Source organism: Phoca vitulina, unplaced genomic scaffold, assembly GCF_004348235.1.
Source record: "Phoca vitulina isolate PV1807 unplaced genomic scaffold, GSC_HSeal_1.0 scaffold20, whole genome shotgun sequence".
Taxonomy (NCBI): domain Eukaryota; kingdom Metazoa; phylum Chordata; class Mammalia; order Carnivora; family Phocidae; genus Phoca; species Phoca vitulina.
The window spans coordinates 12650199-12791644 of record NW_022589723.1 but is presented as its reverse complement, the minus strand read 5'-3'; the positions used below and the strand labels follow the sequence as shown (position 1 = coordinate 12791644).

The 141446-nt window shown below is 40.6% G+C and overlaps 4 protein-coding genes and 2 pseudogenes across 6 annotated transcripts; 4 read left to right on the top strand and 2 right to left on the bottom strand.

The window, feature by feature from the left end:
• Positions 1-4951: 4951 nt before the first annotated feature.
• B2M (beta-2-microglobulin) lies at positions 4952-10440 on the bottom strand. Its single transcript, XM_032417900.1, has 4 exons — positions 10321-10440; positions 6845-7120; positions 6299-6326; positions 4952-5490 (listed from the first exon to the last, which is right to left on the bottom strand). The coding sequence occupies exons 1-3, from the start codon at positions 10385-10387 to the stop codon at positions 6313-6315; spliced, it is 357 nt and encodes a 118-aa protein (XP_032273791.1). The 5' UTR covers positions 10388-10440; the 3' UTR covers positions 4952-5490; positions 6299-6312.
• A 9778-nt stretch (positions 10441-20218) lies between these two features.
• LOC116640507 lies at positions 20219-20809 on the top strand (annotated as a pseudogene).
• Positions 20810-26121: 5312 nt separating this feature from the next.
• On the top strand, positions 26122-36485 carry PATL2 (PAT1 homolog 2). Its single transcript, XM_032417557.1, has 15 exons — positions 26122-26164; positions 26753-26979; positions 27841-27921; positions 28622-28764; positions 29288-29356; positions 29574-29715; positions 31002-31122; positions 31223-31320; positions 31735-31788; positions 31887-32020; positions 32163-32322; positions 32807-32947; positions 33761-33858; positions 34419-34568; positions 36311-36485. The coding sequence occupies exons 1-15, from the start codon at positions 26122-26124 to the stop codon at positions 36483-36485; spliced, it is 1836 nt and encodes a 611-aa protein (XP_032273448.1).
• A 576-nt stretch (positions 36486-37061) lies between these two features.
• SPG11 (SPG11 vesicle trafficking associated, spatacsin) lies at positions 37062-117349 on the top strand. 3 transcript variants are annotated; one of them, XM_032416957.1, is made up of 40 exons: positions 37062-37357; positions 40057-40241; positions 41248-41472; positions 42889-43090; positions 47361-47498; positions 47675-48123; positions 49213-49358; positions 57121-57253; positions 62163-62318; positions 62752-62927; positions 64929-65105; positions 65964-66035; positions 66323-66450; positions 66775-66950; positions 67660-67873; positions 70768-70971; positions 72458-72564; positions 74622-74767; positions 75755-75916; positions 78114-78180; positions 81067-81232; positions 82402-82607; positions 82866-82974; positions 84154-84313; positions 84680-84952; positions 85776-85976; positions 86718-86825; positions 99807-99969; positions 101768-101982; positions 102433-103180; positions 109365-109504; positions 110410-110608; positions 111026-111163; positions 112098-112231; positions 112881-112988; positions 114466-114634; positions 115077-115165; positions 115354-115509; positions 116209-116360; positions 116822-117349. In XM_032416957.1, the coding sequence occupies exons 1-40, from the start codon at positions 37104-37106 to the stop codon at positions 117000-117002; spliced, it is 7332 nt and encodes a 2443-aa protein (XP_032272848.1). In that variant the 5' UTR covers positions 37062-37103; the 3' UTR covers positions 117003-117349. The 3 variants fall into 3 exon arrangements, with proteins under 3 accessions (XP_032272848.1, XP_032272849.1, XP_032272850.1); XM_032416958.1 differs by lacking the exons at positions 37062-37357; positions 40057-40241; positions 41248-41472; positions 42889-43090; positions 47361-47498 and having other exon boundaries at positions 47867-47952; XM_032416959.1 differs by lacking the exons at positions 37062-37357; positions 40057-40241; positions 41248-41472; ... (2 more) ...; positions 47675-48123; positions 49213-49358 and adding an exon at positions 54778-55314.
• On the top strand, positions 58382-60351 carry LOC116640180 (annotated as a pseudogene).
• A 1332-nt stretch (positions 117350-118681) lies between the features above and the next one.
• EIF3J (eukaryotic translation initiation factor 3 subunit J) lies at positions 118682-138278 on the bottom strand. Its single transcript, XM_032416960.1, has 8 exons — positions 138134-138278; positions 137944-138047; positions 128730-128784; positions 128156-128247; positions 122902-123016; positions 120842-121003; positions 119484-119557; positions 118682-119155 (listed from the first exon to the last, which is right to left on the bottom strand). The coding sequence occupies exons 1-8, from the start codon at positions 138174-138176 to the stop codon at positions 119024-119026; spliced, it is 777 nt and encodes a 258-aa protein (XP_032272851.1). The 5' UTR covers positions 138177-138278; the 3' UTR covers positions 118682-119023.
• Between the last annotated feature and the right edge of the window lie 3168 nt (positions 138279-141446).

The window sequence follows — 141446 nt, the reverse complement described above, 5'->3', positions numbered from 1 at the left end:
TTTCTCTCTTTCTTTCTTTCTTTCTTTCTTTCTCTCTCTCTCTTTCTTTCTTTCTTTCTTTCTTTCTTTCTTTCTTTCTTTCTTTCTTTTTCTTTTCTTTCTTTCTACATTCCGGTATAATTAACATACAGTGTTATTTTAGTTTCAGTTGTACAATATAGTGATTCAACAATTCTATACATTATTCAGTGCTCATCACGATATGTGTACTCTTAATCCCCTTCACCTATTTTACTCATCTTCCCACCTACCTCCTCTCTGGTAACCATCAGTTTTTTCTCTATGGTTAAGAGTCTGTTATTGTTGTTATTGTTTGGTTTGTCTTTTTTCTTTGTTCAATTGTTTTGTTTCTTAAATTCTACATATGAGTGAAATCATGTATTTTTTTTCTCTGACTTCTTTCACTTAGTTAGCATTATACCGTCTAGATCCATCCATGTTGTTCAAATGGCAAGATTTCATTCTGTTTTATGGCTAAGTAATATTCTATTATATATATGTATATATAAATATATATATCACATCTTCTTTATCTATTGTATATATGTATATATATATGTGTATATATATATGTGTGTATATATATATATATCTCACATCTTCTTTATCCATCCATTATGAATACTTGGGATGCATGTATTCCTCCGAATTAGTGTTTTTGTATTCTTTGTAAATACCCAGTAGTGGAATTACTGCATATGATAATTCAATTTTTAACTCCATACTGTTTTCCACAGGGGCTGCATCAGTTTGCATTCCCACCAAAAATGAACAAGTATTCCTTTTTCTCCACATCCTCTCCAAAACCACTGTTTCTTATGTTTTTGATTTTAGGCATTCTGTCAGGTGTAAGGTAGTATCTCATTGTGGTTTTGATTTGCATTTCCCTGATGATGAGTGATATTGAACATCTTTTCATGTGTCTGTTGGCCATCTGTATGTCTTCTTTGGAGAAATGTCTGTTCATGTCTTCTGCCCATTTTTAATTGGATTATTTGTTTTTTTGTGTGTGTTGAGTTTTATAGTTCTTTACATATTTTGGATCTAAACCTTTATTGTATATGTGATTCGCAAATATCTTCTCCCATTCAGTAGGTTTTCTTTTAGTTTTGTTGGTTGTTTCCTTTGCTGTGCAGAGGTTTTTATTTTGATGTAGTCCCAATGTTTATTTTTGCTTTTGTTTCCCTTGCCTCAGGAGAGGTAGCTAGAAAGATGTTATAGCTGATGTCAGGGAAATTACTGCCTGTCCTCTCTTCTAGGATTTTTATGGTTTCAGATCTCACATTTAGGTCCTTATTCATTTTGAGTTTATTTTTGTGTATGGTGTCAGAAAGTGGTCCGGTTGCATTCTTTTCATGTAGCTGTCCCGTTTTCCCAACACTGTTTGTTAAAGAAACTGTCTTTTTCCCATTGCATATTCTTGCCTTCTTTGTTGTAAATTAATTGACCATATAATCATGGGTTTATTTCTGGGCTCTCTTCAATTCCATTGAAATATGTTCCTATCTTTGTGCCAGTACCACACTATTTTGATTACTATAGCTTTGTAGTATATCTTGAAATCTGGGACTGTGATTTTATTCTTCTTTCTCAAGGTTGCTTTGGCTATTCAGAGTCTTTTGTGGCTCCATACAAATTTTAGGACTATTTGTTCTAGTTCTATGAAAAATGCTGTTGGTATTTAATGGAGAATTGCATTAAATTTGTAAATTGCTTTAGATAGTGTGGACATTGTAACAACATTTGTTTTCCCAATCCATGAGCATAGACTGTCTTTCCATGTATTTGTGTCATCTTCAGTTTCAACAATGACCCTTTAAAAAAAAAATAAAACAGGGGCACCTGGGTGGCTCAGTGGGTTAAGCAGCTGCCTTCAGCTCAGGTCATGATCCCGGGGTCCTGGGAGGGAGCCCTGTGTCCCAGGGAGCCTGCTTCTCCCTCTCCCTCTGCCTGCAGCTCCCCCTGCTTGTGCACTCTTTCATGCTCTCTGTCAAATAAATAAATTAAATCTTTAAAATAACAAACAAACAAACAAAACAAAACAGGAGTGCCTGGCTGGCTCAGTCGTGGAGCATGAGATTCTTGATCTCAGGGTTGTGGGTTGGGGCCCCATGTTGGGTATAGAGATTATTTAAAAGTAAAATCTTTTAAAAATTTAAAATAAAATACAAATAAAACAAAAAATGAAAATCTCTTGAAAAGCTAACCATGCCAAATTGAACACTGATAAGTGATCATCTCTGGCTGGTGAGACTAACGAGATTTTTTTTCCTTTCTGCCTATATAAACCCCTTATTTTTTAAAATAATGAACTATACTCAAATAATAAAAGATGTAAAAATTCAAATCATATATAAGTATGTAGAATAATATATTTTTTTAAAAGTCTACTTTCAAGGGGCGCCTGTGTGGCATAATCAGTTGAGTGACCGATTCTTGGTTTTGGCTCAGGTCGTGATCTCAGGGTTATGAGATGGAGCCCTGGATTGGGCTCTGTGCTCAGCACAGACTCTCCTTAAGACTTTCTCTCCCTCTCCCTCTGCCCCTCTACTCCATGCTCATGTGCTTGCTCTCTCTCTCTCATAAATAAATAAATCTTAAAAAAAAAAAAAGTCTACTTTTGATTGTTCTGGACTTCCAGGGAAGATGGCCAAGTAGGAGGACCCTAAGCTCACCTCATCCCACAGACACAACTATAGATAACAAGCACATCAGTGTAAATAACTGAGAAAAACGACCGGGAGACTGGCAAAACAAACACAGTTTGTTTGTTTTGGTAGGAAGGGCAGAGATGAGATAGGGAGCTATCTCAACCATGGGTCTGGTTGTGGTAGGAAGGGAGCTGTGGGTGTGGTGAGGAAAAAGAAACAGACTATCAAACCAGGGAGCCTGCACTGGGAAGAGGAATCCCCAAAACATTTTGCTTTGAAAACCAGAGGGGCAGGCCTGAATTTCCTAAGTTCTTAAAACCACAGGACTTAAAGCCTGGAACTTTACAAATCAGCAGTCTCAGATCTAGGAGAGCTGGGAGAGTGATAGGAAACTGAGTCCCTGCCCTTAAAGAGACCCCACAACAAACAACCTACGGAGATTTGGCTGAGAAGCAGCAATTGGAAAAACGCCTGGGGCATATGGGAGGGAGAATTATTCACTAATCTGAGTTCAATGAAGGACTTCTCCAGGAACAAAGGAGCTGGCAGACGTCATTTCCCTCCCCCTCCCCCCAGCATAAACACAGAGCCACCTGCAGAAACCAGCACAGCATGGGCATTCACTACCTAACTGCTTACACCACAGCTGCCCCCTCCAGCTGGACCAGCGTTGCAGGTCCCTTCCCCTAGAGGACTAGCGCAAACCTTGCCAACGTTGCATATCTGGACTGCACACTTTGCAGAGCCTCAGTCCTGGCAGTGCCATGGCAGTCACATCCCATGAAGGATGTGCGCACCTTGTTAAAACTGCCTGCCCCAGCTGGCTCCATCTTGGTGACAGCTGTGCATCCCCTGTGGGAAAGGACGAGCACACACAACTTCTGGGCTCCGCAGCCCCTGCCTGCATGTGCTTTGTGGAGCACCCGCCTCTGACCCTGGTCTCTGAGGCAGCTGCTCATCCCCTGTGGAAAAGGATTGGCACCACCTTGTTAAAAGTGCACACCCTGCCCACTACTTTCAAGAGCAAGAGACTTCCCTACCAAACAGAAACAGACACAGAGAGTTAGACAAAATGAGACATGAATATGTCACAAATGAAAGAACAGGACAAAATTACAGCAAGGGAACTGGAGAAGCCTGATGTGGGGCTGGATCTCAGGACCCTGGGATAGTGACCTGAGCCAAAGGCAAATGCTTAACCTACTGATCCACCCAAGTGCCCCTGTTTTTGTTTTTAATAGACTTTATTTCTTAGAGCTAGTAGTTTTTAACAAGTTCCACAGGTCATTCTAATGTGCATTTAGGATGGAGAGTGACCAGTCTAAGTAAGTCACTGCTCAGTCTGCTCAGCTGAGTTCCTGCAAGCATTCCCTCAAATACCCTTGCTCTGATGTTTGGAATTACCCACACCTGTCATACCTTCATACTTCCCATAAGTTGCACCCCCTGCCTAGAAACCCCAGATTCCACTCACCATTCAGGAGAACCACTATCTCAACTCAAGCAAACGGCTTCCCTAACAACCTAAAGTTTCTTGTTGTTCCCTGAACACATTTTCCTATCACCTAGTTCTTTGGGCATACCTACATTATACTCTTTATCAGGATGTTTTTTAATTGTTTGATCACATGTCTGCCCCTCCACTAAACTGAAGCAATTTGAGAACAGTTTTGTGTTTTATTCATCTTGTCAGTACTTAGCACTAACAAATTCTTGGTCAAACAAATGCACAATGCTGCATGTATGAACTATATTTTGAAATTGAAAAATCTAGTATTTTTCATTCAAAGTTTATCTATTGCTTGCTAAAATATGAAACCCTCAGGTACTTTTGATTCCTCTTAGAGTCTGCACATTCCTTGTGTCTTGGCCCAAGGAACAGAATACTGGCTAAAAACAGACATGGTCTCCCAGCAGATCACTGTGTCACCCTAAGTCATTTAATTTCCCTGGCATCTTGTTCCTCATCTGTAAAATGCGGATTGCTGAGGCCCCTTCCACCGTGAATCAAGCCCTATATAACAGGGGTTTACACTCTTTTCCAGGAGGACAGGAAAACTGTTTTCCTGTTCGAAAACAAAGGAGGGGGGGCACCTGGGTGGCTCAGTAAGTTAAGTACCTGCCTTCAGCTCAGGTTATGATCCCATGGTCCTGGGATGGAGCCCTGAAGTGGGCTCCCTGCTCAGCTCTGCCCCTCCCTCTGCTTGTGTTCTCTCTCTCTAATAAATAAAACCTTCAAAAAAAAGAAAAAGGAAAAGAAAAGGGAAGAGAGGGACTGATATATAAGAAAACTGAACACATCAAGTTTTACCATTGTTTTAATTATTGAAACAAAATTAACATAAGTCAAATTACGTGGAACAATGTCTCTGATGTAAGAGATGAATATGAATTTTACATGACAGTGTCTTACCCACTATAACAAATTTCCAATAATTTGACAATTATCTTTCAGTTTTCAAATTTCAAAATTTCAAATTTCAAAAATTTCCCCAAATTCTAAACAAAGTATGCAAATTGCAAATTAACTCTAAACATGCATAACTATCTTCTTATCCAGTTTTGTGTGAATAGACTGAACAGTTCAGATCTGACCAAGATATTGATGGTGAACATGAGAATTCTCCCCTCCCCACCTCTAAGCTTCCAGCCCCACAACTACAGCTACCTGCCCAGAAGGTCAAATATAGTGACACAATGACCAATGTAGAATTAGCATGTAGATTATATTTGTATCATCATCAATATAACTTTATGATCGGTATTCAAAAAGCATAAAAGCATATCAGCATTAAAAAGAACACAGTATTTCTTCAATCTAAATGCACCATCTTCAAACCTGGAAAAAAGAAAATAGATTTGTTAGCAAATACATTTATTTTATTTAGATTATAGGTCGCACCACCAAATTTGTCCAACTTTTGCTGTGTTGTAAAAGAAATAGCTGCAGACAGTTTTCCAAACCCATTACAAAGAGCATAGCCCATTAATTTATCCCACTGGTTCTCCCACAACCTTACAGGAAAGAAGGCTGGTATTAGAGTTCAGATCCCAGCTCTCCCATTTAGTAACTGTGTGACTCCGGGCAGGTCACCCAAACTCTCTGAGGCTCTCTTAAACGAATTTCCCTGTGCTAGGATGTAACAGGAAATTTGAATAGGTTTTCAGTAGCATGGTACCCTGTGGAGATGAATTTCACGGAAAAGCTGGATTTTCTACCTCTGGACTCCAACAATGCAAAGAAGTCCAATTCCTCCCTCTTTCACACTGCTGAGTAATAAAGCAACTGCTATGCAAAGGAAGAGAACAGTTCATGTCTGAAGGCCCAGGGATGCCCACCACAGAAATGGAAGAAGAAAGATGAAATCCTCGCAGGTAGTGTGGGTAACTAGCTGCCTCTATCCTGGTAGAGTACTCCAACAGCTCCTCTGACTTTTTTAGAGGGCTAGGGACACTGGCAGCTTTAGACTGGGGCACACACCTTTCTCATGCCACTCCACATTCCCCGTAGGATTCCTTCTTACCTGCTGAAATGCTACCCTGATTAATGTCTTTCCTATAATGAGGGTTATCCTACAGAGTTGTCTGTAAATAGTTCCCAGGACAGCAAAACAAGAAAAGTTATTTTCTTAAGGTTAGAAACCTACCTCCATGATGTTGGTTAGTTGTCTCGCTCTGCGAAAAAGAAAACAGAGAAAGAAAGAGAGTAAGCTTTACTTTTAAAATACTACTAACAAATGCCTAAAACATTTGTTGTCCCTAACCCTGAATACCCAGTAGGGCCCAATCTTGCCTACTAGCCTCAGATCCCAACCCAGCCAGGGAGTACTGGATAGGGCACTAGGAGAGCAGGGCCTACAGACAAAGGCCTGTGCCTCCCTGAGACCTTTGATGGTTCTAATCCATGAGGCTGTCAGGAAAGCCCAAGGAGGCCAGTAGGTAGGAAACCCGGGGAGCTCATGTGCATTTGTGCAGGTGCGGGCTGCTGCCGCTCCCTGTTTCTGCTATAGGGAAACTACTGTTTCGGGGCTCAGGCTGTCCAGAGGTGTCTCAGAAGGTGCCACCTACCAGAGCTTTAATAATGTTCCCTGTCAATCCCAGTATGCAGATTTTTTTTATATCAAAGCAGCTTTAAGCTATGCCTATACTCAGATACAACTGTCAGTAGCTAAGGAAAGAACTTAAAAACTTACCCCACTTAACGATCTGGGGCTCATTGAGAGTAACATGCTTTACACGGCAGCTAAATTCATCCTGTCCATTGGGAGTGAATTCAGTGTGGACCAGAAGATAGAAAGTCCAGTCCTTGCTGAAAGACAGGTCTGACTGTTCTGCCTTCATCTTCTCTCCATTCTTCAGCAATTCAATTTCAATTTCTGGTGGGTGGAACCCTGACACGTAGCAGTTCAGGAAATTTGGCTTTCCATTCTCTGCTGGGTGACGTGAGTAAACCTGAATTTTTGGAGTATCTGAGGGACATAAGGGAAAGACAAATGAAAATTGCAGAGTATTTCACTTGGGACTACCTTGGTCTAAAGCTATATCAGGCAACAAATGTTTAAATTTGATGACTGATTTCTCCCAATTCCATTTCTACTCTGGCCAAATGAACTTCCACTTTTCCAAAAGGCTACATCCATTTTGAGGGCTAAAACCACGACTTAGTATTTTTTCCACATAATTCCTCTACTCCTGGCTTTTTGTTTTTTTTCTAGCAGATTTCTAGTAGTATCATCTTCTGTCACTGGAATTTGTGCCAAATCCTTAAGAACCTTTTGCGGTGGAGACTCTCAAGAACTTTTGATGGCTTATTAGCACCCATATAATTCTTCACACATCTCTCAAGAGTCCTCATGATTTGGCCCCAACCTACTTTTCAAACTTCATTTCTCACTTCACACACTCTTCATAATAGCCACATCAAAAAACTTATGTTATTGTACCTTGTTTCAGCCCATCTTTTTTTTTTTTTTAATGTTTATTCCTTTCCTTTTTGGTTCCTGCTCCTGCCTAGATCCACACCCATCTGACTTCTCAATATGTATTAAGCGTCTAGTATAATGCCTGGCACACAGCAATTGCTCTGGAAATGGCAGATATTGTTATTATTATTGCCTCAAACCAAACTTAAATGCGTACAGAAGCCAGGAATACCATAAATGAGTGAATTGGGCTGGGTAAGAACAATAGGGCAGGGTGAGGACTGTGGCAAATGAGAAAGAACATACTCTCCACTGTGACCAAGTAGGGTAATGTGTGCAAGACTGGTATTTGCATTTTTAATTAGCACCCTCAAGTGATTGCTCTAACTGCCACGTTGGGAATATGTTGCTGCTATAGAACAGTAGTTTCCAAAATAGGATGCATAACTAGACCATCCCTGGAGGTATGGAAAGAAACTATTATAAACTCCATTCCATATTTTTCATCCAATGAAGAGAACTGTTACTGCCACTAAATGTACAGATTGACACTAATATATGTGTATAATTCACTTTTAAATACACGTACATGCGGTGTATCTGTTTACTAAAGGGCGGCTCCTCCGTGTCCAGGAGGTGGTGGGGAGGAGGAGTACTAGGCTACTCTGACCAGGTTTATCTGTCTAGAAACACCCTGTCATCAAAGGAAAGGTCACCAGCCCCACCAGGAGCTAGCCTAGGGATCCCAATGAAGCCCTGATTTTTTTCATAAAGTTAAAAATGAAGACAAATCAGAAAGCTCTTTGTATTGGAACTTCTAATAATTAGAACATAATAAATGCCATAAGAGTCAGAGCACAGGTTCATCAGGCCTAGAATTCTCTCTTTGAGGAAGCCAGGCAGGGTTCTGCAAGAACATCACAATAACCTTTTCTAAGAGGTGGACAAGTATCAGACAAGGCCTGGGTTTGAATCTGGGCTCAGCCACTCACTGGTTCGGTGACTTTGGGACAGTTAGTTGAGCTTCTGAAGCTTAAGGGAAACAGCAATTTATGTCCACAGTGAAACAAAACCCACACAGGGGACAGAGCAAAAAATAGACCCCCAGAGGCAAATCATCATTACCCATTTCTTATCTTTTTTTTTTTTTTTAAGATTTCTATTTATTTATTTGAGAAAGAGAGAGAGAGAGCATAGAGGGAGAAGCTCACTCCCCGCTGAGCAGAGAGCCCTAGGTGGAGCTCAATTCCAGGACCCCGGAATCATGACCCGAGTCGAAGGCAGATGCTTAACCGAAGGAACCACCCAGGCGCCCCTCCAGAGTATCTTCTAGAAATTATCTATTCATGGCATGTACTACTTTGGAAATTTTCAAATTAAGATTTTTCTTTTAATGTCAGCTTGTTATTTTTAAAATGTTTTCTATGGTTGCCAGCAAATATCAGTAACAGTATTTGTGCTTTATTTTGTAAATAGATTATAAATTAAATACTTTTTTCCATGATCAAAACCCCCACTTCACAGAAGCTTTTGTGAGGGGAAAATAGGAGGGTTCTGGTATATTGCGGGATATTTAGAACGTGCTCAGGATGTAGAGTGTCCCTGACAGACGACCTGGGTAACCGTGTTGATTACCCTTATCACTGGTTTTACAATCTCCCTGACTGGTAAACCTTCGCTTTTTCAAAACAGAAAGTAGAAGCTTAGTTCATCTTGGAAAGAACCAGGCAAAGAGCCAAAGAGGAAGCCCTCTGTGAAGAAAAGGCAACAGGGCCCCAGGCTCTCCAGCTTGCTGGCAAGAATCTCACCAGAAGCTGACGAGGAGGTACTGAAAAACCGCAGAGTTTGCAGCCAAAGGGCGCAGACCCGCACAAAAAGCTCTGCTCCCGCTAGATTGTCTGCCATTTCTCCCCCGTGTTGGTGATGAAGTTACTTAAACTCTTGGTGTCTCAGTTTCCTTATGTATGAAATGCTGATGATATTAACCATTGCATTTACATCGTAGGCTCATCTCGGAACCAAATGGCATAAAGCACACAACGTCCCCAGCACGCTCCTTATCAATAACAACTAGCTCTTAACGATTCTTAAAAGCGACAAGGAACGGTAACAAGTGAATTAATGATGTCAAAGCGCTCTGTAACACCTCCAAACATTCTACAAACTCCACGTGTGAATTCCTCCCCCGCGGTTTCGCCGCATATTCGTGGGGCGGGCAACCAGCCGGGCGTTGCGAAGTAAGCCCGGAGCCCCCGGGATCCGAGAAGAGCAGTTGCAGCGGACTGATGGATGCGCGCGGTGCCTCCCGCAAAGCCCAGACCTATGTCCCCACCCTTTCACAGCCCTCGCCTCCCCGCTTTTGGGACCCGCCTTCCCGCCCTCCCAGGCAGACAGCGGCACCCGGGTAGCTAGAGGTTCCGCGGAAGAGAAACCTCTGCCGTTCCGAAGTCTGTCATCACCCCGAAACTTTGTCCTGACCCACCCGGCACGCACATGCCGGAGGCCTCCCGCGTCCCCCTCTCCCGAAGAAGAAAAAAGAGGCTTGCGTCCTGGGCTCGCACCCCCTCCCAGCTCCCCACTCCCCGGCCACCCACCGCTTCCCCACCCGCAGACCAAGCCCGCTGCTAGCCCCAGGCCGGGGAGAAGAACTAGGGAGGAGGAGGGGTGGGTGAGCTACAGAGTTAATGCGGAGAATGTCAAAAAGATTGGGGCACAGGAGAAGGGCTAGGGCAAGAGCGGACACTCACACTGGACGGCATGCAGGCCGGAGAGAGAGAGCAGCCCGACGAAGACGAAGGTCAGGAGAGGCGCCATCACCACCCAAACACGAGCAGCGCGACACTAGGACTGGCCGTCCGCCCCGCGCCTCCACTTATATTCCATGCGCACACCGCCAATCAGAACCCTTCTGGCAGGGGCCGTCACTCGTCTCCTAGCGCTCGAGGACTGGCCAGGTTAGAAAGAGGGACTTTCCCGGTTTCAGTTTCATTTTCCTGTAAGGCCCCGTGATGCTTAGAAAGGCATGGGTTGGACCGAGTGGTTTCGCTGTCCCTAGACCCGCGCGCTCCGACTTGGGTGCGCGCCAGAGCCTGGGGAGAGGGCCTCCTACCGTAGAACTTGGGCTGGACCTACCTTGGTCCAGCGCTCTCTCTTTGAGAATCATCCAGCCTCAGAGTAACTTGCTTACCATGTCCCAGCCAGGTGGGACCTTAGGACCTGTGGTTTTCGTTCGAGAAAACTCAAGCCCACAAAGATTAAGAGAGTGGACAAAGGATGAATGGTGCGGGGCAGAATAAGAACTTTGATTAATAACTACGACCCAGGAATATAATGTAGGGTTTCTGGATTCTTTGGGCAAGAAAAATAGTCCAGGAACCTCGAGGCCACCTGAGGACGGCTCAGAGAACCGTACAGAATGGACAAGGACCTTCCTGCCTCCTGAATTCCTTCAGGCAAAAGTTTCTTTTTGTAAATAAAGCCCTGTGCCAAGAAATTCTCTGTATCTTCCTGCTTTTGTTTAACTAATTTTCTTCGTTTTGTTGATTTGTGGGAAAAACAAAACCACTGATAGCAAAACAGTAACTGCCTAGAGCCTTAGAGTTTACAGACCTCTTTAGGTATACATCATTCCCTGTGAATTACCACATTAGAATGGTTTGGCACATAGTAGGCATTCGGTAAATGGAATGAATGAATGATTGATTGAATGAACAAACCAGTAAATATAGGAATAAACAGTAGGAAATAGGAATTACTCCACTAATTTTTATGGATAAGGGAAAACAAAAGCTGAGACTAGGATTCAAACTCTCCTGATGCCATTGCATTCATGCTTTAGACACTTGGAAGATAAGGGCACTGAAATTTTAGTGAGAATTTGGATTGCTTCGGCCATGGGCCCAGCCAAAGAAGTCAAACCTACTGACTGTAAGAGCATAACCATGTTAAACCACTTAAGAAAACCTATACTCCAGAGATACCTTAAAAAAGATGCTGACATCACATGGCAGCTGAGTCCACCAGTCTCTCAGTGGAACAGTGAGGAGAGGAAGTGAACCATGGGGCAGGACAGAGATCTTGGAAATCACCACGGTTTTCAGTTAAAAGGAGTTGGGTTGTGATTCCCCAAGGAAACAACAAATATGTTATATATTTCTCTTACATGTTTTTAGACCTTGTAATAACCCCTATTATGGAAGCCATGTCTGAACTAGAAAAAGTAGAATACTCTCCACGGACCTAATGAAATGAGAGACTGCACAGAGAGCCTCACACAGTTCCTAACAGAGTGTTTTATGTTTAACAAGCATACTATAATTATTGATGTTTTTTACCTAGTTTTCCTACCAGCTCTATCCATAATTCTCTCGAAATATAAGAATAATAGTTATGCATAAAGTTATGAGTAAAGACATTCTTGCTTCTCTCATTTGTTTGTGTTTTTAAAAAAACTCATTTAAGGCTCTTAACGCCTGAAATGTTCGTGTTGAATTGTTTTCTAGTTCCCTGGGAGTATAGGAAGACACAGGGCTATTTTTCACCTCTAAAGTCTCTGTTTACTACATCACAGAGAAATACTATCCTTAAAATTCACTATAGATAGATTCTGACCTATTCACTTAGAAAATCAATTTAAAAAGTCATTTTAAAATGCAATAAAGACAGAGAAAATATATTTTTCAGTTTTTTGTGTTTGGAGAACTGTATTTTTCTTAAATTTCCATTTATGACATGCTTTGAATAGTGAGAATGAAAATGAGATAAAAAAACTTTTTTTTAAAGACTTATTTATTTGAGAGAGAGAGAGAGAGAGAGCAAAAGGGGGGGTGTGGGAGAGGGAGAGAGAATCCCAAGCCAACTCTGTGCTGAGGGTGGAGACTGATACCAGGCTCCATCTCACAGCCCTGAGATCACAACCTGAGCCAAAACCAAGAGTCAGACGCTCAACCGACTGTACGGCCCAGGTGCCCCAAAACATTTTTTAACTGAGAGCACTGTTTGTTTAGTAGGGTAAACTTGTGGAAATCTACAAACACGGCAATTTAATAGTGTTATCTCCCAGTCATGGGAATAACGGCTGGAATTTTTTTTTTTTTGCCTGTATGACCTTCCTAAAAATTTTTTTTACAGTGAATGTTTATTCAAAATAGTAAATATTTCAGGGTGCCTGGGTGGTTCAGTCAGTTAAGCGCCCGACTCTTGGTTTCAGCTCAGGTCATGATCTCAGGGTCATGAGATCAAGCTCGGTGTTGGGCTCCCTGCTCAGTGAGAAGTCTGCTTGAAGATTCTCTCCCTCTGACCCTCCCCCTCCACTCACTCTTTCTTTCTCTCTCAAATAAATAAAATAAATCTTTTTAAAAAACAGTAAATATTTTCAAGAATGTGGAAGAACTGGAACTCTCATATCATGTAAAATGATACAATCACTTTGGAAAATAATTTGACAGTTTTTTAAAAAGTTAAATATATACTGCCCATATGATCCAGCCTTGGGTATTCTAAGTATCTACCCAAGAGAAAATAAAAGCATATGTTTATACAAAGACCTGTACACAAATATTCATAGCAACTTTATTTGTAATAGCCAAAAGCTGGAAACAATCCAAACGTCCATCAACGGGTGACTGGATAAACAAATTGTGGTATACCCATATAGTGTAATACTATCAGCAATAAGCAAGGAATGAAGTACTGTACACAACAACATGGATGGAATAATTGTGCTGAATGAAAGAGACCAGACAAAAAAAGAGTATATACTGTACGATTCTGCTTATATAAAACTCTAGAAAAGGCAAACTAATCTATGGAACAGAAAGCAGATGAGTGGTTTCAGGAAGGTGCAGAGTAGGGGAGAGTCAGGAAGATAAAGAAACTTTAGGTTGATGGAGATGAGTTTATCTTGAGTTTGATGATGATTTCATGGATGTATACATATTTTAGAAATTATTAAACTGTACAGTTTAAGTACAATTTATTGTATGTCAATTACACCTGAATAAAGCTATTAAAAAAACCCCAAAAAGCACAGATACCTGTGTTGTTGTCAGGCAGAGGAAGAACGAAGTACTTGAACAGAAAGAAAAAGAACAATACTAAAGTGGGGAGAAAATAGGAATAGGTTAATGCTCAAATGAGTTGGGTTGCACCAAGTGGATTTCGGTCAGCAGTTTTCTGAGATGGGCCCATCCAAACAGCCAGGAAAACCAGGCCCATTCAAGAGGAGAAGACCGAGCATAGGTAGGACATTTGTGCCAGGGCTTTTTCAAATGTTATGTCATTAATCCCTTGCGATTCAAAGTGTGGTCTATACATCATTGGCATCAGCAAAACCTAGGCGTTCTTAGAAATGCACGCTCTTGGGTCCATCCCAGACACATTAAACCAGAGTCTGCATTTTAGTAACATCCCAGGTGTTCCATATACAAATTAAAGTTTGTGAAGCTGCTGACCCAAACTACACAACAATCTAGAAGGTAGGTGTTACTTTCATTTACAGATGAGGAGATAGAGAGGTAAGATACTTGCCCACATTCATACTGGGCTGGGATTCAAACACTGGCCTGTCTGATTCCAAAGGGCCCATAATTTCCACTAGAAAATCACTTTCAGAGAAGGAGTTCAATGGAAGGATTCATTGGCTGGCTTGGAGTTCTGGGCAAGGATTAAAAGCATATGAGAAGGTAAGGGGAAGTAGATAAACAGGAACCAGCACCGAGATGTGTAGGATTATTTCTTAACAGACATTTTTTTTTCTGCCCACAAAAGTAATATATGCACAAGCTAGAAAATTGGAACATACTGAAAACCATGAAGAATAAAATTAGGGGCACCTGGGTGGCTCAGTCAGTTAAGCATCTGCCTTCAGCTCAGGTCCAGAGTCAGCTCTCCGCTCAGCAGGGAGTCTGCTTCTCCCTCTGCCCCTCTCCCTGCTCATGCTGTCTCTCTCTCTCTCAAATAAATAAAATCTTTTCTAAAAAAGAAAAAATTAAAACTGGTAATCCTACAACCCAGAGATGACTATTGTTAAGTGGTTTAATTTAAGGAGTTTGTAGGTTATTGCCTGTCTAAAAGTACATCCTGGTTAGGTCTATCTGGAGACTGGAAGTCCTCAATCTTTTGAGTTCAATTTCATTAAACTGAGCAAATGTCAGTTAAGTGCAGGCTTTGTGGAAAGTACTGTAACAAAAAAGCAGAAGGGGACAACAGACTCTGCCCACCAGGAGATTCCAATCTTGAGCTAAAATCAGCACAATAATTAATTTATTAGCACCCACCTGAGGTGTCTGTGCTGATGGTCAGATTTGAGAGCTATTACATAATGGGCAACAGGCCCAAAGGAAATGGAACACAGTACGAGTCTTTTTTTTTTTTTTTTTTTTTTTTGATAGCTGCTAAGTCAGACACTGTACATAGGAGGGGGAAAATACTTCACTGGGGCTCCTGGGTGGCTCAGTCGTTAAGCGTCTGCCTTCGGCTCAGGTCATGATCCCAGGGTCCTGGGATCGAGCCCCACTTCAGGTTCCCTGCTCTGTGGGAAGCCTGCTTCTCCCTCTCCCACTCCCCCTGCTTGTGTTCCCTCTCTCACTGTGTCTTTCTCTGTCAAATAAATAAATAAAATCTTAAAAAAAAAAAAAGAAAAGAAGATACTTCACAAGAGCAATATGAAGTAAGTACAATTATCGCTATTTGAGGAAGAGTACATGGGAAGATTCAAGACAGTTAAGATATCCAGATGGTGGGGAATCTCTGCCCCAGGTTTGTGTGTAACCACCAAGCTCTCTCAATTGCCAACTTGTTTTTATTGGGAAAACCATACACATTTGGTATCAAAAACATCAAGCACTACAGACCTATGAAATTCCGATTTCTCTCAAATCCTCTTGACAGTAACTACAGTATTTAAGGTATTTTTTATTTTTAATTACAAGCACAACACATGACTGTAATGCCCATTGGAAAAATGCAAACAAAGTAAAAGTGAAAGTTCCTTCGTCTGTCTCTTATTTCACTCTCCCCACCCCACCCCCCGAAACCATTAAGGTGTGGTGCTTATCCTGCCATGGATATATATTGTATTTAGTTTGGAAAGTGAGGAACTTTAAAATTATAACTACAAAGACTAGTATAGTTTGGAACACAGCACCCACTCTAAGAGGGATTAGAGGTCTCATCAGTTGTCAGCTTGGATGAAGGAAAGTGTTAAGTAAATGCAGAAGCCAAAACCCCCTACCAGTGTGGGGGCAACAGGACAACCCAGGAGCCAGGGCTTGGGCACCATCCCTGGGGATATTACACCCAGTGACTGAGTTACTGGCACAGCCTCTTTTCAATCCATGTTTTCCAACCTCATAAATTCTCAGGTCTGCATCTCAGTTTCTATTTAAAAACTACAGAATTCTGGGGCGCCTGGGTGGCTCAGTTGGCTAAGCGTGTGCCTTCAGCTCAGGTCATGATCCCAGGATCCTGGGTTTTCCCCCCTTCACCAGCCGCACCCCCCACTTCCACCCCAGTGGAGCCCCCAGCCTGGGGTCAAACCCTGCCTGCTCAGCGGGTAGTCTGTTTCTCCCTCTCCCTCTGCCCCTCCCCCCCATGAGAGCTCTCTCTCTCTCTCTCAAATAAATAAATAAAATCTTAAAAAAAATTGAAGAATTCCAACTTGGATTTTCTATCCTGCTTTAGATTCCATGCAGCACTATTAAAAATCAAAACTCAGGTACCTGGGTGGCTCAGTCGGTTAAGCGTCTGCCTTCAGCCCAGATCACAATCCCAGGGTCCTGGGATCAAGTCCCTCATCGGGCTCCCTGATCAGCAGGGAGTCTGCTTCTCCCTCTCCCTCTGCCCTTCCTCCTGCTCATGCTCTCTCTCTCAAATAAATAAAATCTTTAAAAAAAAACAAAACAACTCTCCTTTAAATGCCCCTTTTCCCTTTTGGCAAATTTCTCTAAACCCCAGCTTCCCACTTTTCAGCTTGCTTAGCTGATACTGGCCAGTTAGTATATGTGGTCCTTTCTGGTTTTCCCCTGCTCTGTTGGACCTGAATTTGATTGTATGCTCTCTACTCTCTGATGTCTTGGACCTTTCTAAACTCTTCTCCTTTTTCTTTTTTCATTGTTAGGTGTCCAGTAGCCAGACACCACTTTGTTCTTTGCTCAGAAGGCAGGGACTTGCTGAAAACTCTTCTCCTAAAAGAAGACTGTAAAGAAACCAGGAAGAATTGTTTAGTAAAAAATCAGTAATCTAAAACAAAACAAAACAAAAACACCAAAAGGCGAGAGATGTATATACAAGAGCCACCATACACACAATTGGAGCAGTCAAAAACAAAGGAGGAAGTCAGAAAATAGAAGTTTGGTGAGTTTGTGATTTTTTCCCCTTATTTTATTATTTATCATCATTGTTGCAACTGTAGATCAACTTGCCACAAATGAGTTTGCTAAAAGATAATTTATCATTTCTAAAATTAGCCAAAAGTCTTTTTATCCAATGACCAATGACAGCAGAACCTGAGATGGGACTGACCCCTCTGGCCACTCGATGTCCTGAGGATGTGAGAAGGTGAGATGGACTCCACCATCTACCCCAAGAAGCCAGGCTGTGACAGGTGGAAGGTGGTTCAGTGAGCTCACCCTCAGAGTTTAGTGAGGGGAAGGGAGGGTTCCACAAAATTTGGATCATTTTATACATATGAACTGAACTTGATTATTTTAGTTTAATAATATAGCTATTTTCTTTCTTTTTTTAAAGATTTTTATTTATTTATTTGACAGAGAGAGACAAAGCGAGAGAGGGAACACAAGCAGGGAGAGTGGGAGAGGGAGAAGCAGGCTTCCCGCAGAGCAGGGAACCCAATGTGGGGCTCGAACCCAGGACCCTGGGATCATGACCTGAGTGGAAGGCAGACACTTAACGACTGAGCCACCCAGGCGCCCCAATAATGTAGCTATCTTCTATGTCATTATGTACAGAACTGGTTTCTTATTATTAACTATTTAGACTTTTCTCCATATCATACCTGTGCTAAGCAGAATAATGCCCCACCCACCCAGCTGTTCATGTCCTAACGAATGTGAATGGTGTAAGGGACTTCGCATCTCCCCTTGAGATTATCAGGAAGCACAGATTCTCCTCTGGAGCCTCTAGAAAGGAAAGCAGCCCTGCCTTAATGTTAACCCCCTGAAACTTATGTTAGACTTGTGACTTATAGAACTGTAAGATGATAATTTGTGTTGTTTTAAGCCACGAAGTTTGTGGTACTTTGTGCAATGTGTGGTGTTACAGCAGCGAGAAAAAAACAATTCATGCCCCTTTTTCAGAATCACGAATATTTGGGCCTTGGTTGCCAGGAGCCTAGTTCAGTAGAAATATTTGCCTTTCAAAGTCAAGTTTACCTGATGGTTAACCAGATTCTAGCCATATAGTGCATTTTTGGTACACTCGTGTTTGAGGAAGGGCTATTGTCAGCTGGATAGCTGAAGGGGTGGGAGTTGGGCAGAAACCTGGGCTGGTCAGGAGCTTTGGTCTTGCCCCTCCCATCACTACCCTCGCCAACCTGGCTTAGTTCCAACTACCTTTTCTGGACCATTTCACAGACGCCACACGCCAAGTGGGCTAAACCACTTCTGCCCTGCCTGCTCTTGCCAGTGTTAAACAGAGAAGGAGGGGAACAGGAAGAGCCTTCTAGTCCTTCTAGACAAAGGTCTCCCAAAGTGTTGGCTTCTTTCTTCTTAGCCTGGCCCTGATCCATCCATCAGATCTCAGTGTGCACCACAATCATTCAATCATTCAACAAACCTTTACTGAGCACCTTGCTAAGTGCTGGGCACTGGACTGGCACTGGGGGAACATCTTTCTTCAAAGAGCTCAGAGACTCTGGTTTAGAGACGTGTGACTAAATTATGATTCCAGGAAAGCAATTAATTCCACCTGGAGGGGTTAAAGAGCATGCAGAGGACTTTGGTGCCAAGGAAAGAATGTGGACTTTATCCCTTAGATCATGATGCAGGTGCAGTGAAACTGGGTTTTTTTCTTTTTTTAACTCATTTGTCTTTGAGGCATTTTTTGTTTGATATTTTAAAAAGCTTTTCCACATAGCTTCATGTTTTTTCTAATTATAAAATTCATATTCATTATGAAAAATTCAGACTATATAGGTAAGAATAAAAATAATTTAAATTGTCTGTTAAGCCACCACCCAAAGATAACTACTGCTAATGAATTGATGTTTGTTTCTAGACTTCGTCTATTCATATACAGATATAAATATGGATCTACATGGTTACAAAGATGTGATTATTCTGCATAGATTTCTTTGCAAATAGGTTTTTTTATTTAACTATATATCATGGACAATATATCCATATTTCAATAATAATAGAGATCTATGTAGTTTTTTCAGGCTTTCATAATACAGTTGCCCCTTGCACAGCATGGGGATTATAGGCAACCCCCCCTCCCCCCGCCGGCCCGTGCAGTTGAAAATCTGCATATAACTTTGATTCCTCAAAAGGTTAACCACTAATGACCTACTGTTGACTGGAAGCCTTACCAATAATATAAACATTCAATTAACACATATTTTGTATATGCATTATATACTATATTCTTACAATAAAGCTAAGAGAAAAGAAAATATTAAGAACATCATAAGGAAAACACATTTACAGCACTGTACTGTATTTATGGGAGAAAAAAAATCCACCTATAGGTGGATCCACATGCTTCAAACCCACGTTGTTCAAGAGTCAACTGTATTTCATGACATGAATATACCATACTTTTTTACCCAATCCTGTATTGGGGACATTTCCAGTTTTTTCCTATTATACCACATCCTCTACACTGAAATTGCCCTCCGTAGACTTTGTACGAGGTTACACTCCACTGCCCAATAGAAAGAGTGCTCATCTTCTCACATTCTTCCCTAAGCTGGTCATTATCATTGAAAAATTGCATCTCCTTGTTTGACTTCATATATTTTTTAAAGATTTATTTATTTTAGAGAGCATTCGAGAGAGAGAGAGAGAGAGAGTGTGTGTGTGTGTGTGCTTGAGTGGGGGGAAGGGCAGAGGGACAGAATCATCAAGCCAACTCCCCACTGAGGGCAGAGACCAAGGCAGGGCTCCATTTTATGACCCATGAGATAATGACCTGAGGTGAAATCAGGAGTCGGTTCCAATTCCGTGACCAATAGAGCCACCCAGGCCCCCTTGACTTCATATTTTTAAAAGGCAGTTAGGTTGAACAGTTCTTCACATATTTGCTTGTTACATGTGTTTCCTGTTCAGTGAGTCTCCTATTCATGATTCCCTCAGCCAAAATCCCTAGGCACTGGGAACAACACTGGCTAATGCAGCAGAGGAGTGTGCCTAAAGGGTATTTGTTAGGCAAATGTTACCTATGGCTAGGTGAAAGATAGAAGTTAATTTTTTCATCCTCTCAACTTGTTTTTGTTTTTCAAAATAAAATGTTAGAAGGAAGAGAGCCCGGAGTGGGAAAAGGCGGGGGAGGGTTGGGAAAGTGACTGCAGTCCATCCTAGATCCCTCCTTTTCCCAGATTCTGCTCCCAGCTCTGAGGACAACTGCCACTCTTGCCTGGAGGTTCTCAGCCATCTTGAATGAGTCTACCTCTTCCAGCCCCACAGCATGGGTGACAAGAGCCAGGCTGCTCCTGGGGCAGCCTCAGCCCTCCAGGACAGTGACTTCCATCAGGCCATGTCCCTGATGGCCTTGCTGGAGATCAACTATCAAGTTTCAGACCAAGTAGGATAGTATATTGATTTTCATCTTGCCTCTGAGGGAAATAAAACCTCAGTTTTTGAATAGAAAAAAATCAGGTGAAGTACACACGATGGAAACTGACATTGGTGACTGTCTATTCAGCACCATTTCTGAAAGGTGACTTTCTCGGAATTAATGCTGGATAGCATGGGAAGACATGGGCAAGAATAAGAGGGAATGTATTATAGGCACAGATGTGTTGGATCTGAAACCAGAAGGTCTAGAACCTGGAGGATCATGGAACCATCATCATAATCATCACCAAATCAGGGTTAAGTAGTCATATCCAAATTCTGCTTAGAGTATTTGAAGCTCATGATAGAAAGAAATATACAAGGAAGCAACTTTGATAGAGTTGATTTCTGGTCCACAAACAATTTGATGGTCAATGGTGTCACCCATTCAAGTTTTATGCTAAACCATCTGTTTGAAGATAAGTAGAAAAGTAGAACTTGAAACTCAAACTACTTAACTTTTAAAAAAGAGGCTGAGAAATGCAGTAAGTTGCACAGTCAAGATCAGTAACAGTCTCTTCCAACTTGCTTTCAGGCAGTCTTATGTGTGAAACAAATATAATTTAAATGTGAAAGGAAAGTATTTTTGTCTAATCATATTTATTCAGTTGTACTTAATTGTGTAACAGAAATATTTTGCAGACTTTATGTATAATTCAATGAAGCCCTATTAATAACTACATTTTCCTACGTTTGAAAAAAATTTTCAAATGTCACAGGTGGTTTAAATAAATGAACATTGAGCCTAAATGCAACACCAAACAATCTGTTTTAAAAAGTTTCTCTTGGGGCGCCTGGGTGGCTCAGTTGGTTCAGTGTCTGACTCGATTTCGACTCAGGTCATGATCTCAGGGTGGTGAGATCGAGCCCCATGTCGGGCTCCCCGCTGGGCATGGAGCCTGCTTAGGATTCTCTCTCCCTCTGCATCGTCATCCCCTGACCCTACCCCCGACCCCCACTTTCTCTCTCTCTCTCAAGAAAAAAAGTTTCTCTTAACCAGAAGTTTCCATGTAAATGTGGCAATTACTGATTAATCCCAGAAAGCTGACTTACCTGATTATGGATTGAATATAGATTTGGAAGACAAAGTCTCAACTTTGGTCTGCACATGCACCTCTCCTATAATGTAAATAGAAGCATAGTTTTGAGAAACAATAACATTTTTGAGATTTGTATATCCAAATATTATATTGCGATGTAAAATATAGGTAAAAACATAATAGTTTTATATACCTAGCCTATATTCCCCAGAGTTCATGGCTACGGACTGAATATTTGTGTCGTTCTCCCCCACCACATTCATACGTTGAAATCCCCTCCCAAGGTGATGGTATTAGGAGGAGGGAACTTTAGGAGGTGATTAGGTCATGAGGATGGATCCCTCATGAATGGGATTCCTGAATTTATAAAAGAGACCCTGAGGAGCTCCCTCACCCCTCCCTTTTACCATGTGAGGACACAGTGAGAAGGCACCATCTGTGAATAGAAAGTGGGCTCTCCCCAGACACTGAATCTGCCAGCACCTTGATCTTGGACTTTTAGCCTCTAAAACGGTGAAAAAAATTTTTCTGTTGTTTATAAGTGACCCAGTCTCTGGTATTTTGTTATAGCAGCTCAAATGGACTAAGACAAAGTCATACTTTTCTTATTTAAATTAGGACAATTTTTTTTTTTTTAAGAAGAAGTGAATAATATGGTCAAAGATTTCTCAGTCTCAGGGTGCCTGGGTCACTCAGTCGGTTAAGGGTCTGCCTTGGGCTCAGGTCATGATCTCGGGGTCCTGAGATCAAGCCCAGTATCAGGCTCCATGCTGGGGTGCCTCTCCCCCCCACCCCTGGCTTGTGCTCTCTCTCTCTCAAATAAATAAATAAAATCTTAAAAAAAAAAAAAAGATTTCTCAGTCTCAATAAGGATATAGATTTCTGTGTTAACAGACATTCAGCACTTAGCCAAAGTATAGGATTTTAAAAGAAATGTGAGAGAAATTAGGAATCTTATTTTTATATTATCCATCAACGGTGTTATGTTAATTTTGACATGGTTGCTGTTTGGATAATATGGATTATCAGGAGTTGTGAAGGAAGTATTGCTAAAAGGACCTGGACTTAACATAAATATCTCCTTTCCTGAGCCCTCAAAATCTTCAGAAACAATAAAAAGAATCTTCATCTAAAAGTTCTTTTAAATAGTTTTTAAAGGTAAATTTCAAATTGCCAGATCAAAATAAAGTTATTCTGTTTGCTTTTACGGTTTTTTGTTTTCTTTTGTTTTGTTTGACATTTGGGAGCCTTACATTTTTATGTAGGCAAATTTATCAGTCACCTTTCATGGCTTATGGATTTGGGATCATGGTTAGAAGGACCTTCTCTACATTTTTTTAAAAATTCACACTTTCTTTGAGTATTTTTGAGGTTTAATTTTTAAAAAAATATTTAAATCCTTGCTCTGTAAGAATTTATGCTGGCATAAATGTGTCTTCAGTATAGAAGTTTTTACTTTTTTAGTGAAATCTTTATATCTTTTATGATTTTTGGTGTAGGTATTATGAGGTTTGTTTTCTAGAATGACATTTCTTGGGAACAATGTGGAGAGTGGGCTGGAGTAGGACACACCCATGTGGCAGGCTAGAAACTCCATCTGAGGAAGTCTCCAAGGGGAAGGACTGTTTTTCATTTCAGTTCAGCTCAATTAACATTTACTGAGAACCTACTCTGTTGCAGTTACCGTGTTAAGTGCTGGAAGCACAAAGATGAAGAAGACATATATCTGTTCTCAAGTGGGGGTGACAAATACAGACACAGAATTACAAGTCAGTGGCAGGTACAATGAGAAAATAGTGTAAGGACCAATGAGTGCCCCTAAGATGGGCACCTCATGTAGCCTGGAAGAGAGGAGGGTATCTGAGAATGCTTCCTGGAGGAAGTGAAGCCTGAGCTAACTTTTCCCCCCATTTGTATATTTAGAAAATTCAAATAAGACAATTTAATAAAGCATCTGAAATCACCCTCCAATTAAAATAACTTCCTCTGCAAATTCATTTTGCTTGTGAGACACAATGAAGAGCACATTACTTGCTAAGATACACATTTAATATCACTGAAAAGAAAGACAGAAAGAATTGGGACAGGGAGCTGCCTTGATCAACAATCGAATACAACTCCCAGGCCAAAGGAGAGAGGCCCCCAGGCCAGAGTCATCCTGGTGCACACTGATTAAGAGAGAGGGCTCCATCAGAATTCCACTCTCCCCCCACAGCCAAATGTAGCTCACAAGTTCTGAAACCCAAACTAGAAGGCAGGGAACTGGAAGACTGGAGGCTGGAGAGGCAGATTTTAAGGATCTAATGCCTTCTCTAATGGACAGGAGATAAAAACCACTGAGGTGCTTAATTGGAAAGTGTCAGATCTGACGAAAAGACTTAGAAATCATCCACGTGTGCTAAGTAGGAAGCCGTGAGTGGGTGAGATTGCCCAGGGATACCAAGGTGCAAAGGACTGAATTTTTGGAGGGATTCTCGATCCCTTTGAGAATGTGATGAGAGCTCTGAACTGTCTCTCCAGAAAAATGCATGTTAAAGATCACACAAACATACACAATTTCTGGGGACTGTCCAATTAAGAATATTCGACGTAGAGGGGAAAGAGAAAAGGCATGAAGAAGAGGATTTGGATGATGATGAAGAGAACAAGAAAGAGACCAAAGAAAGATGACCCAAAACGTACAAGAAGAACCAGGAGAGTGAAGTGATGGGAAACTGCGGGAGAACAGAGACGTGTGGAGAGCATGGGCAACAGTTTCAAATGCTGTAGACTTGAACTAAGGTAAGAACTGAAACATGTCTTTTGCACTTACAGTTAAGCAATCATTGGTAACTGTGAATAGTTTCTGAGGGGTGATGGGTAATGGTAGTTCCAGATTTGTTTTAATCCAAGAAGTGTTTAGGGGTGGCATCTGGGTATAAGTGAGGGTAGGGGGTTTGTCTTGAGAGTGTGTTTGCAGAGTACGAACATATGGTTGAAAATTGTCAGCTGTCCGTAGAAAGGGTTGAGGAGCTTGTGGAATTGTTCATCTGTCCCCTGGTGCCCTCATTAGGATGGAGTCAAAAGCCAGAGAGCAATGGTTGAAGGAATGATGTGAGTTGAGGAAGTGGAGAAATTTGGTTCATTGGTAAGAGAGAGATAAAGGGCAGTTAAAATGAGAAACAAAAACAAGGAAGGGATTTTGTTTCTAAGAATGAACACGTCCTGATATTTTTACGCTGTGAATGCAGCGAGTGGCTCTTCCTAAGACCTGGTCTCTACAACAATCTAATAAATCACTTCTGGAACACTGAAATTCACCACTTGGTCCTTTTATTAATAATACCAAAGTGAGCGATTAGGAAATTCTTGAGAAAAACAGCTGAATGACATCACCAAAAAAGATCTGAACCCAATTCAGATATTTGAAAAGTTTTTCAGTAACTTAAGCTACTTAATTCCCCCCCGCCCCGCACTCATATCATTCTGACATACAGCAAAACTTTTGAAACAAAATTTTTCTTTAGAGGCACCAAGAACCACAATCCTATAACCATGACAATAGGGCCCTAACTAGCATTTTTGATATAGAGAAATTAGCTTCATTTTAATCTTTATTCAGAAATTCTACAAAGTCATGTGGGGTTCATTTAAACACAGGATGCGGGTGCAGAACCCAGGATCACTCAGGGATTAGCTGCGGCTCAGGTGGGTCTTAGGTTTTTGCCTACCAGCTGTACCCATGTTCTTGCCTTTGTTGTTGTCTTGTTTTCTTTTCACTCCTGAGCTTTTGAACCAGTTTTCCATTACAGTAGCCGAGAAGATATAAGATCGTGTAACTCATGCAAAAGTGTTTTAGCCTTGAAGATCTGGCTTCTAAATTCACAGGGGCCCCTGATCATCAGTTAGAACTGGGTGGCAGACCTAACTAATGGAACCCAGTGAAGGGCAAGCATCCCCAGGTGCACTGCCCAAGTGCTGAGATCTTGGTTGCTAGCAAATCTCAGGATCCGCCCAGGGCTTTCCTATCCTATTGTGATGGAGCAAAACCTAGGGATTGAAGGGGACATAACTTCATAAAGCTCCTAGGAAGGGTGTGGAAAATAGGGGTCTTTTAAAAAAAAATCTGCTCCCAAATATCAATCCCCATAAACTGTACCCACAACCTTGGGGGCTTAAAAATGCAGTTTATTTCTCTTACCCTCTCAAGAGTTGTCTTTATCGTCAGATTATATTCTCATATTTCTATCAAGACACAGCAGCTGGGGGATGCTGGCCCTTTAAGGGGGTAGCAGGGGAGGGGCTGGGACTCTTAAAGCCAGGGGCAGCAAACCAGCCCTGGTCTAGGCTAAGCTAAACTAAGCAGAAAGGACTGCAACAGTCAGGCGGTGGGTGTCCAAGGCAGCTGGTGTTGAGGGGCAGTGTGTATCTGTGTGGAAGTGCTTCTCCAACTCCAAGCTCTGTCCCTCATTTCTGTCCCTTGGCAGGACAGCTCCCTGCAGCTGGGCTGGTGAGGGCAGAGGGTGGGGCTTAGGGCAGTCCCAGAGCCCAGGGTCCTGCTCCTCGAGAAGAGACGCTGGGCCACTACTCCTCTGGCTACCTTGCTAGGGGGAGATCATGGCTTTTTAGGGTGCCATGCCATCCTTACTGAGGAGGAGGGTGTCTCTGGGTTTCTTCCCTGTCTCAGGTTTACCTTCCAGAGGCTGACAGTGTTTTCTTACCAGAGGAAACAGACATGGTGGAGGCCTGCCAGCCTGCAAAGATGAAAGGTCTTGAAGGTATTGCTCAGTAGGCTGTGGAATCTGGATGAAAAGCCTTGGGGTGCAGAGACTTACTGGTATGGTTCAGTGGACAGATGTGGGCCCGGGTGTCCAGAATACTGGGAGTGACTTCCAAACTCTTCAACTTGCTAGCTACATCACACTGGTGACTGAGGTCCCTTTTCTGGGCCCTATTTTCCTACCCGTGATGGGGAAAGGCTCACTACCAGCCTTGCAGGACTGCTCAGAGAGTTAAGTGGACACATACATGTGACGTATCTGGCGCACAGTAGGCTTCAATTGCAGTGAGTCCTGGCACCTGGAACTTGATTGGTTAAGGAGGCACTGAGAGGGCTGTTAGGTGGGGGAGAGTGGGTAGAGAAGCCCAGGGTGGTACTAATGAGGAAATTGAAGAGATGTGGAAGGCAAAGGTGTTTGCCTGCCAAGTGCCATTTGCTCTAGTCGGGGGGTGGGGGTTACTAGTAGCAAGGGGTGGGGACTGTTTGAAGGTGGTGTGGAGATGACTTTTGAACAGAAGTGTTACTGAGAAGCAGCCTCTCTAGACGAGACTCCTCACACCTGAGTCCCCATCTACTCCCTCCTCAGGCCCCTACTTAAACCAAGACCCAAGCAAGCCCTGTAACTCCTCGGCTCCTGAGGAGGAGCTGGTGTCTGTCTCCCAGTTGGAGGAGGAGGAGGAGCAAGAGGAGGAGGAGGAGGATCTGGATCCAGATCTAGCCCCAGAGCCAGAGGAGGAGGAGGAAGAAGAGGTGGAGGAGAAAGAGCATGATCTCGGGGATCCAGCTGTCCTCAGTGCTATGCATAACACCCAGGTACTAGGGCAGGAGGGGGTGGGGGGACAGTTGGCGGGAACACACTGCAGCTCACAGACCTTCTCTTCTCCACTCCTTTCTAGTCCGTCGCCTTAACCATTGGGCCATGACTACACGTCCTCCACACCTGTCTCAGATAGGTTCTGGGTTAACACTTTCTATTTCAGGCTTGAACCTGAGTAGGGACTCTTTCCTTCCTTCCCTCTTTCTTCCTATCTCTCACTTAGTTTCTGATGCTGTCTTCACCTCACAAACCAGGTCCTAGCAGGGTTGTGCATAGCCCATAGGTGCTGGTTGAACTCCTGGGACTGAAGGTGAGTCATCCTTGGTCCTGGGCCCCTGTGTCTCAGCAGTTCATGCCTGGTATTTAGTCCCTTGGATTCCCACAACCAGTGGAGAGAGACAAGGATTCCTATATAGAAATGAAATCATGGGGTGCCTGGGTGGCTCAGTTGGTAAACGTCTGCCTTGGGCTCAGATCTTGATTCCAGGGTCCTGGGATTGAGCCCCACGTCTGTCACTCAGGCTCCCTGCTCAGCGGGGAGGCTGCTTCTCCCTCTCCCTCAGCCTGCTGCCCCCCTGCTTGTGCTCTCTGTCAAACAAACAAACAACCTTAAAAAAAGAAATGAAATCACTCAGTCTCCCTCAACCTATTCCTGAGATACCAGTCTTGCTTCCCCTCAGAGGAAGCAGGGAGGTCCTGACCCAGTTGATTTTTTATTACAAGGGAGGGCCAGGCTACCACTGTCTTGAATATTTGAAGTGGTTGGCCTTCCTGTACTCCGCACCCAAGGGACACTGATGACTGAAGAAGACACCTCAGGGGCTCATTCAAGCCTGTTTTCCTCCCTCCCATTCCAGAGAGGCCTTCTCAACTCCTCTAGAATCAAGGCCTCTGGTGTGCTGGGGATGTCCCCTGCTTCCTTGCACTTTCTGTGGCAGGTGAGTCACTTCAATCTCCATCCTGTGAGAAAGTAATGGTATGTGGAGAAGGAGCATGTGGAGTGTCCCTTTGTCTGCTCTTGACCTTGCTCTGGCGATGAAGCACCCCAAGTGAGGTGTAGGTATGGGAGGTGGGAGACACCCATAATGTAGTGACGCTTGGTAAATGACCAAGGTGGTCCTGGGACAACTGGCTGTCGGTATGAAAAGACAAACCAGAGCCCTACTTCCATCTCCCTACATTTCAGCAGATGAGCAGCATGGAGCTTAGGGCTAGAAAGAGCAGCTGCCCTTAATTAACTGTATCATGAGAACAGGAATTGCAGGAAATCCTGCAGGGAGAATGAGAAGATAATTGCAGCTCTGAGGAGGGCTTCAGAGGAGTCCACAAAGAGGCAGACAAGCATTGCCCCAGTGGCTGAAGGCACAAGAGCCTGAAAAAAAAGACTATCACAGAGAGAAGAGAGAGAGAGAGAGAGAGAGAAACAGGTGTTGACTCCTCAGACCGGAAAGGCACATGCCCCCACATTGTCAGGAACTGAAGAGCTGTTCTGAGGAGGTGACAAACTCTGTTGGGTGAGGTTCTTATGGGAGAAAAGGCAGGTGAGAATGTAAAGGTGGGAGGAGGCCCATGTGGCAAAGGAGCAGCATTCTGTTGGTGGAGCTGCCCTTTTCCCAGACCTCTGAATTCCATTCTCAGACGCTGGACTACCTCTCTCCAGTTCCTTTCCGGACTACCTTTCCCAGTGCCAGCTCTCCAGCACGGCACTTTGGACCTCGACTTCTCTCGCCAGACCCAACTCTCTTCTGCAGCCTGCCAACCTCCTGGCCCCCTAGTTTCAGGTACTGCCTTGGGACACCGGGCCCCCCAGCATCTCCCCCAGACTGAGCTCTTCTCTGGAGGTTTCAGGATGTAGTGGCTGAGGAGGGATGGGGGCCGCCTACCAGCTGCCACAGAAAAACACCTACAGAAACTTAGTCAGAGAAGTGTGCAGTGGAGCCCAGTCCCTTCTCCCCATAGAGAAGGAAGTGGAAGCCCAGGGGGACTAAAAAGAACTTACTTGAGGTTAGCTGGCATGGCAGAACTGAGATTAGGACTCAGAACTCCCAACAACCAGGCCAAATGGGTCTCTACTGTGTCAAGATTTCCTGCAGCCAAATTGCAGGAAAATCTATCCCAGAGGGGAATGTGAGCCCTGCTGAGCTGGGGTTGTGTTGTTTCCTGTGGCTGACTTTGGGGAGGCACACGGACAGGTAGGGTTGCCTTAGACGCCCAGCTGAGCTTACTAGAGGCTGACTGGTTGGAAGGGTAGGGAGCTGAGTGCTTTCTTTGACCCAGCCCAAGTTTCCTTCTAAGTCTTCCTAGTCATCTGACCCAGCTCCACCCTCAGCACCAACGGATCTTGCAGCTGCAGCAACACAGTCGAACACCAAGGTAAAGCCTAGATGAGCAGCAGGGTTGAGGGCAGCTCACTTGCATGCTGGGTATCCCCATGTGATTGGGTGTCTCCCCAAAGCCCCTGCACAAATAAGACTCTCCCCGTGTTGCCCACCTCTGTACTCTGTTCCATCCCGCCTTGCTCACCACTCCTTGGGAAGCTCACTGTGCGGGGGTGGGTAGGTCTCAAGGAATGTACCCTTCTGGCTTGAAGTCCCCCAGCCAAGAAGCCTTGGTCTCAGCAGCCAGACCCCTATGTTAACCTCATGACCCGAAAAGAGAAAGACTGGGTGATAAAAGTACAGATGGTTCAGCTGCAGAGTGAGAACCCCCACCTGGATGACTACTACTATCAGGTGAGCCCCAGGTGCTCTTCTGACCTTAGCATCAAATGGGCCTGGACTCCATGGGCCTTCTTGGATCATCTCTCCAGCTCTTAGGGGCCACGTCCAGTCAGGTGGGAGGGGCAATCACTACAGGATAGGGGCCATATTTCTAAAATTGACATCCCAAGATCCTTCCCCTCTATTCTGCTACACTTCAGACAAATGGGATTATTTACAATTCCCGCAAACACTGAGGTTTTGTCTTCATCCTTTGCCAAGAATTTCCCTTACTCGGCCTTGAAATATGGACTTTTCCACTTTTGTATTCTTCTGTGGGTCTTAGAAATGTTGTGTTATAAGTATTCATCTACTTTTTGCTTTTTTAGATAGGAAACACATGAATTTTATAAATAATGGGATTCAACTTGTTAAATTGAATAAATGCCGGCAGACGTTTTAACTCCTTACACTCTTCTCCCTGTCGTCCTTTTATTTGTGAGGCAAGCTTTGCTTATGGGTTTTTGGGTTGTCTAAGCTGTGTTCCACTTTGTTTTCAACATCCGTGAGCCCCCTACCAACGTTCCCACCTTTATCTCCTTCCTATTTAGACTAATTTCTTCCTCTCTTTCCACCATGCTTCAAAAACCCTTTCTCCCCAGGTCACTGAAAGTGAAATATTTTTACACTCTTGATTTTTTGGCACTGCTCTTAAATGAAGGAGCTTTATTTAAATCCTTGTTTGACTCAGTAGTTTTATTTTAGCTTGGGATTTTACAGATTTCTTTAAGAAGCCCTTAGAGCTGCTGAGCCATTCTTCAGAAGCCTAAAACTGGCCTAGAGTGCTATTAGCTACTGGCCAATTGACAGTAGTAGTATCTCTGTACTGCAAGCTGCTGATGGTCTTCCTGCCATCAGATAACTCTGATTTTTGGAAAGCACAGGTAGGATCACAAAACTAAAAGGGGGAACAGGGAGGAAAGGTGTGCAGTGTGTATCCAAGGAAGAAGGAATTCAAGAAGGTTGCAGATGCTGACATGGGTTTGCTTCCTGGCTCTCCACTCGGCTCTCTGCCTTTTCATCAGATCTGGTGGTGGTGTCTAGCTCTTCAAGTACTCGGTACGGAGACCCCCAAGCCAGATGTCGTGAGGCCCGGGGTACTCAAGGTGCTTCAGAGTGGTTGGCAGAAGGGCCTAAGGGGCCAGGATCCTTTCTGGAATGAATGCTGTAGGAAAGGGTGTATTAAGAAGTTGCACTTGAGAACTTTAATTCTAAGTTCAGAAGATGAGGATACATTTTTCTATCCCATGGACTCTCAGGAATATTATCAGAAACTAGAGAAGAAGCAGACAGATGAAGAGCTACTTGGGCGAAGGAGCAAGGTTGAATCTCTCAAGCTGGTAACACCTTACATTCAGAAGGCAGAGGCTTATGAGTCAGGTAGGACCAGGGCTGACCTGCTGGGTTGGGATGGACATCTGGATGGACTGAGTGTGGAAAGGGGAGGGGAACATGCTTGTCCTGACTTCTTTTTGTGCAGTGGTTCGAATCGAGGGTTCCCTGGGCCAGGTAGCTGTATCGACGTGTTTTAGCCCTCGCCGAGCTATTGATGCTGTGCCCCATGGATCCCAAGAGCAGGTAGAAATGCTATCTTCCCACAACCTTTTTTTTTTTTTTAAGATTTGATCTATTTATTTGTTCGGGAGAGAGAGAGCGAGCACAAGCAGGGTGAGCAGCAAAGAGAGGCAGAAGCAGGCTCCCTGGTGAGCAAGGAGTCCGACGCAGGACTCGATCCTGGGATCATGACGCGAGCTGAAGGCAGACACTTAACCGACTGAGCCACCCAGATGTCCCTCCCACAACCCTTTTTATCTCCCCTGTTTTGGAGAAAGGACAGGGGCACTCTCTTGCTTGAGATCAGATTGTGACTTAAGAGTGAGAACGAAGTGTGGTCAGACTTTGTGTTAGCCTTTCCTGCTCCATTCCTGGCTCACCCGAGGCCTGGTGCTACTGCTATAAAGGTGTGGCTGACAGCCTGGGATTCTCTCCTAGGAGCTAGGAGCTGCAAGCAGTCAGAGGCTTCAGGTATTGTCCCGGATTGAGAAGGTGAGATATCAACTCCTTAAGGATGAGTTCCTAATTTACCCTTGGAAATGGAATGTTGCTCAAATTGACCTCTTCTTTTCCCACCTTCGAATTCCCAGATGTTTCTTCAGTTACTAGAGATAGAGGAGGCCCAGAAGGATGGGCCACCACAGCCCTGCTACTCTGAACAGCAGAGCAACCAGGTCGAGAAGCTCTTCCAGGCCTTAAAGACCCAGGAGCAGAATAATCTGGAGTGAGTGTGGGAGGGTCACACCTCCAGCCCAGGAAGGGAAAGATGAGCAAACACATGAGCTTTCCTTCTGCCCCTCCTTTCTGGCATGTAGCCAGAGCCCTCTATGCAGAGCCCTGAAAATGTTCTCCTTTCTCACATGTAGGGAGGCAGCAGATGGCTTCCTGCAGGTGCTCTCCGTGAGGAAGGGGAAAGCTCTAGTGGCAAGGCTGCTCCCTTTCCTGCCCCAGGATCGAGCTGTTAGCCTTCTTCTGGCTATCACCCACCATTTGCCCCTCCTAGTCAGGAGGGATGTAGCTGATCAGGTACTGTGGCATTGAGGAGAGAAGAGGATGGGTTAGGGACCCCTCCTCTCCATTCTGTCCCCCACCCCCAGAGATGCCCAAGAAAGTGTTGGGCAGGGAGAGGTACCAAACCTGACACCCTCAGTTGAGGAGGTTACAGAACCAACTACTATAGTAACAACTGATCATCTTGAGGTACAATGACCAAAAAACACAGGCATGTGGTTGCACAGGTGTGAGTGGGCTGTGGAGGTTTGAGAAGATAAAGACTCCTTGAGAAGTGTTGAGCCCCATATCTACCCTTCTTAGGGAAGGCCTCCTAGATAAGTGTGTATTGAAGGACCAGTATTAAGGTTGGAGAGACCTGAATGGTGATAGGCTTAGTTAAGTAACCTGACCAGGAAAGTACCAAAAACAGGTCATCAAGAAAAGGGGGTAGAGGCAAAGTAGGAGGAGGTGAAGTTGTAGTGGAGTCTGAGAGAGGCACTTACTGACCTTCTTGCAGGCTCTACAAATGTTATTCAAGCCTCTGGGCAAATGTATCCATCACTTGACCTTCCATGAACTCCTCCAAGGACTTCAGGGACTCATGCTGTTTCCACCTGGCTCCTCAGAGCGGCCGATCACTCTGGTGCTTCAGAACCAGGTAGCATAGTGGGGAGGCTTTTCTCTTTCCACAGATGGCCTCCAGTTGGTATCCCTGGCAAGGAATAAGCAAAGAAATGTTACCTCTCCATCTTCTCTGCAGTGCTTCTCCATGTCTAGTGAGCACTAGAATCACCTGGAGAGTTCCTTGGTCACACTCCGAGAGAGTCTCATTTAGTAGACCTGGGGTGTGGCCCATGCATTTGCTTTTCTAAAAGCCTCCCTGAGGATGGTCCTGATGGGGACCTCTCGAGCAGAGGTCACCAAACTTTTTTGATGGTGTATCCCTCTTAGTAAAAAGTTCTGAACCCTATCACCCATGTGTTTGTCTAGAAGTCCTATACATATAACACTACACTAAATACATAATAAATACAAGATAGAAAATTTTAAATGCAGAGACTTTAGACGTGAAAGTTCTGATATCTTTTAATACCCCAATGGATTATTTTGTGAACCCCTTTCTGAAGATCTTTGCTTAAAAGCAAAGCTGCTTTCAGTGGGGTCCACAAACTACTTGCATCAGATTCCTGAGTCTATTCCTCATCTATAGACGGACTCCTGAGAGTAAGACCCACAAGTGTGCATTTAATCAACTCTCCACAAGGATCTTTTGGAAAGTTCAGAGCAGTGATTTCCTTTGAAAGGTCTGAGCGTTCTTTGGCCAGTCATTGTAAAATCTGACAGTTTGACCAGTGTTGAACTCCATTTTTACATGGGAACCTGCCCTTTTAGTTGGGAAAATAGCAGAGCCAGGAAAGCACTGAATGCCTCTGGTGAACTCCTTTTACCTTGCATACTGTCTCACTTGCAGTTTGGAATATCTTTGCTCTATGCCCTACTGAGTCATGGGGAGCAGCTGGTATCTCTGGAGTCTTCCCTCGAGGAGCCCTACAGTGATCATACAGCTTGGTAAGATCTTAAAGGCCTTGTAAATATACTATTTCAGTGCCCCTGGCATGTATAGGCTGAGCCAGGTGAGATATTACCTGAGTAGTATATTCAAGTATTGGGAAGGAAGTTGGACAGAGAAGAGAAAAATATCAGAGTTACAACTGTTCTCCCTTTTCATTTTTTTTCCTTTTTCTATAGTGCCCTAGAGTGCTGGTTCCCCATGGAAGGCAGTAAAACAATGATTAAGGGGACAAGGTTTAGGGTCAAACAGACCTAAGTTGGAATTCTGCCTTTGTCACTTACCAGCACTGCAACTTGCAGATATGTTACTTCCCTTCTTTAAGCCTGTTACTTCATTTATAACCTAGGGATAATGATAATAACCAGAGTTCTTAAGGAGGATATGTAAAACACTAAGCATTGCCTGGCACATACAAAATATGCAAACGTTCTCTTAACTGTTACAAGCACAGAGGGTGATAGTGGTGGTGGTAAAATAATTAGGAACCTTGGCCTTAAGTCTATTTCCTGCATAGATACAAAGACTCTGATGTTTTTCTGTCTTCTCTGTCCTCCAGGACTGACATGGTGGTTCTGATTGCCTGGGAGATAGCCCAAATGCCAACAGCCTCTCTGGCAGAACCCCTAGCCTTCCCCAGCAACCTTCTTCCTCTGTTCTGTCACCATGTGGACAAACCATTGGTACAGCACCTAGAGGCTAGGATGGAGTAAGCGATGGCAGAAACGAGGTCATAGCCCCTTGTTCAACACTATCTAAGTTCTGTCATTTAGTTCTTTTAACCCAAGAGTATGGAGGATAACTTGTATTTAGAAGTAGTTTTAGACACTCTAACATTTACCCAGTAACCAGTCTGCCCGGGTTAGGATCCTGAAGCCTATTTCTTCAGCCAAACCTTTTAATTTATTCCCAGATGCTTTGCTCATTTATCATGCCAAGCTACTTAAGGGCAAGGATTTATATGAGAAGCTGAATTGTTAATTGTTAATTCAAGAAATATTTGAGGGACAACTAATCTAAGACAAAAGCATGAGCAACAGGAAGGTCACTTCTGTCCTCAGAATTTACCAGCTGCTGGAAGGGGTCAGATAGTAATCAAGTCACACACATACTTTAGAAAATAGACTTGTTTACAGTTAAAAATCTGTTCTTTGTAGGCTTGCTTGGGTCTACTGATCCAGTTGTTCTGAAATATGTATACATGGGAAAAGTTTAATCATCAGATACTACCTGTATGGGCTAGGTCTACAGGATCCAGAGGGTCTGAGGACATTTCTTATGCCTTGATATATTGGAAGATTTCACCCAAAACATTTTCTTATGTTCTCCTTAAAACCTGAAGATATGCCTAAAAGGGCATGACATAATAAGGTATAATTAAAGAGATAATAAAATGATGTGTTGAAACTTGTCATAAGTTAGGAGATATAATGAAAGTCATTTTCTTATGTGTGAATGCCCCCAAAATGCCCTTAATAAAAGGGACAAGGCCTTGTTATGTCTAACAAAAGTATGACCTTGGAAATTTCTTCACTGCTGAACTTTTTTTTTTTATAAAGAGAGTAGCTAAGCTAATAGGGTTGGCTATAAATATCCCCCTTGGGATATGAAATGTTTGGTTTAAGTTGACAAACAAGGTCATGTATTCATCAATCCCTGGAGTCCCTTTTAGGAACCTGGCACGGTTTTAGGTGGTAGGGTAACAGTGAGCAGTGAAAACTCCCTATTCTTCTGAAGCTTACATTCTGGCTAGACAGGGACTGATGGAAAAGATCAAGTAGTGATAAATATCCTGGTGGAAACAAAACTGGGTGGGGAGTGACTGGAGTGTAATGGTCCAGGAAGTCCTGTTAATAGCAGTTACAATTAAGCTGAAAGTACTCCACGTAGAGGCACTAGTGAGCACAAAGGTGCCACGTCAGAATGAACTTAATGTATCTCCGGAACAGAAAGAAGGCAAGTGTGGCTGAAGTTTGCAGATAAGGTGAAAGGGTGTTGAGGTTGGAGAGAGGTAAATAGGGTTTAGATCTATAAGCCATGATTTAAAAATCGGGATTCTAACTAATGGGAAGTCAGAATTTTAAACGGGGATGTAATGTGATTTCCTTTTTAGAAGATCATTCTGACTGCTGCTTGTCAGAGGAACAAGGGAGAAAAGCAGAGAAAAATGTTCAGAGGTTTATTCCATCTGCTCAGGCAAGAATTGAAAAGCAGGGGTGAGGGAAAGCAGAGCAATTTAGAATAAGTCTTGGAACTAAGGGTTGACAGCCACCACCTTTATCCAGCCTATCGGCAATGTCTAAGAGGTCGGGGGGTGGTGGTGAGGCATTAAAAAAGAAGAGTCAAGTAAAAATTTTCTAAAGGGGAAGTAAAATTTGACAGTAGCGGTTGGTGTAGGTTGAGGGAGGATTTCTTTTGAGCGTGACATTACAGCATGTTCACATGCTAAAGCACCCCAGTAAAGGGAGAGAAAGAAATGCAGGAGAAAAAAGAATTTTACAAAGTCTCAGAACAAGAAGAGGATGTGAATCAAAGCACAAGTGGAGGGGTTGGCCTGTTGGTCACCTGTGTGACCCCAGCTGATTGTGGAAAAGAATGTGTTAAGAAAGATACTGATGTTTATTAGGAGAACTTCCTAAATTCCTCCTCCACTCTTCTTTCCTCACCCCCTCTGCTCCTCTCCAGCTCTGCTGAAGACCTTGGATCATACTTCCTTGAGAAGCCTAGTAATGAAACGGGAACTCTATCCGCACCACCCTTTAACTACCCTGTTTCCCTGCCCTTTACAAGGGATATTATTTGACTTCAACATTCAGGTCAACTCGTATGATGGATTGGTCCACACTACCAAAGACATGGTACCATTTGGGCCTGCAAACGGAAATAACAGCACACTAGGAAAAGCAAAAGGAGAGAGGCAGGAACCGGTTCCCATAGAGGGGAAGCATTTAGACTAAGAAAGCAGAGGGTAATGCCAGGGAGTGAGTAAAACTGCTACAGCGTGCCTGAAGCCGCTAAATTTGGCCCTTAACTCTTTCAAGGTAGTTAAGTAAAAAGGCTTGAAGCAAAGGCAGATGTAGCTTTGCTGGAGTAATTGACGCCAGCATCCACAGGCCAGGAATGCAATCCGGCGAGACAGCTCAGCTGTCCTGGGGAGAGTCACGAGGCGGCGAGAGGCTGGGTTCCACGCGCATGCCCAGGACGCAGCTGCGCTCAGGTGACCGGAAGAAATGGCCGAATCAAAATGGCTGCAGAAAAGGCCCCGGGAGGAGCTGCTGGCTGCGGCACCGGCAGCGCTAAAGCCATGGAGCGGGTTCTACCTATGCTGTTGGTGCCGGTCCCTGTGGAGGCAACGGGGCGGCTGGGATCCCGGGCGCAGTTGCACAGAGAGCAGGAGGTTCTGGGGAGCCTAACAGCTGCAGGCAGCCTGCAAGTGCTTTCCTTGGCGCCGGGCGGCCGGAGCGGGGGTACCTGCTGCCTCACTGGCCCCTTTCGGCAGTAAGTGCTGCGGGAGGGCTGGGCAGTGTCCGAGGAGTCCCGAGCCTTAGCTCGGCTAGCCCCAGTGCTCCACTCCAGGCGTGGAGGTGGCGGGAGAGGAATGACGGCCGCGGGAAACACCTCAGATGCGATCCGGGTGCCCTCTCGGAACCTTTTCCTCGCTTTGCAGCCCCACCCTCTCTTCCCCGTTCCCGGGGCGCAGAAAAGGCATCCAACTCCTCTGCTGGCCGCAGCGAACCCGGAGCAGGTCCCAACGTGGGGGTTCTTTCATTAATTCAGCATAGGTTAATTAATCGTTACTGTGCTGTGCACCTTGCCCATTTTCTTCTTTCAGTTAAATCCCTTAAAGATAGCAGCTGGGGATCATCTCTAATTTGAATCATCTTGATACCTTTTTCTTGTGCCTGAAACGGCGACTTCCTTCCCTCCTCCCCCGCCCCCGTCGCCTTCTTCAAGGATAGATTCTAGTTTGCCCACTCATTTATTCACTCAACGAGTATTTATTACACGCAAACTGTTAAATAGGAGCAGTCTCTAAAAAGTTGAGTAAGACATATATGTGGAGCTTGCATGATTTGGGAAGACAGAAGAAACCAATTATAATCATGTATTAACTTTCCACTTCTGTAACTCTCCGTCCAGGAGTTGGGAGTTTATGTCATGAAGTTTGAGAGTGCCCTCTGAGTCTTTGGGCTCTCTCTCTTTTAAAGTTTTATTTAAGTAATCTCTACACCCGACATGGGGCTCAACTCACAACCCGAAGGTAAAGAGGGGTTTGCTCTCCCAACTGAGCCAGCCAGCACCCCTGGGCTCTTTTTAATAGAAAACGTTTAGAAACCATCTCCTAAAACATTTAGTTAAGAGGTGTCTTAGCTTGGAATCGCCAGGTTCTGTAACACTGCCTGACAATAGAGATTTGTTTGTTAAATAAGCCGGTGCTTTAATCGATTGGGCGTTTGTATTCTCCTGATCTCTAGATGCTAGGAGGAAGAATCTCTCGATAGCGGAAATTAGTTTATTCCTGTGTTCCGGTTTATTACCATGTTAAGTACCTGTGGACACAGTCCTGTAAAGAAAGGAATGAGGCAGAGAAAAGGAGAACTCTTTAGGTGTTTGAGAATTTAAAAGAAGACACACACATGAAATAATGAGGGCATCCATAAACTACTGCATGAAATTAGTAGATTGAAGGAGGATCAAGAAGGACTTTCTGTTTGAATTGGATTTTAATTCAAGTGCTTCATGGGGTAAAAAGATAAATTTACAGTATTCAGGGTTTACTTATCTCAAACAGTTCTTTTTATATATGTGGAAATCAACTGTACATTCTATAGTTATTTTTATTGAAAATTTCCTGTCTTTTCATGTGATGGTCCATATCCTAATGATGTCAATGGTGTCACTGTATTCTGCCTTTTAAATATGCCTTAATGTGTTTAATCTTTTCCATAATCGACATTCAGATTGTTTTCCAGATTTTCACTGTAAACAGTCAGGAATTGGGTGTTCATGAAAAATCATCAGTTTAGGTATAAAGATAGAAATATAAAGTATGTCAGTCTTTTTCTTTAATAAGTACGTTAGAGCACCAAGTCTGATTTTTTTTAGATATAAAATTTATTCTGTAGAAAACAGCTTTTTTTTTAAAGATGAAACTTTATCAGCATGGTAGCCTCCTCTCATTCCATTGTATTGTCTTCAGAATTGGGCCCTTTCACTTTTTTTTAATTAAAAAAATTTTTTTTTTAAAGATTTGTTTTAGAGAAGACAGCCCTTGCGTGTGGGCACGTGTGTGGGGGGGGGGAAGGGCAGAGGGAAAGGGAGAGATATCTCCAGACTCCCCTTAGTAAGGAGCCCAATCCCATGACCCTGAGATCATGACCTGGGCTGAAATCAAGAATTGGTCACTTAACCAATTGAGCCACCCAGGCGCCCCCCTTTTATTTTTTAAATGTAATTTAATTTGAAGCTATAGCATCATTCTTTAGTCTCTTTCCACCATTCTTAGCCATTGTTGGTGTGTTGACATTATACTGCTTTAATAATTTTGTAACTGAGCTGTCCAGCACGGTAGCCATTACCAACATGTGACTTAATAAATTTTGCATTTTTCCTCAGTTGCACTATTCATATTTCAGGTGTTCAGTAGCCACATGTGGTTGTTGGTTACTATATTAGACAGTGCAGATCTATAGAGCACTTCCATCATCATGAAGAGTTCTGTTGGACAGAACTATTCTATAATATAGCATCTTGGAGTCGTCATAGTCTATAAATACAAATAGTCCACTTTTTAAAAGTCACTGAAAGCACTTAAGTTAGCAAAACCTATTTTGTTAATTGTGAGTACCACCTCTTGTAAATAATATACATATTTGGTTGTTGAAACTTACCCTTATGACCATTCCTTTAAACATTTCATCAGACAGGATTTAAGATGAAGGAATAAAAGCAGCCATCATTTATTGCTCCATGCCCTCTTTTCATCCCTCACTCCTATATTGTTGGCTTAAAGGGGGCTCAGGGGAATGAGGGGGGACGTCCCAGAGGAATTTACATTCCCTTAAGTTGGGTGTGGGATTAATGCTACTACCATGTGGCCTAAAGAATTGTTTTTGACTCCTTCTGCCCTTCTACCCTCACCGTTGTGGGTAAACATTGTGGATAATAGAATATAATAATCTACGCTTTTTCCTTAGCTTTGTATGGGAGGATTCTCGTAACAGCAGCTCACCAACAGACAAGCCCAAACTGCTTGCTCTTAGTGAAAATTATGAACTGTTTATCTATGAATTTAATTTGAAAGATGGAAGATGTGATGCAACCATTTTGTATAGCTGTAGCGAGGAGACATTGAAAAAGCTCATTGAAGATCAAAATATCAGTAAGTATTTACAGGTGGTCTTTCAGCATGTTTAAGTCTGTGACATTACTATGTAATCTTACATATTCCAGGAAAAGTTCTTAAAGGGATGAAATCAGGTAGGGAGATTTGCCTTGTCCAATACAGTAGCCACTAGTCACATGGGGTTGTTGACCATTTGAAATGTGGTTAATGTGAATTAAGATGTCCTCTAAGTGTCAAATACATACTAGATTTTGAAGGCTTAGTATAAAAAAGTAAAATATCTTGTTCATGGTTTTTGTATTAATTACATGTTGAAATGATATTTTGGATGTAATAGGGTAAATAATATGTAAAAAATTAGTTTCACCTGTTTCTTTTTTCAGTGCAGCTACTAGAAAATTTAAAATTACATTGTGGTTTGCATTTGTGGCTGACAGTATTTCTGTTGGATGGTGCTGATCTAGACTGGTTACCCGTCCTGAGGGCTGCAGGGAACGGAAATCCAAGTACTCAGGCTTCTATATTTAAGGCAGTAGCATACTTGACACCCTTGATTTTAAGGTTCATTTTTTTTTTCTTTTTCAAATTTTTTATTTTTAAGTAATCTCTACACCCAGCGTGGGGCTCAAACTCACAACCCCAAGATCAAGAGTCGCATGATCATCCAACTGAGCCCACAAGGCACCAGCCGCCTTCTTTTTTTTTTTTTTCCCATCTTCTTTTTCTTTAAAAAAAATCTGATTGTTCTTGTGGGGTTCCTGGGATAAGTAGGGTTTTTTTTTTTCTCTCTAATCTTCTGGTGTGCTCTCAGACTCTGGCCATAAACAGAATGAACAAAGACATTGTAGGCTTTCTTTATTCATCCTCTTACCTACCTACCAGTAATCACTTCCTTAGGTGGGTTTGAGCAGTAACCGCCTAGAGTGGGACAAAGTGCTGTTTCCTCTTTGTTTCACCTGTTTGTGTTATGTTTACAAAATCAAAATTACCAACTGTAAAGTTGTGACCAGTGAGTTTGAAATAATCTCCTTTTGTTTCCTAGGTGCTTCCTTATTATCTTTGAGAATTCTGTCATTTCACAATAACAGATCACTGTTGTTCATCAACAAATGTATTGTCCTACACCTTGTATTTCCTGAAAGAGATGCTGAGATTGGAGTACTCAACTGTTTCACGTTACCCTTGCCTGCACAGGCAGTGGACAGGATTATTGACACACAGCTCTGCAGAGGAATTCTTTTTGTTTTGAGTAGTTTAGGATGGATCTGTATCCTTGGCAGTAAAGATGGGGATATGTAGGGGAGGAGACTACCTAGAAGGATGAGCCTTTTTTTAGGCATTTAGTTTTAGGGACTGGTATATAGGTAGAAATGGTTAGTTTTTCAGTAAAACTTTCCAGGGAAAAAGATCTTCATGAACTTAAAATACTCACCAATGTTGCTTTATATTCTATTGAAATATTTTCTAATATGTACATGTTTTTTCCTAGTCATATAATCATCCAGCTTGTGTTTTTTCTAAATTATATATGCTCTATTTTACCCATTTATTCAAAACATGCTTGTTAAGTATCTCCTATGTGCTTGTTCCAGAAAGGATTTCAAGGACTGCTTATAATGTTATATGTTCACTTTCATGTATAAATATAATCCACTTATCTCTAATGATTCCATCATATTAGTGAATCATAGGATTTGCTTAACCATTTTAAATTTGGTTTTGGAAGTAGTTTCTTTGTCTCTAGCAGATCCATAGATCATTAGCAAAATTGTTCTGAAGACTTGGAAAATGACCCCTTACATGATTTTGGAACTTTTATTTCTGAATTAAAGGGATGGTTTTTCTACTTTAGATATAAAATAGCCTTAATTAAAATTTCTTTTGTAAAAATGTCATAAAATGTTGCATTAACTTCATCCTTGTTATTAGGTTACAGAACGTGCTGTGGTAGGCACTAGGCTTCTATGGCTGTTGAGCACTTGAAATTGGCTACAGTGATTGAGGAACGGAATTCTCAATTTTACTTAATTACAAATTGAAAAGCTGATACTTCCTTCAATTATTGGAGAACTTTTAAGTATATTTAAGTTCTCAAATGCGAATTTTACGAAGTTTAAATACAGATCAGGTATTTCCAATGAATATTTAGTGTCTAAACTGAGATTTGCTACAAGCATAAAATACCAAATATTGAACATTTATATGAAAAAGAGGTTGTAAAATATCTCAATTTTTCATATCAATTACATGATGAGATGGTAATATTTTGGATATATTGGGTTAAATAAAATGTATTACTAAAATTAGGTTTACTGGTTTTTTTACTTATTTAATAATGCTACTAGAAAATTACAAAGACAAATATGGTTCACATTATATTTCTCTTGGACAGCACTGTTGTAGAACTCTAGCGGAAAATATTAGCAAGGTATCATTCAAGGCCCGGCACAGAATGAATGGATTTTCAGCAAGTATTGCTGAATGAGCTCTCGATCAGGTTTGTTGGGCCACCAGCTTCATGGTCCTCCGATTACTGTGATGAGGGCTGCCTCTGTGTCCACTATTCCTTTTGTTACTATCCCTGCAAGTTTGCAGCCATGAAGTTTATAAGGTCCATCCCATCCTGTGCTTGAAGTAGTGAGGCATACTTAAGACTGGCATTTTCTTTAACTCTAACTCAAAGACATCTTTGACACAGTGGACGGTACACATGTAGCTCATGTGGATTTAGCACTTGCCCAGGAAGATATTTGTAATGAGCAGCGACAGGAGCCAGCCACGATTTCTTCCTTTACTTCACTGAAAGTGTCTCAAGACCTAGATGTTGTAGTGGTTGTCAGCTCCTCCAGCTCTGCAGTCGCTCTTAACTTCGATTTGTATTTCAGGTATGTAAATTACTGCAGCCTCCAATTTGAGGTAAATAATTAAAGCCATAAGAGGTGAAAAATATACTTGTTAGCTTTTTTTAAAACCAGTTTTATTTCTCTATGTAGCTAGATCGTGTTTTAGCTACTACCTAGTGAGGTTGTTACTGTAAAATTGTGCAAATGACCATTGGCTACCTTTTTATTAATGTATGTTGAAGTTGTGATTTTGATTTGTATATGTTATCTATGGATTATATTATCATGTTTTATTTATTTTTAAAGATTTTATTTATTTATTTGACAGCAACACAGCGAGAGAGGGGAACACAAGCAGGGGGAGTGGGAGAGGGAGAGGGAGAAGCAGGCTTCCCGCTGAGCAGGGAGCCGGATGTGGGGCTCGATCCCAGCACCCTGGGATCAAGCCCTGAGCCGAAGGCAGACGTTTAACGACTGAGCCACCCAGGAGCCCCTCATGTTTAGTTTTGAAAATAATCAAGTACATAATGTATAATAGCACAGTTGGCTATTAATACATTATTTACCCACTTTTTGCGCTATATTAGAGTAGAAGAAAAAGGGATTTACCCTGTGTTAGAATTGCTTCTTATGTGGCTTAGGGTTCTGGCAGCCTCAGGGATTACTTTTCTCTTGAAGGACTTTAATAAGATACTAAGCTAGCTTTCTGCAGCTGAGGATTTCCTCAGGTGTTTCCCTTGAAGGACCCACACTTGTGGCTATCTAAATATATTAGTAAAGATTGAATGCTTCTTTGTATTTTTGATTTAGATATTCTAGTTACTTCTGATTTTATAATGTTTGAGAGAGGTATGATATGAGCGATCCAAGTACACACCCCAGCCTGTACATTGCAACCTATGTAAAAGTAGGCTAGTCCCCATTTATGACTTCCATTATTTAGGGCCATTCAAAACCATTAGGATTTCTGGTCCTAACGTAATATGAATGAGATAAACAAATCCTTGAGTAATTGGGAATGCACTTTGATGGCTTTTATTGCTTATTGTTTGGATCACAAGAGAGGACAAATTCATCTTCACATACCTACCAGAACTTCTTACCACTGTGATTTTTTTCAAGTGGCTTAATGCTTTTTTTTAAAAAAATCTTTAGTGCTTTAAAGAAAAAAAAAATCTTTAAGCAGGGATGATTAGCACATTCTGAGATCATATGCTTGTTTATCAGTAGGCCATTTTTTACCGACTAAAACATACCCTGTGTATATAGAATTATCTCCTAATCATCTACCTTGGAAAATAATTTGATAGGTGAGGAGGGAGGAAAGCCTACTCAGCCGCCCTCATCCTCAAGTGTAGGGTTCCATTCCTTTGGATATTTTGTTAACACTTCAAGAGAGCTCTGAAAAGAGCATTAGGCACATTCCTTTGAACAAATTGCATTGAACTCAGCTACTTTAACATCAGTCAAAGCTAGTGTTTTATTCCCAATAAATTTAGGGATCTGTCCTGCCCAACTAAAAGAGTAATCTCTATTATTTACATGAATGCTCTTTAATTAGTATGATTTCTCTGGAGTTGACTGCCTATTTTATTTTCTAAGTGTGCTCTGAAGTTTAAAAGTGTGTTTCTCTTTCTTCACTCCTGGTTCTAGCTCTTTTTTCCCCCTGATACAGAATGTTAGTTTCTCCTTTTCATTTTATCCTTTAAGATCTACCTCTCTCATGAGGCCTTTTCTTACCAAAACTCCTTCCACTTGTAATTTTATACTCATTTTATCATATTTCTCTTCTTTGAACTTCTATAGCACTTTTGCTTTGAATTACAGTTTGGCACTTAATTGTATAACCTTGTATTCTCTCATTTTTCATGTTTCCTACAGAGTTTGTAAACTCCTTGAGAACCTAAACTTAGGTTTGTTCTTTCAGTTCATTGTCAGTGACTTTTTCTTCCAGTTTACTTTAGCTGACCGCTCCCATACTCTTACCCTGGTTTTGTCATTGTTTGAAACTGTTCCGCCCCCAACTTCTACACATCTACACATCTCACTTACCACAAGTTCCCAAACTTTCCATGTCACTTAAGTACCCCCACTCTTCTTGTTGTCTGACATCATTGGAATTTCCAGTCAGTTGACCTTCCACTCTCTAGCCCCCTCTTGTCTTGACATCCCTCCCTTTCCAGCATGAATTCTGACCCTCATTTCAGTCCCTTTTTTGCATGCACCCTAAACTCTTGCTCCTGCTCTATGGTAGCCCTTGGTCTGACAAAATCTTTTTTTTTTTTTTTTCCCCCTCGCTCTGCCTCCTCTGTCCCTGCACCCAAGCAACCAGGCCCTTGTGAGAAAACCACAAAGGAAAATTGATAGCACTATAAGTTAACTTTTGCTACCTTCAACTGGTCTCTGAGTATTAACTGGAAATTTTATGATTTTTCATGAGCCCTTTCTTTACAACAATGTTTTTTAAACCTCTATTTTCCTCAGGTCTCTACTCATTTCTTTACCCCCCAAATCTTCTTGGGTGACTTTGCGTCCTACTTTATAAAGGAAGTAGAATCTGTCTAACCAGAGCTCCCTCAGTTTCTCACATTAAGTTGCAAACCCACTTTCCTGTACCTATCTCCTCATCTTCCCTTGTATTTCAGTGGATTCCCCTCCTTCTATGAAGGCCCATCCCTCTGTGCTCTGGATCCTATTTCTTCCTTCTTTCTAAGGACTCTTTTCCATTTCCTTTCTTTTTTATATCTCAAACCTCTTTTAAGTATTAGATCCATATCTAGTGAATCACCAGGTCCTAGTCACTCTGCATCCTGAATGTTTCTTGAATCTGTCCACTTAAGTCCTCTGTTATCACTCTCATCCATGCCACTATCATCACTATCTGAGCTAAGGTAAGGTAACAGCTCCTAATTGGTCTCCTGATGTCTGCTCTTACCCCCTTCAGCATCATGCTCTGTACAATAGCCAGAGTGATGTTGTTAAAATGGATAGCTTATCAGAGAAAGAGCCAGATACGTCTGGGGACAGGGTATCCACCTTTCCTTTGGGGGGATGGGGAACGACCGTCTTCATGCGTCCTCTTCTCTCACTGTCACCCTGCTTTCTCTAACTTCTTTAGGTCATCTCCTTGATAGATGTATGTTAACATATTACCTTCAAATTGTTGAAAGGGTTAATAATAATTTAAGTGCTCAGGGTGTTTAAATGCCTCTCTTTCTCCCCCAGCTACTCTTCTGTATCTGATCATATTGCTTTTCTGCTTAAAACCTTTATTTAGCTTCACCCCACCAAGATGAAACTAAATCCTTAATAGCCCATAAAGCCCTGCACCATCTGTCTCCTGCCAGGCTCTGCAGCCTCATCTCACACCCCCTTGCTTCTCATTCCCTATGCTTTAGCCACCTTTGCCTTCTTTGTGTTTCTTAAATGTGACAGCCCTCTTTCTGCATATACTCTTAAACGTACACCTGCACTTGTATTTTGTCTTTCTAGTTCTTATGCATTCCCCTGGTCTCAGCCTAAATCTTACTTTGTGGTGACAGCATTGTGAGCAGTTAAAAACCTGGACTTTGTGGTCACATTGACCTGGTTCAAATCCAGTCCCACTGTTTCTCTAAGCCTTTGTTTCCATATCTATAAAATGGGGGTATATTTACCTCATAGGGTTGTTGAAAGGCTTAAAGTTTGTTTTTGGTTTTTTTTTTTTTTTAAAGATTTTATTTATTTATTTGACAGAGAATGAGACAACGAGAGAGGGAATACAAGCAGGGGGAGTGGGAGAGGGAGGAGGAGGCTTCCCGCCAAGCAGGGAGCCCGATGTGGGGATCGATCCCAGGACCCTGGGATTGTGACCTGAGCTGAAGGCAGATGCTTAATGACTGAGCCACCCAGGCGCCCCTAGTTTAAAGTTTTTATCACAACATCTGTGATATAGTGGACAATAAGTGCTCTTATCTCTTCGTAAAGCTAACTGCCCATAAGTGTCAAATTCTTTTTTCTTAATTGAGATACAATTGACATACATTATATTTGTTTCAGGTGTATAACATAATGATTCAGTATATGTATGTATTATGAAATGAACACTACCAACAATTCATTACCACACATAGTTATAAATGGGTCAGATTCTTATATATCACTATGCTATAAGCAATGGAGATAAGGAGTCCTGTTCACAGAAACTTATTGTCTATACTGTTCCTTCTGTGTGACACCCCCTCCCCTCCCCTCAATTTTTAACAGGAGCAATAGTAACGCAGATTTGGATTTGATCATCATTGTTGACCATGGCTATCATTTTAAAATGTAGGCAACACCCAGGACACCTACTATGTGAAAGAACTCTAGAAGACATTCCTATTGAAGGCCCTAAGGGGATAGATGAAGATGATCCTGTTAATTCTGACTACAACATGAAACTGACCAAGTTTTCCTTTCAAGTTGATAGGTACAGAAACTCCCTTTTTGGATTTACTTTATTTCCATTTTTTTTTTGGTCCTTTTTACTAAAGGGATTTACAGAAGTAGACGCTTTTTTTTTTTTTTAAATGCACCTTCTTCCTGATTAGTGTTTTATTTAGTGCCTTTCACTGTAACAGATGTGAGTTCTACCCTATCTTCCAGGTCTTGGAAAGCCCAGCTATCATCATTGAATGAAACAATAAAGAGCTCCAAACTGGAGGTTTCCTGTTATGCTCCATGGTTCCAGAATATTTTGCATTTGGAGTCCCCTGAATCTGGTAACCACAGTACCAGTATGCCAGGCTGGGCCTTCATTCCACAGGACATAATGCACAGCCACTATAAGTTTCCACAGAAGGATCATGCCAACACCAGTGACCCAGGGAGATCATGGAAAATCATGAACATTAGTGAACAAGAGGAACCTGTTGAGCTTACATGTATGTCTGTGACAGGATTCAGTGCACTGTTTACTTGGGCAGTGGAAAGGATGGGCTGCACCATTGTCCTTTGGGATTTGGAGACCCAGGGTATGCAGTGTTTCTCCCTTGACAAAAAGTGTATTCCTATAGACACTAGTGGAGACCAGCAGCTGTGCCTTGTTTTGACAGGTGAGAATGTCTTGTATCAGGTTGAATTGCTGAGAGAGGTGCTTTTTAAACCTATTTTATTTCTGCTCTGGTGATGTTAGTGCCTACTGTCTCCTCTAAGTGGTAGTCTTTCACTGGGGAAATTTGGTATTACTCTTGGTACTGTTGTCTCGTACATTTTATTTTTAATTAAGGTTAATTTTGCTCTGCTAAATGCTCAGCTCAGATACTAAGAGAAAGTCTTAAGAGTAATAAAGGTTGGTTTTAATCCAGGGAGTCTTCACTTGACTCGTCTGTGCAAGCAAAAGTTGCAAGCTGGCTGCTTATGGGCCATCTATGAACCGCAGATCTATTTTGTTTGGCTTGCACGATCTAAGCTTTTTAAAAAAGACTTTATTTATTATAAACACGTAAAGTTAGAGGATTTCCTGCTGTTACTGAAAAACTGTAAGATCTGGCAACACTAGGCCAGCATTCCTGCATAGTAATTTATGGGTTGGAGCTGAATTTCAGTTCTTTTAGATGGTCCATTTTCTTGTTAGGTTTTTCTTACACTTGTCTCACCACCTGTTTGGCCCTGTAGACATTTCGGATATATATATATATATATATATTTGGATAGGTATTTCGGATATGTATTCATTCAGCATTCATGCTATAACCTCCTATAAAGCTATTGGATGATATGAGGGAACTATGTGTCTCTTCTTTAATACCCAAATTTGCATAATTATGTATTTCTTTGTGTCAAGAGCATGCTCTTTGCTTTATCTTAGTAAATCAGAAATGTAATATCTCTGTAAATAGTTTAAGATTCCAGGCATTGATTGTGCAGGATAATAGAAAGTAGAAAAGTGAGATTTAGTCCTGTTTGATAGGATGCATTGTTCTTACTAGAATGTACCTTGTGGTCTGTGTTTAAAAAATAAAACTCCTCTTTAAAAACATTAAAAAATCAAATTAACTATGGTCATAGTAGTACCTGGTGTCCAATAAATATATTTGTAATTACAGCACTGAAGTGTTAAGTAATTAGAAATTAATTCATGTTATAATCCTAAAACCTAAGTCCTCATAAGTTATTTAAGGTAACTTTTATTTTCCCTGTAGAAAATGGACTCTCTCTGATTTTGTTTGGATTGACTCAGGAGGAATTTTTAAATAGACTAATGATCCATGGAAGTGCCAGCATTGTGGACTCTCTTTGCCATCTCAATGGTTGGGAGAGGTGCTCAATCCCCATACATGCGCTGGAGGTAACAAAATTAAATGTCTGTACGACTTCGCTTGATGATTTTCTGTCAGATACTCTTATTTGACTGAAGATTTGGGAGAATTAATTTAACCTAGCAGCAAAAAGGACCATAGTCTTTACCCAGCCATTTGCTTTGTTCTGGTTATTTCATTACCTGAATTCTGCTTAGTTTACCCTTTTGCAGTTAACCCTTTTGGGCCTTAAAAGATATAAAATTATAATAAACACTAAGAAAGAAGAAGTTGCAAGGAATGGAGGCAACAGTAAGCTGGTAAGACTTACAAGCTATGGAAAGCATGAACAAGAGTGAGCTTTTATTTCTACCTGTGGCCCTTACTCTTCTCTCCAGCTGTAGAAGCAACATAACCTGAATTTGTATAGCATTTTATGGTGCACACTCTTAGATGCATTATCTAGTTTTGTCTTAAAATAACCACATGAGATGGGTTGGATAGTTTTTTTATTCATTTCATTTTACAGATGAAAAACCTTAGGCTCAGAATGGTTGAGTGAGTGGCCCATAGCATTACTGATAAGAGCTGGAGCTAGAATCAAAGTCAGGGTACTTTTCTCTATACCACACAGCCCCTTGAAAGGCCAAAAACTGAAAGTTAATGATGTTATGTGCAAATTTGTATTTTTAATGACAGCTTTATTCAAATTAATTTGGGGCACCTGGTGGCTCAGTCGGTTAAGCTTCTACCTTCAGCTTAGGTCATGACCCCAGAGTCCTTGGATTGAGCCCTGTGCCTGGCTCTCCACTCAGTGGGGAGCCTGCTTTTCCCTCTCCCTCTGCAGCTCCCTGTGCTTGTGCTCTCTCGCTCTCAAATCAATAAATAAAATATTTTTAAAAAATAGGGCCGCCTGGGTGGCTCAGTCGTTAGGTGTCTGCCTTCGGCTCAGGTCATGATCCCAAGGTCCTGGGATCGAGCCCCGCATCGGGCTCCCTGCTCAGCGGGGAGCCTGTTTTCCCTCTCCCACTCCCCCTGCTTGTGTTCCCTCTCTTGCTGTGTCTCTCTCTGTCAAATAAATAAATAAAATCTAAAAATATATATGTATTTAAAAAAAATATAACATAATTCACATACCATAAAATTCACCCACCTAAGTATACAATCCAGTGGTTTTTAGTGTATTTAGGCTTGTACAGCTATCACCACTATCTAATTCCAGAACATTTTCATTACTCTAAAAAGAAACTCTGTACTCATTAACAGTCACTTAACATTTCTTGTGGCCTCTAAGTCCCAAACACTAATATACTTTCTGGGTCTGGATTTGCCAATTCTGGACATTTCATATAAATGGAAGTATAAAATATGTAGCCTCTTGTGACTGGCTTCTTTCGCTTAGCATGTTTTCAAGGCTCATTGATGTTGTAGCATGTATCATTACTTCATTTTTTGTATGGCTGTGTAATCTTCCATTATATGGATGTACCACATTTTGTTTATCCAATTATCAGTTGATGGACATTTGGGTTGTTTCCACTTTTTGGTTATTATAAATAATCCTGTGAACAGTGGTGTACAAGTTTTGTGTCCTATGTTTTCATTTCTCTTGGGTATACACCTAGCAATGGAATTACTGGGTCACGTCACTTCTTGAAGAACCACAGACTGGTTTTTCACAGCAGCTTCACTATTCTACATTCCCACCAGCAGTATGTGAGGGCTCCAACAGCACCACATCCTCGCCAACACTTGTTATTGTCAACCTTTTTATTATAACCATCCTTGTAGCTGTGAAGTTGAAATGGTATCTCATTGTGGGGGTTTTGTATGTGTGTGTTTTTGTTTTTGTGTGTGGTTTGTTTGTTTGCTTTTTAGTCAGCTCTGTGCTCAGTGTGGGGCTTGAACCCACAACTCCAAGATTGAGAGTCGTATGCTCTACTGACTGAGCCAGCCAGGACCCCTCATTGTGGTTTTGATTTGCATTTTCTTTTTCTTTTTTTTTTTTTAAGATTTTATTATTTATCTGACAGAGACACAGCGAGAGAGGGAACACAAGCAGGAGGAGAGGGAGAGGGAGAAGCAGGCTTCCTGCTGAGCAGGGAGCCCGATGCGGGGCTCTGTCCCAGGACCCTGGGATCATGACCTGAGCCGAAGGCAGATGCTTAATGACTGAGCCACCCAGGCGCCCCTGATTCGCAATTTCTTAACGACTAATGATGTTGAACATGTTTTTATGTGCTTATATGTCTTTGGAGAAATATCTATTTAAACCTTTGTCCAGTTTTAAATTTTTTGTCTCTATTGTTGAGTTGTAAGAGTTCCTTATATATTCTAGGTACTAGACTCTGATGACTTTCAAATATTTTCTGGTATTCTTCAGGTTGTCTTCACTTTCTCAGTGGTGTCCTTTGAAACACAAAGGTTTTTAATTTTGATAAAGTCAATTTACTTTTTTTTTTTTTTAATCTCTAGTGCTTTTGGTGTCATGTCTAGAAACCATTGCCTAAACTGAGGTGTGGAAATTTACAAGAGTTTTATACTTTCAGCTCTTAAATTTAGGTCCATGATACATTTTGATTAATTTTGTATGTGGTATTAGCAAGGGATCCAGTTTCATTCTTTTGCAGGCAGATACTCATTTCTTCCAGCATCATTTGTTGAAGAGCTTACTTTTATACACTACATAATATCATTGTAGAAAATTTGAGTAATTGGGGAAAAAAAATTTGTCACCTGTAAATCTATTATCCAGAAGTAATCATGCCTATTTCTGTATGGTTGTTTTCTTAAATATTAATGGTAGTAATAAAGTGTTATTTCATTCATCTTCTTATCAACCCTATAGGGAAATACTGTTATTAACCCCATTTTATTGATGAGGGAACACAGACAGGTTGGGAAATCTGATTCAGGTATACATGGGCAGCAGGTGGTAGTTAGTCAGGGTTTGAACCCAGGCAGTGTGACCACAGACCATGGAGCCGACAGTGTGCCCTTATACAGTGCTCATGCGTGTGTGTGACTTGAATGAGGATTGGATGATATATGAGAGATCACAGCCAACACCACAGAAATACAAACATGTACTGTACTCACATAGGATACCCCATTGTATAAATACATCTTTATCCAACTTTAGGCTTTCCCCTAGTTGTTTGCTGTTATGAACCCTGTTGCTGTAAATAGTACACATCTACTGTAGCACGTGTGCGAGGGTTTCCCTGTGGTGGTAATAGGATTGCTGGGTCGTAGGACATGTGTATCTTTCACTTTACTAGATGATACTCTAGTTCTCTAAGGTTGATTTATCAGTTTATACCCTTAACAGAAATGTATGGTAGTTTTCATTGTTGATGTCTTTTCCAGCACTTGGCATATCCAGATTTTTTAAAATTTTGCCAATCTGATATTATGATGGGTTTTAATTTGCATTTTCCTGCTCGGTAAGGTTGATGTATATATGACATTTGGATTCTTTTGCAAAGTGACTGTTCATGTCTTTTGCCTATTCTCTCTTGGGGTGTTTGTCTTTTTCTTACTGGTTTGTAGTTTGTATGTTGGATGTATTCTAGATACTAATCCTTTGTTATAACTGGAGTGAATATATTCTAATGTGTGGCTTGTCTTTTTACTTTCTTTGTGGGGTCTTTGATTTTAATGTCGTTCTAAATTTTAGTGTAGTTTCATTAATCAGTCTTTTCCTTTTTGCATGTAATTTGTGACTTCTATCCTTAAGTCATAAAGATGTTTCTATAATTTTTTCCTAAGTTTTAAAAGTATGACTTTCATACTTAAGTCCTTTTCCATTTAGAACTTATATTTATGCATGGTGTGAAGTAGCGACCTATTCCCTCCCCGGCCCCCCCCCCCGCCCTGTATTGATAACCATTTGTCTCAAAAACATTTTTTTTTCTAAAGTCCTTCCTTTTACTACTATCTGAAATCTCTGTGTGTCAGGTTTCCATATATGCATGAGTTTGTTTCTGGGCTCTATTCTGTTCCATTGGTCTTTGTCCTGGGCCAGTCTATAAATCCCTCACTTTATTATTGTTCAGGAATGTCTTTATTATTCTCTCTCCCTTAACCCTCTTCCCTCTGTTCGGATCAGCTTGTCAAGTTTCATGAAAATCTGTTAAGATTTTTATTAGAATTACATTAAATCTATATAGCAAGTTGGGAGGAATCGACATCTTTAGGATATTTAATATTCCTATCCATAAACAAAGTTTCTTTTTGCATTTTTTCATGTCTTCATTAATGTTTTTCAATGAAACATTACAATTTTTAATTTTTCCATTAAGAGCTTAACATCTTTTGTTAGCTTTATTTTTAGTTTGGATATGTATTTTTATTTAAATATATGTGTGTTTATATTTAAGTACTATATGCTTAAATGTAGTCTATGTTTGTATATATTTAAAAACTATGTTACATATTGCTATTATAAATGGTATATTTTTAAGTTACATTTTGTTTGTTACCAATATAAAGAAATACATTTAACTTCTATACATTGATTTTTGTATCCAGCAAACTTGCTAAATTTTCTTATTAATCCTAATAATTTATTTGTTAGATTTTCTTGAAGTTTTTATATGTTTAATGTACAATAACATCAAAATAATACAATTTTGTTTCTTCAAATCCTTATTCTTTTTACTTCTTTTCCTTATGTTGCTGCTGGGACCGCTAGCATAATATCACTCAGAAGTAACAGTGGGCATCCTTATTTTATTCCTGATTTTAAAAAAGAATACCTGTAATATCTACCTATTAAAGTATGGGTCTATGGGACGCCTGGGTGGCTCAGTCGGTTAAGCGTCTGCCTTCAGCTCAGGTCATGATCCCGGGGTCCTGGGATCGAGTCCCGCATTGGGCTCCCTGCTCAGCGGGAAGCCTGCTTCTCCCTCTGCCTCTGCGTGCTGCTCCCTCTGCTTGTGCTCTTTCTGTCAAATAAATAAAATCTTAAAAAAATAAATAAATAAATAAATAAAGTATGGGTCTGTGCACATGCACTCATGTATATTAAGAAAATCTTTATGAGGCACTTGGATGGCTCAGTTGGTTGAGCATCTGACTCTTGATTTCAGCTCAGGTCTTGATCTCAGGTTCGTGATACTGCACTGGGCTCTGTGCTTAGCCAGGAGTCTGCTTAAGATTCTCTCTTCTCCCTCTGCCCTCCCTCCCCCACCTCTCTAGCTCTCAAAAGAAAAGAAAGGAAAGGAAAGGAAGGAGAGGAAAGAAAAGAAAGGAAGGAAAGAAAAGAAAGGAAAGAAAAAAAGAGTCTTTATAAGGTTAAGTTCTCCTTTTTTCCTGGCTATGAATTTTTAATCATGAATGGGTATTGAAATTGTATTGAATACTTGTTCTGAATCTGTTGATACAATCATATGGATCATCTTTTTTCATCTGTTACTGTAATAAACCACATTAATCAATTTTATTTTTATTGTAAAATATAACATGTATAAAAAAGTATACAGAATATACATACAGTTTAACAAATAATTACAACGCAAAAGCTCTTATAACCACCAGCCAGGTCAAAAAAATAAAACATTATCAGCTCTCCAGGAGCTCCTGTGACCTCTGCTAGTTTGGATATTAAATATTCAGTTTTTGTTCTTTTAGAGGGTATTCTGGGAAACATACATATTTAAATTATCAGATCCAAAGTTCATAACTTTACCCTTCTGGATAATATAGGCCCATTGAATGCTTTAACTTTATTTACTTTTCCCCTACTTAAATTACTGTTGTGTTTTATTTTTTTAACCACAATAGATATCATTATGTATTTAGGTTCATTTCTTTTTACACAGGTATGATACATTTCCTTGCTTTTTGTTTCTTCTCACATTTTAGGCCTTCCCTCTGCCTAGAGTGTATCATTTAGAATCTCTTTGAGTGAGGATCTGACCGGCGCTGAACTCTGTTTTTATCTAACTAATAATGTCTATTTTGCTGCCATTTTTGAAAGATATTTTTGGGAGGTATGGAATTGTAAGTAGGCAGTTGTTTCTTTCAGAACATTCATGATCACTTTCTACTACTGTCTTCTGAATTCCATTGTCATTGAGAAATCAGCTGTTACTTCTTTGAGGGTTTAGTTTTTTCCCCTCAGGCTACTTTTGCAAGCTTTTTGTTTTTAGTGTTCTCCACTTTGATGGTGATTTTATGTCTCACTGATGAGTCATGGTTTTTGGTGGAAAAATATTGGCAAAATATTTTTATATATATATTGGAAAAAAAGATACCAATTCTTTAAAATTTGTTGAGATTTCATTTCTAGCCTGCTAAGTACTCAGTCTTCGCAACTGTTACATGTGCTTGAACATTGAATGTGTATTTTCCCCCCATGTTGTGTGAAGTCACAGTGGTACTTCAGTCAGAAGTAATTAGACTTTACATACTTCCCTCATTTTCCCTTAACCTCTATGAGTCTTTGTTACATTGTAGATAATTTCTTCAAATCTCTCTTCCAGCTCACCAGTTCTCTTTTCAGCTGTGTCTAATCTGTTATTAAACACATCTTTTGGGGTGTCTGGGTGGCTCAGATGGTTAAGAACAAGAATATTCGCTGTTTAATCATAGACAATTTGGTTTTACCTCCAAACAACCAGAGCAAAGGCGGTTTTTTTATGGTCTCCCTTTGGGGGCAGTATTTCCAGTTTATCCGTTTTTGGACAGTGTCACCTTGCGTGGACCCTAGGTTTATCCTCTCTTCCTCCATGTATAACTTCCACCAGTACCTCTCACCTCAACCTGCCTGGTCTGTTAACACCCAGAACTTCAAAGTGTGGTCCCCAGACTAACAGCATCGCCATCACCATCACCTGGAGATTTATTACAAGTGCAGATTTTTAAGTCCTACCCCAGACTTTCTGAATCGGAAACTCTTGGTGGTAGGGCTTAGCAATTTATATTTAAACAAACTCTCCAGATAATTCTTAGGCACAGTGCTTTAGGGTAGGAGTGGTAAACTTTTTCTGTAAAGAGCCAGATAGTAAGTATTTTAGGGTTTGCAGGTAGGTTTCTATTGCAACTACTCAGATGTGCCATTGTAGCCATTGGCAATATGGAAATGAATGGGGGAATGGGTGTGGCTGTGTTCCCATAAAACTTTATTCACAAAAACAGGCAAGGGCTGAATTTGGTTGATGGGCCTTAGTTTTCTAACCCCTGCTTTAGGCCATCAGAAAGATGCAGAATCCTTCAAATAGCAGTTGATTTTAGAGCTGTTACTTTTCTGAATTTGTCTTTGTCGTTCTCATTTTTATCCTGGGAGGATTTTTGTTTGTTTGTTTGTTTCCAGCATTTAAAGGTGTGTGTGTGTGTGTGTGTGTGTGTGTGTGTGTGTGTCTGATTTTTAAGTGTGCTGTATGGAAAGCTTCCTCAAGATGTCCAGTCAGAAATGGGAATCTGTTTTTAGCCTGCTTTTTCAGTGAACTTTATATCATACTGCTTTAACATTTTAATTCAAATGGACTCTAACTTACCTGTAATGATGGTCCCCAAGTACCTAGCTTTGAGTAGTATTAAATTACAGGTGGTAGAGTTGGAAGTGTTTTCTAGTCTAACTTCTTGTTTTTAGTGAAGCAGAAATTTTTGTTCAGAAAAGTTGGAGACTTGCCCCAAATTGCATAATCATTGTCAGAATCCTCACCAGAACCAGGGTACTGCTGCAGGATAAGTAGCCTTGTGTCTCTTGCAGTCTTGGTGCATTAAGTTCTAAAGTTAAAAAAGTAAAAAATCTGTATCCCAAATTTTTACCTTTTGTAATTTTTTTCTGATTTTCTACTGTTTCAGGCTGGGATAGAAAATCGTCAGCTGGACACAGTAGATTTCTTTTTGAAGAGCAAAGAAAATCTTTTGAATCCATCCTCAAAATCTTCTGTACCTGATCAGCTTGATGACTTTCCATCTCATTTGTATTTAAGAAGTAAGTAGAAAAAGCTTTTACATTTGTATTTATCATTTTATCTTTTTAGTCACTTTCATATTATTGTTGTGCTTTCTGATGACTGACAGACTTGCTGAAACTTAATCATGACATTTTATATACTTTGTGGAATCTTGAGGGAGTTATAAGAATCTATAAATGTTCTCATTCTAAGTGGGGTGTTTATTGTTCATATCCAGTACTGTGCTTTGTATTTTTAGTATGGAAGGAAGAGATGACCTTTTAAATTCAAGAGAATTTTATTCTCTTTAATTGCCCACTCTTGCAACTATCTGAGATATTTAGTGATGGCTGAGTTATGGATTGAGACTTGTTATAAAAATTTTTAGCCAAGGGGTGCCTGGGTGGCTCAGTCAGTTAAGCATCTGCCTTCAGCTCAGGTCATGATCCCAGGGTCCTGGAATCGAGTCTCACTTGGGGCTCCCTGCTCAGCAGGAAGCCTGCTTCTCCCTCTACCTGCCATTCCCCCTGCTTGTGCCCTCTCTCTCTCCCTCTCTCTCTGTCAAATAAATAAAATCTTTAAAAAAATTTTTTTCAGCCTAACTCTTCCACTTTTTTGCTACATTACCAACACTTCTTTTCAAGATTTGGCTTTCCTATGTAATAAACCAGAAACCTAGTTTTTATTCTTGGACCAGGAAGCCATGTGCATCCTCGCTTTAGAGGGATAGGGTAATAAAGTATGTTTTTCCTTATACATACGGTTTTATTATCTGCTTTTTTTTTTTTCACTTGATGATATATTATAGACCTCTCTCTTGTTAATAGATACACTGTTTATTTGTGGTAGCATAGAATTTCATTGTATGGACTATCCCATAATTTACGTAACCATACTCCTATTAGACATTTAGATTGATTCCAACTTTTACTATTGTTGGTAATGTGCTATAAATTTGTGTGTGTGTGTGTGTATAATTTCACATGTGTACAATTATTCGGATAAATGTGTAGATGTGAAATTTCCAGGTCAAATAGACACAAAATTTACTTTTTTTTAAAGATTTTATTTATTTGAGAGCACATGAGCCGGGGGCCCGGGAGGGGGACAGAATCTCAAGCACACTGTGCTGAGCATGGAGCCTGACTCCGGGCTCGATCTTACAACCCTGAGATCATGATCTGAGCCAAAACCAAGAGTCAGATGTTTAATGACTGAGTCACCCAGGTGCCCCATGATTTACATTCTTAAACGCTTTGATAAATCATCCTCCAGAAAAGTTTTATCAACTTGTACTCTAGTTCCATGGAGAAAATGACAACCTCCTTTTTTTCTATCAATGTAGCGTTCTCACACTGTGGATTAGAGATTTTCTTTTTTAAGAACATTCTCTTTCATTTTGGTGCACAGTTTTGTCTCTTTCCTCTTACATTGCTAACTTTTTTTTTTTTAATGCTCCAATTTTTTTTTTAATGTCTGCTTGAATTTATAGAAAAAAGCTTGGTTTGTGGTAAATGGGATTCCATTAGCAAATGTATGGTCATTATTCACTTCTGTTCAGTCAGTGATTTCTCCTCATTCTATTCTATTCTTATCTGTACTGCTTTGGCCTAAAGGGTGGGGGTGAGTCTGGAAATCAGCCAGGAAATAGCTTACCAGCTCTCTTGGGGTCAAACCCACATTTCCCGCCATTCTCATGGAATTCCGGAGGTGGAGCCAATGCTGAGATAAATGGAAATCCCATTATTAGGCTTGCAGCTGGTAAATGGAGGATTCAGGAACCCACATTTCTTGCTTTCATCTGCATGTTTAAGAGAATGGTTTTGGAATCAAGACAGGCTGAAGTTCAAATTTTGACTTTGCCATTTACTTTCCAGATTAGCTTGGGCAAGTTATTTTAATCCCTCTTAACCTCAGTTTCTTCATCTATGGAAAGGGAGCTACAACATTACCTCTCAGGAGTGTTGAAAATAATAAATGAGATAGCATTTATAAGACACCAAGGCCAATACTTAAGATATAGCATAGGTGGTCAGCAAAATGGTAGTTACTACTAATATCTGTAAATAATGACTAATAGTAAGTAGAATCACTAACGTTTGCAGGTAACACTTCATAAGTTTTGTGACCTTTTTGAGAATAAGACATTGGTTCTTGTTTTATGCTTAACAATATTGCAACATGTCAGAGCAGCCCAAGATGGCCAACTTTGAGGATCGAGGGTCGGATGAGGAGAAGGTACATGTAACCACTAAATTCATCACTCATGCACCCCCAGGGGAATTTAATGAAGTGTTCAACGATGTCTAGCTACTACTTAATAGTGACATTCTCCTCAGGGAAGGGGCAGCACGTGCATTTGCCCAGTATAACATGGATCAGTTCACACCTATGAAGATCAGGTCTTAATTAGAGAACATGGTGACCTGGGTAATAGCAGATTTTTAGATCCAAGAAACAAAATTTCCTTTGAGTTTGATCACTTAGGAAAGAAGCAAGTGACCCAGAGAACGCAGATGGATCTGAAGTCTTGGAGAGAATCCTGTGACAGTGCTTTAAGGGCCTATGTGAAAAATCATTATTCCAATGGCTTCTGTACTGTTTATGCTAAAACTATAGATGGGCAACACACCATCACTGCATGTATTGAAAACCACCAGTTTTAGCCTAAAAACTTCTGGAATGGTTGTTGGAGATCAGAGTGGAAGTTCACCATCACACCACCTACAGCCCGGGTGGTCGGAGTACTTGAGATTCAGGTTCATTATTATGAAGATGGCACTGTTCAGTTGGTTAGTCCTAAAGATGTGCAGGATTCAGTAACTGTTTCAAGTGAAGTCCAAACTGCCAAGGAATTTATTAAATCATAGAACATGCAGAAAATGAGTACCAGACGGCATTTAGTGAAAACTATCAAACAGCGTCATACACCACATTCAAGGCAGCTTCCAGTTACTCGCACCAAAATTGACTGGAACAAGATACACAGCTACAGGATTGGCAAAGCAACGCAGAATGCTTAAAGGCTGAGTGTAGGACTCTTTGGTATGTGGAAAGAAAGGATTCAAAATGTCATATGATAAATAACTGATTTATAAACAAGAGTGATATTTTGATTAAAAAATTATTCAAGAGGCAGCTGGCTGGCTCAGTTGGTGAAGCATGCGACTCTTGGTCTTGGGGTTGTGAGTTCGAGCCCCACGTTGGGTGTAAAGATTACTTTAAAAAAATTTTTTTAAGATTTTTAAAAAATTTTATTTATTTGAGAGAGAAAGCATGAGCATGAGCAGGGGTAGGGGCAGAGAGAGTGGGAGGAGTAGACTCCCTGCTGAGCAGGGAGCCCAACGTGGGGCTTGATCCCAGGACCCCAAGATCATGACATGAGCAGAAGGCAGACACCTAACCAACTGAGCCACCCAGGCGCCCCCCCCAAAAATTTTTTTTAAGTGTATTTTGCTAGGGCTTTCAGCATTAACAGGTTTTCTAGCCTTATGGAATACTGTTGAACCTATAACATTGTCTTGATTCTTTTGTGTTCTCTGCCTTGTAATTTTCTGTTTTCACTATATCTACTAGTAAATTTTTTTTTTTTAATTATGCCACATTTAATGATGGTAAGAGAGATCTTTCCTGGAGTCATTTTACTGTTAAGAAAATATTCCTAGCCATGAAGTCCTGTTACTGATATAGACAGGTAATATGCTCAGTACTTTTCTACCCCTATCCTTCAAAGCACTTATGTGGTACTCCAGTGGTTTTTACTGATCCACCAATAGCTAAAGAGGTTATGCTACAAATTAGCTGAATGGAAGACACATTCATCCTTCTCCCTCTGACTGCTTTGATTATCATTTATTGCATCTTACAACTGTAGTTTTTAAAAGTTTGGGTTGGGCTTCTCAGGTCCTTTTGTGGGGGCAAAGGAAGTTTTCTGGAAATTCCATTATAGCCAGCTTCTCTGCGGAAGTTGTTTTTAAATCCAAAGACTTGAACCACATTCCCTGCACATGAACGTGTTTGCTTTTTTCTCTTCCCTCATTGTCTACTTCCCATCTAGTACCCTTATAGTTACAGACATCTGCATTTTTAGAAGAGTTTTACCCATTTATTATTATTTTTTTATTATTCAAGAACTGTTGACCTACTAGGGATGTAGTAGAGTATAAAACTTGAAAAATGCAGATGTTGAAGGAATAATAGATATCTTGTGCTTTAATACTTTGTGGCAGGATTGTACTATAAGCAGATGAATCAAACAACTATGTAAATCACAAACAAAAACTAAAAATGAACCAGAGTGAAAAAGGATACATTCCAGGCAGGATCTTTCTCTTTGTAACCTGTTATTTAAGGGACTACTAGTGATTTGTTCTAAATAGGATGTAAAACGTGTTCCAAATTACTCTTCCTCAGTCCTGCCTGCCAAAAACTCAAATGTAACTGTGATACGGCAACCCTTCCCAGGTTCATTGGCAGGTATATGTGTGATCTCAGAATACACAGGTGACATAGGTGTGATATGACAACTGATAATGGTAGCTTCATTTACATTGTTTATACTTCTATGACCAGACCTTAAGGGAAGGTCAGTATTTAAAAAACCAGGTAGTGTCTTCCTCCCTATCTCCAAATGCATGTCAAAAAAGAAGGGTGTTTGTGCTTCAGCTTTCTTTTTGCTGAGTAATACAGTTAAGCAAGTTTGTTTCCAAGTGACCTGTTCAGCTGTGTAAGCATTTTTATTTCAAATAAAATATATTTGTACTATGTGTGTCATTCATACTATCCATTCATACCGCACTATTCTCTCTATCAGGTAGTCCAACGGAAATATACCGCTTTTGTTCTTAAAAAAAAAAAAAAAAAGTATTGCCACGTGGTATTTTTGGATATGTTAGTTTTATTAGGAGTATACTGATGTTCATGTTAATTTCTTTGGTTCTTTCTTAGATGTGGAAAAGCTGACACCAGCATTGGATTTACTTTGCTCAGCAATTAGAGAAAGTGATTCTGAAACCCAAAGCAAACACTTTTCAGAACAGTTGCTTAATCTTACACTGTCTTTTCTTAACAAACAAATAAAAGAGCTTTTTGTTCACAATGAAGGTAAGAATGGCATCAAAGAGGGGTGCAACTGCCCTATTCCTGTGTCAGGACAGAGATACAAGTGGTCCTATTGCATGAGAGAGCATGAGCCAGTAGAGTGCTATTTACTAAAGCTGAGAAAAGTCAGTGTATAATTGAGTGAGTGACATGGGTTCTAATACTGGGAAAGTTGACAGAAAGGACTAATCATTGTGAAAAGGGTTATATTAAATTACAGAGCTACTTGTAAATAGGAAAAAGCTCAGATTTTTTGGTCCGAAATTTAAAAACACTTCAGTGTTTAGAGTTTAAATTTTGGCTTTTTCTAGAGTTCTTTTGTAATCATAACAGCTTATGGTTTATTCCTTCTCTCTAGTTGTTGCTCTGTATGTATATGTATACACACACATATATTTTTGTATATATGAAATTGGCAAATTGGTCTTTTCTGTAGAACTAGATGAACATCTACAGAAAGGAGTGAACATTTTGACCAGCTACATTAATGAACTTCGAACCTTCATGATAAAGTTTCCTTGGAAGATAATAGATACAGGAGATGAATATGACGTAAATGAAAATGTTCCCAAAGTAAGAGAGAGCAATATATGGGAGAAACTCAGTGTTGAGGTAAATATGAGCAAGTATCACTTCTTTTATTTGCCAGATTTAGAGGATCTGAGAAAACAAAACAGAATTTAGAATCTTACATTTGTGATTCAGAATCTTTGGCAAGCGTTTAGGTTTTACCGATTTGGGGATCTCTGGACACGACTTCAGATTTATGTCTACAAGCTTCATTTATTTAGAACACATTTAAGTTCCCTCTTAATGCCAGATCTGCCCACTTGGATCTGGTGACAGGCACCCACCCCCAAACCCCTGTGGGGTGGCATACTCTTAACACTTCCTCAATGGGTAGGGCCTGGCACTTTGGACTTAAGCATTCTGTCTGACCTATGGATAAATCAAATTACTGCTGATGGTTTGATCTTAGGAAACTTTGATTTTATGCCATTATGTCTTAGAAGTATACTGGATTTGAGTCCTCAGATTCTAGTTAAGATACCTTGCCAGTTAAATTTTCTGTGCTCACCTGCTTGCTTTTCTTTTTATGATAGAAGTAGTACAACCAAACCTTGTTGCCCTGTTTATGGCTGGGGCCTAGAAGAATCCCTCCACCCACATGGGGAGTATTGGCTTTAGAAAGACAAAGACCAAAATAGCTTAACCCAGATGATAAGACTCAGTAGGGAGTGAAAGGGATAAGTTTGACATCCTGGCGAGTTTGCAGGACCACTGGTCTTGGGGTGGAGGAATGGGGAAGTACCTGGCGTGACTGCAGTTTCTGTATCTCTCATTCTCAAGCCAAAAAATTACTTGATTTCCCCTCTCCTTTTTTTGGCTTCTCTTTCCAGTCTCCTTTGCAGGTTTCACTTCCTGTTTTCCCTCTTTAATGTGCTTCAGGGTGCCATTCATGGTCCTCTGGTCTTTTTACTCAAAATAATTGATTTTTACTTTTTGGGAGGTTGTAGTCTACTTTGATGAAAGCTGTGAACTCTTGTCTCCAAACACATGCTTGTGAATGTGCGCATGTACACATACATACAGTTTTGCACATGGCTTCATGGGATTTACGGACCCCTCAAAAGCCCCAGGTTAAGAATGTCCCTTTTCTGTTCTCTCTTGAGTATTGGTCTTAAGTACAGGTCTTTATTTCTTCTTACTAGTATAGTAACCTAATGCCTTACTGTCTTGAGCTTGAATCTCTTTCAGTCCATTCTCCACATTGCTGCCTGAATATTCTTCCTAAAATATATATCTGATTATATCACCTTTTGCTTTTAAAATCCTTCAGTGTCTCCACATAAGTTTTAGGATAAATCCCATCTCCTATGTATAACACCCTGCATTATGGAACCTCTGCTTTTCTTTCAGGTCTCATCTGCTACTCTGTCCAACTTTTTCTCCAGTTAAATTGAGTAATTTGGAGGTTCCTAAAGACTGATACTGTTTCTTGCCTTTATGCCTTTGTGCATAGTCCCTGTCTTTTTTTTTTTTTTTTTTTTTTAAGATTTTATTTATTTGAGAGCACATGCACGCGTGAGTCAAAGCAGGGGAGAGGGGTATGGGGAGAGGAGCAGACTTCCCACTGAGCAGGGAGCCCAGGACACTAAGATCATAACCTGAGCCAAAGGCAGATACCCAACTGACAGCCATTCAGGTGCCCCCATAGTCCCTCTTTTTGGAACACTTGTCCTCTTTCCTCAGTATATGTATATAACATTTGCCTTTTAAACTTCACCTCATAAGTCTTCTCTACTAGGAAGCCTTTTCTTTTTGTTACTCCTTTTATTTAGATGCTCTTTTTCTGGATCCTCCTGCCTAGCACCTTGGGATACCAGTATCATTGCCTCTATCATACAGGACTATACTCAATACTAAATTTGTGTATTTTCCACTAGTCTAAAAGCAGGGTCTGTGTTTTGGTCAATTTCATCTCCCCTGTGCAAATCCAGCAGCAGATTTTCAATAAAAGTCCATTAGGTGCTCAATAAATATATAAGTCCTATGTTATAATAAGGAAATGAAAAGGAACTTAAAAGGCAAATAGTTTTCTCTTTTTCCTAGGAAGTTATTGCCAATGCTATTTTAAACAACAAAATACCAGAGGCACAGACTTTCTTCAGGATTAGCAATCATTCTGCTCAAAGACTTGAGGAGCTGATTAGAATAGGCCTAAATTTGGTCTTCGACAACTTGAAAAAGAACAATATAAAGGAAGCCTCTGAACTTTTGAAGAACATGGTGAGTTGCATAATCTGTCTGATCTTAAAGTCTCTAATGTAAGAAAAGATCTCTATATTTAATACAATTTCTGGTTGATAGAAAAATTGATTTATATTCATAGTTATGTCACAGACTAAGAAATTTATATAGCTTGTACAGGGAAATAATAATAGAAATGTTCTTCATTACTGAGAACTTTTTTGAAGAGATTTTTTTTATTGGGAGTTTCCATCATTTGCTCTGTTACACTTCGCACTTTGGTTGAAGGAGATGGTGCTTCTCCTAGAAGGCTTCACATGTCAAAGCATGCCCAGGACCTACCTCATTTTTAGGGGGACATTCTGGGTTGTTTGTGCAACCCCTTATGTCTCCATCTGAGCTTTCTAGTAGCTTATACCTTTGCTTTGTGCTCTGTGGTTTTACTTAATTTGAGAAGGGGAAGGCCCAGAGGTAGGCCTCCTGGAACTAAGCTGAGGACCTGGCCCTAATCTGCATGGTTGGGGTCTTGCCCATGGTAATTTTCTGGAGGTATAGAGGAGTGAAACTGTGTAAGGGTTGCAATTTGCATTGACTTTTGTTTTCAGGTGAATCATTATAGCAGATACCTGTAGTTTTGATCATATGGTAGCCTAGCATTACCTTAGATTGTTCTATGTGCTGCCTTTGTTCTGGCAAAATCACTAAGGACTTTAGGGATAGGCAGTATGTATGTATGATAAATACAGAGAATGAATGTTCACAAGAGCAGAAAAGCTGTAGAATTCTAACAGGATACATGTCTGTAATAGAGTACTTCTTTACCCAACATATATTTATGGTTAAAATAGCCCTGTTACAAAATGTAAAGGTTTTGAAAATTTTCTCTGTTTACTGTAGGGCTTTGATGTAAAAGACCAGTTGCTCAAGATATGCTTCTATACAACTGATACAAATATACGGGACTTTTTGGTAGGTAAAGGTGAGGCTATGTAGTTTACATCTTCTAGTAAACCTTGGTGAAACTCCAAAATGAATTATTTTAATATTCAACTACTATCTAGTAAGTAAAAGTATGAGAACTCCTTTGTATTTTTTAATGATTGTTTTGCATTTGTGGTAAAAGAAAATTTGTGTGAATTTATATATACCTCAAAAATTCAAAATACAATTCTTAAATGACATTTAATCTCATGACATTTGTTTTGCAATTGTGCTTGATTTTTGTGAGATCACTGGTTAATTATTTTTTATTCAAGGTTGAAATTTTAAAAGAAAAAAATTATTTTTCTGAAAATGAAAAAAGAACTATAGACTTCGTGCATCAAGTTGAGAAGTTTTATTCAGGACATTTCCAAGAAAATATGCAGATCCAGTCCTTTGCCAGGTAGTCTCATTAGCCCACTTTTGATAATATGGAAAAAATACTATGGACAGTGTTTAGTTTATAATTGTTAGCACAGATTTTTTTTTTTTATGTGGAACTGAACTTACATTCTCTATGAAGATAAAACTTGTATCATCCAGAGAGGACTCAGGAATTTCCTGTCATTTCCATATGTGTATAATCACATACATATTTTTAAGATAACAAATACAAAAATGAGAGTAGTGAATTATGTGTTCGCTAAAAGAGTAGAAGTTCATGAACAGATAAAAAAGAATGATGCTTTTCCCTCCAAAATTAAAAACATTTATATCACTATTGTAGGTATTGGATAAAGGAACGGGATTTTTTCAAGCACAAATCTGTTTTGGACTCACTCCTGAAATATGATCCTAAAGATAAATTTAACAAACAGGACCATAGAGTTGTGTTAAATTGGGCTCAGTGGTGGACTCAACTAACACAAGAATCCATCCTTCTCCCCAGGATAAGTCCAGAAGGCAAGTGTGAAAGAACCTAAAATCTAACATATTGAATGAGGATTAAATTAGGCATTGGTATTTGAATAGTTCCATGAGTCTCCATTTTAGAACTCCTTTTGGAGGAAACATAGTTGCTTTAAAATGCAAGTCATTGCATTAAGACCTCTTTTTATCTCAAGAGTTTTGTAAGGGATTTCTAATGTGATACTGGAAGAGAAAAGCCATATGGTTCAGTGAATTGAGATTTCAAGGCTAAGAATTCTCTTCCCAGCCTCAAAGTGACAAAATCTTTGTTTTTCCAAATAGTCTTCATGTTTCTTCTTGTGTACCAAGGATCTATATCACACCAGGGTTCTGGGGAACAAACAGTGGTAATTCATAGAAGGTTAAAGTTTTTATTTATATTAAGGAGAAGAAAAGGGAAGAAGAGGCCTGAAAAGATAAGTGAAATACACAGCTAATTTCCAAGTTTCGTTTAACCACTGTAGTAATGAGAACAACATTTAGCTCTTCCTGCAGCTGACGTATTATGAAATGAGCAGTAAAGAGGAAAATAGTAAAATAAGCAGAGGGCCTGAATAATTCATATGTTACATAAATAGTTGTGCAGATCATCATATCTATTCAGTTAATTAGTGTTGAGTTTCGTGTCAATAATCATAATTCATTGTTATTTTAAAATGTGTTTTATTCTTTTTTTTTTAATGTTATTTTCTTCTTAATGCAGAATACAAATCGTATTCTCCTGAAGCCCTCTGGAGCTATCTCACAGCTCGCCATGACTGGTCAAGCATTATCTTGTGGATTGGAGAATTTCAGACTCAGAACAGTTGTGCTTCGCTTGAGCAGAACAGATGGCCCCTTCTGACTGTTGATGTTATCGATCGGCATACTTGCTGCAACAGCTACATGAGGAATGAAATTTTAGATCAGCTGGCCAGGTATTGTCACTGTGGGGATGAACACAAGGAAGGGCAATAAAAAATAATGGTGTAATTTTTGCTCTGAAATGCCATAAATCCAGTGCAACATCATTTCATAGTATTCAGAACTGTAAGGGTGTTATCATCCATTGAGGTTTTAAAATCACATGCATTTAATATCATGTGGTAGTGAATAGGCTCTCAAATTGTAGATGAAGGTTTTCCTCAAATCATTAAATGTGCTTTGGTGTAGAAATGGTCAGCTGTCAGTCCAGCGACAAGGACTAAGTGGCAAGAGCTGAGATGAGGATACCTTAGTGTCGAGTAACGTCTGCCACTCTTCTCCCAGCTGTATGCTGCATGTGGTTTGAACTAAAGAGAACTGCTCAGTTAAGAAATTAGTGAGGGGAAGTAGCTCTTGAAGTGATGGAGACTTTAAAATTTTAATTCATTGCTAAAAATAATTCTGTTAGATTGAACCGTGCGAACTTGCCATATGTGTGGGTCAAAAATGATTGAATATCAGCACATCTCATACGGCTACACCTAATCTGTCTTCCCAAGCTATAAAAATAATATAAGGAGACAATAACATGTATGTTAATTTTTAAGTTTCGTAAAGCTATTCCCCGTGTATTTATTTTATTGTATATTTATACTTATTGGGGAGGTATAGCTGTATTGCCCTACCCAACCTGAAGATGTGGAGAGTGAGATCTAGAGTAGAGCTTTGCCCAAGCCAGTTACTTTCAGACTTCAGTTCTTTTACCCCTGGGTTTCTATTCGCTGTTCTTTCCACTGCACTAAATCCTCTTCTTGTTTACCAAAAGTAAAATTACATATAACTTGAATGCCTATCAAATATGTAGCTTAGTATTTGGTTGCTTAAAAAGCTAGTATATGTATGACTTAACATGAATTATGACATTAATGAATTGAGATCTATAGCAACAGATTAAAGGGAAAAAAATCCCTGCTAGATACAGAAAAGCATTTGATAAAATTCAGCATCAATTAATAATAAAAGCTACATATTAGCAAACTAAGAATAGACAAATTTCCTTAACTTGAAAGGGGTATCTAAAAAAATCTTCTAGCTAGCAATATGCTTGATAGTGAAACATCACAAACATTCTCTTTAGATGTGGAGCAAGACAAGCCTGTCGTGGATTCTTCCGAAGTTGATCGTTAGAATAATGCCATCTCAATAAAAATCCCAGCAGGTTTTCTTGTGGATTTTAGCAAGGTGATTAAAGTATTTATATGAAAATGGAGAGGGTCAAGAATAGCCCTGAAAAAGAACTTGCCCTACCAGATATAAAACCTTATTCTGTTTATTTTTAATGAGCATAGAAACAAACTTCTGCATGTATGCTCACTTTATATATGACAAAGGTGGCACTGCACAGTGGGCAAAGAACAGTTTTTCGACAAAGGGGGTTGGGATAACTGGATAGCTATGTGGGGGGGGGGAATTAAATTGGACTTTCTGCCTTCTATCATGTATACAATCAATTCCAAGTAGAAAATCTAAATGACAAATGTGAAACTATAAAGCTTTTAGAAGATGTAGAAGAATATCTTCATGACCCTGGGACTAGGGTATGCTTTCTAAACGCCTAGAGGGGTAAAGGAAGAGAATAGTTACCGAGACCTAGAGAACTGCCCGGCATGAGTTGTGTTCCCTAGTGGAGAGTGTCAGCCAACGTGCAGTCATCCAGCACAGAGAGAGCCAAGGTATCCCCATCCTCTCTTTTTTCTGACTCTTATCATCTGATGGTGATTTCCCATAGGGTGAACCAAAGTAGAAGCCTGAGGACACTACAGTCTTCTGTCCAGGTGATCCTCCGGGGATAGAGAGCAGGAGAAGAGTAGAGCTTGGGTCTGGAGGGGAAAGATATCAGAGCACATAGGCATTTCACAAAAGAGGAAGCACAAATGGAAATGTAAATTTGGTTTACCAAAAATCTAGGAGCACCTGTAATGACCATCAAACGTAGAGAGTGGATAAATAAAATGTATTATAATCACACAGTGGAATATTATGTAACAATGAAAAGGACCAAACTGTAGTTGCAGGTATCAACATGGATAAATCACACAATGTTGAATATAAGAAATAAGATTAAGAACAATATATCCAGAATGTACCATTTATATATAAAGTTTAAAATAGGCAACACCCTACCATATATTATTTGGGGTTACATATATGAGTGGGTAAAACTATGAATAAAAGTAGGGAATGGTTATTACAAAATCAGGATAGTGGTTAGCTCTGGGTAGCAAAGGACATGCAGTGGGGGAGGAATACACCAAGGGCTTCCAGATATAATATTCTATTATCTGGGTAATGGTTACGTAGTGTTTCTTTAAATGCCACATTATATGCGTTCTATACTCCTTTGGTACATATACTTAACAGTAAATTTGTAAAAAGTAATATTTAAATGCAAATTTCTATTCTTGTTTAGTAGTTGGTCTAGTTAAATTATTCTGCTTTAGTTTTTTGTTTTTGTTTTTGTTTTTTTAACAATTTTGTTAGGCTATTTTGGAAATTTCGGTGGTTAAAGCCTCTAGCTTCAAGAGCTAACCACTGTTGCCAAAGTGGATTGTATAGTACCAGTCAAAACCACAAAAAAAAAAAAAAAAAAAATGGAGATAGATTAGGTTTTTGAAATATTTAAGATAACTCTAGACTGTCATTACTACCTTTAAATATTAAAATGGTGTGTGAACCTTCATCAGAAACTAGCAAAATATAGTCAGAACATCGTTATAGAGTGAGACTTGGCAGTCTTAATTTGTAAATCCTTAGTTTTAAGTAGTTGAGACTTCAGCAATGGAAGTGGTTTGGTCTGCTCTGAATCTGGCAACTTTGTAACTTGCCATCTCTGAAACCTGCTCAACAGGAATGGGATTTTTCTTAAATCTGAACGAGAAGACTTTGAACTCTTCCTGCGAAGACTGAACCGCATTGGGGGTGTGATGCAAGATGCTCTCCCCATTCAAAACTACAGATCCAAAGAAGGTTGGGATTTCCATTCTCACTTCATTCTCTATTGTTTGGAACACGGTCTGCAGTATCTTCTCTATGTCTATCTTGATTGTTACAAGTGAGTACTGAGAACTGATTTGTCTTTGAGCAGGTCTTCACATTTCCTCTTTCCATACTACTTCTGAACATGACTTTTAGGAAAATACTAAACATTCACTTGAAGAATGCTGGTTTTTTTTGCTGTAGCTCCCCACCTCCCTCGCCAGCTCCACCACTTGGTACCTTAGTTCAATGCTGCATTCAACTAAATGCTTATCATGTGTTTTTGGTGATGTTAATCCTGTAACATCTCTGTTAACCTTTTAAATAACTAGAGAGAATAAAATGAAAGAAATGCTATAGAAGTTTAAAAGAGGGGAAAATTCTAAAAGTTAACTTGGAGTTCTTTGGTACCTTCATTCCCAGACAAATGAATGTTAAACAATTTTGAATTCATAACCACTACGAGGTATGTTAGATATGCTCTACAATTTATATTTAGATAGGTGAATATACATCAGTACGTACCTGCCCAAGATCAACCTGCAGAATCATATGTGGACACTGTGAATTACTGTTGGGTCAGTAATACAAAGAATTGTAGTCTCTAATATTGAGTATGCAGTGTTCTTGGCACTAGGCTAAGTGCTTGAGGTGCACTGATTCATCTAATATTCCCAAAAGTTCTATGAGGTGGTTACTCCCATTCCACAGGTGAGGGAACTGGAGTGTTGAGAGAGACTATGTGCCTTAAAGTGCACAGTTCTAGTAAATGGCACAGCCAGATTTAATTCTGCTTAGGTTTTATTGCAGAGCCTACACTTAATGTGCTAATGAGAACATTTTTATTTTATTTTGTGTATTAAAGACTAGGAATTCAAACAGATGATGTTTTTCCGGTTCATACCATTGAGGCTTATTTAGACACAGGAATTTTTTCCCCAAAGCTACTGGCAAGAGAAGATGTAAAAGTCATATTCAGAGGATGTATTCTGAGACTGAATTCTTCAGTCCTAGCTTCTCTGTAGTGTGTAAAACTTTTCAAAAACCTCTGAAGTTTGAAAATGCTAAAGAGTTTTTGATGTTTAAAAAAAAATACAGTAGGGGGTACCTGGGTGGCTCGGTTAAGCATCTGCCTTCGGCTTAGGTCATGATCTCAGGGTCCTGGGATCAAGCCCCACATCGGGCTCCCTGCTCAGCGGGGAGTCTGCTTCTTCCTCTGCCCCTCCCCTCACTCATTCTCTCTCTCTCTCAAATAAATTTAAAAAAAAAATACAATAAAATATAAAGTATCTGAAAGGACAAGGTATATGTTAATCTTATAAGGTTGGTAAAATTTCATCATGGAAGTAAAGACATTATAAATAAAATTATCTGTCTCTAAATTCTTCTCTATTTCCAGATCATATGGAATATATAAAGCACAACACAAGGAGTATATAATGTTATATTTACTTTTAATTACAGAGTTCCTTTTTTAAAGCTCATTATCATTTGAGCAAACATGGTTATAATTGTCTTATCCTGTATGTTAACCAGAATTTGTTCTTTTGTTTTATATACAGACTTAGTCCTTCAAATTGTCCCTTTTTGGAAAAAAAAGAATTACATGAAGCTTACCCTTGGTTTGAATTTTTAGTTCAGTGTCGACAGGTTTCCAGTAATTTAACAGGTATGGGTGTACTGTATTAAAATACAAAAATTTCTTTGGCTACGGGCACCTGGGTGGCACAGTCAGTTAAGCGTCGGACTCTTCGTTTCTGCTCAGGTCATGAACTCAGGGTCTAGAGATCGAGCCCCCTGTCAGGCTCTGCACTCAGCAACAGTGTCTACTTGAGATTCTTCCTCTCCCTCTGCCCTTCCCACTCTACTCTCTCTCTTTCTTTAAAATAAATCAAATCTTTTTTTAAAAATTCTAATTTTTTTTTTTTTTTTTTTGCTAAATAACTGGTCTGTTGAATGGCATTTAATTGGTGAGTTCTAAATAAATCACTTGGCTCTAGACAAATATCTGACTATAACCTAGGCTCAAGTTTTATTTAAGAAGCAGAAGACCAAAAATGTTTCCCTCTCTCCAGCCAAGAAAAGCCAGATGGCATGTGTGCGTGTGTGCCCTTCCCCCTCAGCCTCATGCTTGGTTGTCTTTGGATATCTCTAATCTCACCAGTTTATCACAGGCTGAATTCCTGCTGTCTGGTAGATGGACACCCTGTTTCTGTGAAGAAGTGGTCTGTCTTCCAGGTGCCTGCCCTGAATCCTTTAGTAAGCAACTCCATATGGAAGAGGAAGAAAATCCACAGTGCATGTGGGATTGTTGTGGCTTCTGTAGTAGAGCTCCTGAGGGAGAGTTTGGCTCCGGTTAGAATCAGAAGAGCCCTGGGAGCCCCCCCCCCGCCCACTTGAGGGATTAGCTGGTGTTATTCCAGAGATTCTCTCCAGAAAGGGGCCAGGCAGAGCCACTATACAGGCAAGAAATATCAACAGCCAATCTTTTATGGAATTCCTGTTTTTTTCCCAAATAAAGAATTTTTTCATAATGTGGATTGGGTTTTTTTGTTATGTTTTATTTTGGTTTTTTTTGATGCTGATTATAAAATAATACATGTTCATTGTAAAGAAAAATTGGAAGCCACAGACAACTATCTAGAAGATAAAACTCCACAGGCAGATAGCCTAGGTAGATAATCATCCACAGGCAACTCTTGATATATTTTAATGTATTTTGTTCTAGGTACTTTCTCTAAACTTTTTTTTAGCCTGGTCTATATTATATTTCATTCATCCAACAAATATTTATTAAGCTCCCACATTGTGACAGTCTCTAAGTACTAGGGATACAACTAGAAATATCTATGTATTTATATATTGCTTTTTTCATATAGTAATTATAAGAATTTTCCTGTGTTCTTAGAGACAATGACTATTTTATGTCTACATAATATTTCATCATATGGATGTACTGTTAACTAATATACTGTTCTCTCATCTTTTGACACTGAGGCTATTCTCAATTTTTTTCTATCATAAATAATAGTCTTGTGTATATTTGAACATAAAATTTTTGTCTTTGTTTCAGATTATTTCCTTAGTACAGATAGATTCCTGGATATGAAATTATTGGATCAAAGGTTATATACATTTTGAAGGTTCTTGCTATAAGGCCAGATGGCTTTTCAGGGGAATTAGAGCATTTTATCCATAAGTCCCAGCTTCTTTGTGCCCTGACCAGCTGTGTGCTTGAGGATGATTATTTTTGTTGATAAGGAATATACGGCATCTGAATATTATTTTATTTTGCATTTCTTTATTGCTAATGAACTACATATTTTTATATGTCAAACATATTTCCTCCTTTGTAAATGGTTATTTACTTTGTCTACTTATCTGTTAGAGTCAGTGTTTTGGGCATTGATTTGTATGAACTCTTTGCTGAAGACATTAATCCTTAGGTTGTCATTTGCTGTTAATTTGTTGTTAAAATTTCCCCCCTAGTTTATTACCTTTCAATTTTCTTCTGTTTGTCTGTTTCAACACTTGTTTGTCTCAATTGTCTGAATAGAAGTTTTTACTTTATGTGGACAGATCTTTCATTTTTTCCCTTTATGATGTTTTCCAGTTGCTTTTCATCTTAGAAAGTACCTCTTACTGTGGATAGAGTTAAAAATTTTCTTCCTCAGAATTATGTAATTTTTTCTCTTAAGGAGAAAAACCTACTCTTGTATTTTTCAGATCCCAAACTGATCTTCCAGGCTAGCCTTGCAAATGCTCAGATACTGATTCCCAGCAACCAGGCCAGTATAAGCAGTATGCTATTGGAAGGACATACCCTCCTGGCCCTTGCTACGACAATGTATGCCCCTGGGGGTGTCAGCCAGGTATGGATAGCACTTTTACCTATTATGGTAAAATAGGACTGATTTTAAATTTAGTGGAAATATCCATGGATCTTCTAGACTCCTTTGATACTCAAATACAACCACTTACATAAGTATTTCATTTTATTAAAGGGCATAAAACAAGGATGAAGTTTTAAATTTTGTATTATATTCACTTAAGTTGGAAGGGAACTAATATGTGGTATAGAGATTTTTTTTTTTACCTTTGCTTTCTAAACTTCAGGTTTGTTTTCAGGATAGAATCAGGATCCGATTGCTCCTGGGAGTAACTATACTTTAGATGTGTGGCTTGGGAATTAATAGGCAAAAAAGAAATCATAATTTTTAGCTATCCATATAAACTCTTCTGAGGGACCCAGTGGAAACTTGCCCATCTCTGCTTTTTTGAAAGTACATAGTATGCCTCATTACAGGGAACTGAAGAATGCAGTTTAATACAAATCTTTAAAAGCTTCTTACTGATAATAATATAATACCACCTCTTCCAGATTATTGCAATATATTTTAATTCATATGGTTATCTATGCCTCTGTTTTTAATCACCTGTCAGAAATTAGTCTTAGAATAACTTGAGAACTGAGGGAGAAGGACCTAGGTAGGAGTCATCTAGTCTAGTAGTTTTTTTCCCTTTAAAGACATTTACTTACTATTTAAATATTTTAAATACTTCAGTAGCAGAGACTTTTTTCAAACAATATTTTCACATGTAGTTTGAAAACCACTGATCTAGTTGAACCTCCTAATTTTGTAGGAAACTGAGGCCTGCTGTTAAATATCTGGCCCAAGGTCACCAGCTAGTTTTTCTTAGAACCAGAACTAAAACTATTGGCTTGTGACTCCTTGACCAGTGTTTTCTTCACTACCATGTAGTTTTTCAAGCTAATCTTGTTTCACTCTTGTGAAAAAAAGACTTAAATTTGGAGAAGAGAAAAACCTTACTCTGTATCATGTGATCTTTTTATTTAGGTTGTTCAGAACGATGAAAATGAGACCTGTTTGAAGAAAGTAGATCCCCAGTTACTGAAGATGGCATTAACTCCTTATCCCAAGCTAAAAACTGCTCTCTTCCCACAATACACTGCCTCTAATGTCCTGCCACCCGATATTACGCTTTACCACCTTATTCAGGTATGGTATTGAGGAGTGTCAGTCACGGCTCAGCCAGGAAAACTGAAACGCCCTCTGGGTCTGTAGCATGGAGGACATTTTAACATAGGTAATTACTTACACAGTCATAGCAGAATGGGGAATCCAAACATGCGATGGTGAGACAAGTCAAAAACTGACAAGGAAGCCACCAACACCCCTAACGCTGCAAGAACGGTGCAAGAAAGTAGTGTTAGCAGAACCCAGAGGCCGGGCCCGTCCCTGGGAACAACTGAACTCACAGCCAGGCTGCCTGTTCCCCTGAGCGGGGAACGTGGAGGGCAGAGCTGGAACCTTGGAGGAGATACCCCAGAAAACAAAGGGGGAGGAAAATATCCTGGTTTCTTCCCTCTTCCCAGCTTTAATCTCCCATGTTGTCTCTCTTGGCAAAACCTGTCTGGTAGCCAAGCAGAGGCGCTTGGGAAATGCAGTTCTCTGCAGAACAGGAGAGAAAGGTGGGAATGGATCTGAGAGCAGACGGACCGTTGGCCAGCTTGCTTGTCTGCTGCCTTCCTCAAAAGCCACTTCATTCTACTCCTGATAACTTCTCTCTCTCTCCTCAATGAATAGGGCTATTTGTTTATTTAAATCAGTGCTTCTTAACCTTTTTCAGGACAGAGATCTCTTTAAGAATATGAGCAAGTTAGGAGTCTTCTACCCAGAAAAACTGCACATACGTGTATAATTTTACTTCTATTTCAGAGGAATTCAGGTTCCCTGAAACCTACTCAGATCCTCCGTGATGAACACATTCTTTTGTTCATTTCTCGTTTCAAAGGGCTTTTGCTTTTTTTCTCTGGGTGCACATATTCCCACAGTGTCCTTAAATTCAACATAAGCTCTATAATCTATAAAGGTACAAAATCTCTCTAATGTGTACAGTCCTTAATTTATAGAGTAGTCCTACTCAAAAATGTGGTCCCTGGATGGCTGCCAGGCTATGAACGGCTTGTTGGTGGTATGTGATGACATTAAGATCTTGGACTATTCTATAAATCTGTGTCATGTTCAGTTCAGCAGGCTTCCTGTGTGTGTGTGTGTGTGTGTGTGTGTGTGTGTGAGAGAGAGAGAGAGAGAGAGAGAGAATTTAGCAAGACACTCAGGAAGTAGCTGCATTTAAATTTATCGCAAGTTTCTCATCTCATTGCAGACCAGTAGCACCGCTGTAAACTATGTATAAGTGGATTGTATAAAAACATAGTTTTACTACCTATTCAATCAGCCTAAAACATAAGTGATTTCAGGTTGTTCTTTGTTCTGTTTTCAAGTTGACTCATGCAGTTTTAGTCCTGTTACTTTACGAAAAGTAGTCCTTCCTTAATAAACCATAAATTCTCCCATGATTTTAAATCAAAGCTGCGCTTTCCTTAGCCACCCAAATCGTGACTTAAAGGTTTTTAAAATTTTCTCCTTTATCTTTCCTACCATCTGTTTATAGTCTTTGCTACATCTTTGGCCTAGACAAATTTCAAACAGCCACGGCTCCCTGCTTTCAAACCTTTTCTGACTGGCTTAAGCTTACTCCACTCTTTTTTCTTTTTTGGTGGTGGTGATTTGTTCATCACATTCCTCTAACCTTTGATCTACTTGTCTCCCTCTTCCCTTCCCGGACCAGCCTTAGCTCACCTTGTCCTGTTTACATGGTACCATTATCTAGCCTCTTAGTCCTCTTGGGTTTGGATTCCAAAAGCATTTCAAAAGTCCATGTTACATTATAATTGATGATGCTTCAACCAAAAGAGAGTGTACTTTGCAGATATAGTTTGAAGTGAGAAGAGTCTTTATTTATTTATTTTTTTTAAAGATTTTATTTTATTTATTTGACAGAGAGACAGCAAGAGAGGGAACACAAGCAGGCTTCCCATGGAGCAGGGAGCCTGATGCAGGGCTCGATCCCAGGACCCCGGGATCATGACCTGAGTGGAAGGCAGACGCTTAACAACTGAGCCACCCAGGCGCCCCAAGAAGAGTCTTTAAAAGGAACATAGCTGGCTCTATTTTTATTAACATAGGAAAGTGTCTCATGCATTCTTTTTTTTTTTAAGCTGCGCTCGGAATTTAAGTCCAGAAAGATAAGGTTGGAGAAGGGAAGCGGACACTTGTGAAGTCTTTTCATATAATTTTGTTTACTTACTTTAGAATCACTTAACTTTTAACTCTGACTTTTCCGCTTTTTCAGTCACTGTTGCCCTTTGACCCTAGCAGATTGTTTGGCTGGCAGTCTGCCAACACACTGGCTATAGGAGGTAAGTCATTCCAGGTACCTAGGGCTTTAGAAGTATTTCAGCAGTGTTGACGGTAGAAGTTAATTTATGTAAAGCCAATCCAGTTTTTTTCACTGCTTTCCATTTCAAAAATGAAGATGCATTCCAATGGAAAACATTTTCTAGGAGACTGAATTGAAAACGTGTTGTGAGTTAAAAGTAATTATAGTGCGTCACTAGTGCTATTCTTGCTGGGAAATGTAAGCTGTACCTATCTGCTTAAATTTCTCCCTTTCCCCAAATCCCTGTTTGTTTGCAGTATAGTATTAATAAAGGTTAAGAGCATAGGTGTAGGCCTTAGACAAATCCTGGCCCGACCATGAAATAGCTGTATGACCTTGGGTAAGTGATTTACCCTCTCTTCAATTTCCTATAAAATAAGGTTAATAACAGTGCCCACCTCACATATTACCTGAGAATGAAAGGAGACAAGGCATTTAAAAAGCTCTTGCAGTTCCTGGCACATGGTGAGCACCAGACGCATACACACTGCTGTTCTCTTTAGGCCATAAGCCTTTCTCTGATTTTTTTTTTTTTAATGCCATTCTTAAACTCTACTTTTTTACTTTTAAATTTAGAGTTAGCCTTTAATATCCTGGTACCTGCGGTGCCTCTGCTGTGAAATTACTCTGAAGCAGGCTTCAGATGAGCACTTAGCATGTATATGCTGTAAATATTTACTGACGTGCATAAAAATGAATTTTCTAATGTGTCGGTTTTGTAAGTTCAAATTTCAATAGATCTAATTTACCTAGTGCCCAAGGCTCAGTGCAAGTTCCCAGCCTATAGTAGATGTTCAATAAATATTCGTTGAGGGCTGAATAAAGTAGTACGTATTGCATTTTCAAGTGAAAATACTCTAATTAGTCTCTGGGAACTTACTACTAGAGTATAGATCGAATCCCCTGCCCTGTTTTAATGCCTCCAACTCCAACACTTAGCTAGAGTCCTGACCCCTTTGTGGAAAATGAGCACTGTACTAGGTACATGAGGGGAACAGAGAGGAAGTTGAAGATGTATTTCCTGCCTGGTGTTAAGAAGTTTAAAACATATTTGAGGAAATAAAGCACAAAGTAAATGAAACAATTATGAAAACATAATGTGGATTTATAAAATTGGAGAATTGTCTTTAATTGGAATATTTGCTTCTTTTTTCATATGATCTTACCATTGAAAAGAGATGTAGGGTGACTGTGAGGTGACTTGGCTTCTGTGACAGGCAGGAGAAAAATTTCCCTTTGGGTAGAATTTTCTCTTGTACGTGCTCTCCGTACTAGCCCCCAGCTGCTAAAAAATCAGGGTCTTATTTGGATTAAAAACTCAAGTTAGCTCATTTGGCGCCAGACAGTGCTATATACTTTACATGTACTCAGCAAATATTTAATGAATGAATGAACAGTTTTATATGTAATAAGTTACCAAAGTCACTTTGATCTCACAAAGAATATAGATAAGGCATGTGACAATTTTTTTTTAGTCTCAAAGGGGGTGTACTTTTAAGTAATAGCTTGGAAAGTTGACAGATGCCTCTCAACTCTTCAAGTCTTTTTTTTTTTTTTTTAAAGAGCCAAGTCACAATATAAAAAGTCCTTGGAATGCCACAGGAGGATGAAACTTTTTTTCAGAAATAAGCTTTGAACTTTGAAAATAAAAGCAGATGCACTGTTTTCCAGAACTTGTTCCTTAACAGTTCAAAAAAAATTTTTTTTTTTTTTTTGTAGGTAGTAAGTGGTTAAGAGGCGATTAAAGATTAGGGCTTGTCTAACAGGAGGAGTTCTTTCATACTAACTTATCACATCCAAATATCTTCTGCTATTTTTATGGGCACAGAGGAACTTTAAACTGAGCTACTCTGCTGGCCTGAGAACAGTGGTACCATCATATAGATAATAAGGTGCTCTGAATACATCAGAAAGTATAATGATAACAAAAGGAAATTGAGGAGGGCATTAATATGGAGAAAAGGATGTTCTTACACTGTGTATTGGAGAAAGGTATAGGGAGTTGGCCTTGGTGTATAGAGGACTCATAAAAATGTTAAGAAGGGATTTCATTGTGTAATGAGCTCCATGAATAAATTAAAAAGCTCCTTTTGCAGATCCTTAACAGAGATGTTATAGCTAAAGGATTATTGCCATTGTGACTTAAAGGATCATCAAATACAGAATTAAGACATCTAAAATAACAAGTTGAGGAAGAAGCATAATTTATAAGTTTTTATGCAGCTTCTTGGATACATATTTTTGTATAATATGGGGGGCTGGGGCACCTGGGTGGCTCATTCAGTTAAGCATCTGACTCTTGATTTCAGCTCAGGTCATGATTTCAGTGTTGTGGGTTTGAGCCTTGTGTTGGGCTCCCCATTCAGAGGGGAGTCTGCTTGAGATTCTCTCTCTCCCTCCCTCTCTGCCCTCCCCCCCCCATGTATGCTCTCTCTCTCTCTCTAAAATAAATAAATTTAAAAAAAAATGGGCTACTTCTACACATTAAAATGAACTATTACATTTTGGTGGTTCCTAGTAATGCACAGTGGTATAAAATGACTATAGCAACTGTTTTTTTTTCTTTTTTTAAGACTCATTTATTAGAGAATGCATGTGCAAGCTGGGGGAGGGGCAGAGGGAGAGGGAGAAAATGAATTTCAACCAGATCCCCCCTGAGCATGGAGCCCAACATGGGGCTTGATATCATGACCCGGAGATCATGACCTGAGCCAAAATCAAGAGTCAGACACGTAACCAACTGAGCCACCCAAGTGTCCTGCAGCTGGTTTTCTTTCACCATTGCAGAGCTAAGTTTTCCACGTGCAGATTTGCAATTAATCATGGTGAGGTACAGAGGATTAATATTGCTTCACTTTCCCCCCAGACGCAGTGAGTCATCTACCACATTTTTCTAGCCCTGACCTAGTTAATAAATACGCTATAGTGGAACGTCTGAATTTTTCATATTATTTACAACATGGACGGCCATCATTTGCATTTGGTACTTTTCTGGTCCAGGAATTAACCAAGAGCAAGACTCCCAAGCAGCTGTGAGTATTTAAAACATAATTTGTACTCTTAATAAAAGACATCTCTGTATTTTACATATACATTTGAAAAGTAGTTATATCAGGCTAGTAATTTGGTCGTCTTTTTTTTTTTTTCCCTTCCTCTGTGCGTTTCTGTATATCCCAAGTTTGGGGGATTTAGTGTGTCTTTTGTTAATGGGAAAAAGATAATAAAGATAACATTAAGGGGTCCCTGGGTGGTTCAGTCGGTTAAGCACCTGCCTTCGGTTCAGGTCGTGATCCCAGAATCCTGGGATTGAGCCCTGTGTCGGGCTCCCTGCTCATCAGGGAGCCTGCTTCTCCACCTCCCTGCTCGTGCTTTCTCTCACTATCTCTGTCTCTCTCTCATATAAATAATAAAATTTTTTTAAAAAGATGATATTAAAAATAGTATTTATATCTTTTAAAATTCTGTTGTTTTTTTTAAAATAACCCAGGAGCTTGCCAAATATTAGTAATTATTCTTAAGAGGGAATTGTATAATAAGATGTGAATTCTGTATTTAAGATACTCATTTTTTATAATTCACTTTTATAAATCACAGAATTGGGAGGAGTATTAGATATAGTCACCTAAATATAGATTTACTTTATTGGTTTGTTTCATAGTTAACAACGTAATGCATTTTAGTGATAAAATATTCAAGTAATTCAGAAGGGTGAAAAATGAAAGATAAAAAGTCCCTGAGTCTCCTATCTTCATTCTGCATAGTAAATAAACATGGTTAATTTCTTGTGCATCTTTCCTTGAAATATGTCTACGCATATAAAACTACATATGTGATGTCAAACTTTAATTAGCATTAATTTTCTTGGTAGTTTGCATATATACTCATAATTGATAGGATCACAATTTGGCAGTCTTTCTGTAATTCTGTTCTGTGTTCCCTGGATATAGTTGGAAGCAAGAATAATTTGGCCTATGAGTAGGTGTTTTAGGAGAAAGTTAAATATAAGGGAATGGGGGGCTATGGAGACAACGAAAAACTACCAAGAACCTAAATGGATGTGTGCAGGGGCCCAAAACGGGAAGGGGGAGGAAGCTAAAAACCACAGGTGTCTGACACTCCATGTTTATCACTATGTAATTCCATCTCCTTTTCCTGGGGAGAAACAGTTTTCTGATGTGATTTTGATTCCTTTCTTTTTCAGGATCCAGCAAGTAGGCAGTGAAGCCTATGTTTTAGGGCTCTCCTCCTTCTACATACCTTCAGTAGGAGCTGCCTGTGTTTGTTTCTTAGAACTGCTTGGCCTCGACAGCCTCAAGCTCAGAGTTGATATGAAAGTGGCCAGTATCATTTTGAGCTACAAGTGTAGAAACGAAGATGCTCAGTACAGCTGTATCAGAGAGTCTCTAGGTACAGTACCTTCTCCATCGGGGGTTTGTTTTGTTTAGAGGACAAGGGATGAATAGGTCTAAGGCATCGAATTGTGAGTGGTTGGGGCAGGAAATAATTATATTCCTGCTTCATCTTTTTCCTGCAGAATGTTTGCACTTTATCTCACTTTCTTGGGCCCTTTAATTAGCTTCTGAAATAGCCCTGGGCCACACTCTTCAAACAGAAGAGTTCCTGACCCTTTCTCTTGACCAATTTTATTGTTTGTATTTTTTACAGCTGAAAAACTATCTAAACTGGCTGTGGGTGAAAAGGCCACCATAGAGGAATTGCTTATCCTCTTAGAAGAAGGTATATGGAACAGCATTCAGCAGCAGGAAATAAAGAGGTTTGTTGAATTGCAGCCTCATTCTCTTTTCCAGCAAGCTTTATTCTTCCAATCTGTATTTGCCTAGTCTTTCTTCCAACACCTCAGATGTTTTTACCAATCCCTTCAGGCCTTCTTACTCAGCCAGCGTATAGCAGACACTCAGTGAATGGACAGTGGGTTTTAATTGCTTCTTGCCATCAGTAAAGGGAGGGTGCAGCTAATTATTCACTCTTTAGAGATAGAGTTTCCAAGAGATAGAGAAGAGCTCTGTCTCCTCCACTGCCCTGCTGGTCAGAGAAGTCTCTTATGTGTTACATGTTGAAATCATTTAAGAAGATATGGGATGGGGGCACCTGGGTGGCTCAATCGGTTAAGCCTCTGACCCTTGATTTTGGCTCAGGTCATGATCTCAGGGTTGTGAGATCGAACCCTGAATCAGGCTCTGCGCTGGGCATGGAGCCTGCTTAAGATTCTCTCTTCTGTCCTCCCTTGCTCTCTCTCTAAGAAAAAGAAAAAAAAAAAAGAGAGAAGAGGTGGGATATGGATCTCATAAAATTTGATTCTAAGTGAGTTCCTTAATTTTCTCTTGCTAATATATATTAGTTGATAATGAAAGTTGAGGTAACCATCTATCCACAAAAACCCCTCTACTTACACATTTATGCCATCTTTCCTCTGTGCTATGCCACCTGGGGTGACCTAGCCACCCCAGACTCTGGGAATGCACCATTCTCTTGTACCTGCTATCAGTGACTCTGTTCTCAACAGTTTCCAGCTATGAGCAGGAACAAGTACTCCCCCCTAACTGAGGAAGCCCAAGCACCTGTCTGGGCTCTGATACTCTAAATTGAATCATGCAAAACAATTAAGCACTCAGGAAATTTCTTGAGTGACTATTTACTCAATTCTCCTAAGGATGGTATATAGCTAGTATAATCTATCTATGGATAGATACTTGGTTGATAAAAGGAATGCATTCTGCCAGTATGCTAAGAAAGCTTTTATCCATTGTGGATGCAAGAGCCCTCTTTTTTCTTTATTTTCCAAAGCAGCCTAATAAACATTTGGTATTTGTTGAAAGGTTTTTTAGAGAATATGCTGCAGTTAAATTTGTTTAATTTTTACTAATTTTCCATTTAAACTAAAGCTATATTTTAACAATTTTTTTTTCTCTACTGCCCCAACTTCCAATTACAGGATATCTAGTGAATCTAGCAGCCAGTGGGCATTAGCAGTACAGTTCTGCAGGCTTCACAATGTGAAACTGAGCACATCTTACCTCAGAGAATGTGCCAAAGCAAACGATTGGTTACAGTTCATTATTCACAGCCAACTCCATAACTATCACCCAGAGGAGGTAAGCCACCATTTGTTGCCATTCAAGCAGAGGAAATTGGAAGACTTCTGGGAGGACAAATAGTGTTCTTTCTGTTGTGTATACCTAGGCTTTTGTTTTCTATGATACTACTGTTTTTACTAAGATTTCAGTGGGTTGGCATCAGACAGGATTAGTCATTAGTACTAAAAAGCTGAAGGAAGAGTTTTTGTGACTCCAGATTAAATATGGAAATTCACTCCAAAGCAACAAATAACTTTGTAAAATGATATGGTCACTTCCCACACACACAGTTCAGGGTGAGAAAGAACAATTTTGCCTCTGCTTTTCTCTAACATTTTTCAGCTCTAGATGAAATTGGTCTTTATCATCTAATATGTTTTCTAGGTGAAATCTCTTCTTCAGTATTTCAGTCCTGTCCTTCAAGACCACTTAAGACTGGCTTTTGAGAACTTGACCTCAGTGTCTAACTCCAGAATGGACAGTGATCAAGTCTGTAGCAGGGCCCCCCAGGAACTCCAGAGAAACAAAGAAGAGATGGCTGATTTTTTTGAAGTTCTGCTCCGGTGCTCAGAGGAGCCAAACTCCTGGTGCTGGCTCCTAGCTGAAGCAGTGAAACAACAAGCCCCTATCCTTAGTGTCCTGGCCTCATGTCTCCAGGTGAGGATAATGAGAAGCCTAAATTAAGGACCCATAGAGCAATAGAAACAATGGAAAGGGACAGGGAAGGCTGATAATCAGAGAGGAAGTGGGGTGATGATGACAGTGAGGCTCTGCCATGTTTTCAAGGTCACTGTAACTTTTGTGCTTTTCCAGCTTAGGCTCCGGGCTATCTAGTACACTTCTTTTACCTTAATATTCCGTTAACTTAAGTGGTCCGAGCCTTGGTTCCTGGTTGGCAGTCATAGAGAAAGGACCCTGACTCTTGAGCAGAGAAGTGGGATGCTCTAGACAGTACCTTGATCAGCATTTCTGTGGAAGCCAGTCTTGTTTTCTTTTTTTTAAAGATTTTATTTACTTATTTGACAGAGTGAGAGATAGCGAGAGCAGGAACACAAGCAGGGGGAGTGGGAGAGGGAGAAGCAGGCTTCCTGCCGAGCAGGGAGCCCGATGTGGGACTCGATCCCAGGACCCCGGGATCATGACCTGAGCCGAAGGCAGACGCTTAACGACTGAGCCACCCAGGCGCCCGCCAGTCTTGTTTTCTTATACTTAGTACTTCTACAACTTCCGCTCAGTCTCTTGGTCTTTTGATAGGTTACACTCTACAGAACAGTTTATAATAGTCCCTTGGTTGTTCATTAGAGTTTATTCCATGTTTGGAGGCTTTTCAAGCTAGTTTAACCAATTTATTGAGGTAACTTGTTCTAAACAGGAAATCTCTACCCATGTTTGTAGCATTGCTGGGAGCCCCCAGGTCCCTCTGTCAGGTAATCCAGACACAAATGTTATTGTATTTTGAAAAGTTTTCATCCTGTGGTAGGATGCCAGTACTATTCCTTGTCTCTGTGTTTGGATCATCACGTCTGTGGAGGACAGTGTTGCAGCTGAAGCAACAGAACACATTCGGGGCTCAATGGAAGAACATATGTGGGACCTTCAAGACCTCTCAGTCATCTGGAGAACATTATTAACAAAGCAGAAGAGCAAAACTCTCATCAGAGGTTTCCAACTTTTCTTTAAGGTAGTGATAGCCACTTCATGTCATTCCTGTATCTAAAAGGGTTACTTCAGAATATCCCCATTGACTTTTTCAATTGTTTTTATCTGCTTTTTTTAGCCAACAACAAATAATGATAACAGAACTACCATTTATTTAGCAAAGAACTTTATATATATTATTTTCATCAGTTTTCACAATAATCCTATAGAAAGATAATATTATATGAAGATGTTATGAAGTGGTAGTATCCTCATTTTAGAGTAATAAACTCAGGCTCACAGAATTTAAGTAACATGCCCAGGGTCTCAAAGTACTTTAGTAAGTAGTGTGTTTATAGTTCAGATCTATACTTTCTCATTCCAAAATTCCTGTCTTCTGACTGAAAAGCTCCCACCAAAATGATAGAAATGCCACAGACAGCAGTAGGTTGGCAGCTCAGTGGAGCCCATTTTCCAGGAGTGTATGTAGAGGTACCCTAGCACCATCTAGTGGAATGTCTCCGGCTCTTGGGCAGTGGACCAAATACAGAACAGACAGAAAACAGACTGTTGAGTAGGTGTACCTGGCCTGAATATCTTTTTTCTAAAAGGTAAAAGAAATATAAATTTAACCTCCTTTCTTTTTAACAGATATGACTTAATTCTATGAAACTGTTATTAGTAGTACTTATGTCTTTAACTTCTTATATTGTCATTTTTCATTGAGAAAATACTATTGATTGACTTCACGATTTTGTAATTTTATCCAAACTCTTCCTCAAAGGATTCCCCACTACTGTTGATGATGGAGATGTATGAACTGTGTATGTTCTTCAAGAATTATAAGGAAGCTGAAGCTAAACTTCTGGAGTTCCAAAAGAGCTTTGAAACTGTAAGTTGGAACCCTACTGCTCTTTGTCACTGATCTGAAATTGGTTCGAGTGGCCTGTTACCTGCTAGTAGTCAGGCTATGACAGCAGGCGAGTAGCTGATATGTGGCATAATTCAAACTAACTCATTTGTACTGTTCCAGAGGTGGGGAGACAGGACAGGAGTTACAGTGGCCTTGCCTACAGCACCTCAGTTGCCAGGCATGACAGAGAAGTTTCATCTAATGTGCTAATTCTGATCAGTGTCCTGAGCTGCAGCCAAGCTCAGTGGGAAAGGGATTAACAGGACCTGCTATGGATGCTCAAGAGGAGTGTGGTGGTTCATGGGCCACATTTTGCCACTCTAAGATAACTCCAACAGCATTGAGTGTGAAGGGTGTTTAATACTGCGTTATTCACTGTGACCGACAGTAATGGATTTTTTCATCAACAGTCCTCATGGTCCCTGTCCAAATGATGCTGAGCCATGTGGTCAATTTCAGGCTGTACCTATTTAGTGCTTGTTTCAGGCCTATTTATCATGTGGAGCTAATTAACCCTATGGAAGAAAAGAGAAAGTCATAAGGAACGAAAAAAAATGTGCCTTAGTCCTGCTTGGGGTTTTAGCACTTTTGCTTTCTTGACCCCACAAGAACTCTGTGATAAATGAGACAAAACTATATACTGGTTCTACCCAACAAACATGTCACAGTGGAACCTCAGTATAGGCTTTTGCTCTCAATCAGTAACCATAATGAAGGTTTAAAAGTTATATTGTTTGAAAATATTGAATCAGTTATTCAGATATGCCTGAGGTTCCAAAATCACAGCAAATAGGAACGTTAATTTCCTTAGTTTGTCACTCTCCATGGTTGGGGCTCTACCAGATATCTTTTCTTTCTTTTCTTTTGAGTTGTTAATTATTTTTTGGAGCAAAATACATGTACCATTTACCATTTTAACCATTAAGTGTACAGTTCAGTGGTATTAAATACATTCCCATTGTTGTGCGACCATTACCACCATCCATCCCCCTCACCCTTTTCATGTTGTAAAACGGAAACTCTATACCCATTAAACAAGAACTCCTTTATTCCCAGCCCCTGGCAATCACAATTCTACTTTTTTGTCTTTATGATTTGGCTACTTTAAGTACCTCATATAAGTGGAATCATACGATATTTGTCTTTTTATGAATGGTTTATTTCACTTGGCATAGTATCAAGTTTCATCCATGTAGAATGCAGAATTTCCTTCCTTTTAAATGCTGAATAAAATTCCATTGTATGTTGGGGAAAAACAGAGCCTTTCCCCTAAGGTCAGGAACACGGCAGGGATGTCCACTCTCCTCACTGTTGTTCAACATAGAACTAGAAGCCCTGGCCTCAGTAGTCAGACAACAAAAAGAAATAAAATTTTGGCATTCAAATCGGCAAAGAAGAAGTCAAACTCTCACTCTTCGCCGATGACATGATACTCTCTGTGAAAAACCCAAAAGACTCCACCCCAAAATTGCTAGAACTCATATAGGAATTAAGCAAAATGTCAGGATGTAAAGTCAATGCACAGAAATCAGTTGCATTTTTATACACTAACAATGAGACAGAAGAAAGAGAAATTAAGGAGTCAGTTCCATTTACAATTGCACCAAAAACTGTAAGATATCTGGGAATAAACCTAACCAAAGAGGCAAAGGATCTATACTCTGAAAACTATAGAACACTCATGAAAGAAATTGAGAAGACACAAAGAAATGGAAAAACATTACATGCTCATGGATGGGAAGAACAAATATTGTTAAAATGCTTATGCTACCTAGAGTAATCTATACATTCAGTGCAATCCCTATCAAAACATCATCAACATTTTTCACAGAGCTGGAACAAATAATCCTAAAATTTGTATGGAAACAGAAAAGACCCTGAATAGCAAAAGGAATGTTGAAAAAGAAAACCAAAGCTGGTGGTATCACAATTCCGACTTCAAGCTATATTACAAAGCTGTGATCATCAAGACAGTATGGTGCTGGCACAAAAACAGACACAGATCAGTGGAACAGAATAGAGAACCCAGGAATTGACCCTCAACTCTATGGTCAACTAATCTTCGACAAAGTAGGAAAGAATATCCAGTAGTATAAAAGACAGTCTCTTCAACAAATGGTGTTGGGAAAATTGGACAGCCCCATGGAGAAGAATGAAACTGGACCATTTCCTTACACCATACACAAAAATAGACTCAAAATGGATGAAAGACCTAAACATGAGACAGGAATCTATCAAAATCCTAGAGAAGAACACAGGCAGCAACCTCTTCGACCTCGGCCGCAGCAATTTCTTGCTAGATACGTCTCCAAAGGCAAGGGAAACAAAAGGCAAAAATAAACTATTGGGACTTCATCAAGATAAAAAGTTTTTGCATAGCAAAGGAAACAGTTGACAAAACCAAAGACAACCTACAGAATGGGAGAAGATATTTGCAAATGTCTTTTTTTTTTTTACTTTTTTTTACTTTTTTAAGATTTTATTTATTTATTTGACAGAGAGAGAGACAGTGAGAGAGGGAACACAAGCAGGGGGAGTGGGAGAGGGAGAAGCAGGCTCCCCACTGAGCAGGGAGCCTGATGTGGGGCTCGATCCCAGGACCCCGGGATCACGACCTGAGCCGAAGGCAGACGCTTAACGACTGAGCCACCCAGGCACCCTGATATTTGCAAATGTCTTAATCAGATAAAGGGCTAGTATCCAAAATCTATAAAGAACTTATCAAACTCAACACCCAAAGAACAAATAATCCAATCAAGAAATGGGCAGAAGACATGAGCAGACATTTCTGCAAAGAAGACATCCAAATGGCCAACAGACACATGAAAGAGTGCTCCACATCATTTGGCATCAGGGAAATACAAATCAAAACCTCAATGAGATATCACCTCACACTACTCAGAATGGCTAAAATGAACAAGTCAGGAAACGACAGATGTTGGCGAGGATGAAGAGAAAGGGGAACCCTCTTACACTGTTGGTAGGAATGCAAGCTGGTGCAGCCACTCTGGAAAACAGTATGGAGGTTCCTCAGAAGATTGAAAATAGAGCTATCATAGGGGCGCCTGGGTGGCTCAGTCGTTAAGCGTCTGCCTTCAGCTCAGGTCATGGTCTCAGGGTCCTGGGATCGAGCCCCGCATCGGGCTCCCTGCTCCGCAGGAGGCCTGCTTCTCCCTCTCCCACTCCCCCTGCTTGTGTTCCCTCTCTCGCTGTGTCTCTCTCTGTCAAATAAATAAATAAAATCTTTAAAAAAAAAAAAAAAAAAAAAGAAAATAGAGCTATCATAGAACCCAACAATTAAACTCCTGCATATTTACCCCAAAGATACAAATGTAATGATCCTAAGGGGCACATGCACCCCAATGTTTATAGCAGCAATGTCCACAATAGCCAAACTATGGAAAGAGTGCAGATGTCCATCGACAGATGAATGGATAAAGAAGATGTGGTATATATATTCAGTGGAATACTACTCAGCCATCAAAAGTGAAATCTTGCCATTTGCAGTGACGTGGTTGGAACTAGAGAGTATTATACTAAGCAAAATAAGTCAATCAGAGAAAGACAATTATCATATGATCTCACTCATATTAAGAAACAAAACAGAGGATCATAGGGGAAGAGAGGAAAAAATAAAACAAGATGAAACCAGAGAGGGGGACAAACCATAAGAGACTTTTTTTTTTTTTAAAGATTTTATTTATTTGGGAGAGAGAGAATGAGAGAGAGAGCACATGAGAGGGGGGAGGGTCAGAGGGAGAAGCGGACTCCCTGTCGAGCAGGGAGCCCAATGCGGGACTCGATCCAGGGACTCCAGGATCATGACCTGAGCTGAAGGCAGTCGCTTAACCAACTGAGCCACCCAGGCGCCCCCATAAGAGACTCTTAATCATAGGAAAGAACCTGAGGGTTGCTGGACGGGAGGTGGGCGGAGGGACGGAGTAACTGGGTGATGGGCATTAAGGAGGGCCACATGATGTAATGAGCACTGGGTATTATATAAGACTGATGAGTCACTGACCTCTACCTCTGAAACTAATAATACATTATATGTTAATTAATTGAATTTAAATAAAAATTGTAAAGGAAAAAAAAATGAGGATAACGTTTGCTCCTGGGAGGGAGATTGTAGGGATGTGATGTCATCCAGGAGGGGTAATCTAAGCTACTAATAGAGTTCCATTTCTTCACCTTGTATATTCAGCATCAAAATTGTTTTTATTTTTCCTTAAACAGTGTAGATATATTTTATGCATGCTTTTGCATATATGATCTTTTCCACAATAAAAATAACTTCTAAAATGAAAAAAAATTTCATTTTATGTATATGCCACATTTTGCTATCCATTCCTCTATCCATGAATATTTGGGTAGCTTCCACATTTTAATTATGCTACTGTGAACATGGTATACAAATAATCTCTTCGAGATCCTGCTTTCAGTTCTTTTGGGTATTCCTCCCAGAAGTGGAATTGCTGGATGATATGATAACTCTATCTTTAATATTTTGAGGACCTGTCATACTGCTTTCTGTAGAGGCCGTACCGTTTTACATTGCCACAACAGTATACAAGGTTCCAGTCTCTCCACATCCTCCTCAACACTTGTTTTGTTTTTAAGTAAGCTCTACACCCAATGTGGAGACCCCAAGATCAAGAGTTGCATGCTCTACCGGCTCAGCCAGCCAGGCACCCCATGGTTTTCTGTTTTTTTGATAGTAGTTATCCTAATGGGTATGAGGTAGTGTCTCATAGTAGTTTCGATTTGCGTTTTCCTAATGATTAATGATGTTGAGCATCTTCTCATGCTTATTGGCCATTTGTATATCATCTTTGAAGAAATGTCTATTTAAGTCCTTTGCCCATTTTTGAATTTTGTTGTTTATTTTGTTGTTGTTTTTAGGAATTTTGTATATTATTGAAGTAATCCCCATTGACATATTAATTATATATAATTTGCACATAATTTCTCCCACTCTTTGGGCTGCCTTTTTACTGATGATAGTGTCTTTAGATGCACAATTTTTTTAAGTGTTCATGAAGTTCAATTTGCCTATTTTTTTCCCTTGTTACTTGTGCCTTTGGTGTCCTATCCAAGAAGTTATTGCCAAATCTAGTGTTGTGAAGCTTTTGTCCTGTGTTTTCTTCTAAGAGTTTTTATTGTGTTAGGTCTCATATTTTGGTTCTTAGCCCATTTTGAGGTAATTTTTGTGTATGTGTTAGGTAAGGGTCCAGCTTCATTCTTTTGCATGTGGAAATTCAGTTTTCCTAGCACCATTTGTTGAAAATATTGTCCTTTCCTCATTGAATAGTCTTGGCACCCTTGTCAAAAATCATTAGACCATATATGTGAGGGTGTATTTCTGGACTTTCTGTTCTATTAGTCTTTATGTCTCTATGCCAATAGTACATGTTTGATTACTACAGCTTTGTAGTAAGTTTTGAAATCAGGGAACGTGAGTTTTTCTTTTTCAAGATTATTTTGGCTATTGAGGGTCCCTTAAGATCCCAAATGATTTTAGGATGGGTTTTCCTATTTCTGTAAAAACACATCATTGGGATTTTGATAGGGATTGCATTGAATTCAAAGATCGCTTTGGATAGTATTGTTTTAACAACATTAAGGCTTCCAACCTATGAAATTGGAAGTTGCATTTATTTATGTCTTTAATTTCAGCAGTATTTTATAATTTTTACTGTACAAGTCTTTTACTTCTTTGGTTAATTCCTAAGTAATTTATTCTTTTTGATGCTTTTGGAAATGGAATTGTTTCCTTTATGGATTGTTCAGTGTTTGTGTATAGAAATGCAACTGATTTTTGCGTGTTGACTCTCTATCCTGCTACTTTGCTGAATTCATTTATTGAATGTGTGTGTGTGTGTGTGTGTGTGTGTGTGTGTGTGTAATCATTAGGGTTTTCTACATATAGGATCATATCATCTGCAGAAATAATTTTATTTCTTTTCCAAACTGGGTGCTCCTTTTTTTTTTTTTCCCTTGCCTAAAGGCTCTGGCTAGAACTTTCAATATTGTGTGGAATAGAAGTGTTGAAAACAGACATCCTTGCCTTCTTCCTGATCTGAGAAGAATGGTTTCAGTCCTTCACCATTGAGTAAAATGTTCAGTCTGGCTTTTATTATGTAGGATAGTTTCTTTCTATTCCCAATTTGTTGAGTTTTTTTTTTTTAACCTTGAAATAGTATTGAATTTTGTCAAATACTTTTTTTTACATCAATTGAAATAATCATGTGGGTTTTTTTTTCTTACGTTCTGTTGATGTGATATATCCATTTATTTATTTATTTATTTATTTTTGTATGTTGTACCATCCTTTCATCCCAGGGAATAAATCACATTTGATAATGGTGAATAATCCTTTTAATATGCTGCTGAATTCAGTTTGCCAGTATTCTGTTGAGGATTTTTACATCAGTGTTCATAAGAGATACTGGTCTATAGTTTTCTTATAGTGTCTTCATCTCTTTAGTATCCAGATTATGCTGGTTTCATAAAATGAGTTTGGAGGAGTTCCCTCCTCTTCAGTAACTTGGGAAAGTTTGAGAAAGGTTGCTCATAGTTCTTTAAATGTTTTTAGAATTCACCATTGAAGCCATCCCGTCCAGGGCTTTTCTTTGTGGGAGATTTTTGATTTCTGAGTCAGTCTCCTTACTAGCTATAGGTCTATTAACATTATCTATTTATTTGTGATTTAGTCTTGGTAGGTTTTACGTTTCAAGGAATTTGCCCATTTCATAAGTTACCCACTTTTTGGCATGCAGTTGTTCATAGTACTCTCTTATAATCCCTTTTATTTCTGTGGAATGGGTAGTAATGGCCCCACGTTCATTTCTGATTTTAGTAATTTGAGACTTCTCTCTTTATAAAAACGTGTTGTTTAATTTCCATGATTTTGTGAATTTTCAGTTTTCCTTTTGATAATGATGACTTCTAATTTTATCCCATTGTAGTCAGAAGAAATATTTTGTATATCTGTCTTTTAAAATCTATTGAAACTTATGGCTTAACATATGGTCTCTCCTGGAAAATATCTCATGTGCACTTGAGAAGAATGTGTTTTCTATTGTTCTTGGGTAGAACATTCTTTATATGTCTGTTAATCCATTCAGTTTATTGTGTTAAGGCCTCTATTTTCTTATCTCTGTCTCATTCTATCCATTATTGTGAGTGAGGTATTGAAGTCTTCAACTGTTATTGTAGAACTTTCTGTTTCTCCCTTCAATTCCATCAGCTTTTGCTTTTGATCATCTGTCATTACGTATGTAAATGTTTATAATTGCTATATTTTCTTGCTGTATTGAACATTTTATTAGTATCTAATCTCCTTCTTTGTCTCTTACAAGAGACAAAGTTTAATGTTTATTTTGTCTGATACTATTATAGCCACCCTTGCTTTTCTTTGTTACTATTTGCATGGAGTACTTCTTTCCATCCTTCCACTTTCAACCTGTTTATGTCTTTGGATCTCAAGTGAGTCTCTTGTAGACAGCACATAGTTGGATCATGTGTTTTTGTCTATTCTGCTAATCTCGGTCTTTTAATTGGAGAGCTTAATCCATTTACATTTGAAGTAATTACGGACCAGGAAGAACTTGTTTCTGCCATTGTGCTGTTGGTTTTCTTTATACCTTGTAGCTTTTTTGTTTCTCATTTCCCACATTACTATTTTCTTTTGTGTTTAGTTGATTTTTTGTAGTGACATGTTTAAATTCCTTTCTCATTTCATTTTGTGCTTATCCTATAGCTGTTTTATTTTTGGTTACCATGAATTTATGCCAGCTTAACTTCAATAACATATGAAAAGTGCTCCTTTGCAGCTCTGACCTCACACCTTTTAGTTGTTGATGTCACCAGATTACATCTTTATACATTATGTGCCCCAAAACATAAATAATTCCTTTCAGGGCATTAGTCTCTTAAATTATGAAGAAAACAAGATTTGGGGTTACAAACCAAAGTTACAGTAATACCAGCTTTTATACTAATAACTGTTCTTTTTTCTTTATATGCATTAGTCTCTTAAATCACATGGAAAACAGAAACCCACTGCTACAGTAATACTGGCTTTTTTTTTTTTTTAAGATTTTATTTATTTATTTGACAGAAAGCGACACAGCGAGAGAGGGAACACAAGCAGGAGGAGTGGGAGAGGGAGAAGCAGGCTTCCCACGGAGCAGGGAGCCCAATGCCGGGCTCGATCCCAGGACCCTGGGATCATGACCTGAGCCGAAGGCAGACGCTTAACGACTGAGCCACCCAGGCGCCCCGCTAATACTGGCTTTTATAATTGCCCGTGTATTTACGTTTATTGGGCTCTTTATTTCTGCATATGGCTTTGAGGTACCGTCTAGTGTCCTTTCATTTTACCTTACAGACTTCTTGGCAAGGCCAGTCTAGTGGTCAGACCCCCTCAGCTTTTGTTTCCCTGGGAATGTCTTAATTTTCCCCTCACTTTTGAAGGATAGTTCTGCTGGATATAGGACACTTGATGACAGTATTTTTCTTTGAGCACTTTAAATATATCAGCCCACTGTCTTCTGGCCTCCGAAGTTTCTGGTGAGAACTCTGCAGATAATCTTCTTGAGGGTCCCTTGTATTTGATCTGCGACTTTTCTCCTATTGCTTCCAAATTTCTTTTTTTGTTCTTTATCTTAAGCAAGTTTGATTATAATGTATCTCATTATGGGTTTCTTTCAGTTCATCTCGCTTAGAGTTTGTTGAACTTCTTAGATGTTTATATTTTGTTTATATTCATGTCTTTCATCAGGTTTGGGAAGTTTTCAGCCATTATTTCTTCAAATATTTTCTCTACTCCTTTCTTCTTCTGGGACTTACATGATACTTATGTTAGTCCACTTGATAATGTCCCATAGGTCTCTTAGGGCTCCGTTTGCTTTTCTTCAGTCTTCTTCTTTCTCTTCCTCAAACTTGATGATTTCCACTGTCCTGCTTTTAAATTTGCTGATTTTTAATTCTGCGTGCTCACATCTGCCTTTCAATCCCTCTAGTAAATTTGTTATTTTAATTTTACTTTCATTGTTATTTTACTTTTCAGCTCTAGAATTTTGTTTTTTTTTAGGTTTTTCTCTTTGTTGATATTTCCATTTTGTTCACACATTGTTTTCTTGACTTTCTCTACATCTTCTTTAGTTAAAACAGTTGTTTTAAAATCTGTGTCTAGTTAATTAAAAAAAAAAAGAAAAAAATCTGTGTCTAGTGTATCTGCCACTAGGTCTGTTTTAGGAACAGTTTCTGTCATTTTTTTTTCCTCTTTGAATGAGCCCTATTTTCCTGTTTCTTTGTATACCTTGTGATTCTCTGTTGAACTCTGGACATTTGGATCTAATAATGTGGTGACCCTGGAAATCAGATTCTCCCACTTCCCCAGGGCTTGTAGTTTTTGTTATTGTTTTTTTGTTATTTTTGGGTTTTGGATGGTCAAAAGTCATTTCTGTGCCAAGGATTGGCATGAAGTGTAAACCTAAGGTCTTCTCAGGTCTTTTCTGAGCCTTTCCCTGCATATACAGAGTCACTTTCTAATTTTCCTCATATATGCAGTTGTTTTTAATTGTCCTAATCTTTAATGTTTGGCTCCCAAGAGGGAAAAAAGCAGAAAATGAAGGGAGTGGGGAGGAAAAGGCTGCCAGTTCTTTATTTTTTTTATTTTTTTTTAAAGATTTTATTTATTTATTTGAGAGAGAGAGAAAGCAAGAGAGCACAAGCCAGAGGGAGAGGCAGAGGGAGAAGCAGGTTCCCCGCTGAGCAGGGAGCCCGATGTGGGACTTGATGCCAGAACCCTGGGATCATGACCTGAGCCGAAGGCAGACGCTTAACCAACTGAGCCACCCAGGCGACCTGGTGCCAGCCCTTTAAATCTCTGGAAGTCTGTTCAGTTGGAGGGGGAGGGGCTGGCACCAGTGGGTGAGGTGAAACAACAATGGCGGCCCACCTCCTTGCCTGCACCTCTATGGTCGGAAACAACAGAGCACCAATTTTTGATATTTGGAGGATAGGTTCCTTTTTGTCCCCGCAACTTCTACAAGCCGTGCGCAAGCTGCTGCAGAAACATGTACATGCCCAGCTGCCTCCCATGTGGCTAAGGGTGGGGAGTGGGTAGCCAGCACTGCTAAGGACAGAAATTGAACAAGATTATCAGCAATTTACTTTCCATTAGGTCTTCCTCTGGAACTGGAAAGCCTTCAACAGACTCTAGAGTTCCAAAATAATTGCATTGAACAGATCTTGCCAGTGTAGTTGTCTAAGTGAGGAGACAGATCCTGGTACTTTCTACTCTGCACCAACGCCCGCCCCCCCCATCCCCACGTTTTTTTTTTTTTTTTAAATATTTTATTTATTTATTTGAGACAGAGAGAATGAGAGAGACAGAGCACATGAGAGGGGGGAGGGTCAGAGGGAGAAGCAGGCTCCCTGCCGAGCAGGGAGCCCGATGCGGGACTCGATCCAGGGACTCCAGGATCATGACCCGAGCCGAAGGCAGTCGCTTAACCAACTGAGCCACCCAGGCGCCCCCCCACGTTTTTAAAAGGAATTTATTTTTTAGAGTAGTTTTAGTTAATCACAAATTTAAGAGGAAAGTTCAGAGATTTCCCATATATCCCCTGCTCCCACACATTTAGAGCCTCCCCATTATCAGTATCACTCACCAGAACAGTCCATTTGTTACTAAGGATGAACCTATAGTGACACATCATAATCACCCCAAATCCATTGTTTACCTTCGGGTTTACTCTTGGTGTTGTACATTCTTTAGGTATACATTTGGAGAAATGAATAACTGCATACATGCATTGTTATAATAGTGTCCTACAAAGTAGTCTCACTGCCCTAAAATATCTTTGTTTTCTACCTATTTATCCCTTCCCACTCCCAACCCCAGGCAACCACTGATCTTTTTACTATCTCCACAGTTTTGCCTTTTCCAGAATGTGGTATAAATTGGAATTATATGGAACATAGACTTTTCAGACTGGCTTCTTCCACTTAGCGATATGTATTTAAGTTTCCTCCATGTCTTTTCATGGCTTAATAGCTCATTTCTTTTTAGTGTTTTCTTCCAACTTTTGGCACTTAAGAATACAGCTGCTCTAGGGGCGCCTGGGTGGCTCAGTCGTTAAGCATCTGCCTTCCGCTCAGGTCATGATCCCAGGGTCCTGGGATCGAGCCCCGCATCGGGCTCCCTGCTCAGCAGGAAGCCTGCTTCTCCCTCTCCCACTCCCCCTGCTTGTGTTCCCTCTCTCGCTGTCTCTCTCTCTCTCAAATAAATAAATAAAATCTTAAAAAAAGAATACAGCTTCTTTAAACATCTTTGTGCACATTTTTGTGTGGATGTAAATTTTTAACTCCTTTGGGTAAATACCAAGGAGCACAGCTGCTGGATCAAGTGGTCAAAGTATGTTTAGTTTTGTAAGAAACCATCAAACTGTCTTCCAAGGTGGCTGTATCACTTGCATTCCCACCAGCAATGTCTGAGAGTTCTCGTGGATCCACATCCTTGCTGGTCTATGGTGTTGTCAGTGTTCCAAAGTCTGGCTGTTCTAATAGGTATGTTGCAGTATGTCATTGTTTTAACTTGCATATGATGTGGAGCATCTTTTCATATGTTTACTTGCCCTCTGTATATCTTCTTTGGTGAGGTAGCTGTTAAGGTCTTCAGCCTTTTTTTTTTTTTTTTTTTTTTTAAGTAAACTGTATGCCCAACATGGGGCTCAAACTCACAACCCCAAGATCAGGACTTGCATGCTGTACCTACTGAGCCAGCCAGGTGCCCCCAGCCTATTTTTTAATAGAGTTGTGGGGTTTTTTTTGCCACTTAAAGAGTTCTTTGTGTATTTTGGATAACAGTCCATTATCAGATGTGTCTTTCACAAATATTTTCTCTCAGTCTGTTGCTAGTCTTATTCTCTTGAGATTTTGTTTTGTAGAGAAGATTTTAATTTTAATAAAATCAATCTGGTCAATTATTTTTTCATGGATTATGTCTTTGATGTTGTATCCAAAAAGGAATCACCATATCCAAGGTCATCTGGGTTTTCTCTTATATTATCTCTTAGGAGTTTTATAGTTTTTCATTGTATATTTAGGTCCTCCCAGATGTCTTACTCCTTCCTGACTGCCCCTGCTCCAGCTTGTCCCTTTGGAGGGACAGTGCACCTCTTCCATCCTTGCCTCCGCCCTTTACTTGATGTATGTTTTTCGTTCGACCAGTTCCATCACCTGCCTGCTGTAGACCCTCTTCTGCAAGCAACAGGAGTAGGTAAACAAGTAAATAAAGATGAAGAACTCATGCTCTAATTCACGCTAACGCAGCCTGCCTCTTGGGGTCATCTTCCTATTAATATTGCTAGCATTTGATTGTAGTGACATGGATCCAGGCTTCTTAATCGAGATCCTCCCCTAACGGTAGTAGAAACTACAAGCAAACGGGCAGAATACATTGGGCAATGTTAAATCTTTCTAAGAGGTCTTGATAGATGAATTTCAGATCTTCTGGACTCCAGGGCAGGCCTACATCCCTCTGTAAAGCTCTTAAGTGAAACATGTCAGGTTAATGTCACAGCAACTCACAGGGTTATTTGTTGGGCAGTCACTAACTTGAGGGTATCTGCATCCGTTCACTCCAGAGTTGGCATTCAGTCTTTAGGTCTCTTGTTCATCCTTGACTTCGACACACACAGCTCTCTCCAGGAGGACGTCCCACAAAGAGACAAACCACAGAGCTGCCACGGAGGGCTTCTTTTTGCCACTCCTCCGAGGCAGGCTTCCAATTCCTGTCATTTGGAAAGGACCTGAATAAGCGTTCCCCTTTGTGATAGGAGATGACTCTCGATGGTACCTTGGCTTTCTTAGCTCTTCCCAAATTTGGAGGTTTTGATGTGCTGTTCCTGTGAAACCGGCTTTCCTGACCCCCTCTTCTTTCCCTAGGTTGAAACGGCAGCCAGAAGGGTCCACGCTACCATCCCTGCCCCATGGCTGAAGGAGCAGGTGTGTTTCCTTCTGAAGCTTATGCTGCAGCAGTGTGGGACCCAGTATGAACTGGGGAAGCTTTTACAGCTCTTTGTTGGAATAGAAAAGCTCTTCTCTGATGGTAAGATAGTCCTTACAGTTAAGTTGTTGTTAAGAAATTAGCTTCCTTGATCTTGAAAAATATTTTAGAAGGGCAGTCAGGAAATGAAAACGCATATGATATATAACATTACATTTACAGTCCCTAATGAGGTATGAAGAAGAGGTTGCGGGAAACGTCAGTCATGGTTAAAGCATTGAAAACAGCACAACTGGGTATAATCTCGAAATAATACAACTGTCTACTCCTTCTGAGGACTTGTCAGCTGCATTTCCCCCTGACTAGTCTCCACCCCGTCACTGTCATTCTTTTTTCTGACAAGTAGCCTTAACATGTCATCATTGCTCAGGGTCACAAACTCTGTTTCAGGAATGACTAATCCATTTTGAAGGTTTCAAAAACAGAATGATACTTATTTTTTGCGGATTCCTCCAGACACTGGCAGTCTCTAAGGTTGTTGCTGATGGAGTGAAACCAATTATTGCCTTACCTTCTTTTCGACTTGATAATTTCAAGTTTTTGTTGCATGATTATGTTGTTGTTTTATACTAGATCCTGACGTTTTCACTACTAGGGTTATTTTATCACATTTAAACTCACAGATACTGACCTGGAGAGCTCATATCTGCACAGAACATGACCGAACGCTGGGCTCAGTGCCTGTGGTGCAGGCTGGCAGGGCTGAAGACTGGGAACAAAGAGGGATGTTTCCAAAACGCAGTGTCTGTAAAAGGGGACTTGTCCATTACTCTGTAGACCAAAGAGTAGGTCCTTTTAACATACAGGTGTTTTCACTGATCTGTAGTAATTTTAATTTTTTTCAGAAATGAACTTCCGTTTTCTTGCCAGAGTTACTGTGTCCTTGAAAAATTATAAGGCTTGTCTATGTTGTTAACCGTTACACTGCTTTTATTCTTACAATTTTTTTGTTTTTATAGAACATTTGTGTTCTCTGTGTGTATAACATGCATGTGCCTAGAGAAAAGAAGTTGTTTTTCTAAAAACCTGGGTTTTATATGCTGTCAACAAAGAAACCCAGCATCCCCCTACTGGTGGATATTGTGCAGGGTGTCTCCCTGTCCCCAGAACTACCGAAATCACACCACAGCCCAGCAGGTGCCACTGGGAATAGGCTCCTATAGAATGTTTTTCATGCCCCTCCTTGGTTTTGGCTCACCCACATCGGACTCTGTGCTCAGCGCAGAGTCTGCTTAAGACTCTTTCTGCCCCTCCGCTTTGCTCCATGCTCTCTCTTTCAAATTAATACATAAATCTTAAAAAAAAGAAAAGAAAAGAAGAAGAACAAGAGCTCAGCTGGGTCTCCCTGGTTTAAGTAGTTGTCCAAAGGAGCAAGTGATGCTCCATTCTGAATATGATGTGCTCTGTTAAGGCACTTGGCTATTGACCAGCTGCAGTTTGAGCTGTCCTGCTGGTTCTGTGTCTTCATCCACATGATGTCTGCACTGAATGAGCAAGTGAACAGTCATAAAAACAAATTTGTTCAGGGTTGGAGAAAAGTCCAGAAAGAGATGGGATCGGCCTGAATGAATGGCCAGATCTTCCCAAGGTTGACTGAGTTGCTACCACATAGCAGACCACCACCATCTGCCCTGAGCTGCGTAGATTGAGCCCCTATGCGAATCTTGAATAGTTCTTACATATAGGAGATGGCTTATGGTTTCATCTGCTAGCCAGCCAGAGTAGAAAAATAGGTTTTGTGTTCTCTTTAATCGCATTATTGTGTTAAACAGACATACTTTCCCTCTGATGGCAGCATTTTACTGATTAAATGTTTTATACCCTCTTCTCTTTGGCACAGGTCCAGATGTGAAGAAGCTCTGTGTCCTTAGCCAAATTTTAAAGGACACATCCATAGCCATTAATCATGGAATTATTAGCGGCTACAGCCTTGAGAATTTTCAGCATGAATGTAGATCTATTTTGGAAAAACTGGAGACAGAGGGACAGTTTGCTTTGGCCAGAAGGGTAGCAGAATTAGCAGAACTACCTGTGGACAACTTGGTTATTGAAGAGGTATCATTAGTCTTTTAAGTTATTTGAAATCTTAGCTTTTTGAGCTAGCATTAAACAGAATCAAATGAGATATGTAATTTATAGGAGAAGAGGCTTTTTTACTTTTGGTACACACATTACTTTCAGAAATGGATGAGCCCTAGGATGCCCATTAGCATAGAATGTGTGCTTGAAACCAAGGTTAGCTTACAGGATATGCCACGGCTCTTGTGCTTTGAATAGAATTAAATATAGGATGGCTTTGTCTTGAACCCCCTTCAAGTAGATAAATTTAGAATTGCTATTCATAGTTTAACTTTCCAGATAAAATATCCAGGATCATCTGTAGCCAAGTCTCATGTTCTCTGACTTGATTTGGCTTTAACAAGCCTGGCACACGTAGGGAGCATTAGCATTTATGATACTTCTTTATCCAGGAAAGGCTAAAAAGTGTTTTGTTAAATTTCGCAGATAACACGGGAGATGCAGACTTTAAAACACACTGGCCAGTGGTCCCTGAAACAAGCAAGAATTGACTTCTGGAAAAAATGTCATGAGAGTTTTCAGAAAAATTCCATTTCAAGCAGAGCAGCTTCTTCCTTTTTCTCAGCTCAGGCCCCGGAGGCGCCTGAGCCCCCAGCTGAGGAGGGCCGGAGCCGCGTGGAGGAGCGGCAGCTGCTGCTCACACTGGCCGCACACTGGCTGGCTCAGGAGGGCCTGGGGCCTGTGGACGAGCTGGAGGAGCTGGAGAAGCAGATCTGGCTCTGCCGCATCACCCAGCGCACCCTCAGAGAAAAACAGGAAACAGAGCCCAGGTTTTCGCAGCACATCTCAACTAGTGGGGAACTTTCCTTTGATAGCGTAGCCAGTAAGTTTTCACTCTCCATGTTGGCTGCTCTGAACACATCAAAATACTTGGAAATTAATGGTCTTCCATCCAAAGAGACTTGTGAGAACAGGCTGGATTGGAAGGGGCAGGAGTCACTGGACTTTCTGATTGGGCGCCTGTTGGATGATGGCTGTGTGCACGAAGCAAGTAGAGTATGTCGGTATTTTCATTTCTACAACCAAGATGTCGCCTTGGTGTTGCACTGCAGAGCACTGGCCTCAGGGGAAGCTAGTGTGGATGACCTGCACCCAGAGATCCATGCTCTCCTACAAAGTGCCGAGCAGCTTGAGGAAGAAGAACCTGGCATTCCACTAAGGAAAGTCCAGAGCAGTAAGTGAAGGAGATCAAACTGCCCTGAGTCCTGAACGGAGCTGTTGGTACTCTTTCCCGGAAAGAAAGGGTCCCTTTTGGCCCACTAGTTATACACGTCAAGGGTAGTCCATAAACTAGGTAATTAACTAGTCAATGAAATAGAAACTTAAGTCTTTTAACTAGCTGTATATCAAAGTTAGAGGGAAACTATTTGACTTGTAGCTAGTTCATTAAAATTTACTCTATACCAGTAATCGTGTTTCCAATTGTACATTGATAGTATATGGAAGTATGCTGATTTTTGTGTTAATCTTGTATCCTGCGACCTTGCTAAACTTGCTTATCCTAGGGGTTTTCTTATAGATTCCTCGGTATTTTCTACAGACGATACTATCTGTGAATAGAGATGGTTTTATATCTTCCTTTCCAATCTGAATGCCTGTTATTTCTTTGTCTTGCTTTATTGCACTGGCTAGGACTTCTGGTATGACATTGGATAGAAGTGGTAAGAGTAGACATACTTGCCTTGTTACTGATTTTAGGGAGAAAGCATTGTCTTTTTTTTTTTTTTCTAATTCAAGTATAATTAACATACAGTATAGTTTTAGGTGTACAGTGTGATTCAACATTTTTAAACATTACTCATTGCTCATCAGGGTAAGTGGACTCTTACAGCCTTCACCAGTTTCATCCGTCCCCCCCACCCACCTCCCCTCTGGTAACCACCAGTTTGTTCTGTATAGTTAAGAGTCTATTTTTTGTTTGTCTCTTTTTTTCTTTGTTCATTTGTTTCTTAAATTCCACATATGAGTGAAATTATATAGTATTTCTTTCTCTGACTGACTTCTTAGCATTATACCCTCTAAGTCCATCCATATTGTTGCAAGTGGCAAGATTTCATTCTTTCTTATGGCTGAGTAATATTTCATTGTCTATATATACCATATCTTGGTTCATCTACAAATGGACACTTGGGTTGGTTCCATATCCTGATTATTATAAATAATGCTGCCGTAAACATAGGGGTGCATATATCTTTTCGAATTAGTGTTTTTATGTTCTTTGGGTAAATACCCAGTAGTGGAATTATTGGATCATAGGTTAGATCTATTTTTAATTTTTTGAGGAACCTCCATACTGTCTTCCACAGTGGCTGCACCAGCTTGCACACCACCAGGAGTGCACAAGGGTTCCTTTCCCTCACCAACACTTGTTATTTCTTGTGTTTTTATTTTAGCCATTCTGACAGTTGTAAAGTGATTATCTCATTGTGGTTTTGGCTTGCATTTCCCTGATGATGAGTATCTTTTCATGTGTCTGTTGATGATGATGATGATGATGAGCATCTTTTCATGTGTCTTTGGCCATCTGTATGTCTTTGGAAAAATGTTCATGTCTTGTATTTTTTTAGTTGGATTATTTGTGGTTTTTTGGTGTTGAGTTATAGAAGTTCTTTATATATTTTGGAGATTAACCCCATATCAGATACATATTTGAAATATCTTCTCCCATTCAGCAGGCTGTCTTTTGTTGATGGTTTCATTTACTATGTAAAAGCTTTTTATTTTCGTGTAGTCTCAATAGTTTAATTTTGCTTTTTCTCCCTTGCCTGAGGAGACATTATGTAGAAAAATATTTCTACAGCTGATGTCAGAGAGATTACTGCCTATGTTTTCTTCTAGGAATTTTATGGTTTCAGGTGTCACATTTAGATCTTTAATCCATTGTGAATTTATTTTTGTGTGTTGTGTAAGAAAGGGTCCAGTTTCATTCTTATGCACGTAGCTGTCCAGTTTTCCCAGCACCATTTGTTGAAGAGACTATCTTTGAAAGCATTCAGTCTTTCATAGTTAAGTATGATATTAGCTGTAGGTTTTTTGAAGATGGGCTTTGTCATGTTGAGGAAGTTCCCTTCTATTCATAGTTTGTGAGAGTTTTTTTTATCATGAATCAATTGTTGAATTTTGTCATTTTTTTTCCACATCTATTGATATGATCATGTGGGTTTTTTCTTTAGACTATTAATTGATTACATTAGGTAGATTACATTAATTGAGTTTTAAAATATTAAACCAGCTTTGTCTTCCCAAGATAAATCCCATTTGGTCATAGTGCATTATTCTTTAGATACATTACTATAATCAGTTTTCTACTTGGAAAATTTTTACATTCATGTTCATGAGGAATATTGACCTGTACTTTTTTTTTGTACTGTCTTTGTCTGGTTTATGCATCTGGGTAATGCTGGTTTCATGAGCTGGAAAGCACTCCTTCCTCTACTGTTTTTGTTTTGTTTTGTTTCCTTTGGAAGACATTGTAATGGAATTGGTGTTATTTCCTCTTTAGCTGTTCAGTAGAATTTACTAGTAAAACTATCTGAACCTGGAGATTTATGTTTTGGAAGACTTTAAACTACAAATTTAATTTCTTTCTTAGTTATACAACTAATCAGGTTATCTTTTTCATCTTTGAAGAGTTTGGTAGTTTGTAGTTTTTGAGGAAACATTTTTTCCTGCCTTTTGGGTTATTTGAACATTTTTTAGTCTTCCATTTTAATTTATTCTGATTTTGACTATATATCTTTGCATAGTTTTTTCATTGGTTGCTTTATGGATTACATTAAACTTTCATAACTTTTTACAGCCCACTTAAAAGCTGTATTTTACTACCTCTGCTGGAATGTAGAAATCTTACCACCTATAGGGTCACTTCTTTTCCTTTATGTCCTACTTTTTTTTTTTAGAGAGCATATGCTCATGTGCACAAGCTGGGGGGGTGGGGGCAGAGGGAGAGGCAGAGAATCTCAAGCGGACTCTGAGCCGAGCAGGGAGCATGATGGGGGACTTGATCTCACAACCCTGAGATCATGACCTGAGCTTAAACTTAAGAGTCCTTCGCTTAGCTGACCTGAGCCACCCAGGTGCCCCTACTTGTCTTATATTACATCTCCATAACATTGAAAAACCCATCAAACAATGCTAGAATTTTTACTTTCAACCAAAAAAACATATTTTTAAAAACTCAAGAGAATAATTATAATTACACATTCTCTTAGTTTTTCTTCATCGTTTTTATTCATCTGAGAATGTCTATTTCACCTTCATTCCTGAAGGATGATTTTTGCTGGATATAGAAAATTCATTATTTTCTTTCAGTGCTTAAAACATATTGTAGAACTTCCTTTTGATCTTCATAGTATCTTGTGAATAATCTGCAGTCATTTGAATCATCATTTCCCTTATCGATAATGCATTTTTCTCTGGTTGCTTTCATTTTTTTTCTACCTTTAGTCTTCAATAGTTTGATTATACATTGACGGGCATGTATTTCTTTGGGTTTATCCTGTTTGGGGTTCACTGAACGTTCTTGAATGTTTAGGTTTATGTGTTTCACCAAATTTCAGTAGTTTTCAGACATTATGTTTTCAAAGCACCATACTCATAGTCCTCTCCTTCTGGGACTCCAGTGACCCAAATCACAGAACTTTTGTTACTGTCTCCAAGTCCTTTAGACTTTATTCCATTTTTATTTTCAATTTTTTTCTCTTTGTTGTTCAGATTGGATTTTTTTTTTTTCAGATGGGATAATTTCTGTTTGTCCATCTTCAATTTCACTGACTCTTCTGGTATTTGCATGCTGCTATTGAGTTTATTTTTGTGATTTTAAAATTTCAGTTATTTTTCCCCTCCAAAATTTCCATTTTATTCTTCTTTATACCTTCTGTTTCTTTGAGACTTTCTGTTTTTCGGTTTGTCTCAAGAACATTTATAATTGTTCATTGTAACAATTTGTAAAAAAGCTGCCTAAACTATCAGGTAATTTCAACAGTTACGTCATTTTAGTACTAGGTGTCATCTGTTGATTGTTTTTTCTCCTGTGAATTGAGATTTTCCTGCATTTTTGTATGCTGAGTAATTTTGAGTTGCATCCTGGACATTTTGAATAGTATGTTATGAGACTCTGGGTCTTGTTTAAATCTTATGAGGAATGGTGTTTTTTTAATTTTTTCAGCAGGCAGTTGACCTGGTTAGGTGTGGGCTACAAGTTCCAACCCACTCTCTGTAGACTGTGGTTCTATTATCAGTTCGGATTTCAAAGCCTTTGTGGTGCCATTCAGCTCCGAGGTGTGTGTATGCAACAGCCTGAGATTAGTCTGCAGCCGGGTAGGAGGCTGTGAATTAGGTGCTCAGGGTCTTGCTACGCTGACTAGGAGCAGATCTCCATATGCAAAGCCTGGGAGTGAGCCCTAGAGTTTATAAACAACTTTATTGTGTGGCTTTCTGACTCTCTCTCCCAAGTATTTTCTGGTTCCCTGAGGCTTCCCTTTTCAATCTTCTGGCCCAAAGCTGGAGTCCTAGCTCCCCCATTCTGTCAGCACGTCCCTGACCACGCCCGCATCCTGGGCCAGCAGACAGGAGGATAATGCGAAAGGAAACAAGGGCTCACTGCCTCGTCTTGGGACCAGAACACCTCGAATCTAAAAATAAGTTTCCGCTCTGAGTTTGGGATCTTACCAGCTGCTGCCTCGGCCCCTCCCACCGCAGTCTGGGCGCTGCTTAGGAGCTGAGATGAGAGAGAAAGGGCATCAGGAGCTCCCTTTCCTGCTCCTGGAGTGTGTGCTCTCTCTCTGTCAGTCTTAGTGCTTGGTTTTGGGTTTCAGGCAGCATTGCATTCAGGCTAGAGGTTACTGGAGGGGAAAAGATGATAATCTGTGTCATTTAGTGCTGTCTGCTGTGTGCCGGGTTTTCCCCTGAGTCCAGTGGGTGAGCGGTGAATGGGGTAGTGAGCTGCTGCTCCCTGCCCTAGAACTGGAACCCCAATGAAAGATTTTAAGCAGGGAATTACACGGTCTGAGTTGCTATTTACTTTTTGGTCTTTAAAGCATATTTTTTAATGTGTAATATCTTCAATGCAAAAGTATTACATGCTTAGTGTAACAGATCACAGTACAGGAGTGCATAAAGTTCAAGGTGAAAGTCATCTACCCAGTCGACACCACCCCCACCACGTTCCCCCAAATAACGTCTTTTACGTGCTTGGTACATGTCACTTTCTCTGTGTGGGTTTACACATGTACATGCACACATACACCCCTTTTATTTTTTACAAAAATGAAGTTATATCATTATTCTACATTTTTCCCTGTCAGTACACATATATTGACCTCATTCTTTTTAATGGCTGCAGAATATTCTGTATGGATGTACTATTTAATGCTGTATTGATACACACTTAAATTATAATTTTACTCAAATTAAAATTTTATTACTTAACAGTACTTTATTGATACATACTTAAATTCTTCAATTTTGTTTTTGTTATTAGGAACAGTGTGACCTAAATACTCTTTTCTACATTTTTTTCCCTAATAGAAACCCTTTCTCAAATTAAGACCATTTTCTTCTGTTTTCAGCTGAGAGCTTTTTTGTTTTTTATTTTTTTATTTTTTATTTTTTTAAAGATTTTATTTATTTGACAGAGAGAGACAGCTAGAGAGGGAACACAAGGAGGGGGAGTGGGAGAGGGAGAAGCAGGCTTCCCGCCAGGCAGGGAGCCCGATGCAGGGCTCAATCCCAGGACCCTGGGATCATGACCTGAGCCAAAGGCAGACGCTGAACGACTGAGCTACCCAGGCGCCCCTGTTTCTTTTTTAAAATCAGGAATGGATTTTAATTTTTTTTATCATGCCTTTCAGGCCTCTATCCAGATGAGCCTTGGTTTTTGTGATTGGCATTTTGGAAAGATTCTCCTGAGTCTGTGGGAGATTGACATGGAGAGAGTGGAGGGCCGGCCGCAGCCTCTCACATGCAGGGTCATGAACACTGTAATGGAGGCCGTGACCAGGGATGTGTTTCGGAGACACAGCTAGACCTGGTGACTCATGTGATATCAGAAGAAAGGGGAAGGGTGTGTGGTAGAGAGTTTAGCAGACATCTTTGGTGATGATCTAGAGTGTTCATTAGGTGGCTTGGAGTCTTCTGTAGCCTATGAGGCCTCTGAAGTAGCTGGGATTTCCTGGAAGACGGCGATGCAATAAGTTGAAGTGGGGTGTGGGCCCGGTCAGAAGTGGGCCCAGATCCAGGGGGGAGTCGTGGGGGTGCAATGGAGGAAGCTGTGAGCAGAGAGCTAGTGTCATAGGGGGCTGGGGAGAGGCCTCCACTTGCCAGCTCAAAGCCCCCCTCAGACCTGTATCTGCTTCCAGCTTCAAGTTTGGATAGTCAGTCGTTTGTGATGCTGCCCCCCTGTGATGAAGTGGTGACTAATCTGGAAACTCTGACAAGCAAATGCCTTCATGGGAAGAGCTACTGCCGGCAGGTCCTGTGTCTGTATGAACTTGCCAAGGTACGTGCCCAAGGGTGGGGTCCCCGGGGGAGCTAGTGGGGGAGCTGGAGCAGGAAGTTGGAGGTAGATTTTGGATTCTGCCAAGTTGGCCCTTCACATGATAATCATGATGTGGGAGCGGATCACTCATCGGGATGTTGGCCCCTGTAAATGCATCCCTGGAAATACTGGGGAGGATGCCAGGCCAAGTGCCGGGCCTTTTGAGTCCTGGCTGTGGCCCAGCCAGCCAGAAGCGAGGGCAAGACATTTCACACCTCCGGGTTCCTGGTTCTCCCTCTATATGTGACGCGGCCCTGAAGGTCCCTTCTGGCCCTGATAGCTTAGTTAGCTGCAGGATTGTTGGGGGACTTCTATGAGGGAGAGCCCAAAATAAGTTGTAAAATAAAATAAAATGGAATGTGAGGACTATAAAGACAGGAACCAGAGCAGCCAAGAATTGTTTGTGACTTCGTGCTGATTGAGGGGCAAAAATAATAGACTCTAAGAAGCAGAAGAGCACAAGAGAAATAATGCCAAGCACTAAGGCCCTTTGGAAGGGCTTCTCTGGAGATGGAGGGTTTTGCTGCGGCCATGGGAACGGTAGAGGAGGGGCTCTTGCCTTTTTATCCAACTTTCTTACATTTCATAACATTTAAAAAGCTCAGTGTTCAACAAGATGTTAAGTCACCTGATGGCTCGTGAAGACAAGCCTTTCTCTTGCTTGGCTTCAGCTCATTGGTGAAGTGAAAGAAAGGGCTAGAAAATGGTGCTTGCTGCTTCTAAGGTTCCTGCTCAGGGTGAGGGATCTTTAAGCTCAGCAAACAGAGGAGTCAGTCAGTCCACGTGGGATTTCAGAAAGGGCTGCCTTTTGCTGGCTTTTTCCGGGCTCCTCCCAGGAGCTTTGGCCGACTTTGCTTTCCTCTCAGGAGCTGGGCTGTCCCTACACAGACGTGGCCGCTCAGGACGGCGAGGCCGTGCTCCGGGCGGTTTTGGCCTCTCAGCGGCCTGACCGATGCAAGCGCGCCCAGGCTTTCCTCAGCACCCAGGGCCTCGAGCCAGACACGGTGGCTGAACTTGTGGCTGAAGAGGTGACCCGGGAGCTGCTGACCGCATCGGAGGGAACAGGTGCCCTACCCGGCCGGCCTCCCCAGCCCCTCAGGCCACATTCTCAAGTTCCCAGCAGTAAGGAGTGGGGGGTTACGCTCCTGTGCCTCCCGCACACTGCCCTCTGGCCTGGCCAGGTGGCACTTGTTGGGAGAACACGTGGCGTTGTTGTTGTTGCTTTTCGTTTATTGTTTTACGATTATGCTTAGAGCAGCCGGGCCTTTCTCTGAGCTGGTGAACTCCTGCCGACCTGTGAGGTGACACTAGGCCAAGGAACGTGAGCTCAGCAGAGCAGGGAGCTGCCCCAGCGGCTCCCTCGGCATCCCCTTCCGGTGCCCAGGCCTGGGCAGAGTGGGCCTCCCGGCCGGGGACTCTGACCTTCCTCTCAGCTCGCAAGGTTAAAGCCACACCTTTCTCCCCATCTTTCTCTACGTACAGGACAGAAGCAGATGTTCACCCCAGCAGAGGAAAGCCAGACATTTCTTCAGCTGACCACGCTGTGTCAAGACCGCACGTTGGTGGGCATGAAGTTGTTGGACAAGATTTCCTCCGTTCCCCATGGGGAACTGTCTTGCAGTAAGTTCTTGGCCATTTTCTTACGTGCTTGGGACCCACGGAGGTCTCCAAGAAGTCTCCTGGCGTTAGCCTTTCCAAAACTCTGTTTGGATCCTTGTTCCTGCTCTGGATCCCTGCCCCTCCAGCATGGTTAATAAGTTCCTGGTAGAGAGCCAGCAGTTCACTGAAGAAAATGTAGAAAACAAAGGTGGAAAAGCAGCCCTGACTGTAGAATCGCACAAAAAGACACCTGGTAACGTGCGGCGGTTAGCTGCTGCTGCTTCTTCCCTCACCCTACAAAGTGGCGATCACCATCCCCATTTTAGGAGGAAACTGAAGCTCAGAGAAGTTGATTAACTTGTAGCTGTTATGTGGCGGAGGAGTTCCTGGAACCCAGACTCTGTGACTTCAAAGCCTGCTAGCTTTCCACAATATCTAGTTCATTCTAGGCATTCGGGAGTATGTGTCCCTCTGATCTTCTCCTATGCAAGTCTGTAGGCTTCAGTTTTTCAAAAATGGCATTATCCTGTGTATACTGTTTATAATTACTTTATGAACATGCTGTCATTAACATCTTTCCATGACAATATTCTTCTATATATCCTTCTTAGTGGTTACACAGTATTTCTCATAGAATTAAAAATTTTTATACCCTAATTTGGGACCTTAAGATGGCTTCCAGTTTTCTGCTGTTTCAAACACTGTGACAAACATCCTTACAGGCAAGTTTATATGCCCATCCGTGATTATGTCCCTAAGATAAATTCCTGATTCAAGAGTATACCCATTTTTAAAGTTTTATGTGTATATTGCCAAATTCTACTCCAAAGCAAGTGAGGTCAAGGATCTCAGAGGACTGGTGGGGGGGCCTTCTCCAGACAGGCTGTCTGTCTAGGCCCCTTCCCCCTCCTGCCCAGGTTCACAATCCTGTCTTACCACTGCCTCACCTCCCCAGCCACGGAGCTGCTGATCCTGGCCCATCACTGCTTCACGCTGACATGCCACATGGAGGGCATTATCCGGGTCCTGCAAGCTGCCCGGCTGCTCACGGACAAACACTTGGCCCCCAATGAAGAGTACGGGCTGATGGTATGTAAGCCCCTGACCCCCTGCCCTCCTTTCTGAGGAAAGTTCTGAGAGAACAGATAGGCTGGCAGCCAGTTCAGAGCTGGTGAGGTCTTAGGGAATTTGCCCATCTGGATACCACTCCCTACTTGGGTGGGCAGCTCAACCCTCTGCTCCAGGTTATGACTGCTGTCAAAATCAGAGATCGCTCCAGAGGAGCAGAGCTCAGGAGGATCCCTGCCATGCTCCAGGGCTGGCCTACCCGCTTGCCAGGGCAGTTAGTTTTCCTAGAGGGCTAAGTCAGCTGTATTTCCCCCTGAAACAAGGTTCGGTGTGATCTCTGAATTGAAATGAGCTGACGACTCATGCCCCTGCTGGCTGAGCAAGCCCCTGGGCACCGATGGCATGTCGGCACTTACAGTCACGTTTACACACGACAGAGGTGGCAACAGCCCCTGGTGTCCCAGTGACGAGCCTTTCTGAATCCTCCAGAGGAGGAGGCCCCCTGTTGGGCCCATGGGAAGGGAGGGAGAGAGTGAAGAATGGCAGCCTGGCATTAGCCCTTCTGCCCCCTGGAGCTTGGCATCTGGAAGCAACCAAACAGGAGGGTAGTGGCGGGCTGGCTCAGAGAACTCCAGCTGAGGCTGACGCAGGCGGCCCTTGCCCTTTCCAGGTGCGTCTCCTCACTGGCATGGGAAGGTACAACGAGATGACCTACATATTTGACTTGCTGCATAAAAAGCACTACTTTGAAGTGCTGATGAGGAAGAAGTTGGATCCGGTAGGTGTATGGTATTTTAAGCTCCAGGATGGCACATACTAGGGACATTTAGGAGTCTCAGACTTCTCCGGAATCATCCTAATCAGGGTGGAGCCCCGGATATGGAGGGAGGGAATTAAAGAACTCCCTAGGACACGCCCTGGAAGCCGTAGCTTCAGGTTGGCTTCAGACAGCTAGCGAATATGCTGACAGCCGTTCAATAAGGAACAAAGGGAGTCAGTGCACTTGCACCTCAGCCTCCGTCACCTGTCTGAATGCCGGCTCTGGTGGGGCAAGAACCCTTCCCGTGAGCTCAGTGGAAGTGGATTAAGCAGCTCAGAAGTGGAGAGTTTTCGGGGGACCATGAGAAAGCCTTAGGGAGTGAATGCCGAGGCCTGGGCCTGGAAGGCTGTGGAGCGATTTATGGTGATGACCCATAGGAGGGTCAGAAGCAAAGGAGGCTTGGGAGCAAAGACCAGACTTGCCCGGCCTTCAGGCTCTGTCTGTCTTCAGCATGCTGTGTGACACCAGGCATGTCATTTACAGAGCCTCTGTTTCCAAGTCATTCATTTGGCCAATTCATTGCTTCAGCCTATTGTACCTCTGAAGATTTAAAAACTGAGGCACATTTTTGGCTTCTGGGAACTTGAGCTCAGCCCAGCAGGACTAAAGAGACAAAGCGTAAAAACTCTCCCCAGTGCTGAGCTAGTTTCAGGACAAACCAGTCCCACTGTCAGGAGAGGAGCGAGTCCTGGACCTAGGTACACCTTCAGGATACCCCAGGTTTTTAAGATCGTTTTTGAGGCATTTTTGTTTCTGCATGTAAATATTCTTTTAATAACTCTCTTTCTGATTACAAAAGTAATGCATATTCAGTGTAAAGACACTTGGAAAACAGCACACCCCAGAAAAATAGCCCTCTGTTGTCTATTGACCATCTGGAGACAGCCACTGCTAACAGTTTGGTGTAGGCCCTTTCTATGCACAGGCACCCACAAACATACATACATTTTTACAGTTTTAGCAAAACTTTTATCATGCTGTGTAGATATGAAAGAGCCGCTTAATAAGCATGTCATGAATATCTTCCAAATCAACACTGGTTTTAATGGCTACATGGTATGCTCTTAGTCCTTGTTTTGGACATCTGGATTATTTCTAATTGTTTGCTATTAAAATTTATCTTTGTTATGTGCATCTCAGCACTTCTGCTTATTTCTTAAGGGATCGATTCCTAGACGTGGAATTGCTAGAGTAAGGCACATGTGCTCATCTTTTAGGTTCTCCCTTCTGACTGGTTTTACCATTCACATTCACACCAGCAGAGAGGATGTGCCTGTTTTCTTATACTCAGGGCAGCATCAACTTCTGTATTCATTTTTGGTTATCTTCTTTTTTGGGGGAGTTTCTAGGGAACTTTCAGAACCAAGGGACTCAGCCAGTCACGCCTGCCTTGCAGTCACCGGTTGACCTCGGTACCCCCTTTTTTCCTGGGCAGAGCGGCACCCTGAAGACGGCCCTCCTGGACTACATCAAACGTTGCCGCCCCGGGGACAGCGAGAAGCACAACATGATTGCTCTGTGCTTCAGCATGTGTCGGGAGATCGGGGAGAACCACGAGGCAGCTGCCTGCATCCAACTGAAATTGATCGAGTCCCAGCCTTGGGGTGAGCGTAGGTCACAGCAGTGTCCCCCGGGCCAGTGCCACCAGCCAGCCAAGGTTCTTAGGGCTAAGAAGGGCGAGAGCCCAGGAGACTAAATACTGTCCACTTCAGCTGCTAACAGCCACTCCGTGGGGCCCCAGCTGAGCAGACGGCATATGGAAGGGCGTGTGGAAGGCACCTGCCCCGTTTGCAGTCCGTGTGCCTGCGGTGTCATCTGTTGGGAAGCAGTGTGTCTGCTGAGGCCGGGCCAGCCTGCCTTGATGTTTCTGAGAACTAGAGGAGGCCTACCAGAGTGTGCGCGCTTCGGGCCCAATAGCCTTTACCTGAGACATGCCTGCCTCCGTGTGTGAGCGGAGTTGTTTCCGGGCCAGCCCGCCATCACTGAGTGGGATGGGAGCAGCCACGGGAGTCACACATCCATCAGGTTTCCTTTTCTGTCCTACAGAGGACAGCCTCAAGGACGGGCACCACCTGAAGCAGCTGCTGCTGAAAGCCCTGACTCTCATGCTGGATGCAGCGGAAAGTTACGCCAAGGTAACAGCAGAGCCCTGCTTCAGCCCGGCCTTAGGGCTTGGGGTCTGTGGTGCGATCTGGTTTTGTCCCTGGGCTCTTCCAAGTGAAGGGGACAACTCGGGGCAGAAGGGGTGAGTTCAGTTGCTGGAAGGTTCACAGGGGAGATGGCAAGTCTTTCTACCTGTGCCTCCTCTACCCTTGTCCCTCAGGACTCCTGTGTGCGACAGGCCCTGCACTGTCACCGGCTCACCAAGTTGATAACACTGCAGATTCACTTTCTGAACACAGGCCAGAACACGATGCTCATCAACCTGGGCCGCCACCGGCTGATGGACTGTCTCATCGCTCTACCTCGCTTCTACCAGGTAAGCAAGGAAGGAAATCTAGCCAGCATCCTCTCTCCTGCTGTCCCTCTCATGGGGCCCAATGGTCGAGCGACTTGCCTAAGGTGTCAAGGCTAGTGACAGAACCAGGAAAATTCTAAGCTTAACTTGAGCTGAGAAACCAAACTGTCTTCCATGGCAGTATCTGTGAGCATATTGTTTGGACAGAGGCTGGAGCACGGTGAGGCGGTGCGCTCTCCGTTCCTCGGGCTGCGAGGCCACAGACTTGCCCCTTACACAGCTGGGGCTGGATGGGCGGACCTGCCGGAGGGCTGAGCATCTCCTAGCCCCGGTGTTTCTAGGATGGGGCACCTGGGTTAGCAGAGGGAGTCAGGGCTTCTGGGAAGCTGGCTCTGAGCCCTTGAAGAAATGGTTACCAGGGAATCAACCCTTTCCCTGTTCATTACACAGTTGAGTTAGTGGGAAAAATACTGTTTCTCAGCAGTTTTTATTAATGCATTGTGAAGATTAAAAACACTGCAAGATGTTTGGGGTTTAAGGGCAGAGAGATGTCAAACTAACACCAAACTTTTCCCCAACCCTAATACATAGAGTCTTTCAACATAGTTGATGCCCACATTCACTATGAATGTACAGTATTAAGTTGTTTTCTAGAACAGCTTGCCTTTACTTTTACATCAAATAGGGCTAAATGGAATCTTCCCCTCTATTCCTTTTAAGGCTTCTATTGTGGCCGAGGCCTATGACTTTGTTCCTGATTGGGCAGAAATCCTCTACCAACAAGTGATTCTTAAAGGAGACTTTAATTACCTGGAAGAATTTAAGCAGCAAAGGTTATTAAGATCTAGTATATTTGAAGAGATTTCCACAAAGTAAGTATTAAAATGCCTCTGCTTTGATAAGGCATGGGTAAGAATTTTATGGCTAAACAGAACTTGCCTGTAGCTGCCTCTGCTTGAGATGGCAGAGGCCAAGAATCCCCAGAAGCAAGAGATCGTTTAACAAATTTAGGCAGACAGATGAATGAGAACAGTGTCCTCCCAGTGCTCTGTATTTAAAACGGGAGAACAGCTACTCAGCCTGCCTGAAGTACCGACAACCCTAAACCTCAGGGGCCCCCTTGGGAGTACTGCCCTTATTCCAACTAAGGCGAGCATGAAGGTAACATTTTTAATGACATAATTTCCGTGTTTATCTTACCTGGTATCCCCTAAGACTAGTCTTAGATAATTTCTCAAATTCCAGGATCCTCTCCTCTGTGAGGAGCTGTGTCAGAGTGCAGTCCTCACTCCAGACACAGTAGCTTAACCCGCAGGTTCTTCCGTTTGTCTAGATGTAAACGGCAGCAGCCGGCAGACACAGCTGTGAAAAACCTGAAGAAGCTACTCACGTACTGTGAAGACGTCTACCTGTATTACACGCTCGCGTATGAACACAAATTTTATGACATTGTAAATGTGCTGCTGAAGGACCCTCAGACTGGCTGCTGTCTGAAGGACATGCTAGCAGGTTAGGTGGGTTCAGATGAGAGGAGGGTGGGTATCGCCGAGATGACCTGGGTACCTGCTGTCTTGTACTGAGATGAGCTGCCGACAGACGTTTGCGATCAGAGTAGAATAATGCGTCGGGGATATCTGTCTTCAAGTTGTAAAACCCCGGGACTGACCATAACCAGTCCTTTGTGAATAGTGGGTAAAGAATGAGAGAATTTTCACAAGGAAATTATTTAAAAGTGCTTGTTCATCTATACCACTTTATATAGATACTGGTATTAAGATCAAAAGCTCCATCTTCCTGAAGGCTGGCTTCTGTTTAGAGATACAATATTGATTAAAGAATATCTGTGCCTGCAGATTCCAGTTTCAAAGGAATTTAATATTATTTACACAGTTAAGGAACAGATGATACATTTCCATTTGTTAGAAACTGATCTCTATAATAAAATAGATTTTAAATTCACTGTATGTCATTATTACTGCCAAGGAAATCTTAGCCCTTGTCTGCCTTAAAACAATCTTTATTTGCTCTGATTATTGCTGTGTAGTCACTGCTTCCTGTTAATTCCTCAAATCATTTAGATGGTCCTGTCTTACACTCAGTAGTCTAACAGAGCTTTGATTGAGGTTCCTAATTCCTATTTAAGAGAAATTTAAAACATTTTTTGTTCTGTCCCTGCTTTTGATTCTCCGATGGTTTCCAAAAAGACTCCAACCACAAATTTGGTTAAATTGCTTAAAAGAAAATATATAATAAAGATGATCACCCAATCTATGCTTACTTACAGCCATAACCTGAGTAACAAGCTCAATGATCTCAAATAAATAAGCTCTTCTAGTGACTTAAAATTAGGCCTTAGTATCTAAACAAACAATTTGCTCAAATAAATAAGAGGAGGAAGGCAGCCCTATCCCTTTGTTGCTCTAGGGTGACACTATGCAGGGCCTGGCACATCATTTTTGTCTTAAAGCTGTAACTGCTCGTCAGGCATTTATTAAGCTTTATAAGTATACAGAGAACTCTATCCCCAAGAGCTCGGCTCTATACTCTCCAAAAATATCTCTTGGGAGTTAACACAAAATTTAAGTCCTCACAATAGTGATTTTATTAAATTAGTTGCTTTATAAAACACTGCAGATGTCATAATTGTTAACAGTTTACCAAACTGTAGTCAACTGGTGCAGTTTGCTGAGCATGTTTTATAAAGGAAAGGAAATGCCAAAACCCTGGTAAAGTTGTTCCACTGCAGCCTAGGAGAACAAAGGAGAATTGTTTCTCAGACACTTAAATCAGGGAAATAAAACAGGTAAAGAGCTTCCCTCCCCCATCTGAAGCACTCCGTCAGCAGAACAGTCTGATAAATAGAAACTAGACAGTCTGTGCATTTGAGAGATTCCACAAGTTGTAATGCAATGCAATAATGGAGAGGTTTACCTTCTTCAGCTTCAAGGTTGGAGGGTTTTGGTCATTTAATTTTTAAATATCAAGCTAGTGCTTTTCAGCCGTTGTATCTTCACTCTGAGATAAGCAGTCTTCTTCACAATGTATTTTTTTTTAATATCCTCACGCTCAATTTTAAGACAAAGCAATTTTAATACTAGGTGCACACCACATGCCCTTGCCGCAAACTGCTTTTCTTGACAAGTTATGAAGTAGTTCAAGGAGGTATGGTTAAGGCTGTATTACTGAATGGTGCTGGTAAATACTACACAATTTTTGTCATGTTGCAACCTTTTTTCCAATTCAGTGACTGCTGCTATGGAATCAGATAGCAACAATGACGACATTATTAGGTTTGTTTTTTTTTTAAACTATGATTTAGTAGCAACTGAGGTTCCCAATTTTAACCCCTTGGCAGCAAGATCCAAGTTCCCTCATTCGCACATTAGCACCTAAGTGTCAAGGGGTTAAATAACCAGCACAAAAGATACTGCACTTCTGATTGTAGCATTTGGCAGAACTGAAAGGAAAGGAAGTTGTGCTACATGTTGAAGGGATTGTGGGCAACAGAAAGAAGACACCAGGAGAAGAGAAAATGTCACATGAAGTCTTCATAGTCTTGTACATATCCTCCATCATAGCCACCATAATCTGCCAGATCGTCTTTCATGGTAGCCTTTAATCCCCCTCCAGGGACCACACCTTTCTTCTTCTTTTTGGCTTTGCTTTGCTAAAGATAAAAGAGAGTTAATTCGTGAGACTACCTACTATGGGTACCTTTTCCGGTACAGAAACCCTCAGACACCCAAGCCTCTGGTACCAAAAAATTGCTTTAGTTCTCAAAGGGACATCCTAGACCCTAACCCCGGGCAATTTCTATTAATTCCAAAAAGAAAACTATGAACGAGTCTGTAAACAAAAGGATCATAATGGCACTCACGCTCCTGCTCTGTTCCAGTTTAAAGTTCTAGTTCAGGCTCCTACTACACTTTAGACTATTATGCCTACACCCCCATCAGCATGTAATATGCATTTCCCCCGCACGCTTGCTCTCTTACCTTTTCTTGCTTTTGTTTTTCACTGCAAAGCACAGTCAATGAATTGGTAATCTTTTTCAAGTCATCAATTTCCACTGAGAGAAAAAAAAAAAGGAATACCACATCTAATTTGGCCATCATTAACTTCAATAACTTTGAAAAGACTAAGAATTTGTCCTGTTAAACATAAGATGGTAAAGAATCAGTCTATGGTTAGGCTCACAAATCAGAACTATTGAAATTTCTTTATAATGACCTGTAATAACCAAGCACCATTGTTCAACCAAAGAGAAACGAGAAGTGTCTTCAGAGCTCACAGAGCTCCCTGCCATACTTCCTTACTCAATCTACACACATGAATGCGGGGGAAAAAACACCACAGGGCAGATAACCATGCCTTTCCACAACACATCCTCAATGCGCAGTAAGGTGTGGCTGAATGAAGGTGGAATGACAATTCTTACAACTACAAATGACAACTCTCCACCCCTTGGGTCTCCATTTTCTACCACAGGAACCAGAATGAAAACAGTAGGTGTCTCAGAAACCTCAGTGTCCCATTAGAGACAAGCCTGTTTACGGAAAAACACATCCTGCCATCCTTAGAGAACTAACAAGCCACCAAAAAAAGTATATCAGTTTTGGTTAGAGAGCACCTTCAAAAATAGGAAAAAAAGTATGTGCAAATAATATACCAACTATGGGTATATCACTAATCAAATTCAGAACCTCCGGCTTAGTAAAGATTTCTCAAGGAACACCCAATTTAAAGTCCATTGTGTAGAATTCCTTTTTCTCAATCTTAACAACAGCAAATACTAGCAGAAACAGTCCCTTCCACATTAGTGCCACTCCACCCCTGGTTTTTAACTCCCATACACCCTGCCTCTGAAATGTATGACTCCTCTCAGGGCTTGGCACCACACCCACGGGCCCAGAGAAGAGGGACCAGCTCTGTTAAGCAACTTAAACCAAGTCACAGGCTTCCTTGTTGTAAAATGAACAGACACTTGCTGTGGTCTCACTCAGGTCTACAATCCTATTATGTTCAGGGATCATTTTCCCCAAACGATACTTCCTAGTCCCTTTAAGATATAATTAGATAAAAGAAGAAACTAGTGTTTTGTTAACTGCTCGGTCAGCAAAGCCCAGATGTCCCTTTTGGGAAGCCATTTTAAAAACATTAAGACGGCAGCCTCAAAAAACAAAACCACTTACGCTCACCATCTATTTGCAGAACATTCCCAAGGTAACATAGTTCTAAAAATCAAATCCTACATTTATTATAGAATGCAAAAAAACTGTCAACTTCCATCCTCCTGAGTATGATGTGCCCTTCCTAAAATCCACCCACAAAGATAGAGATTTGAATTACTTACATGAAATACACACATCTCGAACTAAGGCTTCCAAAAAACTGGCATAATATAGTGACTTTTCATATTGTGTAATTTTATCTTTTAGTAACTTTCCAAACTCTGTGAAGTCATCTCTTGAAGATGGGTTCATAGCATCTATTCCATAAACTGTATTATTAACACCTGCGGGAGAAGAGGGAGCACTAAAAATACCAGAAAGATTTTTTTCAAGTTTATAAACCAACTAGCTAGCTGAACAACCCTGTTATTTCATGCTAAAGCACAGGTTCTTAACATAGGTCTACTGGAGTCCTTGGACAGCATTCAGAAGGTCTGTGAATTTGGATCAGAAAAAAATTTACAGCTTTATTTTCACTAACCTTTAATTTAGCATTTCCTTTCATTTTAATAGGCAACAAATCACAGTGTTATTAGCAAAACCTGTTACCAGTAAAAGATCAGGTATTTTCATATCACATTACAGTTGTAGTTATCTTGAAATAATGTTTTCAAATTACATTACTTATTAGACCTGCCACTAGATCTTACTTAATGCATTAATAAAGCAGCACATTATCAAATTATTTAAATATTTTGATACCTATTTCAATAGGCTTCCTTAACTAAGTAAAATCCTTTGTATTTTATTTTATGCATTTAAAAACATTAGATTAAGAAGGAACCCAGTCTTCAGCAGACCACCAAAGGAGTCCCTAGCACAAAAGGGATGCTCTTAAAGCACAGGTCTAAGAATAGCCCACAGGGAAGTGCAGAGAGAAGGAAAAAGCAAAAAAATAAATAAATAAAGATGGTTCCTGTGAAAGTATCCAGCTAACTGATTCCAGAGGCTAAGCAGGGGTAAACCATGTGTTAAATCCCAAGAGAAAAATAAATCTGGCCTAAAAGGATTCTAGGCTAAGAGACAGCACACTCTGCATCCTCCTCAATAGTAAAGTGAATTAGTTGTTAACAATGATCACTGATTCAGTATTTTAGTATGAGAAACACAACATTAAAATCCTATTAACCAAATGACGCCTGTATGAATGCATGTTTTTGCCTTTTAATCTATAATTGTGGTCCCACATTAGAATTTATAGGTACCATGTAAACTCCTCTCTTTAATAAACACATGGGTGGCTTTTACCATCCCATGAAGACACTGGATAATGGCTGCATGCCCCCTGTAACGAGATGAGTGCAGTTAAGACATGCCAAGCACACACCAGTGCACGAGAGCATCATAGCAACTCCTCTCAGATGGCTGGCAACTCGTGGAGAGAAAATCACACCTCCCGCAGAAAGGAGAATGATCGTTATAGCCTGCTCGATCATTTTAAAAAAGAGGAAGGATGGGAGTAAAACTCAAAATAACTAGATCCCTCTTAGCTCTAGGTTTCAATTTCAAAGTTATTTAACTGTTTCAACATGACCTTCTACTCTGAAAAGTACTCAATAGGTGATGACAACAATGAGCTTAATTAAACAAAGTGAGAGCTTTTATCTATTTCTTTGGCCAGGTTTCTTACTTTACCCTTTACCCACGGAACACTCTGAACTCCCCTGTGCACAGGACCCTGAACATGTCTTTTATCTCATGTACCACCCACAGCTGCAGGGATAGCACACAGAAATGGAAGCCCTCCAAAGACAGGGCATGGTGAAGGCTAGGAAGGGTCACAGAAAGAAAATGACCCTGAGCAAAGGCACAGCCCTATAGTCAGTTCAACATTTAAACCTCAAAGCTACAGGCCTCACATTTCATCCAAATTTCATCCAGCTGATAAATGTATTTAAAGCAGCAGTATACTTTATTTGGGTCCAATGACTTAATAATCTTTTACTTGATACTCAAAACAATTATTCAAAAATCTGAACATGTATCTCACTCAACCTTAAGCAATGAAATCTCAAATATAAACATTAAAAACTACTTTCTAATATCTAAGTTAGCCAGTATTATATTATTTCAAAAAAGGAGATGTTTTCTAAACTTTCATAACTAGTAACATTTCCACAGCATTCACCTGGAACTTCAATACTTCACTGCAATCACCATGCCCCCCCCCCCCCCACCTTACCAAAAGTTTCTTTTGCTAATTCAAGGTCTGATTCTTCCTGTAATTTCTTTAGCCGCAGTTTATCTGCTAATTGTTCTTCTGGTGTTAGCACTTTAGGTTCTTCAGGTTCTTCTAACTAAAATGAGACAGAAAGGAAGTTTTAAAACAGCTGGCTTAGGACGGACCAGGACATTTTTGTATTGTGTGCATTCTTTTTTTATAAACACATATAAATAATAGCAAACACTTATAAAGTGTTTATTATATTTCAGGCATCCTTTTAAACACTTTAGATATTTTTTTAAGATTTATTTGAGAGAGAGAGAGAACAAGCACGAGGCGGCAGAGGGAGAGAGAATCTCAAGCAGACTCCATGCTGAGCGCAGAGCCTGACATGGGGCTTAATCCCACGACCCTGAGATCACGACCTGAGCTGAAACCAAGAGTCAGATGCTTAAGCACCTGTGCCACCCAGACGCCCCAACACTTTAGATATTCTTATCCTGATTTTACATGAAAAAAAATCTGAGGCAAAAAGAGGTTAAACAATATGCCCATGGTAACAGAAGGTTAACATGGCTAGCAATGTGAGAGAACTGAGATTAGAACCCAAAAGACTGGGTTTTATTTCCAAAACAGCCTTTTTAAAAAATATGGAATTTAGACTACAGAAAAGGGAACGATTGCACTCTCATATTCTGCTGCTAAAGACCGTATTTTGAAACAACTTTTCTAGGGCAACTTGGAAATATGTATGAAGTCTTAAAATACTTTTATATGCTTTATACGGACTCAAATAATTCCACTTCTAGTTATCTTAAGAAACCAAAGATGCACACAAACATTTAGCCACAAGGATGTCCAATGGAGCATTACTTATAATTTCAAATACATTTAGAGACAACCCAAACGTTCAACGACAGAATGGTTAAATAAAGTATAGCACATCCATATGACAATACAAATGACCCCTGAATTACAAAGGCTTGAACTGCATGGGTCCACTTAGTCACAGATTATTTTTTTTTAAATAAATATAGTAATAGTAAATGCATTTTCTCTTTATGATTTTTTTAAAGACTTGAGAGAGAGAAGCAGCAGGAGGGACAGAGGGAGAGGGAGAGAGAATCTGAAGTACACTCAGCGCCCAGCGTGGAGCCCGACACGGGGCTCGATCTCATGACCCTGAGACCATGCCCTGAGGTGGAACCAAGAGGCCAGTCCGACACTTAACCGACTGCCCCATCCAGGCGCCCCCTCTTTATGATGTAATAACATTTTTCCCCCCTCTAGTTTATTTTATTGGAAGAATACAGTATATAATACATACAACTACAAAATTATGTGTTGACTATGTCAGCAGTAAGACTTCGGTCAACAGTAAGCTATCAGTAGTTAAGTTTTGGGGGAGTCAAAAGTTGTATGTGGATTTTCGACTGTGTAGGGAGTCAGCACCCCTAACCCTCCTATTGTTCAAAGGTCAACTATACTATGCAGACATAAAAAAGTGTTTGTTTTTTTTCCCCAAAGAATCATAAAAAGAATTTATCTTTGTATATTGTTACTACTATAAAAGTAACACATTATTGGGCGCCTGGGTGGCTCAGCTGGTTAAGTGTCTGCCTTCGGCTCAGGTGGGATCGAGTCCCGCGTCGGGCTCCCTGGTCAGTGGAGAGTCTGCTTCTCCTTCTCCCTCTGCCCCTCTCCCCTGCTCGTGTTCTCTCTCTCTCTCAAATATATGAATAAAATCTTTTAAAAAAAGGAGCACATTATCATTTATTAACAAATTTAAACACACACAATAGAAGTTGTCACTTATTTCCCAGTCCTATTCCTCTGAGATGCCAGTTAATGGTTTAGTGACTATCATTTCTTTAGACTGTGATATTTCCTACAACAAATGCATTTTACTATGAGGGAAAATCTGTGACAGTATTTACTGAAGTGGGAAGAAAAGTAGAGGGAGCTTGCGCCATCTGTGGTCATCCATGTCTGTGCAGTTTACAGATTCTGATTCAGAAGTCCACTTCTGTAATACACAGCATTTTGTTTCTCATGAAGAAGATGAAATAAGAAACATCATTATACCAAGTTAAAGAATTCTCAGAATATTTCTCAGGGAAATACCTTGACTCAACCGTCTTAGTAGATCTGGACATCATTAAGTATTTTCTGCATCAAAACTGCACATATCTTAACTCAATACTTGACCTAAGACAAACTAAGGTTTCTTTATGTTGGAGACTAATACCAAGATACAAAAAAGGAAGTATAAATTTTAACTTCAAAGACCAAGAAAGATCTAATCAAGATGGCTTCTTAGACTGAGTTATAAGATTCTATTGCTTGTTCTGATCATAGAAACACACATGTACATATACTTAGATACACAAATACAAGTTATTAAAAAAGTATCTAAAATGTTCCTGACTGGGGGAAGCAGGCACTCTCATACACTGTAGACAAATGCAAACTAGTACAACCCCATACAGAGGGCAATTTGTGAACATTTATCAAGACCACAAATATGATTTGCCCTTTGACTCAGCAATCTCTCATTTGGGAATTTATCCTGCAAATGTGACTACACCCATTAGAAATGACACACACATATGGTTATTCATGGAAGCACTGTTCATCAAGTTTTAAAAGGACTGGGAGAAAAAAATCTAGCTGTCCCATCACTAGAAGACTGGTGAAATAAAATATGGTGCATCTAGGCAATCTGTTCTTATCAGTTTAAACCAAAAACTAATGAAAATGGTTTCTTATAGGGGGTGACAGGGAACAGGATGGAGAGGACAGAATAGGAATGGATGTCTGAGACTCTTCTGAGTGTACCATTTCACTATAGTTTTGACTTCTGAACATAATTTATGTTTAAAAAATAAAGTTAAATAAGAAAGAAAACCTTAAAAATGAAAACAAATGGAAACAAATGACCCTAAAATGTATATCAAAATACACAGGGAAAATAATACAAATGACTTTAGAACCCAGAATGTAATTCTACATCCTTAGTAGGATATATTCTAAGCCCAAAAAGAACTGCAAGGAAATCCTAAACTTGATTCAGTAGCTTTACATTGTTAGTATTACTGGTATTGTAGAAAAGCTAATAAAAATTATGTTAACATTGTTAGAAACCAGTATTTTAAGAATAAGAGAAAACATCAATATGAACTAATGCTTACACACATAACACATACACACATATACTCATGTACATTTATTTATTTCCTAGCTTCACCCAAAAAAAGGGTCTAAGGAGGCAAGGCCACCTCAGTAACAGTAAGTACTACTAGCAACTAGATTTGGCCTCTAAATATCATTTCCAACTAAAAAGAACCATAAAGAAGTAGCTGATTCCAGGCTTAAAGAAGAGTTTACCAGGTGAACCCAACACTTCTTACTGTCAGAAAGCAAGGAAGTTTTCAAAGATTCTGTCAAAAAGATGAAGACTAAACAACTTAAAGGGTTTCCTACTGGCTAAAACTAGGACAATATGAGCATCAAAAAAATAATTACTGTTTCTGAGTAAAACAATGATTTTATAAAAAACTCTAAATCCACAAATTTACTCAAAAAGAAACCCACAAAAATCCCTCATTTTTCACCATTTGAAGTTACTATTATACACCCTCCTTACTCTGAAAAATTGGTAATTAAAAGAAAACAATTAAGCTTTTACTCTTCCAGCACAAACCATATCCAAAGTAACCAAACAGCAAAGTTTCTTACTTTTTTCTTACTTTTTCCTTCTCGGGAAAAAAAAAAAGCCAGCCAGTAACAAATGGAAGAGAAATAACAGGATGAGAAAAATCACCATTCTGCAATCCCTAATAAAACTAGGCAACAATCATCACTAATACTAAACAAATGGGTGAGACGTTGACGTCAGACTGGATTACTTGCAAGGATATGTAATTTTGTAATAGAAGGATGTTACCGCCTTAACCGAGTGATCAATTTTAGCATCACTAATAATGGGACAGACATTATGTGACTCCTGGTGTGATGTGATGCAGTATGAAGCACACAGCATGACCTCTCAAGGACTCCAATTAAAAATGTTTAATCTGAATCCAATCAAACTGCCAAGTTACAGGAAATTGCGACTATAAGCAATCAGACAAATCAAGAAGGTGGGATGTTTTATAAGACAACTGGGCTCCTCTCTTCAATAAGTCAATGTCATTTTAAAGAGAGAAAGACACTCCAGAGACTTAGGATATGTTAACAACCTAACGTAATGCAAGGTCCTTGTCTGAACAAACCATACATAAAAGACATTTTGGGACAATCAGAAAAATGCACATAAACCGAATACTAGAGGATGTTAAAAAATTACTGTTTATTAGGTATGTAATCATGTGAGAAAGAGCTTTGCTCTTTCAGAGATGCATACTGAAGTATTTAAAGATGAAATACATAATGTCTGTTATGTACTTGATTATATTTTAACAACAACAAAAAAAGAGATGAAGCAAATATGGCAGAATATTAGCAACTGTTACATATAGGTGACATATATAATTATTCACTTTCTCTGTTTTTATGTTTGAAATTTTTCTGAATGAAAAGCCAAGAAAAAAATTAAAAAGCTCTTTATGATCTGGTATGAAAAGATTAAATACATTACATGATACAGTAAATAAAGTAAGGTGAAAACTATAAAAATAAAAAAACTTAAAAAAAGCAAGAAATAAGAATATACAGGAGTATCCAAATACATAAAGATACCTCAGTGATGTAAGAAACTGATACTCACTTAAGGGATAGAGGGAGAAAAACAGGATAAATAAATGAAGAGTTGGGAGTTCTTAATATTGTTTTGATTTTTTAATCATGTAAACATATTTTCTATTAAGAAAATTAATACAGTATTCCTGATCTTCCTCCAAATAATCAGGAACAAAAACACCTACATAGTACATGGCAGAGAAATGGTATTTTTTATATTTCACTCACTCAATATGTACACTGCAAATAAAGACTAATCACAACTAGAAAGAACTGCAGGCCCTGGCAAAAATCACTGACTGTGGTACTACACAATCATGACTGTTCCCGAATATGGAAACTTAAAAGGCATTCTAATACATAAAACTTCTGGGTTACCTTTTTGCAAAAACCACAAATTCAGTTTGGGGATTCACTTATCTGATAGCGTCCAAGAACAGTCTTTACGAAGCCTTTCAGATTGCTGTCTGTTAAGACATTGTACCACTACTGATGTGAGACTTCTGTATTGCAGGAAATGAATGGTACTTACCCTCTTTTTAATTTCTTCTTGCCTTTTCTTCTGTTGCCGTTCTTTCTCTTTTATTTTCTCTGCTATTTTTTTCTTTTCTGAAACTTTGACTTCTGAAAGAAATGTTTTAATCAGTCACCCTGAATATTTACCAGTTTATGGATGAGACAGACATATAACACTTGTATATTCAAGAGACCAACTTCTCCCAGCTAGTTTCATATGGTGACTTACAGGCAAGTAAGAATGGAAAAGTTCTGGGACTCTCTGATCTGACCCCTAGACCCAAACACCTCCCTTCATATTTCCCCAGCACTTTCAGCAGGATTTAGAGCATTAAAATGAGGCCACACCCTCTACCCTCTCCTAACAGCAGCACTCAAACAGAGAGCGGCAGGCAGTAATCCAATCGGATTATGATTTGAGGGGAGAGAAGAAATGGGAGAGAAGAATAAAGGGAGAATAGAAGGATGTTTGGGTTTCTAAACACCAATTTCAATTTTCAATTTTGTGAGCATTCCATCATGTGTCTTAACACAAACACTAATGCTCACCAAGATAGAAAACCAAAAATGAAGGAACCCCAGTGGCTCACCTGGTTTTACTTCTGCTTCCTCTTTTTTTTCATCATCATCATCATCCCAGTTATCCTAAAGAAAAGGACCTCTATTAATAATTCTCATGTTTACTTTTCCATGTGCACCTTATTATCAACTTTTCTAACTCCACAGAAACAGGTTTATGAGAATTTTTTTGGTATTGCATTAAAATTATAAATAAATATTGGGAGAACAGATATCACGATGTTGAGCTACCCTAGCCAAGGAAAAGATCTGTCTTTCCTTTGTTCAAGTTTATTTCTATATTTTTCAAGGAGTGTTTAAAAGTTCCTCTCTTAGGGGCACCTGGGTGGCTCAGTCAGTTGAGTGTCTGCCTTTGGCTTGGGTCATGATCCCAGGATCGAGCCCTGGGTCAGCAAGGCTCCCTATTTCTCCCCCCCGCAACCCATGCTCTCTCTCTCAAATAAATAAAATATTTTGTAAAAAAAAAAATAAATAGGGGCGCCTGGGTGGCTCAGTTGGTTAAGCGACTGCTTTCGGCTCAGGTCATGATCCTGGAGTCCCGGGATCGAGTCCCACATCGGACTCCCTGCTCAGCAGGGAGTCTGCTTCTCCCTCTGATCCTCCCCCCTCTCATGCTCTCTCTGTCTCATTCTCTCTCTCAAATAAATAAATAAAATCTTTAAAAAAATAAATAAATAAATAAATAAAGTTTCTCTCTTAGAAGTTTTGTGAATTTCTCTTTAGGTACATACCTAAGAATTTCTGCGTTCCTACTGTAAATAGGGTTTTTTTCCTGTTATGTCCTCTAACTGGTTATTATTTGTGTATATAATTGGCTTTTATATGTTAAATTTATATCCTACTACCTTATGTTTTAATTTTTTTTTAAAATCCATTTATCACTTTTCATTGATTCTCTAGAGTTTTCCAGGTATACTATCATATCATCTGCAAATGAAAACGGCTTTTTTTTTTACCAAATCTTTTTTTTTTTTTTTAAAGACATTTATTTATCTGGAGAGAGAGCGAGCAGGGGGAGAGGGAGAGAGAGAGAATCTCAAGCAGACTCCCCACTGAGCTCGGAGCCTGAAGCCCCAGATTCCATGACCCGGAGATCATGACCTGACCTGTAACCAAGAGTCTGATGCTCAACCAACTGGGCCACCCAGGTGTCCTACTTCTTTACCATTTCTTAATGCCTCCACAACTGATTTATCCAATTGCTGGCTAAACCTCTAGTACACTGTGAATGGTAGCAGTGATAATGATGATTATTTTCTTCTCTTATGGAAATGCCTCTAGTGTTTCCCCATGAAGTATATGGAACCCACCATATTTATGCAGTAAAATTTATCAGTCTTTTCTTTTCTTGCCTGTGGATTTCAAGTCAGCTTCTTCTAGAACATATACACTTCCATTGTTTTTTCATTTAGATGTCGGGTCCATGTGGAGTTTTTTCTCTTGTATGGTATGAAGTATGATCTAATTCTCTTTCCAAATGGTTACCCAGTTGTCACAGCATCGGTTATTAAAAAGTCCACCTGAGTCCAGTGATTTACCATATAGTAGATTTTCACAGGTACTTATTGGTCTATTTCTGCTTTCTATCCCATCCCACTATCTATTTTCTCTTCATGCACCAATACCATACTGCTTTTCTTACTTTAATTATAGTACGTTTTTACATAGGCCAGGGCTAGTCCCACCCTTACAGGCCTTCAGGTTTTTTAGTATTTTCCTGGCCATTCTTGCATGTTTGTTTTTCCATATTAACTTTTTATCAACTTGGCTAATTCTATAAAAAAGCTTCTCTGTTAACAAAATACAAGATAACCAAGCCAAAACTACTTCTCTTAAAGTAATTTGCAGCTCTTTTAAATAAAAAACTGAAAGGACTCTGTATTTCTTACTTTCCCAAATGCAATGGCTCAGTTATTTCAAGTAACATTCCATTCAACACAACCCTGTTAATGAATTAAATCCATATAATATTTAAACCCAGTATTTAAGAGCAGTCAAGAGCTGATCAATAGCTTCTTGAACCCACTCCCTAACTTGGGTAGAGCCCTTTAAGGTGGATCTATACTCTTGTCTTTTCTACATCTAACAGAGTCACTAAATATAAACTGATTATCAAACAATTTTCCAAAGGCTCCAAACATTTAGAATGTTTAAGTTTAATAGGGACAGACACAGCCTTGTATTTAGATAGGGCTTTAATCTATAGGTAGCCTGGCCATTGTCTCAGCAACTACCAGGCACACTATGATATGCCATTTGAAGCTGAACCACAGGATTGCAGATGCAAAGCAGGAGGCCCTGATACAACTGGAAGATGTAAAGGGTGACTAATGTGCCATGACACCAAGCTTTTGTTTTATAATAAGACAGGTCATAATTTGAATCAGTCTAGGTATTTAAACTAACCAAGCCTTGATTTTAATAAAAATCTCTAAGTCTACCAAAGAACTAAAAAATCCCGATTAAGGCTGCCATATGGTCTGCAAGCAGAGTAGAAAGAAATTTGTAAAAAAGTAAAATATTTTGGGACTCCTGGGTGGCTCAGTCAGTTAAGTGTCTGCCTTTGGCTCAGGTTATGATCCCAGGGTCCTGGGATGGAGTCCCACATTAGGCTCCTTGCTCAGCGGGGAGCCTGCTTCTCCCTCTGCCTGCCACTCCCCCTGCTTGTGTTCTCTTTCTGACAAATAAATAAAATCTCAAAAAAAAAAAAAAAAAAAAAAGGAAAATATTTTTATAATCACCTTACCTTGGCCGTTTAACTCACAGTTCAAGGTTAACAGACTGAAAGCAAACCTACTAGTCACTGTTTGGACATCTAAGATACGAGAGTTAGAAATTAGAGAGCAAATGTTTGAATAATCTCACTGGTTTGCTTAAGTGCTTGTTGTCAATACACCATAGTACAAAAGGAACCCTATAGCTAAAAATAAAAATTAACCACCAGGAGTTTTTTGTTGTTGTTTTAATCTTCAAAGAACATAGAAAGCTGGGTCTGTGAGTGATATTCTGCTTAGGCGGTGCTTCTGACAGGAACACCCATTTGCTTACTTCAAAGGGATACATATTCACCACTCTCTATTAATAATAGTGATGATATGATGATGATGACAAAGCATTTACCAAGTGCTTACTTTGCACCAGGCACTGAGCAAAGGGCCTAACATGTAGTAACACAGTTAACCCTCACAAAAGTTCTACAAGTCAGGTGGTGTTAGCCCCATTTCATAGATAAGAATATTAAGGCCCTGAGATAGCTATCCCAAAATCTCAGTGAAATATAATGAACAACAACAAAAAGCCCCCCAAAAATGAAGGAAACAGTTCTAAATGGACCAAAGTTCCTTTAAAGTGTCATACTAAACATAACTTCTTACCTGAGCCCTGAAGTATACAATAACTATCTGAGAATTAGGTCTCTCCCCACCAAAATGTGTTCTTTCAATCAGTTCCGGAATGAGTTCCACTGGAATTGTAGGAAAGCTCATCAAAGAGAAGGGTATGGCACACAGTATTATGCCCAGCTACAATTCTATCAATTTCCTACCTCAAATTGCCTGTGATGATTTTCTACTAAATTTAAGAAAACAGTCCAGCAGCCTCTGGTACGAGGAAGCCAAGAGGGGAGAAGAATGACTAAAAATGAGCAGCTCCATCCCAGTACATCCAAAATGGAGAAACAGATACATCAGAGGAGCATTTCTCAGTTCCCTTTCCCAGTAAAACATCACCCCAACCCATATCACTGCTCCCTCAGTATCTCATTTATACCAACTATATGTACCACCTCTATCCCTGTTCCTGGTTTCCCCATCAAAGCATAAACTTTATTCCAGACCTTCAAGTTAAACTGTCCCATCAGTATAGACATAATGAGGCTACCTAGAATTCCACCGCAGAATGGATTTTAGAAGCAAAAGCAGTGGTTCCTATCAACCAGTCCTGGGAACAGCTATGGAACCTGCTCCCGCGTTCATAAAAGAACCATGAAAGGCAAGCCCTGCCTGTCACCCTCACCCCAGAGTGCTCAAAACAAATCTGCCCTGAAGTTTCTACCACACTGGGGACAAGTCCCTAAAGAAGGGAGCATAGTGATGTTAACAAAGAGACTAGTCACCCTTCCAAATAGTTGTAATCCCAAAAGCAGGTCAGGTAGTTTTCTCCAAGAACTTAAAGTTTTTGTTTCCTTAGTTATAAAATTTGCAAGTGCCTAAGTACATGTAAAGTAGAATGTCAAAATCTGCCCAATTTTTCTATAAACACTAGGATTTTATAAATGCTGACAATAACTTCTGATAAAATTCAAAAAAGGTTCTTAAAGAAACAACTAAAACACATTTAAATAGCGAGTAAATCTGTAATTTAGTAAGCTCTAAATGGTTATTTGGTTCCAGAGAATACCTATCAATAACCAAGTAAATTCCTTACTCAATTATTTTTGGTAGGTAATAAATCTGCTAACTATAATATTCAATTTATCTTCAAAAGAACACCTAGCTTGCTCTTGTAAAATGGCTAGCTTCCTTAAAACAGAGGCAGTTTATAAACTACTTGCTTATCTATACTCTTCTACAATACACACCCAATATCATTTGAGCCATTTTTCTGAAAAAGATGGCTGCTTTTCAAGTTTAAAACCTGCTTCCCAATTGAACATGACTGAGAACTGAAAACAAAACAAAAATTTTAAATCCTGCTTTTTTAAAATTTCTAATAATATAGCCAGTAGTTGGCTAATCTGCCATTTTTATAATGTACAACTACAGAATGTCACATGCAATAAGAGAACACATTTAGGGCTGAAAATGCTTTCCAACTTAAGCAAGATATATTTATAGATCATCAAATAGAATAGCTTCAAAGGAGGATAAAATTCTTCTGCCCCATAGCAAGAGTCCATTAATTAACATATACTCCTCCTTTACTTTTCTTTAAGTAGTTTGGTTTAGATAAAGAATAACCTTTTGCAGGAAAAGAGCCTTTTACTGATGTTCTGTAAGCTGTACTGACCTGCTCTGAGAGGCCTCAGAACTCTGTAACAGGCTTCTGGCAAGACTAGACTTCCCAGCAAAGTTCAGTTTTTAAAAGAAGCCCAAATGTTCTTCCATCATCTCAGGACTAGCCTGGCTTCTGGAAGCCAAGGTACCTGTCTCAATAAATTCTACTTCATTTAATTCAATTCATTAAGTTTTTAACATCCTACTATGTATTATGGCTCAGCACTCAGTTGAATTCCATCTCAATGCCTACCTGGTCTCATATTTAGAACTGTCATTAATCAATTCTACTTTAAATGCTTGGCTAAAGCAAGATCAAGATACTGAATACTAAACAAATGGCTTATTTATTTTCAGTCATCCAGCATGACAAACACATTAGGTAAATATTTTTCAGTAACAAACATGCTTTCTAACTAAAGACTTACTAAGTTTATAAAAACTATCAGGGAACTGAAATGATATAATTGAGATTTTCCTGAAAATAATCTGATGAGGGGAGAACAGTAAGTGGAGATACAGAAAAAAATAAGATTTCTCATCGGTTTATTAAACTTCTCTTTACCTCTGTTTATATCTGGAATTTTTCATAAGAAGTTACACACACACTTCAAGATACCATTTCCTGGCAAAATGCCCAATTTCTGAGTATTTTCCAATAATCTCCCATTTCTCTGAAGTAGAGATCCCCTTCTTCAGAGTGCTATTTCCAATGTTTGAAAAATGTCCTTATTCTGGTAGATTAAACTATTAAGCCAGACAGGATCCTAACAGATGGCTGAATGGGTAGGATGAGACAGGCAGTTTTCAACTAAGTTCATTCTCAGATCTTTCTTAAAAATTCTATAAAAACATTACAGGAGCAAATGCCAGAGACGTCTGAACACAGCCAGGAGAGGTTTCCTCAAAACAATTCTACATACCTTGAATAAATCCAGCTTTTAATCTGTTCTATACTGAAATGCTAGGAGACTAAAGTTGTATTGACCCTGCTTGCAAAGGATAGGTACTCACTGCCTTCTTAGTCAACACAACCTGCACATCACTTCAGCAATGGGGAAGGAGTCCAGTGATACATGCTAAGTGAACAATTCCTCCCACTACCTCTGAATAACATCAGGACAGTAAGAAAGGTAAAATAACAAATGTGACAGGAGAGTATGCTTCCTAGTTCTCATCTTTTTTTTAAAGGACTTTAATTTTAAGTAATCTCTACACCCAACATGGGGCTCGAACTTACAACCCTGAGATAGAGTCGCATGTTCTGCCGACTAAGCCAGCCAGGGGCCCCTAGCTGTCATCTTTTTAACTGGGAAGAAGCATAGGCTTCTCTCCTCATGAATATTAACAATTCTATGGTTTCACCTAAATCCATTTCTGCCACTACCAGACACCTACTTGAAAAGTCAAGGGCAACAAAATGCTGTAATGTCTACTGAAAGACAGTAAACTACTGAAGCAAATTACTGTAACAAAGACCTCAGTTTTCATTTCTCAGGACATTACAAATGACATTAAATCTATATTCTTAAAGATTAAACACTAGATGATGACATAAACTGAAGAACTTATTCTGTTTCTGCATATCTTACCTTTGAAGACTTTTAAAAAATTTGTATGTTGTACTACTTAAAGGTGATGATTATTTGATCTCATGAAGACTAAGCCTTGTTTTCGCATCCTTACCAAAAGATTAAGTACTAAAACATTAGAATTCAGAAATTTGGTATTACTTGCTACCATCCAAAGTGACAAAATTCAACTCTAGATTGGTAAACTCTGAGCAAGCAAAAACTTGCTATCTAACCAAGATCATCCCATTCAAAACCCAAAATTCACAGTAAATAGCCACTGTGGAGAGAACTTACTCTGGAGCTTAGGAAATCACAAAATGTGGCACAAAATAAACCCTAGATACTAGATCTAACCAGTATATTTTCCTTTAGCCAGAAAAATTAAGACTACATCTTGAAGTAAGAGAGTATTAACATTTATTGAGTGCCTCCCAAGTGCTAGGCAACTCTGCATAATGCTAAGACATATTAAATCACTTAAAGTGCAAAACAGGGGGGCCTGGGTGGCTGAGTTGGTGTAGGACTCAATTTCGGCTCAGGTCATGTCAGGCTCATGAGATCAAGCCCCACCTTAGGCTCCACACTAGGCGTGGAGCCTGCTTAATATTTTCTCTCTCCCTTCCCACCATAAATGAATGAATGAATGAATGAATGAATAAATAAATAAATAAAGCAAACAACCCCCTGAAGTTATCTCCTATAATGAAAATATAGATTGAGAAACTAAAAGGAAAGATTAAAAAACGTGTTTATGACCACAAATACAGAAAATGACAAGCCAGTAATATACATCCACATCTGATTCCAAAGCCTAGGAATCAAACTATTCCTTGAATACCATAACTTGGGAATCTTGAAGAAATTCAAAAGAAATAAACCAACATTTCAACTTAGGAAATAAAATGGACAAGTTCAGTTTTTCTTCAAGATCAACTTCAATGTTTATGTAAAAGAAACAAGATATTTGCATAAAAGAAAGAATCTGCACTGAAAGAGTGAGTGGACAAGATGACCTTTATGGTCTCTTACAACCTGTAAATCTTAGTTCCAAGTGGTCAGAATTATATTTATCAGGATTGACACCCTTTAGATCCAATAATCTCAGGCATGCTACTTCATGGTATCACTTCAGACTGCTCCATTCAGACTTCATTTTCTGGTACTTCTTTTCTGATTTCTCTAATCTTTTCTTCTCATTAGCTAAATTATTCCCAATTTTCAGAACAGATGTCCTAACGGCTGCATCTGATAAGGAGAAAGTGAAAGGACAAATTTGAAGGCTCAAAACAGAAAGTCCACTACAATGTAGGGAGGTAACTAATATCTTGCAATGAGACTGATAGACAATCCATTCCCATGTCTCTACAACATGTAAATGGAGCATCTAAGTATCTTCACAAGAGTACTACTCATTTATTAATTCCAATGTGTGCAAAGCTCATATTATTCCTGAACCTCAAGCTGTTCCATAAATTGGACATCTACCTCATCAGACTCAGGAGAAAAAGGTAAAATCCAAACAAAAGTAGTATTAAGTTCAGTGTTATCTAGCTTAAATTTTTTCAACCCAAGCAGAAGGACTTAATAGGGTTCCCAATATGTGTTGAAGGGTAGAAGTTAGGAAAGTAAAACATCCACTAAGCGAATCAAAACCAAGAGAAACCATTTTCTCAATTCATACAAAACTTTATCTGCACAAATATAAAAAGATTTTGAGAGTTCTGTTAATAAGAACCTTAACATTCTGGGCTTGAAAGGTTTGTTAGCTACTTAAAACAAAAACAAAACAACGCACTAGTCATACTGTCATCTGAAGCCATTTGATGAGTCCCCAGGAGTCTTCAAAAAACAAACGACGAAGGAGAAAAACACTGGCCCCTCGTCTATTCCAACCAATATTTCCTTTGGTGTCGTTCGTATGTAGACAAATAACTCATTCTGTCAACTGTCCGTTTTCCAGGTCGCTGTGCGGACTACCGTAGGTTTCTGACCACTAGCCGCTGACTATCTTAGTACTCAGTTCATCCTTTTACCACAGGGTGGGGGAGGGAAGCCTAAAGTTATTTCACTTTACTGCATCTATTTGTCTTGTGTTTAAAAAAAAAAACAACACTGAAATTAAACCACAGTATTTCATCTAACTGCTCGAACAAACTCTACAAATGAGCCTTCGGAAACATAAATGAGTTACCCTTTGGAGGCCTGAGCTCAAAAAGGCAGGTGGGTTGCATGACTTTCCATATGGGAAAAACCATGGGGCTCAATCCCCAACTTCCGAGATCCTTCTGGCGAGCGGCTCCAGACCGCGAAGTTTGCACGTGGGCCGGGCCCTGCCGCTGCTGTCACCTCCCGTCGCCAGTTGGCGGGTGGGATCCTGGCCTGGGCGCAGACCCTTAAAGAAGGGCTGAGGCCGGGGCCGCCTCCGCCCCCGCCAAGGAAGTCCAAAAGGCCACGCTGCTCGACTCCGGCCCATATGGCCGGCCAGCAGAGGAGAGAAGGGCACCAGGGAGCCCTACGCTCGCGTCTGGACTCATAGCCCGCAGGCCCGGGCGGCGCCTCTGGGCCCAGAGTCCACCCGCCCGCCCGTTGGCGGGCATCCCCGCCCGCGACAGCGCCAGTCCGCTCCCGCGCTGCCCGGAGCCCCGGCCCGCACCCACCTTGACGTCCTCGTCCTCGTCCTCGCCTTCCCAGCGGTCCCCGCCGGCGGTGCCGCCGCCCCCCACCTTCCGCACCGGGTCTTCCACGGAGAACGTGTCCGCGTCTACGGAAGAGAGCGAGCCGCGTTAGTGCCTGCTTCGGCTTGAGGCCAGCGCTGGCCCAGTCCCTGCCCCCGTAACTTCTCCTCACCCCAGGAATCAGAGTCCCCCGCCGCTGCCGCTGCCGCCGCCATCTCGAACCGGGTGTGAGCGTGAGTGAGGGGAGAGCTAGCGAGGAGTTAGCGCGGCGGAGGTGAGTCACTGGCTTTGCTCTCGTTGGCCGGCGCGGGGCAGGCTGGGACCGTGGCTGACTGTACGCCGCGGCCCAGGCCCCGCCCTCTCTGGCGGCGGCGGCGGCAGGGCGACGCGCGCGCGCAGGCGAGAAGGGGGCGTGGAATGCGGCCGCCGGCGCGGGAGTTGGGCGGGAGGGTGAGACCCAAGTGTACAGTACTCGTCGGTGTGGAGGTAGTGGTCCTGAAGGCAGTGGGGCGGGAAGGGAGGAAGCGGCTAGGGGACGGCTGCTCCGGCCTGGGCTCCGGGGAGGAAACGTAAGTGCGAGGAAGTTAGAAGGGCGGTCCCTTGCCAGGCGCTTGGCCCTCGCCTGTCCTCGCCAGCCCTCCCCTGCCAACCCCAGCCCCGCCCCGACCGGTCGGGGGCACCCTCCCTCTGTTCACTTTGGTCGGCGCCCGGGGTTGTTGGCGGATACCAAGGAGACCCCTAAGCTTTCCAAGCTGCGCTCTGAAGCGGGCTGTGAGCGCCAGGCCCGCCAGTGGGGGCGGTGGACCGACGGCCCCGACCCTCGGAGGGAGCGTCGCGCGCTGGCGGAGGGGAGCTCCCTCTGGAAGCCAGCCCGGCGCCCGGGAAGGAGCGAGTGGACGGGGCCGCGTTCTTGGCCGCCTTCCCAGCCTGGGTGCTCGAATTCAGCTTTTGGCACGATTGCCTCGAGTTAGTCACGAAGGGATCGAAGAGAGCCCCAGAACTCGAGGATTTTCCCTTCCCGTGAGCCCCTTGAGGCCAGGACATGATTCTTTCGCAGAATAATTTCGGAACTCAGTCTGCGGTAGGCCTAATCTCTAGCCTTGTCCTCAAGGAGCGCACAATCGAGTAGCAAAGATAGACATGTAAACAAAATTTCGACACAGTGTGATGACTGCAACAAAAAGAAGCATTATGAGGTTAAATGTAAAAAGGTAATAACTTTAACGGCAGGGGGAGCGGGGGGGTGGGGTGGGGAATGCATGAAAGGCTTCCTGGGGTAAGTGCTGAGGTATCTGGAGTTTTAAAGACCACGTGAAATTTGCTCAAGTGCATTTCCGGTGGAAGGAATGCTTGTGGACCCAGACCTGACTGGCACAATCGGAGATAAGCTGAATAGGTAAACTGATCATAATAAAGGGTTTAAGATGGGCTAAACTGCACTCTGCCCCTGGGCCACTGGGCTCCACTGCAGGGTATTAAGAGGGGAGCAGTTTCAGATATTTTTACTTTGCTTTTGTTGTTAATTTATTTTCGAATATGTAATACACGTACTTGGTATATAAAAGAGTATATACAATGATCAGCCATTCAATTCTAGGAGCAACGGTTCTCTGCTTCTTGTGTATCCTTTCAGGGAGTCTAAAATACACATTTTTTTAAAAAGTTTATTTATTTATTTATTTACTTACTTACTTACTTAAGCAATCTCTACACCGAGGGTGGGGCTCCAACTCAGGACCCAGAAACCAAGAGTCGCAGGCTCTTCTGACTGAGGCAGCCCGGTGCTCCTACACAAACACCTTTTATAAACATGGTCTTTCGAGAAGTTTTCTACAGCCCAGTTACTCATAGTTTATTCTTGATCTACAGCAGTACTTGGGGAGCTTGTTGGAAATGCGGAATCTCAGGCCCCATCCCAGACCTGCTGAATCGGAATCTGCCCTTTAGCAAGATCCTCAGATGACTCTGCCTGTTAAAGTGTGAGAGGCAATGATACACAGTCATCCGTTATAAAGATAGATAAGAAGTAGGCAAGCAGAAGGCAGGGAAGCCTGGAATGCAAGGTCCCTAGGACACTATCTTTTATTCACATTTGTATCTCCAGCATTTGGCACAGTATCTAATACCATAAAGCAAATATTTTATGAGTTAATTAAAGGAGAACACAAGCCTAAAGTAAAGCAGTGGTAACAGGAAAGAACTAACCTGAGAAATATTTAAGGGTTAAAACAATTCATTGACTGTGATGGTTAATTTTATGTGTCAACTTGGCTAGACCATGATAACCATTTTTTGGTCAAACACTAGTTGTTGCTGTGAATATGCTTATTGTATGTGATTAACATTTAAATCAGTAAGCTCTGAGTAAAGCAGATTATCCTCCAAAATTTGGATGGGTCTTATCCAATCAGGTGAAGGCCTTAAAAAACCCACACTGAGGAAAAAGGAATTCTGCTTCCAGACTGCCTTTGGCCTCTGCAGCAGCAGCTCTTGCCCGAGTCTCCAGCCTGCTGGCCTGCTCTGCAGATTTCAGAATTGCCAGCTTCTACAATATGTGAATCAGTTCCTTAAAATCTTTCTCTCTCTCTCTCTCCTTTTCTCTCTCTCCCTCCTTTTCTCTCTCTCCCTTTCTCCACACACACACACATGCTATTGGTTCTGTTTCTCTGGATAACCCCAACTAATACAGTGACTGATTGGATGTGGGGGGGAAGGGGATGATGGCAGAAGTAGAGGATGATCCTTTTGGAGATTGAATGAGTGGTGGTGACACCAATCTATGGGTGCTGAAATAAAAAACCTTAGAGCTATCTTTGCTTTCTCTCACCCGCTAAATTCAGTCACCAAGTTTGGTGATTTACTTTCACTATTAATCTTGAATCCATTTACCCCCATATCTCTTGCTACCACCTTCGTCCAAGCTTTCTCTAGGCCTTTCTATGATGACCTCCCAATTGGTTTTCCTTCTCACCCACTTGCCCCTCCACAATCCATTCACTATACACCAGGCAGTATGCTTATTTAAAAATGTAAATCAGATCGTGACACCCCTTTCATCCATTTGAAAACCATTCAGTGGCTTGTTATTTTTAAATTCCAACTCCTTAACACAGCATACAAGGTCCTGTATTGTTAGACTCCTACCTCCCATCAATCCCCTATGTTACTCTCTCTCATTAACTTCATTGCTACTAGCCATGTAAGGCTACTAAGCCCTTTCCTATTTTGGGACTTTGTACTTGCTATTCTTTCTGCCTACAATGTTCTTTCCACACTTCTTTGCATGGGTGGTTTTTCTTTCAAATCAAAGTTCAAATGTTACCTTTGCAGAAAGCTCTTCCCTGATCTCCCTCCTGCAAGAAGCCTCCCCCAGTTACTCTATCTCATCACTCTGTTTTTGTCATAACATTTATCACAATCTCTAATGACCCTGTTTACATATTTAATGTCTCTTTGGAGTACAGGGACTTTGTGTTCTTTACTAC

Coding starts and splice junctions, on each gene's coding strand:
- B2M (XM_032417900.1), bottom strand. CDS start 10,387: ATGGCGCCTCTCCTGACCTTCGTCTTCGTCGGGCTGCTCTCTCTCTCC. Junction 7,121..10,320: donor CGGCCTGCATGCCGTCCAGT/GTGAGTGTCCGC, acceptor TATGTCCCTCAG/ATACTCCAAAAATTCAGGTT.
- PATL2 (XM_032417557.1), top strand. CDS start 26,122: ATGGTGGAGGCCTGCCAGCCTGCAAAGATGAAAGGTCTTGAAG. Junction 32,323..32,806: donor GGAGGGATGTAGCTGATCAG/GTACTGTGGCAT, acceptor ACCTTCTTGCAG/GCTCTACAAATGTTATTCAA. Junction 34,569..36,310: donor CACCTAGAGGCTAGGATGGA/GTAAGCGATGGC, acceptor CACATGCTAAAG/CACCCCAGTAAAGGGAGAGA.
- SPG11 (XM_032416957.1), top strand. CDS start 37,104: ATGGCTGCAGAAAAGGCCCCGGGAGGAGCTGCTGGCTGCGGCACCGGC. Junction 66,451..66,774: donor CAGATCCAGTCCTTTGCCAG/GTAGTCTCATTA, acceptor TCACTATTGTAG/GTATTGGATAAAGGAACGGG. Junction 70,972..72,457: donor GTCTATCTTGATTGTTACAA/GTGAGTACTGAG, acceptor TTTTATATACAG/ACTTAGTCCTTCAAATTGTC.
- EIF3J (XM_032416960.1), bottom strand. CDS start 138,176: ATGGCGGCGGCAGCGGCAGCGGCGGGGGACTCTGATTCCTGGG. Junction 138,048..138,133: donor GGGGGACTCTGATTCCTGGG/GTGAGGAGAAGT, acceptor TCTCTTCCGTAG/ACGCGGACACGTTCTCCGTG. Junction 128,248..128,729: donor GGAAGCAGAAGTAAAACCAG/GTGAGCCACTGG, acceptor CATTTCTTTCAG/AAGTCAAAGTTTCAGAAAAG.